At 51.8% G+C, this 137,269-nt stretch overlaps 7 protein-coding genes across 8 annotated transcripts in view; 2 read left to right on the plus strand and 5 right to left on the minus strand.

The window, feature by feature from the left end:
- Positions 1 to 4,333: 4,333 nt before the first annotated feature.
- LOC142915859 (uncharacterized) lies at positions 4,334 to 6,950 on the minus strand. Its single transcript, XM_076061488.1, has 2 exons — positions 6,933 to 6,950; positions 4,334 to 6,426 (listed from the first exon to the last, which is right to left on the minus strand). Exons 1-2 carry the CDS (start codon positions 6,948 to 6,950, stop codon positions 5,398 to 5,400), a joined length of 1,047 nt encoding a protein of 348 aa, XP_075917603.1. The 3' UTR covers positions 4,334 to 5,397.
- A 4,045-nt stretch (positions 6,951 to 10,995) lies between these two features.
- LOC142915885 (rho GTPase-activating protein 5-like) lies at positions 10,996 to 26,550 on the plus strand. Its single transcript, XM_076061523.1, has 5 exons — positions 10,996 to 11,085; positions 15,159 to 18,984; positions 19,501 to 19,611; positions 24,524 to 24,682; positions 26,128 to 26,550. The coding sequence occupies exons 2-5, from the start codon at positions 15,361 to 15,363 to the stop codon at positions 26,299 to 26,301; spliced, it is 4,068 nt and encodes a 1,355-aa protein (XP_075917638.1). The 5' UTR covers positions 10,996 to 11,085; positions 15,159 to 15,360; the 3' UTR covers positions 26,302 to 26,550.
- A 4,101-nt stretch (positions 26,551 to 30,651) lies between these two features.
- On the minus strand, positions 30,652 to 53,237 carry LOC142915860 (uncharacterized). Its single transcript, XM_076061489.1, has 7 exons — positions 53,217 to 53,237; positions 45,573 to 46,205; positions 42,284 to 42,384; positions 34,869 to 34,905; positions 33,122 to 33,305; positions 32,002 to 32,108; positions 30,652 to 31,482 (listed from the first exon to the last, which is right to left on the minus strand). Exons 1-7 carry the CDS (start codon positions 53,235 to 53,237, stop codon positions 31,249 to 31,251), a joined length of 1,317 nt encoding a protein of 438 aa, XP_075917604.1. The 3' UTR covers positions 30,652 to 31,248.
- On the plus strand, positions 51,455 to 78,415 carry LOC142915886 (uncharacterized). Its single transcript, XM_076061524.1, has 8 exons — positions 51,455 to 51,667; positions 57,161 to 58,956; positions 67,668 to 67,774; positions 68,683 to 68,867; positions 70,790 to 70,871; positions 75,264 to 75,448; positions 76,621 to 76,702; positions 77,964 to 78,415. The coding sequence occupies exons 2-8, from the start codon at positions 57,189 to 57,191 to the stop codon at positions 78,135 to 78,137; spliced, it is 2,583 nt and encodes an 860-aa protein (XP_075917639.1). The 5' UTR covers positions 51,455 to 51,667; positions 57,161 to 57,188; the 3' UTR covers positions 78,138 to 78,415.
- A 3,495-nt stretch (positions 78,416 to 81,910) lies between these two features.
- LOC142915861 (protocadherin Fat 1-like) lies at positions 81,911 to 89,643 on the minus strand. Its single transcript, XM_076061490.1, has 7 exons — positions 87,017 to 89,643; positions 85,762 to 86,148; positions 85,330 to 85,532; positions 84,481 to 84,634; positions 84,111 to 84,353; positions 82,890 to 83,279; positions 81,911 to 82,767 (listed from the first exon to the last, which is right to left on the minus strand). Exons 1-7 carry the CDS (start codon positions 89,472 to 89,474, stop codon positions 82,568 to 82,570), a joined length of 4,035 nt encoding a protein of 1,344 aa, XP_075917605.1. The 5' UTR covers positions 89,475 to 89,643; the 3' UTR covers positions 81,911 to 82,567.
- On the minus strand, positions 89,643 to 107,322 carry LOC142915862 (protocadherin Fat 1-like). The gene is made up of 10 exons (XM_076061491.1): positions 105,973 to 107,322; positions 105,710 to 105,834; positions 101,664 to 101,877; positions 101,300 to 101,361; positions 100,093 to 100,398; positions 99,760 to 99,976; positions 97,167 to 97,306; positions 96,223 to 96,519; positions 91,015 to 91,225; positions 89,643 to 90,744 (listed from the first exon to the last, which is right to left on the minus strand). The coding sequence occupies exons 1-10, from the start codon at positions 107,180 to 107,182 to the stop codon at positions 89,645 to 89,647; spliced, it is 3,882 nt and encodes a 1,293-aa protein (XP_075917606.1). The 5' UTR covers positions 107,183 to 107,322; the 3' UTR covers positions 89,643 to 89,644.
- A 27,616-nt stretch (positions 107,323 to 134,938) lies between these two features.
- LOC142915887 (uncharacterized) overlaps positions 134,939 to 137,269 on the minus strand; it is a 20,929-nt gene continuing 18,598 nt past the window's right edge. Inside the window, exon 10 of one of the 2 annotated variants that reach the window (XM_076061525.1) lies at positions 134,939 to 135,094. In XM_076061525.1, coding sequence (XP_075917640.1) covers positions 134,989 to 135,094 — 106 coding nt within the window. In that variant the 3' untranslated portion in view covers positions 134,939 to 134,988. The remainder of the gene's footprint in view (positions 135,095 to 137,269) is intronic. The other variant, XM_076061526.1, reaches the window with a different exon arrangement.

The following is a 137,269-nucleotide window of genomic DNA, read 5'->3' on the forward strand; positions in this document are numbered from 1 at the left end:
CTTGGGGATGCTCTTCGAGCGTGAGATGAGATACAAAACTCAGAGTTGCTGAGGCGATAAAAGCAAGCACCATGTAAAAGCAATTATGATAATATAGTGAATGCTTGGGAGCTTATTGGCTCTTGCTCCTGACTAGAGATCTACCCAACCCACGGGCCCACAAAGACTGGCCACCCTTACTCTGCAGGATGAACCTAAGAAATGAGTGTTCAACTTCACATTATTGTCATTAAAGGCCTGTGACAAAGGTGCATCTATTGTAGCGACATCGTCTCTGGCTTACACATCTACTGGGTCTCCACTTGACTTTGTATTGTCTAGGAGCAAGTCCACCCACACCTCCACTTCCACAAACTGCTGGGAGTTGCCTCACTCTGCCTCAGTCAGAATTCTCCTCCTGCTTTACGATGTGAAGGTCCCATTTTGGAGTTGAATCTTCATCTTCACATTTTACCTTCACTTCTTCGCTCTTCACCATCACCTCTTCACATTTCACCTTCACTTCTTCGCTCTTCACCATCACTCCTTCACATTTCACCATCACCTCTTCATATTTCACCTCGATACCTTTAAAAATGTCCAAGCTGGGATTTTCTTCCGGTTCTTGTTTCATGAGGGATGGGCTCATTGCGGCACTTTGACTTTCACGAGCTGATTTCAGACTCCACTCCTTGTGGATCTTCTGATGCTTCTGTGTTCTCTGGTGTACTTGAAGATTTGATGAATCTGCAAACGGCTTCCCGCACACAGTACACTTGAAGGGTTTCTCTCCTGTGTGTGTTCTCTGGTGTTTTACAAGAGAAGATGACTGTGAAAATGCCATCACGCACACACTGCACTTGAAAGGTTTCTCTAATGTGTGTGTTCTCTGGTGATTTTTAAGAGTAGAAAAATCTGAAAATGCATTCCCACACACACTGCATTTGAAGGGTTTCTCTCCCGTGTGTGTTCTCTGGTGTGTTACAAGATTACATGACTGTGTAAACGCCATCCCGCACATCGTGCACCTAAAGGGTTTCTCTCCCGTGTGTGTTCTCTGGTGGGTCTGAAGAACTGATGGCCATGCAAATGCCTTGTTACACACAGTACATTTGAAGGGTTTCTCTCCTGTGTGACTTCTCTGGTGCCGTGTCAAATTTCCAGTCCGGTCCGTGCTGTATGCACGCTGGTCGCATTGTTGACTTGTCATACCGAGCTGCGCTGAGTGCCTTTGCTCCATCAGACCAAATCTGCAGAGGAAGCGTCAGCTGCAGACAGAAAAAAAATAATATCCACACCATCTACACGTCAGGCACAGAGGAATGCACATGTGACTTACACGTCTATACTTATTAATATATTCATGATGTAGTGAAAAAGTTTCCCAAATTCATCAGATTTGATGAACGTGCAAATGCCTTCCTGCAAAGTGCACCTGAAGGGTTTCTCTCCACGGGCTGCTATGGCACACAATGAGAGGGGAAATGTCATTGATATGCCTGGAAGCCTTCATATCTTCAAGATGAATGTTAACCCAAAACTCTAAGCACACAATTTCGGCTGTCTGACTACAAAAGGAATATTTATGAAAGCTAAATTCAGCTGACATAGCAAAGGGTGTTGAAAACAATACTATTTCTGTTATGCAGAAATGCATTAATTAACGTTCAATCGCAACTCAGGTGTGAATCCAGGCTATGTCCTTGAATGCTGGGGATGAACAGTTCCGACTTCAGCTGAATGTGTGTGCTGTGTTCACCTGTTTCCATTCGTATAAAGAGATCCAGAGGAAAACAAAAATAAACTATTGTTTTTATATATCCTCGTGTTCAACAGAGTTAATAGACTTTACTTCAAACACAAATTTGACACTGTCACACACTGCCATGAGTAAACAGGTGGTGGTGTGACCAGAACCATGCCTGGCCACCTTCATCTGCTCAGCATTAATTCTTCCTCACTCCACCAAGTAATGAATCGAGGATCAATCAACATAGCCGAGGCTATCCGTGTCTCTGTCTCTCTCTCCCCGTGGTGAAGGTGTTCCCCTCCACACATTCAGAGTCAACAGCGGCACGCGCTTAGCGTCTTTGACCGATAGATACATTGACACACGTATTGTTGGTTCTTTCAGTAAAGTCACGTAGATAGAAAATAAAGATAACAGATTAAATTTAATAAATAAAGACCACTTGTGTTGCGATCAAAATGTCGTGGGTTTTTTGCTTTATTTAAAAAAATATATTCTTCATTTAATTTTATTTTCTGTTATTTTAATTTAATTTTTTATCTACGTGACTTTACCGAAAGAACCAAGAATATTAATTCCTGCAGTCACCAAAGTTTTAAGTCAAAACATTCACACACGTTGACAAAGCCTCACCTTGTGTTGTTCTGGGCAGGTCGCTTCTGATAACAAGAGCGGTATAGCAGCTCAAGCGGGCTTGGCCTGCTAACAAAAGAACGAAAATAAAAACTGCGTGAATATTTACAATAAAACAAAGCTACAAAGTGGCGAGCCGGGTGAAGACAAATTAAACTTAAGCGAGATAATTAAAGTGAATGCAATCAGGCGAGGGCAGGAGGCAAGGCCCCGCGTGGCTAGGCCCCGCGTTGTAAAGTTCCAACCTGGACATCGATTCCAATGCTCGCTGCTACTCAACTGACATCCCTACGAGAGAGAGCGAGGCTCTACCTTGGTAAACAACAACAACCACCACCACAACAACCACCACAACCACCACAACAACCACCACCACCACAACCACGACCACCAACACGATAATAATTTCTCACCTCGGATTTCAGTGCAAGAGCGAAGCGATCGCTTCCTGTTACCTCGTGACGTCACGCGGCAGCAGCAAGTGACATGCCGTCACGTCCGGGGTACAAGACACTCCCCACCCACGAGCGGCTCCGTAACTGAATAAATTATGTTAATGAGCCCGGGCCATATGTCGAGGGATGGGGGCTTGGGTGCTGAACCCGTCGCAATCAACTCGCGACGGCTTTCACGAACTCATTATGTTAATGACCCGCCAGTCACTGGGCGTAGCTTTGCCCAAATAAGGATTGTACCGGAACAGATATCGGCAGTGACCAAGCAGAGGTGACGTCACGCTCAAGGGTGCGGTGGCCGAGGGTGGGAATACCTTGGTGACATGACGTCACTAGCGAGGCACACCTCCCCCTGGCGTTTCACACCGATGAGGTTATGCTGAGTAGTGACGTCACAGAGCGGGAATGGAGTTTAAGTTGATTTAGATTCATTTTACATTGCTCCATCTCTTGAACAGAGACCCCTTGCGTGCGTGAGCTCAGCAACTACAACATGGACATTTCTGTGTGTACACACTGTTTCTGTGTGTACACACTGTTTCTGTGTGTACACTGTGTATACACTGTGTGTGTACACTGTGTGTATACACACTGTGTATACACACTGTGTGTATACACTGTGTGTGTACACTGTGTGTGTGTACACTGTGTATACACTGTGTGTGTGTACACTATGTGTGTACACTGTGTGTACACTGTGTGCCTGTATCTCTGTGTGTGCCTGAGTCTCTGTGTGTGTGCCTGTGTGACACCTGATGATGATTGCTTGTGTTGCAGTCGAAATGTCGTGAGAATGTAATTGTTTTATATTTTTGTTATTTTATTGTTTCCCTTCTACGTGACTTTACCGAAAGAACAAGAATAAATATCAGCTCTATGTTTTCAAGTCAATACAGTTTGGGTAGTGAATAAATTATAGTCTAAATAAGCTACACATGACGAATTATAGGCAATTATAGTTATAATCAAAGACATTTTTAAACAATCACGTGGTCCCTGTAGTCGCCGTTTGAGACATGGGGTACTTGCGTGAATGCGTCCTTCGTGTGCAAATGTAGTGACTTTCCTGGCCTGAAGGCCGTCAATGTATTGGACCCTTATTGGTGCACAGCGTCTCAACAACAGCAGTGGGGTTTGCTTCAACCGATAGGTACGAACATCCAGACGTGAATCAGCAAGGAGCATTTCTAGTCCCAGTTAGACAAAATCTACGTCAACACGTAAGACAAAACTACAATTCGTGTTGTAGAGAATGTACCTCCTCCTATACGTGTAACTTTTAAGTGGTATGCCTTGTAACTGATGAATGATCCGAGCGTGCTCACTATTTCAAAGATGATGAGTTGCTCCAGAGGCAGACGCTTCGGGAAACACAAAAATACCCTTTGACCTGTATCACAAGAACAACGGGTCTCACCTGAGTTCTCTGTACAGGTTACTTTCAAACAAACACACACACACTTTGTCCTAACATCACTTAATCAATGTGTGACCCTCAGACAAAATATTACATGTATGCGCACAATAAGACAAGTATTCATTCTAACTTATTGACGGGCATATTAACATTGAATTACTGCAGCGAAATTGACTGCATCACGTTACATCGTATTAACAAGAAGTTATTTTACAAATACGCACCGTCTGCTTAACAGTGTATGTACAACGTACTATTGTTGCGTCATTCAAAACGAGTAGGCCGTTGCATGCTGGCGTCTGGGTCAAAATGTATCAAATTCTAAACATTACGCTACAAATAATAGATCACGGCACTTCGATGGCAACACAAGCAATCGTCATCAGGTGGGACAAGCACAGCAGCAAGAAGAAGAAACTGCTGGAGTAGACGCCTACTACTTCAGCAGTTTCTCTTGCTGTGGTTGTCCCACCTGATGACGATTGCTTGTGTTGTGATCTAAACGCCGTGACCTGTTATGTTTCTACCCACGTGGTGACTTTACCGAAAGAACTCAAGAGTGTGGAATCCTGCAGTCACGAAAGCTTCGAATCAAGATTGCCTACAAACTACACAACTGAGATGACGCATCAATCATCACCCCCTACTGACAGGCTCTTGTCCACATGCAGGCTGGTGCAGGGCCACCACCTTGTGCCACACAGGGGCAGCTGCTACTTGGGGATGCTCTTCGAGTGTTTCAGACGTGGTACGACACAAAACTCCGAGTTGCCGAGGCGATAAAGCAAGCACCATGTAAAAGCAATTATCATAACATAGTGAATGCTTGGGGGCTTGTCTCTCGCTCCTGGTTAGAGATCTACCCAACCCACAGGTCCACAAACACTGGCCACCCTTACTCTGCAGGTTGAACCTAGGAGCTGAGTGTTCAACATCACGTTCTTGTCATTAAAGGCCTATGACAAAGGTGCATCTATTGGAGCGACATCATCTCAAGCTTACACATCTACCGGGTCTCCAATTGACTTTGTATTGTCTCGGAGGAAGTCCACCCACACCTCCACTTCCACAAACTGCTGGGAGTTGCCTCGCTCTGCCTCACAGGCAGAATTCTCCTCCTGCTTTACGTTGCCTCCATCGATGTGAAGGTCCCATTTTGGAGTTTAATCTTCATCTTCACATTTCACCTTCACTTCTTCCCTCTTCACCATCGCTTCTTCGCTCTTCACCATCACTTCTTCCCTCTTCACCATCACTTCTTCACATTTCACCATCACCTCTTCACATTTCACCTCGATACCTTTAAAAGTGTCCAAGCTGGGATTTTCTTCCGGTTCGTGTTTCATGAGGGATGGGCTCATTGCGGCACTTTGACTTTCACAAGCTGATTTAAGACTCTGACTCCGCTCCTTGTGGATCTTCTGATGCTTTTGTGTTCTCTGGTGTACTTGAAGATTTGATGACTGTGAAAATGCCTTCCCACACGCACTGCACCTGAAGGGTTTCTCTCCCGTGTGTGTTCTCTGGTGTTTTTTAAGAGTTGATGAATCTGAAAATGTCTTCCCACACACACTGCACCTGAAGGGTTTCTCTCCCGTGTGTGTTCTCTGGTGTATTTTAAGAGTAAATGACTGTACAAATGCCTTCCCACATACAGTGCACTTGAAGGGTTTCTCTCCTGTGTGTGTTCTCTGGTGTGTTTTAAGAGCAGATGAATCTGAAAATGTCTTCCCACACACACTGCACTTGAAGGGTTTCTCTCCCGTGTGTGTTCTCTGGTGATTTTTAAGAGCAGATGACTGTGCAAATGCCTTCCCACACACAGTGCACTTGAAGGGTTTCTCTCCTGTGTGTGTTCTCTGGTGTTTTTTTAAGAGTAGATGAAACTGAAAATGCCTTTCCAAACACAGTACACTTGAAGGGTTTCTCTCCCGTGTGTGTTCTCTGGTGTCTTTGAAGATGAGATGAATCTGAAAATGCCTTTCCACACACACTGCACTTGAAGGGTTTGTCTCCTGTGTGTCTTCTCTGGTGTGTTTTAAGAGTAGATGAATCTGAAAATGTCTTCCCACACACACTGCACCTGAAGGGTTTCTCTCCCGTGTGTGTTCTCTGGTGTGTTTTAAGAGTAGATGAATCTGAAAATGTCTTCCCACACACACTGCACCTGAAGGGTTTGTCTCCCGTGTGTTCTCTGGTGTGTTTTAAGAGTAGATGAATCTGAAAATGTCTTCCCACACACACTGCACCTGAAGGGTTTCTCTCCCGTGTGTGTTCTCTGGTGTGTTTTAAGAGTAGATGAATCTGAAAATGTCTTCCCACACACACTGCACCTGAAGGGTTTCTCTCCTGTGTGTGTTCTCTGGTGTGTTTTAAGAGTAGATGAATCTGAAAATGTCTTCCCACACACAGTGCATTTAAAGGGTTTCTCTCCCGTGTGTGTTCTCTGGTGTCTTTGAAGATGAGATGAATCTGAAAATGCCTTCCCACACACACTGCACTTGAAGGGTTTCTCTCCCGCGTGTGTTCTCTGGTGTGTTTTAAGAGCAAATGAACCTGAAAATGTCTTCCCACACACAGTGCACTTGAAGGGTTTCTCTCCTGTGCGAGTTCTCTGGTGCTGTGTCAAATTTCCAGGCTGATCCATGCTGTATGCACGCTGGTCGCATTGTTGACTTGTCGTACAGAGCTGCTGTGCTGACTGCCTTTGCTCCATTAGACCAGTCTCAGCTGCAGACAAAAAATAAGAATATCCACACCATCTACACGTCAGTATCGAGCCATGGAGGAATGAATATATACAGTCACACGTGACTTACACGTCTATATTCATTCATGTATTCACGACTAGCTGTACTACCCGGCTTCGCCCGGGACTTGGATCCACCACGTCCGGCCGCCTTTGTCTCCCCAGTGGCGATGTTCACACCACAGCAGTTACTCGTTTGAGGCTGAGTCGACCTAGGGGAGGCCCAGGACCGGTTCAAACAATTATCACCGGTGGTGGCCGTGAGCGGGAATCGAACTCGGGTCGCCGGGTTCGTAGCGCAGCGTAGCGCTAACCGCTACACTACAATGCGTTTCGCTTCCACACACACACAGACACAAAGACACACATAGACACACACAGACACACACACAGACACACACACAGATACACACACACAGATACACACACAGACACACACACAGACACACACAGACACACAAACACACACACAGACACACACAGACAACGCTAACCGCTACACTACAGTGAGTTACGCTTCCACATGCGAGGGTCACGTGACAGATTTGACGTCACAGCTCACTTGCCGTGCAAAAAACTCTATACATTATTGAGCTCCCCTCTACCCCCCAAAAATAAACTAAAAGTGTATTTGTATAATGTTTGTATGGTGTACAGTCTGGAAAGTACCCACATGGCAAATTTCCAGCTTGTTGCATGTCGGGAAGTACGCTAAACATTTTGAACAGACAACACACACAATCACAACTTTGCCTTTTATATATATTTGGAGATGCAGTGAAAAACTTTCCCAAATTCATCACGCGGTTTCAGTTTTTTGATTTTCAGTTTGATTTATTTTGGTTATAGTCCCGTGAGCCATTCGGCTCTTGAATCGGGTGCAACCACAACAAGCAACAAAACAAAAACACGACCAAGAAAAACATCTTACAGTGACTATGTGTGACTGTGCAAACAGCACTGTCATGGCACGCAATGAGAGGGCAAATGTCATAAATATTCCTGTAAGCCCTCGCATCTTCAACATTAATGTTGCCATAGAAACGTTGTGGGGTTTTTTGCTTCATTGTAAAAAAATATATCTGTTATTTTTATTTAATTTTCTATCTATGTGACTTTACCGAAAGAACCAAGAATATTAATTCCTACAGTCACCAAAGTTTTAAGTCAAAACATTCACACACGTTGACAAAGCCTCACCTTGTGTTGTTGTGGGCAGGTCGCTTCTGATAACAAGAGCGGTATAGCAGCCCAAGCGGGCTTGGCCTGCTAACAAAAGAAAATAAAAACTGCGTGAATATTTACAATAAAACAAAGTTACAAAGTGGCGAGCCGGGTGAAGACAAATTAAACTTAAGCGAGATAATTAAAGTGAATGCAATCAGGCGAGGGCAGGAGGCAAGGCCCCGCGTGGCTAGGCCCCGCGTTGTAAAGTTCCAACCTGGACATCGATTCCCATGCTCGCTGCTACTCAACTGACATCCCTACGAGAGAGAGCGAGGCTCTACCTTGGTAAACAACAACAACCACCACCACAACGATGAGAATTTCTCACCTCGGATTTCAGTGCAAGCGCGCACACGGCAGCTTCCTGTTACCTCGCGACAGCAGGAAGTAGTTTGACGTCACTTCCCTCCCACGAGCGGCTCTCTAACTGAATAAATTATGTTAATGAGACCGGCCCATATGTCGAGGGATGGGGGCGTGGGCGCTGAACCCGTCGCTATAAACTCGCGACGGCTTTAACGAAAACATTATGTTAATGAGCCACCAGTCACTGGGCGTAGCTTTGCCCAAATAAGGATTGGCACTGGAACGATATCGGCAGTGACCCAAGCGGAGGTGACGTCACGCTCAAAAGCATTGTGGACGGGGGAGGGGTGAATACTGTGGTGACATGACGTCACTAGCGAGGTACACCTCCCCCTGGCGTTTCACGCCGATGAGGTAATGCAGAGTGGTGACGTCACAGAGTTGGAGTTTAAGTTGATTTAGATTAATTTTCCATTGCTCTCTCCCTTGGGTGTGTGAGCTCAGCAACAACGTGGACATTATTGTGTATACACTGTGTGTGTGTACACTGTGTGTGTGTACACTGTGTGTGTGTATACACTGTGTTTGTACACTGTGTGTGTACACTGTGTGTGTGTACACTATGTGTATACACTGTGTGTGTACACTGTGTGTGTACATTGTGTGTGTACATTGTGTGTACACTGTGTGTGTGTACATTGTGTGTGTACACTGTGTCTACACTGTGTGTATACACTGTGTGTACACTGTTTGCGTACACTGTGTGTGCACACTGTGTGTGTACACTGTGTGTGTGTACACTGTGTGTGTACACTGTTTGTATACACTGTGTGTACACTGTGTGTATACACTGTCACTGTGTGTCGCTGTGTGTGTCACTGTGTGTGTCACTGTGTCACTGTGTGTGTCACTGTGTGTCACTGTGCCTGGCACAAGCGTCGTGGTGACTTCACCGCCACTTAGTGGCGAATGGCGGTTGTTGTTGTGTCACTGTGTCACTGTGTGTATCACTGTGTGTGTGTGTACACTGTGTATCTACACTGTGTGTGTACACTGTGTCACTGTGTGTACACTGTGTGTGTCACTGTGTGTGTGTAGACTGTGTCACTGTGTATACACTGTGTGTGTGTACACTGTGTATACTGTGTGTGTGTACACTGTGTGTGTGTGTACACTGTGTGTGTACTGTGTGTGTGTACACTATGTGTGTACCCTGTGTGTGTATACTGTGTGTGTGTACACTGTGTGTGTGTACTGTGTGTGTACACTGTGTGTATACTGTGTGTGTGTACACTGTGTGTGTATACTGTGTGTATACTGTGTGTGTGTACTGTGTGTGTGTACACTGTGTGTGTGTACTGTGTGTGTACACTGTGTGAGTGTACACTGTGTGTGTGTACACTGTGTGTATACTGTGTGTGTGTACACTGTGTGTGTGTGTACACTGTGTGTATACTGTGTGTGTACACTGTGTGTGTGTACTGTGTGTGTGTACACTGTGTGTCTACTGTGTGTGTACTGTGTGTATACTGTGTGTGTACACCTTGTGTGTATACTGTGTGTGTGTACACTGTGTGTGTACACTGTGTGTGTGTACACTGTGTGTACTGTGTGTGTGTGTACACTGTGTATACTGTGTGTATACTGTGTGTGTACTGTGTGTGTACACTGTGTGTGTGTACTGTGTGTGTGTGTACACTGTGTGTACTGTGTGTGTGCACACTGCGTGTGTATACTGTGTGTGTACTGTGTGTGTACACTGTGTGTGTGTACTGTGTGTGTGTGTACACTGTGTGTGTGTACACTGTGTGTACTGTGTGTGTGCACACTGCGTGTGTATACTGTGTGTGTACTGTGTGTGTACACTGTGTGTGTGTACACTGTGTGTGTGTGTGTGTACACTGTGTGTATACTGTGTGTGTACTGTGTGTGTACACTGTGTGTGTGTACACTGTGTGTGTACACTGTGTGTACTGTGTGTGTGTGTACACTGTGTGTATACTGTGTGTGTACTGTGTGTGTGTACACTGTGTGTGTGTACACTGTGTGTGTGTACACTGTGTGTACTGTGTGTGTACACTGTGTGTGTACACTGTATGTGTGTACACTGTGTGTCTCCTTATTAATAGAGGTGAAAAATGAATAATTGAACACGATAATTGGACGAAATTTACAAAACATACAACTAAATAATAGTTTTTCTGATTATTTGCACCGCCAGGGAGGACATTTAAACAAATAAACACAAAGTGTGATGTAAATATCTTGAAGGTGGAACCACAAAATTCATCAACGTCACTAACGGCAGAGTTCATGAACCTTAACCACGTGACTCGGGCCGCGTCACCACGGTGACGAGGGGGTCGGGAATTCTGACCAATCCGTGACTCGGGTTTACGTCACCACGGTGACGAGAGGGTCGGGAATTCTGACCAATCGCGGCGCCCGTCGTGGGCGGATCCAACGGGGCCAACCCGGAAGTGCAGCGCGAAGAAATCTCGGCCTAGCGGCGGTGACCGCGCGCCTCACAGACAGCAGCAGCAGCCTCGTGGTCAAACATTCACCTGAGGTGACCTCCTCCTGCTGCTCCTGCTCCTGCTGCTCCTGCTCCTCCTGCTGCTCCTCCTGCTGCTCCTCCTCCTCCTGCTCCAGCTGCTGCGTGTTGAGTCTACTGCTGCTACTGCGTGTTGTGTCTACTGCTATTGCGTGTTGTGTCTACTGCTGCGTGTTGTGTCTACTGCTGCTGCTACTGCTGCGTGTTGTGTCTACTGCTGCTGCGTGTTGTGTCTACTGCTGCTGCGTGTTGTGTCTACTGCTGCGTGTTGTGTCTACTGCTGCTACTGCTGCGTGTTGTCTACTGCTACTACTACTGCTGCTACTGCTGCGTGTTGTGTCTACTGCTGCTGCTGCGTGTTGTGTCTACTGCTGCTGCGTGTTGTGTCTACTGCTGCGTGTTGTGTCTACTGCTGCGTGTTGTGTCTACTGCTGCTACTGCTGCGTGTTGTGTCTACTGCTGCGTGTTGTGTCTACTGCTGCGTGTTGTGTCTACTGCTGCGTGTTGTGTCTACTGCTGCTACTGCTGCGTGTTGTGTCTACTGCTGCTGCTGCGTGTTGTGTCTACTGCTGATGCGTGTTGTGTCTACTGCTACGTGCTGTGTCTACTGCTGCGTGTTGTGTCTACTGCTGCGTGTTGTGTCTACTACTGCTGCGTGCTGTGTCTACTGCTGCGTGTTGTGTCTACTGCTGCGTGTTGTGTCTACTGCTGCGTGTTGTGTCTACTGCTACTGCTGCGTGTTGAGTCTACTGCTGCTACTGCTGCGTGTTGAGTCTACTGCTGCTGCTGCTACGTGTTGTGTCTACTGCTACGTGTTGTGTCTACTGCTGCTACGTGTTGTGTCTACTGCTGCGTGTTGTGTCTACTGCTGCTGCTGCGTGTTGTGTCTACTGCTGCGTGTTGTGTCTACTGCTGCGTGTTGAGTCTACTGCTGTGTGTTGTGTCTACTGCTACGTGTTGTGTCTACTGCTGCTTGTTGTGTCTACTGCTGCGTGTTGTGTCTACTGCTGCTTGTTGTGTCTACTGCTGCTTGTTGTGTCTACTGCTGCGTGTTGAGCCTACTGCTATGTGTTGTGTCTACTGCTGCGTGTTGTGTCTACTGCTGCGTGTTGAGTCTACTGCCACGTGTTGTGTCTACTGCTGCTACATGTTGTGTCTACTGCTACGTGTTGTGTCTACTGCTGCGTGTTGTGTCTACTGCTGCGTGTTGTGTCTACTGCTGCGTGTTGTGTCTACTGCTACTGCGTGTTGTGTCTACTGCTGCGTTTTGTGTCTACTGCTACTGCGTGTTGAGTCTACTGCTGCGTGTTGTGTCTACTGCTATGTGTTGTGTCTACTGCTACGTGTTGTGTCTACTGCTGCGTGTTGTGTCTACTGCTACTGCGTGTTGTGTCTACTGCTGCGTGTTGTGTCTACTGCTGCGTGTTGTGTCTACTGCTACTGCGTGTTGTGTCTACTGCTACGTGTTGTGTCTACTGCTACTGCGTGTTGTGTCTACTGCTGCGTGTTGTGTCTACTGCTGCTGCTGCGTGTTGTGTCTACTGCTACGTGTTGTGTCTACTGCTGCGTGTTGTGTCTACTGCTACTGCGTGTTGTGTCTCCTGCTACGTGTTGTGTCTACTGCTGCGTGTTGTGTCTACTGCTGCGTGTTGAGTCTACTGCTGCGTGTTGTGTCTACTGCTGCTACATGTTGTGTCTACTGCTACGTGTTGTGTCTACTGCTGCGTGTTGTGTCTACTGCTGCGTGTTGTGTCTACTGCTGCGTGTTGTGTCTACTGCTACTGCGTGTTGTGTCTACTGCTACGTGTTGTGTCTACTGCTACTGCGTGTTGTGTCTACTGCTACTGCGTGTTGTGTCTACTGCTGCGTGTTGTGTCTACTGCTGCGTGTTGAGTCTACTGCTGCGTGTTGTGTCTACTGCTACGTGTTGTGTCTACTGCTGCGTGTTGTGTCTACTGCTATGTGTTGTGTCTACTGCTGCGTGTTGTGTCTACTGCTACTGCGTGTTGTGTCTACTGCTGCGTGTTGTGTCTACTGCTGCGTGTTGAGTCTACTGCTGCGTGTTGTGTCTACTGCTACGTGTTGTGTCTACTGCTACGTGTTGTGTCTACTGCTGCGTGTTGTGTCTACTGCTACTGCGTGTTGTGTCTACTGCTGCGTGTTGTGTCTACTGCTGCGTGTTGAGTCTACTGCTGCGTGTTGTGTCTACTGCTACTGCGTGTTGTGTCTACTGCTACGTGTTGTGTCTACTGCTACTGCGTGTTGTGTCTACTGCTACGTGTTGTGTCTACTGCTACTGCGTGTTGTGTCTACTGCTGCGTGTTGTGTCTACTGCTACGTGTTGTGTCTACTGCTGCGTGTTGTGTCTACTGCTGCTACATGTTGTGTCTACTGCTACGTGTTGTGTCTACTGCTGCGTGTTGTGTCTACTGCTACTGCGTGTTGTGTCTACTGCTGCGTGTTGTGTCTACTGCTGCGTGTTGTGTCTACTACTGCTGCGTGTTGTGTCTACTGCTACGTGTTGTGTCTACTGCTGCGTGTTGTGCCTACTGCTGCGTGTTGTGTCTACTGCTGCTGCGTGTTGTGTCTACTGCTACTGCTGCGTGTTGTGTCTACTGCTGCGTGTTGTGTCTACTGCTACTACTACTGCTGCTACTACTGCGTGTTGTGTCTACTGCTGCTGCTACTGCTACGTGTTGTGTCTGCTGCTGCGTGTTGTGTCTACTGCTACTACTACTGCTGCTGCGTGTTGTGTCTACTGCTGCGTGTTGTGTCTACTGCAGCTTGTTTTAAAGTGATACATTTTGACTCGTGTTTTTTTCTCAATGAGGACGTTGATCGTGCGACCATTGTTCTACCGTGCTTTAGGTTTGACCAAAAGGCGATTTCCCGGCTCATAATCCACCAAATGTTTTGCATTGGACACGTATTTAATTTGTTTAACTTGACCGTGCGTGAGCAAGGGGTCCTTGTCTGTCAACAACGCAGAGAGCGACACGCAAGTCAGCCCACAGACAGCGATAGGGGCCTTGCCACATAACGCCAGCATTTGTGCCGATGTGTAGAACGCAAGCTTCTTAGACGTATCCACAGCGGTTTCTTCTTCTTCAGGGAAACTCTGATAGGCAGGGTGGGGTGGGGTGGTTTGTTCTAAACATGTTTGGCCTTTTGTTTTATTTTATTTCGTTATATTTTTTGTTTGGTGAGCGTTCGTTTGTGCCGTACCACCCCAAATAACATCACCGCTAATTTCCCAGGCAGCCCTGCCCACCGAAGGTCACGTGGCTTAGCACGAAGGTCACGTGGCTTAGCACGAAGGTCACGTGGCTTAGCACGAAGGTCACGTGGCTCAGCACGAAGGTCACGTGGCTTAGCACGAAGGCCACGTGGCTTAGCACACGCGCGCGCATTTTAAAATAAAGTTCTGTTAAAATCCTGATGTACGATTTACCTCACGTGCAAGTTCCCCCTTTCCACGTTACAAAACCATTGTGATCCTTATTCTTAGCTCTTTCGGTAAAGTCACGTTGAAGGGAAACAATAAAATAATAAAATATATACAAAACAATAAAAATTATCACGATGTTTCGACCATAACACAAACGGTCGTCATCAGGTGTGAAAATTTTTATTGTTTTATATATTTTGTTATTTTATTGTTCCCCTTCAATGTGACTTTACCGAAATAGCTAAGAATATGAATTGCTGCAGTCACGAAAGCTTTAAATCACAATATTGTAATCCTGCTAAAGGTTTGTTTGACGTCTGTAGTGACGTCTACCGTCAGAACGTCAACTGTGATGTCCCAACTGGAAATTTATCGGTGCCGGTATGAGGCGATCAGACACCTCCCTGCCTGTACTCACAGCTTTACATTGTGCTTGTTTGAGAACAACGTTTTATTTTTCCTGGGCTCACCTCGGCACATCATCGGTGTATTTTAAACATTGCCGTCACATAATCATTGTGACAATCGTGTTTATTTTCCATTGATTTCACCGCGTTAAATAACTAAGCTCTCAATGCAAGTGGAACGTTATTTTTTTGTAATTTTTTAAATGTCCTCTGTGTTTTTTTGTGTATTTCAGAAACAATTGCTCATCTGGAAAAAAAAATAAACATTTAAAGGACCTCGTTGTCAGTGAACATTTTTTTTGTTCAAGTAATTTCTATTACCGCCAGTCACGTGGGGAAATATTGTTTTGCAAGTGCAACGAAAGAGCCAAAGTAATCATCACGACGTGTCGCACGGAACCGTAACTGCCCTTGTTCTCGTGCAATAGCGGTGCGATGTCACACGCGGCGCGGCGATGTCAAGGCAGCAAGGAAACGCGGACCTACAATATCAGTGTCGTCGGTCTTTCCGGGACCGAGAAGGAGAAGGGAAGCTGTGGAGTAGGCAAGTCGTGCCTCAGCAACAGGTTCTCAAGGCCAAGAGCAGACGACTATCACACGGAACACACTTCGATACTGAGCCAAGTTGATTTCGGCGGTCGGGTCGTGAATAACGACCACTACCTTTACTGGGGCAGGGCAACGCGCACCGCTGACGGGGGACGAGAGTACGCCTTCAACGTCGTCGAACAAACCGAATTTGTTGACGACGCCACTTTCCAGCCACACAGGAGCTCCGACTCCCGGCATTACGTCAAACGCGCGGCCGCCACCAGGCTTGCCTCGGCCGAAAAGCTCATGTACATTTGCACTGACCAACTGGGAGTCGAGCAAGATTTTGAGCAGTATCCAATGCCCGACGGTAAGCTGCACATTGATGGCTTCTTGGCGTGCTTCGATGTCAGCGTTTCCGCGCAGAGAACGCTGCGAGATCAGTTGAGGTTTCTGGAGGAGTTGGTGTCGCAACTTGTGAAATTAAAGAAGCCCATTTTGTTGGTTGCCACGAAGTGTGACGTGTTGGATGAGCAGCACCTGAAGGAACTTCGAGCGTTTGCCTCTGGGAAAAAAGTTCGCCTGCCGATAGTCGAGACGTCAGCAAGTGACAATGTGAATGTGTCGGCAGCATTTCTGACCCTTGCGCAGATGATTGACAAGCCGAAAGGAAAGCCAAAGTTGGTGCCATTTGAGAAGGCCGCCAAGCAAGTCAAGGAACACCACCAAAGTGCCATTAAGGATTATAATTCTCGGTTGACAAAAATTGTCACAGACTACTGCGTGACCTGGCAGGTGACCGGCAAGCAACTGGATGACTGCCCGGAGTATGTCCAGCTTGTGGACTTGCTGGGTGCTAACAGGGCTGAAAGTTACTTTCGAGAACACATCACGCGTTTGAAGGCTGCACATATCGAAGGAAAGGTGGCACAATGCATCAGCTCTCTGCCCGACGCTTTTGACTCATTGGTCCCTGACATCACGGACATTGAATCCCTCAGCTGGGACGAGGCTTTGCTGCTCTTGCGGAAGAAACCAGAGTTTGGATTGTGGTTTGTCGAGCTGTCCGATGGGGTTTGGACCGACAGCGGTCGCGTCAACACCGTCGCCGACGGGCGTGTCCCCGTTGCGTTTTTGCGAGAGTTCGGCCCTTCGCATTTCCAAGCCCACATGCGGAAATTGCAGGTGCTGAGGAAGAAGGAGGAAATGAAGGGAGCCCTTCGCGACACGTTGGAGAATTCTGGCGAGGTGTTGCCAGGGAGGCCGTGGGATGACGCACGGTCGTTCCTCATTGACGAGGAGGGCTCGCGGACGCCGTGCGGGCGAGGGCGCGTTTCAATCTACCGAGAGTGCCGAGGCAAGATGACGGATGAAGCGAAAGACGAATACCAGGAGCTGCTCCTCGAGCGCTCGGAAACGTTCGCCGGCGTGGACAGAAACGAAGCGTTTGACCGCGACGAGATAGCGGAGATTCACCAGGACCTGGAACGTGACGGTCGCCATGAGGCGCTCAAGTGGGCGCCTGCCTTGAGAGATGCGCTGATCCTGAAACACGTGTTCTCTGTTCGTCACCCAACCTGGGAGTCTTGCTTCAGCAAAGATAAGTGCACTGACCTGCAAATTCCGCTGCTTCTCTCAAGTGCTATTCCCAAATTGGTAAGCAAACGTTCGGAATCTTTAATCAATTTTGACAGTGCGGATGCATTTGATGTCATAATATTCGGTAGAGATGGCCTCGCAAGCAAACTTTGCAGCGAAATCAAACAACAATCGGCCGGAAATGAGTTCACGGTGAATGGGAAGGTTTATGAGTTGGAACTGAAAGCAATGGATGGAGATGTGACGGGCTTTGCAAACATCATGCAGAGTAACGTTTCTCAGCCCAGCGGATGTCTGTGTGCTTTCAACTCATTGAAATCGTTAAATTACATCGTGGACAGCCTAGGAAGAGTGAATTCTTGTGCGTCCTTCATAAAGAAGGATGGCCTCTCGAGCTGCATTCCTGTTGCTTTGATGCTGGCAAATCAGAAGGACGTTACAGACAGAAAGCTGCCTTTGCTACGGCAGCAAGCCCAGGAAGCGGCCGACAAGCTACAAGTCTCTTTTATCGATTGCCCTTCTGAGATGTCATCTCCAAAACAATTCCATGAAACACAGATCAAACGTGCCCTGAGTCAGATTGTGAATGCTTGCCAGAACACGACCCTTCTGCCCGACCCATTCAGCAGCCCAGAGTCTGGCGCGCCCGACGTGAACATCACCATGTGTCTGATGTGTGGAGACCCTTTCGACATTGGCACAGTCCTAACGCCCTTTCTGGAATTCTGCAGCAGTGGGCATCCTGCTGGCAACGACTGCATGAATCTAGAAATGTTTGTGGGAATGCAGAGCAGAAGGATCAAGGTTACCGTCATCTCTTACCACGCAGCAATGCTGAAGCGGGAAGAGCTCACCCATGGCTACGTTTTGGTGTATTCTGCCAAAAGAAAAGCTTCCTTTGCAATGCTTCGAGCATTCCTCTCCGACGTAACAGAGGCCATTCCGGTTCTGCTCGTGGCCATCACTGACAGCTCCGCAGAGTTTCTGGAAAATGCGCTGGCAAGAGAACTTTTCCCCGAGGGCAGCCGTATTGCGAATGAGATCGGAGCCGAGTCCATTGCCGCACCCGCACAGCCGCATTTTCACCGGCAGAAGGAATATCTGAAGACGTTTTTCACCAAAGTTTTGGAGACGAAGGCTGTGGTTGAAGACGACTACAAGAGTGGCCGCACTTTGGAATCGCGCAACGAAACGCCGCGGCAGGCGTCATTGCCGTCATTGACGTCGCCACCTGAGAGCGACGATGACGAGGGCCAGCCTCGGTACGGCACAACGAGCGATGAAGCTCAGCTTATTCCAAGCACCACGCCCCGTGTAAAATCCAAGGGGAATATGAATCCACTCTCGTGTGCCAACATAACGAGCCAAGACATCGAGAGGACACGCAAGAAGTCGCTCCCTCCTCCGAAACCCAAACCCGTTATGGAGAGGCCGCAGGTAAACAAATCGGAGCCCAAACTTCTCGAGAAGATAAACGGCAGCGTCCGCAAGGCACCCGTGAGACCTCAGGGCCCTCCGAAAGCTCCCGTGACGTCACCGGCGGACTCGGAGTCAACCGAGCTTCTGCCAGTGCAGGGTGGCGAGATGCGGTCGATGGCGAAGCCGTTCGGTCGTGCCAAACCGGCGGGGCCGAACGGAGACGGCGGCCCGCTTGAGCGGAGGCCGAGAGTCCGGCGGCAGGCGAGGAGAAACCGCCCGTGCGGGTTCAAGTCCAGGAGAAAGCAGGCGGACCCCGCAGACGCAATCCGGCGGCACGCCGTGCGCCCCTCCGATGCCGGTGACTCCGAGCCGCTTCTGTTGCCCTCGGAGCGCGACCGTCCGGGCCTTGACAACCCCGCCGCGCAGTTCCATGACGAAGTATCCGGCGGCGGCGGCGGCGGGACGAGAAGAGAGAAAGGTGCACAGGACGAGAGGGGAGGCGAGGCCAAAGTGAGTGGTGCGATATTTTTGTTGTTGCGTCCCTCGTGAGATTTTCTTTCTCCCGCCACACGCTGTACGTTTCAGGGCTCATGCCCATGACGTTGTATTTACTTGTGAAAAAAATGTTGCCTTGTCTAGTCACGGCAAACGCGAGGCAGTGTTGTGGTGGGCAGTTTCACAAATTGGACAACTTAAAAATGATTAAATTCATGCGGGGTGTCATTTTGAAGGCGATCAATATACATTTTTGTAAACGTGGTTTAATAATTAATTGATTGAATGATTTGCCGATTCAGTGAAAATGAACGCGCACCACGTGCTCGCCGCGCGACAGCCGCGAGGTCTAGCACGAGGAAGTAACATTATAAGGTGCCGTACCTCTTAACCTTCAACTATTTGGTCATCAGACCTCCCTTTAGAGAATGAATGGATGTGAGGCTACGAGGCAGGGGGAGACGTATTTTGCACTATTTTGCCAGTCGCAGGCGTTCGTCTCGCGGTAATGTTGCACGGTTCCATTCCCAGCACCGCTTCCCAGACTGCGTGCGCGAGGACTCGACCGGCGACACGTGCGCGTGCGTGCGCACCCTCTCCCATTCCGCCAACCTGCAGTACTGCGAGTTCGCCGACACGGAGGTGATGAAACGCACCACCACCCCCCACCCACCCCCATCCCAACGGAGGCAGGCATTGGCACATATGCAAGACTGAGATCCCCCTTATAGCCACAATAGACGTTTGGGGCAAGCGGTGCTCGCGACCGCCTAATGAAGGCCGGCATGGCACGTGGGTGGGTGGGCCAGCGACACGCCCGGGCCTCCTTCAATGTCACCCCAAGTGGTGATGTTAACACATTGTAGCGGGCACTTCTTTGAGGCTGAGTCGACTTCAAGACCTCGTCGGATATCCGCCAAGGTTTTTTGCTCCCGAGTGGGAATTGAACTCGGGTCGCCGGGTTCGTGGCAGAGTGCAATAACCCGCTGCGCCAGCAGCTACCCCACATAGGCGCGTACACACTGCGCAAGAGGCGTAACAAGGCAACCTCACGCTTTGTCTAAGGGCAGTGTGATCTGTCTGGTGTTGGCAAATGGAGAAAGCCACAGATCCTGGCGCAGTGATCTTTTGGGTATCGCTGCGGTTTTTCGCTCTTGACTCGCAATGAGAAGGTTGTACATTTATTTAGAACATCGTCCCTTCCAGGCCTGATGACATTAAAACTACGTTATTAAATTATTCCACCTCCATTGTTTACCGAGACAGAGAGCTGCTCAGTGCTGGTTCGAATGGGGGAATTTACGACAACTATTTTTAACAGTGCAATTAACATAACATGTTTTTAAGAGTAATTTTTTTTTATTGTAGATCGCCAACTGAATACATTAAAATATTGTATTAAAGAAATTCTGCTCCGAGTTTCTAGTGCACCACATGGAAAGCGATGTGCCATTTGGAGGCGGTACAGCAAGTAGGTTAACAAGTTTAGCGATTAAGGATTCTCCCCTTGTGTGTCGGGGCTTTCTCCGGGCATTGCGGTTTCCTTTCAAGTGAAAAAAAAAATCATCTCAATTGGCCCAATGTTGAATTTTGATTTAAAGCTTTCGTGACTGCAGTAATTCATATTCTTAGCTCTTTTGGTAAAGTCACGTTGAAGGGAAACAATAAACATCTTGATCTGCACTGGTTCCATCAATAATAACAATAAAATATTGTTTTATATATATTTTATTATTTTATTGTTTCCCTTCGACGTGACTTTACCGAAAGAGCTAACAATATGGCCCAATGTTGTAAGCGGAACCTACTTTAATAAACAACAACGCGATGCTTGCGTCTGAGGCAGTTGACGTGGAAGTTGAATGGTGTGTGTGTGGTATTTGACGATGGCGTGGAACGCCACATGGGCACGGCTGGGATATTGCCACCGACTTCCCAAGCACAGAGACGTACATGAAGAAGAAAGAGGCTTTCGTGGGCGAATGATTTTGAGCTCGCCGCTTAATGCAACGCAGCAATCCCCAAGCACAGCGGCACGGCAGATTCCCCCCACTCCTATTCTCCTGACGACGATTTGCTTGCTCGCGTTGCGATCGAAATGTCGCGATATATTTTTTTACACCGTTGGAAACCTCATTTGCCAGTTACAAAATATGATAATTGTTTTATTTACCCATTTATCTGGCAACAAAACTGACACCTTTTTTTACAAGGAGTCGTGTTTACATTGACCACAATACCTGCGGTCGGAACGCAAACACAAAACAACAACTCTGATAATATATATGGCACTGTCCTTGAAATTGATTGGTCCACACCCGAGACAGCTTTCTTTAGAGCCTCGTCTCACATGGTGTTGGACCAGAAGATGCCAAAAGGCGCACAACTCAAAGGCAATGCACCATCAGAGTATGAGAGCTCGGGGTAAGCATTTACACAACATTGGAAACCTCATTTTCCAGTAACAAAATATGATAATTGTTTTTTTTACCCTTTGTTGTATATATAGGCGTTATGAAAATTGATGAAAATAATGAAAATAAATGAAATTTGAGATTTGCATAATTTATCCAAAATTATGTTAATCAGTGTAATTATGCGCATAAATTATGCTGATTCGAGAGATAATCGTATTAATTTATGCGAGTGGGCGTGGTTATGATAATGCAGGTCGTTATGGATTATCAGGTCGAGCCTCGGTGACGAGGATTGTGTTATGAATTGGAATAACACAATTAATCGTATGCAGTGACGCAGGCATTGTGAGCGTGAATGAGAGAGAGTCGATTCGACTCTGCTCTTTAATTCCGTATTATCGATAAGGATACGATTACTCTCGATTGAACATTATGAATTATGTGTGTTATGGATTATGTGTGGTGATAGTGTGCTTATGATAGGTCCCCAGGATTCAGATCTCATACACAGAACAATATTATGCAGAATTTCAGGAAGAATCACACACAAACCTTCTGCTTTGATCAATTTTATTTTCTAGCTAACTTAAATTTTTGGATAATATGAAAACTCAATCTCGGGATGTTGGAATTTCAACACAGCGTTAACATGATACCATCACGATTGCGTTGTTTCACCTCGATAGCGGCACCTGTGGTTAATTCCCGACGCGTAACGCAATCGATCGGTTGTTGAGAGAGAGATTAAAAACAAGCGAACTATTCTATCAAAACCTTAACCTTATAATATGCAAACTCGTATTCTTGAATGATTACACAACACGGCACTCGGTCTTTGATTCGTATCCAATCCTTAACACATTCTGATATGCGAAATTATTATGCTTGAAATCGTCAGCACAGTACCACGGCGATGTTCGTTCATTGAGTGAGGAGGGAGTGTGGGGGAGGGGCATACGAACAACTGCCAGTTTCTGTCCACCGCTGGCTGGAAGAGTCAGCACGACGCTCGCCGTCGTCACGCCGATGGGTGTTGAGTGCGGGGCCGCTTCCCTCTCAGCCCTGGTGACGCGAAGTTGCGCGCTGTAGCACGCTGGTGGCACGGTGTTGGCACGCGCTGGTGCTGGTGCTGGTGGCACGCTGGTGGCGCGCTGTTGGCACGCGCTGGTGCTGGTGCTGATGGCACGCTGGTGGCGCGCGCTCCCTCTCCTTGAAGATGCGCGAACGCGCCCGTGCTGGTTCGCTGATAGCAGTTTCTCTCCACTGCTGGCTGAGCTGCTGCACGCTCTTGCTTGGCGTTGCTGGCCGCGCTCTTTCTCCTTGAAGATGCGCGAACGCGCCCGTGCTGATTCGCTGATAGCAGTTTCCTCTACTGCTGGATGAGCTGCGCCGGTGCGCGCTCTTTCCGCTGCTGTAGTATCTGACACTGCGCTCGCGGGCGACAGGTCAAGTTTTTCTTCTGCTGAGTGAGTTGAGTCGCACGTGCTCTCTCTGTTGAAGTGCGCGAACGTGCCCGTGCTGGTTCGCTGACAGCAGGTTTCCTCCACTGCTGTATGACTAACTTTTGTTGATACATCGCGACTCATGCGATCCTCGCTACTCAGCGAGGCTTGGAGCCAGCCGCTCCATGCGACTGCTCGTCCTGTGGACGTCTTGACTCGCTGATCTCTCTTGACTCTTGACTTAACTTCACTGACTTTTGAAAATGCGGCTGACCGTTATATTCAAAAGACAATTCTCTCTGCGCAGTGGAAAAGGGGGGGGGGGGTCGGGGTCTGTGTGTGTGAGTTCGTGTGTGTGTACAGATGGCTCCTGCGATAACGATCTGTCTGTCCTGGCGTGAAATTCCTCTCTCGCGCTCTTCGGGAAAGACAAAGGTGGTCGGGAGTACCTATCTCTTTATACTTTGGACTTTATATTTCTCAAATACAATTTGGTCCCATGTTCGCCAAGACTCGTGTTTGTAACTACGTCCTCCCGACACCCCTCTCGGGTTACCGAGGTTCGCATTGATATGATGGAGTTATTAGAAAGAAAAATAATTTTCATCCTGAGTTTAAGAGGTCCGTTTCCAGATTGTTGGAATCCATATCCCTTGGTTCTGTAAGGTTCTATAATGGAATATCGTTTAAGGCTAACACATTATTAATGTTATATTGCAATTTTCTTTAAAACTTTGTTTGCCTGGTTGCCGTGTGTGGGGTGGGGTGTGTCTCCTCATCAAACCCGGCTGGCTTTTCCAGATGGCCCCTTGTGATAAGGTGTAATTCCTGCTTCTCCGTGCTGTGAGAGAGACAAAGGTGGTCGGGGTTGCTTGGGATATTGTTTAAACTCTTTCGTAAGTTTGCCCGTTCGCCTCATTCCTTCTCGATAACCTTTGATGTGACTCGGTATTTTGTCTCCAAGCTTTGTTTTAACAGTAAAAGTATTCAAGGGGAAAATCATTTGATAGCGAATTAATTATTGGATAATAATTCACTGATGTATCTGGTGGCCTGGTCTTGATTGGAGTGAGCGCGAGGACCGCTAACTTTAGCATATTCTTGTTATTGCATTTTAAATTTGAACCGTTGTTTTAATGACAAAGGAAAAAAATATATATGGTTTAACCCGTGGGCGTCCTCGTTTCTGGCTTGCAGAGGGCTTCCCTCTGCGTGACCTCCCTTAGGGCACATCAAACTCTTGTTCATCTGGAGATCTTCGCAGATAGCTGCTAACATACTCGCCTCGAGAGTTTTATTATTCCTTTATTTTTTAATGGTCTGTTTATGATCGACATCTGGTTTTTCGTGTGCCTGGCTTACAGGTTTTATTGATTATTTTTGTTTGTTTGTTAAAAAAATATATATATCGCAAATATTATTGTTAATATCAATTTTGGAAAAGGCTCATATACAACACCTTTTATCTTGCGTTCCGACCGTAGGTATTGTGGTCAATGTAAACATGATTCCTCGTAAAAAAAGGTGTCAGTTTTGTTGCCAGATAAAAGGGTAAAAAACCAATTATCATATTTTTTTTGTTCATTTAATTTATGTTATCATTTTATCGTTCTACCAGCGTCAACTTTACCGAAAGACCCGAAGAATATTTGTCTGCACCTCCTCGCTGCCCGCCCCCCCCCCCCCTCCCCACAGGAGTTTGTCCGAGCCTACGACACGACCGGCGACCCGGATCGGCTGACCGACGTCGCCGGGGGCGTCGACCCCCCCGGCGCTCGTGAACCAGCGGCTCGTCGCGCTCCGGCCGGCGTGCCGCGGCCCCGATGGCCGCACGCCCGGGGAGCTCGACCCGGGGTGAGAGTTTCGATTTGAAGCTTTCGTGACTGCGAGGATTCATCTTCTTTGGTTCTTTCGGTAAAGTCACCACCACGTAGAATGAGAATAAAATTATAAATTGATAAAATAAAATAACACAATAAAAATTCTCACGACGTTTCGGCCACAACACAAGCGGCCTTCATCAGGTGAAGGGACGAGACTGTCTGGAGGACAGCGCTGGAGCGAACACAGCCACGCTCAGATCGCGACCTTTAAGCTCTTAGAGTCGCGGCATCTCTTCAGAAAGGTGAGAGACTCGATTAGTTGAGCCTCCTTATCCCGGAATCTGTTGAATGATCTTAAGGTTGTGTGGAATCCCTCCCCGTAGAGGCGGTTAAATTTCGATTTAAAGCTTTCGTGACTGCATGGATTCATCTTCTTTGGTTCTTTCGGTAAAATAATACATTGATAAAATAAAATAACACAATAAAAATTCTCACGACGTTTCGGCCATAACACAAGCGGCCTTCATCACCGGGGTGAGAGGTCGCGGCGACGAGCGGAGGTGACCCCCTCCCACCGAGCTTTGAGCCGTTCTCGGTTGGGTTGACGGAACCAGCGCGGGTCAAGATGAAGCTGTTGGGATAAATAAAGTGGCATCTTGTTGACTTCAAAGCAAGAGGGGCTCTTGGCCAGGATGACGTAGGATGATAGCATTCGCACAAGACTTGATTGATGGAATGGCACCCAAAGGAGAAAACGCTCCCCTTTAGCAGTGACCGTGGAGCCAGATGGAGATGATCTCATGCGCAGGAGCGCAGTTCTGGCATTGCAGGATTATGAAGGATCGGTTAGCCGTGGGAGGGGAGACCATTTAGAACACGGCCGATCGCGACGTATTCGCGTTTTTTCAAATGCAGCTGGTCTTAAATTAATTCAGAGATCGTCACCCCGGCAGAAAGTCAAAAATCTATCTTAAAACAAGGCCACCAAAAGTATCGCGAGCCTCGCGGCTCTCACAGCGTCTTCTTTGGTTCTTTTGGTAAAGTCACCTCGTAGAATGAGAATAAAATAATAAATTAATAAAATAAAATAACACAATAAAATTCTCACGACGTTTCGGCCACAACACAAGTGGCCTTCTTCATGTGAAAGGAACGGACCTGTCGGGACGACAGAGCCTCAACTTCAGCACCATGGATAGCTACGAGCCCCGTTCAGACGGACGAGTTCATAGCTCGTTGCTATCCGTGGTGCTAAAGTTGAGGCTTTGTCAGGTCTGTTCCCTTCACCTGAAGAAGGCCACTTGTGTTGTGGCTGAAACGTCGCGAGAATGTTATTGTTTTATTTTATTATTTTATTATCATTCTACATGGTGACTTTACCGAAAGAACCAAAGAAGATGAATCCTTGCAGTCACGAAAGCTTTAAATCGAAATTCTCACAGCGATTGGTGGGTTTTATCGTTCTCCTCGTTGCAGCTTCGAGTTCGGCCCGGCGGCCGTTTCTCCAGGGAAACCTTTCGCCCGGAGGGCGCCGCCGCCGACGCCGCCGCCGCCGCCTCCACGCCTCCTCTGACACGGGCGGTCCACTCGGCGTTGCCCTCGGTGATACCCCCCCGGTCCACGCCGAACTGGGGGAATGCACAGGTGTGAATGCCGATTGTTTTGTTGTTGTCGTTGTTGTAGTTGGTGTGTGCCGCGTCTGTGCCAGTTGTTTTGTTAATTTTCGACTTAAAGCTTTCGTGACTGCAAGGATTCATCTTCTTTGGTTATTTCGGTAAAGTCACCACGTAGAATGAGAATAAAATAATAAATTGATAAAATAAAATAACAATAAAATTCTCACGACGTTTTGGCCACGACACAAGCGGCCTTCATCAGGTGAAGGGACGAGACTGTCTGGAGGACAGCGCTGGAGCGAACACAGCCAAGCTCAGACCGCGACCTTTAAGCTGTGTGAGAAGAAACAGAGCGCCTTGACAAAGGAATTAGCATTGAATTTAGGATTGAAATAGCTGAGTGATTAGCTTGTGACTGGTCACAGAAATGGCTATGTTAAAGTCAAAGCATACACATCCAATGCTAATTCCTTTGTCAAGGCGCTCTGTTTCTTCTCACACAGCTTAAAGGTCGCGGTCTGAGCTTGGCTGTGTTCGCTCCAGCGCTGTCCTCCAGACAGTCTCGTCCCTTCACCTGATGAAGGCCGCTCGTGTTGTGGCCGAAACGTCGTGAGAATTTTATTTTATTTTATCAATTTATTATTTTAATCTCATTCTACGTGGTGACTTTACCGAAAGAACCAAATAAGTTGTTTTGTTAATGTCATTCACGTGTTCACTTTTAACTGCGCCCCCACGTGCCGAGTGCCGCGCACGGTTTCCCACGTCTCACTCGCCTCAGCCAAGTCGCCGGCCGTAAGTCAATTTGGAAGCTTTGTGATGTATCGTTGTGGTTCAACCAAATTGGTCCACAGCTGCAGCAGATTGCATTGCGGCTGGCACGTCTACACAGCTCATCGGGCTCGCGCTGAGCAATGTCTCGTCACGCTCCAAGTGCCATTGGACGCTCTCTGTTACAACATTCTCCTGCGGAGGGAGGGAGCTAGTAGGAACGTGTTGGGTTGCTCGGTCAATGGCCAGGGTCAACAACGGCGGCACCACCACGTGGTGTGTTCAGCACCACGTGGTGTATTCAGCACCACGTGGTGTATTCAGCACAATATGCACGACTGTGAGGGCAGGCACAAGCCAGGGTGAGTAGGTGAAACGTTGAGTTTATAAGGGCACCACGGGGTGACCAGCCCCTCCCCACCCAGCCCCTCCCCACCCTCCCCTCCCCACCCTCCCCTCCCCACCCATCCCCTACCCACCCAGCCCCTCCCCACCCAGCCCCTCCCCACCCAGCCCCTCCCCACCCTCCCCTCCCCACCCAGCCCCACCCCTCCCATTTGTGGATGCACGACGGACTGACACAACAATAATCCCCTGTGGGCTGGTGGTGTAATAACCAGGTTCCTACACAGTATTATTTATGCAGCACTAGAAGACACTTATGTCAAACAAGAAGCATTAGTCCTGATATAACGTGTTAATTTACCGATGATTTCTCTAACCTGTGGATGTTAAAAAATCCTCTTGTGTTGCACACAGTGGCTACATTTTTGAGTCCCGATTCATTCTTCGCAGTGAATCGATCCGTTTTCGAAATGTAGAGGACCGCGATTTGATTCGAAAATAAAGTTTTCGTCTTCTTTCATTTACCTTACTCGTTTGTGTCGTTGCTTTTTCTGCCTCCAATTTACAGTTTTTGTTCACTCGATCAGCCTCAGTGTGACGTGAGCGTGTCGTTGGCGTGCATGAAATAGTTGGTTCTGATACTCGTGTCGCCTTGCATCGGTGAGCGTCTGCAGCTTGCTGCTCTCCTATCTCGGCCCTCTGCTCTCGTGCCCGTGTCCATCACCTGCCACTCATCCACCCTGCACACGTTTTGCCCCCGCGAACTGCAACACCCTCTGGCATCCAGAGTTGGCACTGCATTGGCAACATCCTCTGTGACTTGGCAGCCTGGAGGTAGAACCAATAAGACCATTGGAGCCTCCTTTGCCAGGAGCAAAAATATGATAATTGGTTTTTTTACCCTTTTATCTGGCAACAAAACTGACACCTTTTTGACAAGGAGTCGTGTTTACATTGACCACAATACCTGCGGTCGGAACGCAAACACAAAACAACAACTCTGATAATGTATGTGGCACTGTCCTTGAAATTGATTGGTCCACACCCGAGACAGCTTTCCTTAGAGCCCAGTCTCACATTGGTGTTGGACCTGATGACGTCAAAAGGCACACAACTCAAGGACAATGCACCACCATCAGAGTATGAGAGCTCGGGGTGAAGCATTTACACAACATTGGAAACCTCATTTGCCAGGAGCAAAATATGATCATTGTTTTTTTACCCTTTTATCTGGCAACAAAACTGACACCTTTTTGACAAGGAGTCGTGTTTGTATTGTTATCGAGAACCAATGGACTTGAGCTCCCCCCACTCGCACTCCATGTGGACAGATTGATATGACCCCCAGCTGACTTAAATTTTACAGGGGAAAAGTACGTATTATTATAGTCTATGACAATAAAAGATACATTTGACTCGTAAATAATATCCGCAGTACATAAAATATAAAATGTACTAAGGGGTTTATTCTGAGCTCTTTCGGTAAAGTCACGTTGAAGGGAAACAATAAAATATATATAAAACAATAAAAATTCTTCATGATAAAGGTTTTTGGGTTAGGTCGACCTAACCCAAAAACCTTTGTTATGAATAATATTGGTCGCGAAAGCCTACGTGTTAAATAAAAATTATCACGACGTTTCGACCATAACACAAACGGTCATCATCAGGTGTGAGAATTTTTATTGTTTTATATATATTTTATTATTTTATTGTTTCCCTTCAACGTAACTTTACCGAAAGAGCTCAGAATATACCCCTTAGTACATTTTATATTTTATGTACTGCGGATATTATAAAGCAATAAAAATTCTCATGACGTTTCGACCGTAACACCATAACACACCTGATGATGACCGTTTGTGTTATGGTCGAAACGTGAGAATTTTTATTGTTTTATATATATTTTATTGTTTCCCTTCAACGTGACTTTACCGAAAGAGCTAAGAATATGAATCACTGCAGTCACGAAAGCTTTAAATCAAAGTACTAAGGGGTAACGCGAGTTAACCCCTGGCCTACAGCACCTCCACGTAATCGACGCAGACTCTGGACCACCATCTGCAGCGTGGAAATCCCCACCTACCGACCCACATTGCAAATGGCGGCGTTGCTTATGCTCGCGATAATTTGCACGATTCTATATTCAAAACTTCACACTTTACGCTTCTACAAAAGCCCGCTTGGATTACCCCCGTCGAGACGCGAGCGGCTTGCTGAGGAACGGAGAGAGGTAAGTGAAGCGCGTGGCGTGTGAACGGGCACCTCCCAGGAACTTGTGAAGGCGCCCGAGGGGGCACTGAATTGTGTATTCAAGCACGGAGGACGGGAACACCAATCTCTCAAGCTCCAAACGAAACCTCGACTTCTCCTCGCTCCGAACAACTTGACCCCCGTCACGCATCTCAGCTGTTCGGACGGGGGCGATGAGACGGAGCGTGGCGGCAATTCCACGTTCGTCTAGCGGTGCCTCATCTCCACACGGCGAGCACGGCAAAGCGGTTCCGGTTTTCTCACGTCGGAGAGACGTTCGCATTGTAAGCCGCCAACGAAGATTTTAATTCGAAAACCCCCGTTTGTGAATGGAGCGTGGCGTGTACGAACGGCAAACAAGCGACGTGTCCCTCGCGAGTTCGCGCGAAGATTGACGAGTTGCGACAATCTGCGAGATGTGCCAGCGCTTGATAAGTCCTTGGCCTAACGAAACCTTCAACTGTTAACGTTTTGCCGATCGTTGCACGCCTGTGAATTCACAGACTCGTCAATCCGTAGCGACGTTGGTATGGCTCGTCGAGTAAGTCATGCCACCTCTAATCACCCAGGAATGTCTGTCCTTAATGCCCGTGACGTCACTCCACATGGACCAGCCCCCCTCTCAATAATGAAAAGGTTACAGCCTCCACGTGGACCCGCCCCTCCATTAATAATCATGAGCAGGTGATGTCACTCCACATGGACCAGCCCCCCGCCATTAATAATTAGTGGGTGACGTCACCCGACATGGGGGGGAGGGGCGAGGCGCCTCCTCCCCCCCCTCCCTCCCCCCTCTCCCCCTTATCTTCTCTCCCTCCCCTCCCTCTCCTCTCCCCCCTCCCTCTCCCTCCCCCCTCTCCCCCCTCCCTCTCCTCCCTCTCCTCTCCCACCTCCCTCCCCCCTCTCCCCCCTCTATGTTTTTTTCTCCCCCCTCTCCCACGCTAAACCTTCATTTCAAACATCAAAAACCACAACGCAACATTCAATACAAAGAGACACTTGACCATCGTTTTACCAACCAATTCGTTGACTTTTATTGAACGCAAACAAGAACAGACGGAGACTCATAAACTCACCACACAGAGACTCATAGACTCACCACACAGAGACCCACAGACTCACCACACACAGAGACCCATAGACTCACCACACAGAGACCCACAGACTCACCACACAGAGACCCATAGACTCACCACACACAGAGACCCATAGACTCACCACACACAGAGACCCATAGACTCACCACACAAAGAGACCCATAGACTCACCACACAGAGACCAATAGACTCACCACACACAGAGACCCATAGACTCACCACACAGAGACCCATAGACTCACCACACACAGAGACCCACAGACTCACCACACAGATACCCATAGACTCACCACACACAGAGACCCACAGACTCACCACACACAGAGACCCACAGACTCACCACCACACAAAGACCCACAGACTCACCACACACAGAGACCCATAGACTCACCACACAGAGACCCATAGACTCACCACACACAGAGACCCACAGACTCATCACACACAGAGACCCATTGACTCATCACACAGAGACCCATAGACTCACCACACAGAGACCCACAGACTCACGGTGGTCACGACCCCACCACCCAGAAGGTGGCCGAGGGCGGCCTCTGTGATTGGCCCCTCGCGGGCCTCTTGAGGAAGTGAGCCACCAGCCAGCGGCTCGTCGTCCGCCCGCCGTTCTTGGCGCGCCCGCTCCGGTCGAAGGCGGCGTAGCGCTCTGGCAGCAGGGCGCACCGCAGCGCCGTGTAATGGTTCTCAAGGTAGAGCTCGCTGAAGACGCAGCCTCGGTAGCGCCCGGACAGCTGCCCGCGATGGGCGGGGCGGGGCGGAGGTTAGGACGTGAGTGGGTGGGTGGGTGGGTGAGTGGGTGGGTGGGTGAGTGGGTGGGTGGATGAGTGCGTGAGCGAGTGAACGAGTAGAGTGGGTGAGTGGGTGAGCGAGTGAGTGGGTGAGCAAGTGAGTGAGTGGGGGAGCGAGCGAGTGAGTAGATGAGTGAGTGAGTGAGTGGGTGAGCGAGTGAGTGAGCGGTTGAGTGAGTGGGTGAGCGAGTGAGTGGGTGAGTGGTTGAGAGAGTTAGTGGGTGAGTGGGTGAGTGGGTGAGTGGGTGAGCGAGTGAGTGGGTGGGTGAGTGATTGAGTGAGTGAGTGGTTGAGTGAGTGAGTGGGTGAGTGGTTGAGTGAGTGAGTGAGCGAGTGAGTGAGTGGGTGAGTGGTTGGGTCGGTGAGTGAGTGGGTGGGTGAGTGGTTGAGCGAGCGAGTGAGTGAGTGAGCGAGTGAGCGAGTGAGTGAGTGAGTGGTTGAGTGAGTGTCGCCTCCGCCTACCTTGCCCACCAGCTTGCCATTCCTGTCCATGCAGATGTGGTACTTGGTGCGAACCCCGCGGAGCCGAATGTTCCCGCCAAACGAATCCATCTCGGCCTGGAGCAGCGCTGCAGCAGGGATGGAGTCGTCACCGTGGCGTTCGCGCTCGGAGTCATCTACGGCGGGCCGCTACGACGACGAGGCAGGGCCGGAGTCAGGCCAGGGGCCTCCACCAGCTGGAGAGGGGCCTCGTCATTTCGTTGGTGGACGCTGACTATTATTTGGTGTCAGCCTCGCAAAAATACAATTTTATTTCGCTTCAACTTTTGTGCGGTGAGTCTGTGGGTCTCTGTGTGTGGTGAGTCTATGGGTCTCTATGTGTGGTGAGTCTATGGGTCTCTATGTGTGGTGAGTCTATGGGTCTCTGTGTGTGGTGAGTCTATGAGTCTCTGTGTGTGGTGAGTCTATGGGTCTCTGTGTGTGGTGAGTCTATGGGTCTCTGTGTGGTGAGTCTGTGGGTGTCTCTGTGTGGTGAGTCTGTGGGTCTCTGTGTGTGGTGAGTCTGTGGGTCTCTGTGTGTGGTGAATCTGTGGGTCTCTGTGTGGTGAGTCTGTGGGTGTCTCTGTGTGGTGAGTCTGTGGGTGTCTCTGTGTGGTGAGTCTATGGGTCTCTGTGTGGTGAGTCTGTGGGTCTCTGTGTGGTGAGTCTGTGGGTCTCTGTGTGGTGAGTCTATGGGTCTCTGTGTGTGGTGAGTCTATGGGTCTCTGTGTGGTGAATCTATGGGTCTCTGTGTGGTAAGTCTATGGGTCTCTGTGTGGTGAGTCTATGGGTCTCTGTGTGGTGAGTCTGTGGGTCTCTGTGTGGTGAGTCTATGGGTCTCTGTGTGTGGTGAGTCTATGGGTCTCTGTGTGTGATGAGTCTATGGGTCTCTGTGTAGTGAGTCTCTGTGTGTGGTGAGTCTATGGCTCTCTCTCTGTGTGTGGTGAGTCTATGAGTCTCTGTGTGTGCTGAGTCTATGAGTCTCTGTGTGTGCTGAGTCTACGAGTCTCTGTGTGCTGAGTCTATGAGTCTCTGTGTGTGCTGAGTCTATGAGTCTCTCTCTGTGTGTGCTGAGTCTATGGGCCCCGCCGCCCCGTCTCACCGTAGGGGTCCCCGTCGTCCCCGCGGGCCACGACGTGTGTGCCCAGCACCTGCACGTGGGCTCCGCTGGCGCGTGAGTACAGCTGGTAGGTGCGCACGCGGCGCCGCGACAGCTCGTCGCTGACACGCGAAGCCTCCAACACGTGGCGCTCAAACTTCGCCGAGGAGGACGTGGACTCGGTCAGCTGGGGGGGGGTTGTGGAGATACACAGAGACTCGTGGAGATACACGGAGACTCGTGGGGGTAGACGGAGACTCGTGGGGGTAGACGGAGACTCGTGGAGGTAGACGGAGACTCGTGGAGATACACGGAGACTCGTGGAGGTAGACGGAGACTCGTGGACGTAGACGGTGGTGAATCTGTGGGTCTCTGTGTGTGGTGAGTCTATGGGTCTCTGTGTGTGGTGAGTCTATGGGTCTCTGTGTGTGCTGCGTCTATGGGTCTCTGTGTGTGGTGAGTCTATTGGTCTCTGTGTTGTGGTGAGTCTAGGGGTCTCTGTGTGGTGAGTCTATGGGTCTCTGTGTGTGGTGAGTCTATGGGTCTCTGTGTGTGGTGAGTCTATGGGTCTCTGTGTGTGGTGAGTCTATGGGTCTCTGTGTGTGGTGAGTCTATGGGTCTCTGTATGTGGTGAGTCTATGGGTCTCTGTGTGTGGTGAGTCTATGGGTCTCTGTGTGTGGTGAGTCTATTGGTCTCTGTGTTGTGGTGAGTCTAGGGGTCTCTGTGTGGTGAGTCTATGGGTCTCTGTGTGTGGTGAGTCTATGGGTCTCTGTGTGGTGAGTCTATGGGTCTCTGTGTGTGGTGAGCCTATGGGTCTCTGTGTGGTGAGTCTATGGGTCTCTGTGTGGTGAGCCTATGGGTCTCTGTGTGGTGAGTCTATGGGTCTCTGTGTGGTGAGTCTATGAGTATTTGTGTAATGAGTCTATGAGTCTCTGTGTGGTGAGTCTATGGGTCTCTGTGTGGTGAGTCTATGGGTCTATGTGTGGTTAGTCTATGGGTCTCTGTGTGGTGAGTCTATGGGTCGCTGTGTGGTGAGTCTATGGGTCTCTGTGTGGTGAGTCTATGGGTCTTTGTGTGGTGAGTCTATGAGTCTCTGTGTGGTGAGTCTATGGGTCTCTGTGTGATGAGTCTATGGGTCTCTGTGTGCTGAGTCTATGGGTCTGTGTGTGGTGAGTCTGTGGGTCTCTGTGTGATGAGTCTGTGGGTCTCTGTGTGGTGAGTCTGTGGGTATCTGTGTGGTGAGCCTATGGGTCTCTATGTGGTGAGTCTATGGGTCTCTGTGTGGTGAGTCTATGAGTCTCTGTGTGGTGAGTCTATGAGTCTCTGTGTGTGGTGAGTCTATGGGTCTCTGTGTGGTGAGTCTGTGGGTCTCTCTGTGTGGTAAGCCTATGGGTCTCTGTGTGGTGAGTCTATGGGTCTCTGTGTGTGATGAGTCTATGGGTCTCTGTGTGGTGAGTTTATGGGTCTCTGTATGGTGAGTCTGTGGGTCTCTGTGTAGTGAGTCTGTGGGTCTCTGTGTGGTGAGTCTGTGGGTCTCTGTGTGGTGAGTCTGTGGGTCTCTGTGTGGTGAGTTTATGAGTCTCTGTGTGTGGTGAGTCTGTGGGTCTCTGTGGAGAATCACAGAGACTAAGCCGGGATCCCCTTGCGTGAAGATCTACGCCCTCGCCCGGGACGGCGTAAGGATTTGACGGCACGGACACGGACAGGTGTAGAGGGACACGTGCGTCAGTACCGGGCGCTCTCGCTCACCTGCACCTGCAGGTAGAGCGCGGGTGACAACGAACACCTAGGGACACAAAGACAAAGGTAAAGATCCCCCGTGTAGCCTTAACGGACTGTAGGGGCGAGCGCCGTTAGCAAGCAGCACCTATGAAGGCCGGAAAGGCACACGAGGGGGTGGGTGGCCAGCACAACGCCCGACCGCCTTTGTCTTCCCAGTGGCGACGTTTACCCACCGTACCAGGTACTCATTTGAGGCTGAGTCGACCTAGGGGAGTCCCAGGACCGGTTCAAATAATCGCCACCGGTGTTGGCCGTGAGCGGGAATCGAATCCGGGTCGCCGGGTTCGTAGCGCTAACCGCTGCACCACCGCTCACACACATACGTACACACAGACACACACAACACAACAACAACCGCCATTCGCCACTAAGTGGCGGTGACGTCACCATGACGCTTGTGCCAGGCTATGTGCACCCTGAGGCCACGTAAAGTGTCGAACGCCCGCTGGCAGGAGGTCACGGGACAGACCCAGTTGCCACGGGTCGACTGACTGAGATGACTGGCTGATGCACCACCTGTGCCCCCTACTGTGCCAACCCGCTGTGCTTCAGCCACCCGGCGCTCCGCTCTTTGTTGTGAGCGTCGCTCCTCTGCCTCCAACTGCCCAGTAGCGTACTTCACGAGCCTCCTCCACAGAGGCTGATCTTGACACCGCTGGTACCAGTCATCGGCAAGTCCACTCAGCCCCACGTCCTCCTGTACCACATCACTCCATCTCTTCTCTAGCCCGTGCCGCGCCCGTTTAGCCCCCTCGATCCGGCCGAACAAAAGCTGTTTCGGCATGCGGTGGCTGGGCATGCGGGCTACATGACCCAGCCATCGCAGACTTGCCCGCCGGAGGAGCTCACCGATGGGACCTTGCCCAGATCTTTCAAGGATTTGTGAGCTCCTCACACAAACCAGCCTGGTTAAGCCCAGGATGGGTCGTAGGCAGGCCAGCCTAAACCGGCGAAAATGTTTCATTAGGGGGGGTCCACGTTTCGCAAGCGTAGAGAAGGGAGGGAATGACCGTGGCCGAGAAGACCTGAAGCTTAGTGCGGAGCAACAGACCAGGTAGCTTCCACACAGCGTTACGCAACCGATGAAAAGATATTGCCACTCGACTGATTCGGAGTGAGACCCCTGCTGTTAAACCAGAGCCGGTCATAAGCACACTGCCCAGGTGTGGGAAACTCTCCACTCTCTCCACAACTGCCCCACACACGTACACACACACACGTACACACACGTACACAACAACAACCGCCATTCGCCACTAAGTGGCGGTGACGTCACCACGACGCTTGTGCCAGGCTATGTGCACCCTGAGGCCACGTGAAGTGTCGAACGCCCGCTGGCAGGAGGTCACGGGGCAGACCCAGGTGCCACGGGTCGACTGACTGAGATGACTGGCTGATGTACCACCTGTGCCCCCTACTGTGCCAACCTGCTGTGCTTTAGCCACCCGGCGCTCCGCTCGTTGTTCTGAGCGTCGCTCCTCCGCCCTCCGTTGTTGTTGGAGGGCGACTACCTCCAACTGCCCAGTAGCGTCCTTCACAAGCCTCCTCCACAGAGGCCGATCTTGACACCGCTGGTACCAGTCATCGGCAAGTCCACTCAGCTCCACGTCCTCCTGTACCACATCACTCCATCTCTTCTCTAGCCCGTACCGCGCCCGCTTAGCCACCTCAATCCGGCCGAACAAAAGATGTTTCGGCATGCGGTGGCTGGGCATGCGGGCTACATGACCCAGCCATCGCAGCCTTGCCCACCGGAGGAGCTCACCGATGGGACCTTGCCCAGATCTTTCAAGAATTTGTGAGCTCCTCACACAATCTAGTCTGGTTAAACCCAGGATGGATCGTAGGCAGGCCAGCCTAAATGTTTCTAGCCGGCGAAGATGTTCCATTAGGGGGGTCCACGTTTCGCAAGCGTAGAGAAGGGAGGGAATGACCGTGGCCGAGAAGACCTGACGCTTAGTGCGGAGCGACAGACCAGGTAGCTTCCACACAGCTTTACGCAACCGATGAAAAGATATTGCCGCTCGACTGATTCGGAGTGAGACCTCTGCTGTTAAACTGGAGCCAGTCATAAGCACACTGCCCAGGTATGGGAAACTCTCCACTCTCTCCACAACTGCCCCATCACCGATTGGGAGTTGTGGGGGTGGAGTGTCCGATAGTACAAAATACCCAGGCAGGTGCTTAGTTTTGGTGGGGCTGATGGTAAGGCCCCAGCTCTTAGTGGCACGCTCCAGTCTCAGGGGCAGCGTCTCCAACTCCTCCTCTGACTGAGCAGCTATTACCAAATCATCAGCATACATAACGTGGTTGAGCAATAGGGAGCCATCCCTTGACCGCACCCGGGCATCGATCAGCCTCCCATTATATCTGTACCATATGGAGAGTCCCCCGGTACAGCTATTGAAGGCTTCACGAACTACGTGGTCAAAATAGATGTTAAATCATGTGGGAGCCAGAGGACATCCCTGTCGCACCCCAAGGTGTACAGGGAATGGCTCTGACTCCCGGCCACGTAGTTTTACCCGGGCCCGCTCACCATCATGAAGGTCCTTAATGATCGTGAGCAGAGGGTCAGGTACTCCAAAAGCACGAAGAACGACCCAGAGCCCAGGCCTACTGATGGTATCATAGGCCTTGACCAGGTCAATAAAGCAGAGATGTAGGTCTTGTTGGAATTCCCTACACCTCTGCTGTAGCAGACGGACAGAAAATATGGCATCTGTGCAGGACCGCCCTTTCCTGAAACCGCATTGGGGCTCCGCAAGCCTCTCCTCAGCGTGCCTGGCAAGGCGATGCTGAATAATCCTTGCCAGGACCTTTCCCGGCACACTGAGGAGTGAGATGCCCCTGTAGTTGTTACAGTCTGTGCGGTCCCCCTTCTTAAAGAGGGGGACCACCAGGGCATCCTTCCAATCCTGCGGAACCCGTCCAGTGGTCCAGACCGTTGTTATGATGTCATATAGGGCAGTCTGTGCACAAACGCCACCCTCCCTCAGCATTTCGCTTGGGAGATCATCTCTGCCCGCTGCCTTTCCTGGTCTCAGACTCCGGATCGCCTTCAGTACTTCCTCAACAGATGGCACCTCAGCCAGCCACTCACAGGGGGTGACTTCTTCCAATATTTGAGGCACCGCAGCCTCAGCAGGGTCATCCTCACTTTGTGCCACGATGTTTTCCTGGCTGAGGGATTTTCCCTCCCCCAGAACCTCACAGAAATGCTCAGCAAATCTGCAAACCTGTTCCTGGGGGTCGGAGATTGGATCACCGTTTTTTCCCCTAATGATGGTAATAGGTGTGGCACTGCAGGTTACTTTTTGATGGAGTTAAATAGAGATTTGTGATCACGGGCCACTGAGGCAGACTCCATCTCCTCAGCAACCCGCGACCACCACCCATCTTTGAAGCGCCTCACGGCTCTCCGAACCTCCGAGCGAAGGTTGCGGTAAGCCTCCTCATTCTCTGACATGGGATTCTGTAGCCGATGACAGTGGGCCTGTCGCTTTTTTTCAACCATCTTGAACACCTCCTCTGTCAGCCAGGGTCTCTGGGGAGGTCTGGACCGCGTACCCAAAGCAGCCATTGCAGCTGCATGAGTCACAGTCCAAAACCTCGCCCATTTACCCTCGACATCAGGAGGAGTCGGGGACGATGCCAATCCCAGCCGCAAGCGATGATTAAATTATCGCTTGCAACTTTCATCAGATAACTGAGACCAGGCCACTTTAGGTCGGAATGGGGTCCTGGGTGTACACCCACCACCGGAGTGGAAGAATGGCAGGCGCATCTTACAGATGACTAGTCGATGGTCAGAGGGCAGATCAGCTCCACGGTAGGTCCTGGTGTCAAGGACATGGGCTCGCATCCGCTGGTCCGTCACTATGTAGTCCAGCAGATGTTCTTGCTTGGACCCGGCATGCATCCATGATGTTGTGTGGATGCGCCGATGCCGGAACAGCGTGTTGGTAATTACAAGCCCATGGGCTGCACAAAAATCTAGCAGCCACCTACCGTTGTTATTGAGCTGATCTGGCCCATGCCCTCCAATCACTCCAGACCAGGTGCCAGTATCATGACCAACTCGGGCATTGAAGTCACCCAACATGATGACTCTATCCCGAGGGGCCACTTTAGCCAGCACCTGTGACAGGAGGTCATAGAAGGCATCTGACTCATCGGCTTTGCCTGCATCCCTCCACGGATGTTCATCTTCGGTGGGGGCATAAGTAACCACGACCACCATTCCTCACCTCCGGTTGATGGGAAGGCGAGCCCAAAGTAGCCTGGGGCTTACAGCTTCCCACACCTCACCGCCACGCTCCCACGCCCTCTTCATTCTTTTGTTCAAAAGAAGAGCAACATCCTGTTGTTTGGCAGTCTGCTGCCCCGAGTAGAGGACTGTCCACCCCTCATGGTGGCAGGAGCCAGAGCCAGTCCACCGGACCTCCTGAATGCCGCATAGATCCAGGCGGTACCGTTCCAGCTCCCGACAGAGGAGTGGCAGCCTCTCCTCCGCAGTGAGCGTTAAAACATTCCACGTGGCCACCTGTAGTGGCTTTTCGTTGTTTCTGGAGGAGCCCCGAGGGTAGATATTCAATCTCCTGGCTCCGCCAATTGGGGTTTGGCCAGGAGACGTCATAGACGCCTGGCCCCCCGGGGCCTCCGGCACAAGCTTATTAGTTACATATTTCAGTTTAACTCGTGGTTTCGTGGTAATTAATTGAAGGTGGAGGGGTTACCAGCCCCTCGCACCCGTCCAGAGCCCCCGTTTAGCCCCTGTGGTGGACACATATGCCATGAGGGGAGGAGCCAATCAAAATTGGATCTCCCCCCACAGCACTGTCCACGACAGAGTTGCCCGTCCGGCACCGCGAGGAGGTAGGGGGTTGTTTTGCCGGACACACACATGTAAACACACACGTACACACACACACGTACACACGCGCACACTTACACACTTACACCCACGTACAGCCTACGTGGACTGTTGAGGCAAGTGCCGCTGGCGTTCACCTCCACCGCTCGGGCCCGGCCCCAGACGCCCCGCGCAGGCGGTGAACCATGCCGTGCCGCCAAACTGCTTGCTCGCTTGCTCGAGGACCAGCCTAGGTGCACGTCGAGGCCACGTGAAGTGTCGAATGCCCACAAATCCATAAAATAACAGCAACCGCCCCCTTCGCACAGAGGCACACGAAGACACGCTCGGTCACACACTCACCGACACAACAACAACCGCCATTCGCCACTAAGTGGCGGTGACGTCACCACGACGCTTGTGCCAGGCTATGTGCACCCTGAGGCCACGTGAAGTGTCGAACGCCCACGGGCAGGAGGTCACGGGGCAGACCCAGGTGCCACGGGTCGACTGACTGAAATGACTGGCTGATGCATCACCTGTGCCCCCTACTGTGCCAACCTGCTGTGCTTTAGCCACCCGGCACTCCGCTCATTGTTCTGAGCGTCGCTCCTCCGCCCTCCGTTGTTGTTGGAGGGCGACTACCTCCAACTGCCCAGTAGCGTCCTTCACGAGCCTCCTCCACAGAGGCCGATCTTGACAACACTGGTACTAGTCATCGGCAAGTCCACTCAGCTCCACGTCCTCTTGTACCACATCACTTCATCTCTTCTCTAGCCCGTGCCATGCCCGCTTAGCCCCCTCAATCCGGCCGAACAAAAGCTGTTTCGGCAGGCGGTGGCTGGGCATGCGAGCTACATGACCCAGCCATCGTAGCCTTCCCCGCCGGAGGAGCTCACCGATGGGACCTTGCCCAGATCTTTCAAGGATTTGTGAGCTCCTCACACAATCCAGTCTGGTTAAACCCAGGATGGATCGTAGGCAGGCCAGCCTAAATGTTTCTAACCGGCGAAGGTGTTCCATTAGGGGGGTCCATGTTTCGCAAGCGTAGAGAAGGGAGGGAATGACCGTGGCCGAGAAGACCTGAAGCTTAGTGCGGAGCGACAGACCAGGTAGCTTCCACACAGCGTTACGCAACTGATGAAAAGTTAATGCCGCTCGACTGATTCAGAGTGAGACCTCTGCTGTCAAACCGGAGCCGGTCATAAGCACACTGCCCAGGTATGGGTAAACTCTCCACTCTCTCCACAACTGCCCCATCACTCGATTGGGAGTTGTGGGGGTGGAGTGTCCGATGGTACAAAATACCCAGGCAGGTGCTTAGTTTTGGTGGGGCTGATGGTAAGGCCCCATCTCTTAGTGGCATGCTCCAGTCTCAACAGCAGCGCCTCCAACTCCTCCTCTGAATGAGCAGCTATTAACAAATCATCGGCATACATAACGTGGTTGAGCAATAGGGTGCCATCCCTTGACCACACCCGGGCATCGATCAGCCTCCCATTATATCTGTACCAGATGGAAATTCCTCTGGTACAGCCATCAATGGTTTCACGAACTATGTGGTCAAAATGGATGTTAAATAATGTGGGAGCCAAAGGACATCCCTGTCGCACCCCAAGGTGTACAGGGAATGGCTCTGACACCCGGCCACCTAGTTTTACCCGGGCACGCTCACCATCATGAAGGTCCTCACTGATCATGAGCAGCAGATCGGGGACTCCGAAAGCACGAAGAACAACCCAGAGCCAAGGCCTACTGATGGTATCATAGGCCTTGACCAGGTCAATAAAGCAGAGACGTAGGTCTTGTTGGAATTCCCTACACCTCTGCTTTAGCAAACGGTCAGATCATATGGCATTGGTCCAGGACCGCCCTTTCCTGAAACCACATTGGAGCTACGCAAGCCTCTCCTCAGCGTGCCTGGCAAGGCAATGTTGAATAATCCTTGCCAGGACCTTTCCCAATACACTGAGGAGTGAGATGCCCCTGTAGTTGTTACAGTCTGTGCGGTCCCCCTTCTTAAACAGAGGGACCACAAGGGCATCCTTCCAATCCTGCAGAACCCGTACAGTGGTCCAGACTGTTGTTATGATGTCATGTAGGGCAGTCTGTGCACAAACGCCACCCTCCCTCAGCATTTCGCTTGGGAGATCATCTCTGCCCGGTGACTTTCCTGGTCTCAGACTCTGGATCGCCTTCAGTACTTCCTCAACAGATGGCACCTCAGCCAGCCACTCACAGGGGGTGACTTCTTCCAATATTTCAGGCACCGCAGTCTCAGCAGGGTCATCCTCACCCCTCCCCTCCCCACTCAGCCCCTCCCCACCCTCCCCACCCAGCCCCTCCCTCCCCACCCAGCCCCTCCCCTCCCCTCCCCACCCTCCCCACCCAGCCCCACCCCTCCCATTTTTGGATGCATGACGGACGGATGGACACAACAATACCCCCCTGTGGGCTGGTGGTCTAATAACCAGGTTTCTACCAGTGACATTGATACCTATGGGAGATTAATGTAACATTGACTCACAGCAGCAGGAGGAGCGTCAACATGGTGCAGGATCCACGCCGACGAGTTGAACTCCGAACCCGGGCTGCCAGGCGGAGGGGGGCGGGGTCACGTGGAGGTGACTGTGGGGGGTCACAGTACCACCCTGGTCAACAGAAGGCTGGGTCACGTGGAGGTGACTGTGGAGGGTCACAGTACCACCCTGGTCAACAGGAGGCTGGGTCACGTGGAGGTGACTGTGGAGGGTCACAGTACCACCCTGGTCAACAGAAGGCTGGGTCACGTGGAGGTGACTTTGGGGGGGGGGGGTCACAGTACCACCCTGGTCAACAAAAGGCTGGGTCACGTGGAGGTGACTGTGGAGGGGTCACAGTACCACCCTGGTCAACAGAAGGCGATGAAAACCAACAAGATCATCACAAGTTCGACCTCCCTAATCGACCCAACTAAACGTCCCTCCCTAAAACCTTCTGCTGCAAGACCCCCTAGATTCTATGGTCTTCCCAAGATTCATAAAGAAGGCACCCCACTACGACCCATCGTATCAACGATCAACTCCCCTACCTACAGGCTAGCCCGTTTTCTGTCAGATACCTTGCTGCCTTTCACTGGCAAGACCACCTCAGCAGTACTTAACTCAGCCCAATTGGTCTCTATGGTCAAAGACGTTGTACTGTCCCCTGACGATATCCTTGTCAGCTTCGATGTGGTCTTTCTGTTCACCAAGGTCCCAGTTCCCGATACCATTGAAATAATTGAAAATTTGGTCCAACATGGACTAGACCCCGATACACCTGCGCTGGTTAGGCACTGCCTCACCAATACCTACTTTACTTGGAATGGCTCCTTCTACAAACAAAATGAGGGTACCCCCATGGGATCCCCCTTGTCACCAGTGACAGCTAACGTTTTCATGGAGAAATTTGAATCAGACGCCATCCAGACTTCCACCCTCAGACCTTCCCTGTGGAAGAGATATGTAGACGACACTTTTGTCATTTGGCCACATGGCCTCCCAGCTTTGAACCTTTTCCTACACCACATCAATTCCAGACACCCCGCCATCAAATTCACCATGGAAGTGGAGAAAGATGGCAAGCTGCCATTCTTGGATGTTCTGTTTGAGAGGAGACCTGATGGCTCATTGGGGCATTCTGTCTACAGGAAACCCACCCACACAGATTCCTACTTGAAACCTGATTCCCACCACCACCCAGCTCAAAATAATTCTCTCATCAAAACGTTATACCACAGGGCTCATTGCATTTCGGACCAACACCACCTGACCAGTGAATTAAAACATGTACATCTGGCCCTCAAGAGGAACGGATACTCTGACCGTACCATTCGCCAAGCTGTTTCTCCCTCCATACAGAAACAACCACTTGATACTCTTTGTTTTTTTCGGTAAAGTCACGTAGAAATAAGAAATAATAATATAAAATAACATAATAGCATACGACGTTTCGATTGCAATGCAAGCAATCATCATCAGGTATAGAAGAGCTAAATTTAAGAGAGAGAGGAAACACAGAGAGATGAAGAAGCACATGATATTGGACAAGATTTAGTAAAATTTTGGAAACAATATAATGCAGCACAGAGGGTCGGTCAAAACACAATTAACGCATGTTCTGGCTGATTAAGTTATTTCAAACATTGCTAAATTATAGGTTAAGAGTGATAGAGTACAGATCACAGACACATATTACAGACATCCAAGCAGAGAGAGCCAGCACAGAGACACACAGAGAGAGACACACACATGGGACAGAGCTAAATTTAAGAGAGAGAGGAAACACAGAGAGATGGAGAAGTGCATCAAATTGGACAAGATTTAGTAAAAATTTGGAAACAATATAATGCAGCACAGAGGGTCGGTCAAAACACAATTAACGCATGTTCTGGCTTTACCGAAGAAAACCAAAGAGTAATTACTGCAGTCACGAAAGCACCCAATGAAGTTGAACCACTTGATACTCTGATAAAAACCATCACACTACCATATATAGCAGGTGTTACTAAAAAGATCTCCAAAATTCTAAACAAACACAAGATCCTGGTCCGGTTCAATACAGTACACAAAATCCGTGATCTGATCCCATCCGTGAAGGATGTCATTCCTGACTTACAGTACCCCGGGGTTTACAAATTGAGTTGTACCTGCGGTGATTGCTATATCGGGGAGACGAAACGACATGTCTTTGACCGAATTCGCGAGCACAAATCAGATTTGAAACACGGCGGAACGAATTCTTCTGCCGTAGCTGATCACTGTTACAACGCTGTGGGTGATCACGATATAGTTTTCTTCAATACCAAGGTTCTCTGCAAAACCACGGGTTTTTTTTTTATCAGAGATTTGTTCACGAGGCAATTCAGATTTACAAACACGGACACAATTTCAACCGAGAGGATGGTTTCAAATTAGGCAATCATTGGAAAGATGTTTATAAATCAAACCAAACATTAAACTAATTTTCAATGGTACAGTATCTTTTTTCAAGTAGTGGTATCCCAAACTTTCACAGCTGCTTATTTTCCCTTCAAACCAACATTACTTAAACTCCCCCACCCCCGCGCCAGTCCATCATGTACCTCCTACGTACATCGTGCTCATTGTTATGCTAATTCCTTTGTCAAGGCGCTTTTGTTTCCTCCCACACAGCTTAAAGGACGCGACCTGGGCTTGGCTGTTTTCATTCCAACGCTGTCATCTGGACAGTCCGGTCCCTTCACCTGATGAAGGCAACTTGTGTTGTGGCCGAAACGTCGTGATTTTTTGTTGTTTTATTTTTTACCTACGTGACTTTACCAAATAGAACCAAAGAGTATGGATCCTTGCAGTCACGAAAGCTTCAAATCTAGAAGAATCTATGAGTATTTGTGTGATGAGTCTATGGGTCTCTGTGTGGTGAGTCTATGGGTCTCTGTGTGGTGAGTCTATGAGTCTCTGTGTGGTGAGTCTATGGGTCTCTGTGTGGTGAGTCTATGGGTCTCTGTGTGGTGAGTCTGTGGGTCTCTGTGTGTGATGAGTCTATGGGTCTCTGTGTGGTGAGTCTATGGGTCTCTGTGTGATGAGTCTATGGGTCTGTGTGGTGAGTCTATGGGTCTCTGTGTGGTGAGTCTGTGGGTCTCTGTGTGGTGAGTCTATGGGTCTCTGTGTGGTGAGTCTGTGGGTCTCTGTGTGATGAGTCTATGGGTCTCTGTGTGATGAGTCTATGGGTCTCTGTGTGATGAGTCTATGGGTCTCTATGTGGTGAGTCTATGAGTCTCTGTGTGGTGAGTCTGTGGGTCTCCCCAGACTCACCGGTGCAACGCTCCGCAGATGTCCAGGGGATGGGGGGGTCTTGAGGGTCTTGTTGCTCTGTCGTGGCAAGGTGACGCCGGCAATAACGACTCCCTGGGGGGTGGTGGAGGTGGTGGTGGTTATGGTGGAGGTGGTGGTGATGGTGGTGGTGATGGTGGTGGTGGTGATGGTAGAGGTGGTGGTGGTGGTGAAGGTGGTGGTGAAGGTGGTGGAGGTGGTGGTGGTGGTGAAGGTGGTGGTGAAGGTGGTGGAGGTGGTGGTGGTGAAGGTGGTGGTGGTCAAGGTGGTGGTGGTGGTAGTGAAGGTGGTGGAGGTGGTGGTCAAGGTGGTGGAGGTGGTGGAGGAGGTGGTGGTGGAGGTGGTGGTGGTGAAGGTGGTGGGGGTGGTGGTGGTGGTGAAGGTGGTGGTAGTGAAGGAGGAGGTGGTGGTGGTAGTGAAGGTGGTGGTGGTAGTGAAGGTGATCAAGGTGGTAGTGAAGGTGGTGGTAGTGAAGGTGGTGGTGAAGGTGGTGGTAGTGAAGGTGGTGGTGGAGGTAGTGATGGTGGTGGTGGTAGTGAAGGTGGAGGTGGTGATGGTGGTGGTGAAGGCCGTTAAATGAAAAAAAATTTCGCGCGCTTTTGGCCACTTGGGGCGCTTTTAGAAAAACGTAGCGCGGATAGGCGATCACGTGTTTGGCGAGGCTCAGATTTCGTACAGCTGATAAGCACCGCCTATAGACTTGTAGTGTTCGACTTCACTCAGACAACTTCTGTCTTTCTTCGAACGCCGCTTTATTTACAACTCTCAGCACGTCCTCCACATTCCACAGTATCCAGGTCGCCACGGCTCGCTCGCCACCTTTGTCTCTCCACTCCCCACTATTACTTCGCTTACTCCGCACTCAGCGACTCCGCACACAGCGACTTCACACTCAGCGTCTTCACACACAGCGTCTTCACACTCAGCGTCTACACACACAGCGTCTTCACACTCAGCGTCTTCACACTCAGCGTCACCACACACAGCGTCTACACACACAGAGTCTTCACACTCAGCATCTTCACACACAGTGTCTTCACACACAGCGTCTTCACACTCAGCGTCTTCACACTCAGCGTCACCACACACAGCGTCTTCACACACAGCGTCTTCACACTCAGCGTCTTCACACACAGTGTCTTCACACACAGCGTCTTCACACTCAGCGTCTTCACACACAGCGTCTTCACTTTAACATAGCCATTTCTGTGACCAGTCACAAGCTAATCACTCAGCTATTTCAATGCTAAATTCTATGCTAATTCCTTTGTCAAGGGGTGCCTCTGTGGATGTGTAGGCTTTGACTTTAACATAGCCATTTCTGTGACCAGTCACAAGCTAATCACTCAGCTATTTCAATGCTACATTATATGCTAATTCCTTTGTCAATGCGCTCTGTTTCTTCTCACACAGCTTAAAGGTCGCGGTCTGAGCTTGGCTGTGTTCGCTCCAGCGCTGTCCTCCAGACAGTCTCGTCCCTTCACCTGATGAAGGCCGCTTGTGTTGTGGCCGAAAACGTCGTGAGAATTTTATTGTGTTATTTTATTTTATCAATTTATTATTTTATTCTCATTCTACGTGGTGGTGACTTTACCGAAAGAACCAAAGAAGATGAACCTGAGCGTGGTGACGTCACCACGCAGCATTCTCTGGTCTGTAAACGGATGAGACTAGGCCATCAAGAAGGACTTCTCTGGTGTAGGCTGATCAGTTTCAAAGACATTGTATATATAATTATCAGAGCATGTTTGTTTGCATGTTAACAAGTACGTGGTAAAAGCAGAACTTGATTCCTTGAAGAAGGTTTCTAGTTGGTGTTTGAACATCTTAACAATGGAATGGAACTTTCTACAAACAAACTGAGGGCACCCCAATGGGCTCCCCCCTATCTCCGGTTATAGCTAACATTTTCATGGAGAAATTTGAGACTGACGCCATCCAGACTGCCATTCTGCACCCAACCTTATGGAAAAGGTACGTGGATGACACCTTTGTCATCTGGCCACATGGCCGGCCTGCTCTAGACCAATTCTTCGACCACATCAATTCCATACACCCAGCCATCAGATTTACCATGGAAGTCGAAATAGATGGCAAGATGCCTTTTTTGGATGTCCTAATTAAAAAGAGACCTGATGGTTCAATGAGCCACTCTGTCTACAGGAAAGCTACCCATACGGATGCTTATCTGAAACCGGATTCCCACCACCATCCATCACAGAAGAATTCTCTCATCAAGAGTATCATAGAGCCCAATGCATATCCGACCAGGAACACATAGGCAGTGAACTCAAGCACGTACACCAAGCTCTTAAGGCTAATGGTTACTCCGACTATACAATCCGCAAAGCTATCACTCAAACCATGAAGAAGGACCCTCTTGAGGAGCCTTTCAAAACCATCACTTTACCCTACATTGCGGGGATCACAAAAAAGATCTCCAAAATCTTGAATAAACACAAGATCCAGGTCCGTTTCAACACATTACATAAAATCGGTGATCTGGTTCCGTCTGTAAAAGATGTGATTCTGGACATACAGTACCCTGGTGTCTACAAACTAAGTTGCCTCTGTGGTAGTAGTTACATTGGAGAAACCAAACGCCACATCTCGGACCGCATTCGTGAACACAAAGCAGACCTTAAACACGGTAGGACCAACACCTCGGCCGTGGCAGATCATTGTTATAATTCAGTAGGCTCACATGACATTGACTTTTCCAAGACAGGTTCTTTGTAAGCCATCTGGCTACCATGAGAGATTCGTTCATGAGGCTATCCACATATACAAGCACAGAGACAATTTCAACCGAGAAGATGGATTCTGGCTTAGCAATCATTGGAAAGATTTGATAAACCATTTCAGGTCTTAATTGATTGTTCACGCTTACAGTGGCTTTCAGACAGCATACATTAATTTTTCGTCTCCCCCCTCCTCTTTTCAGAAAATAGATGGACTAGTCCTTCTAAATAAACTGCCAAATCGCTGCGCGTGGCGCTGGCGTTTTTTAAATATAAATAAATAAATACACCGGTTTAAATAAATAAATAAATGCGAAACCGGCACACCTGATGACGACCGTTTGTGTTATGGTCGAAACGTGATAATTTTCATTGTTTTATATATATTTTATTATGTTATTGTTTCCCTTCAATAATAAAATATATATAATATATACTTTATTATTTTTTTGTTTCCCTTCAACGTGACTTTACTGAAAGAGCTAAGAATATGAGTTTATCAATCTACATGACGACGACGATGATGATGATGAGGTTGTCAATCTCCATGACGATGATGATGATGACGAGTTTGTCAATCTCCATGACAACGATGATGATGACGAGTTTGTAAATCTCCATGACGATGATGATGATGAGTTTGTCAAACTCCATAACGACGATGATGATGACGAGTTTGTAAATCTCCATGACGACGATGATGTTGAGTTTGTAAATCTCCATGACGACGATGATGATGACGAGTTTGTAAATCTCCATGACGACGATGATGATGACGAGTTTGTCAATCTCCATGATGATGATGATGAGTTTGTAAATCTCCATGACGACGATGATGACGATGAGTTTGTCAATCTCCATGACGACGATGATGAGTTTGTAAATCTCCATGACGATGATGAGTTTGTAAATCTCCATGATGATGATGATGACGATGAGTTTGTCAATCTCCATGACGACGATGATGAGTTTGTAAATCTCCATGACGATGATGATGATGAGTTTGTAAATCTCCATGATGATGATGATGACGATGAGTTTGTCAATCTCCATGACGACGATGATGATGACGAGTTTGTAAATCTCCATGAAGATGATGATGATGATGAGTCTGTCAATCTCCATGACGATGACGATGAGTTTGTTAATCTCCATGATGACGATGATGATGATGACGAGTTTGTAAATCTCCATGACGACGATGATGATGACGAGTGTTAATCTCCATGACGACGACCTCCAAGCCTCGTGGAGCCTCCAGCAGCCCCCGTTGCCATGGCCACGGGCAAAACCACTTGAAGACTTCAACCCGGGGGTGGTGGTCGACATCGGGCGGTGGCAGCGTTCAGTGGCGATCATCTGCGTTGTGTCTGGCATTTGCGTGAGAGAGAGAGTTTCAAGTTTTCAAGTTTCATTTATTAGGTATAGCCCTGTGAGCCATGCGGCTCTTAAGTCAGGTGCAACCGCAACAAACTAAATTTGAACACAGAACATCTTAAAGCGACAATGCGTAACAGAAACATTCTGGAATAAACCAGCAAATATTCCACGCAAAAAAACATGTTAAAACGCTGTGTGTTAAAATCAATGTGGTGCAAGCCAACAACAACAACCATAAGACAATTTAGATTAACCATATGTTTTCGAATCACCAAAATAAAGCTGTAAAAACAATGTAACAACAGTAATCATAGGAACTGTGAATTTAAATTTAACAATAAACGATATACATAACACGTACGACAAAAAAACTGCAGCCATAGCTGGCAGCACGACACTCCCAGTGTATGATGTGTGAGTGAGTCAGCAGCAGAGTGAGTGAGTGTATGATGTGCGAGTCAGCGTATGAAGAGTGAGTTAGTGAATGATGTGTGAGCGAGTGTATGATGTGTGAGCGAGTCAGTGGCAGTGTGAGTGTATGATGTGTGAGTCAGCGCACGATGTGTTAGCGCATGATGAGTGAGTCAGTGTATGATGTGCAAGTGAGCCAGCAAACAATGAGTGAACCTGTGTATGATGAGTGAATGGGTCAGTGGTTGTGCGAGTGTATGATGTGTGAGTGAGTAAGCGCATGATGAGCGAGTCAGTGCATGATGTGTGAGTGAGTCAGTGCATGGTGTGAGTGAGTCAGTGTATGATGTGTGAGTGAGTCAGTGTATGATGTGTGAGTGAGTCAGTGCATAATGTGTGAGTGAGTCAGTGCATGGTGTGAGTGAGTCAGTGTATGTGTGAGAAAGTCAGTGTATGATGTGTGAGTGATTCAGTGCATGGTGTGAGTGAGTCAGTGTATGATGTGAGCGTGAGTCAGTGTATGATGTGTGAGTGAGTCAGTGCATTGTGTGAGTGAGTCAGTGTATGATGTGTGAGTGAGTCAGTGTATGATGTGCGAGTGAGTCAGTGTATGATGTGTGAGTGAGTCAGTGCATGGTGTGAGTGAGTCAGTGTATGATGTGAGAGTGAGTCAGTGTATGATGTGTGAGTGAGTCAGTGCATTGTGTGAGTGAGTCAGTGTATGATGTGTGAGTGAGTCAGTGTATGATGTGTGAGTGAGTCAGTGTATGATGTGTGAGTGAGTCAGTGCATGGTGTGAGTGAGTCAGTGTATGATGTGTGAGTGAGTCAGTGCATGGTGTGAGTGAGTCAGTGTATGATGTGTGAGTGAGTCTGTGTATGATGTGAGAGTGAGTCAGTGTATGATGTGTGAGTGAGTCAGTGTATGATGTGTGAGTCAGTGCATGGTGTGAGTGAGTCAGTGCATGATGTGTGAGAAAGTCAGTGTCGGCTCCCTCTGCTTGCGCCATCGCCCCGCCCCCCCCCTTGACTCCGTCGGCCCCCCCCAGCTCCGTCGCCCCCCCCCCCGACTCCGTCGACCCCACCTGGCTCCGTTGCCCCCCCGGCCCCCCCAGCTCCGTTGGCCCCCTCGGCTCCGTCGGCCCCCTCCGTCGGCTCAGACACGGTCAGATATCTTCCATGGTAGGTTGGCAGTCACCTTTAAGTGCAATAAAAAATAGTTATAATAATTGTAACAACAATGAAAATAGCAATGACAATCATAATATTACTGACAAGGATGATTGTAAACGGGGTTACACCCCTACCCCCCCACCACCTCCATTCAACATGGGTTGACCCACGGGTGACCGCCCGATGTTTTGTAAACAAGTTTTACGTTGAGGGGGTTGTTGGTTATTGATCCCCTCGGACGTGGTGAAGGAGTTTAAAGTTCTCTGCTCGACTCGGCAGAATCGGCGTCTTGGGAAAGGCGACGTTGAGCTGAGAGCCTTGGGAGGAGCGAGAGAGTCTCTTAGCACGTGGGGGAATATCGTCACCCAAAAAAGTAAGAATCGTTTAAATGTGTCTTTGTGTATGTGCGGCGGTGAAGAGCTTCATAGATAATCGGATTTCTTCCGGTAATAAATGTTCTCATGAAACATCCTTAACCTATAAGTTAAACGTAATTGAGGATTCAGGCTTCGCCTAGTAACAGGTTAGTAGGCCTCAAGCCTTAGGCCTAAAGGTTTAATCTTTAATTTGTTCACCCACCTAAGGTGTTTAATAATTTAATTATACAGAGATCGTTAGATGGCAAATCTTCAGTCACCCCTTAATCTGTAAGTGCATTTTTAACTAATTAGAGGATTCTCACGCCGAAGGCTTCGCCTAGTAACAGGTTAGTAGGCCTCAAGCCTTAGGCCTAAAGGTTTAATCTTTAATTTACTTACCCACCTAAGATGTTTAATAATTAAATTTTACAGAGATCGTGAGATGGCAAATCTTCAGTCACCCCTTAAACTGTAAGTGCATTTTTAACTAATTAGAGGATTCTCACGCCGAAAGCTTCGCCTAGTAACATGTTAGTAGGCCTCAAGCCTTAGGCCTAAAGGTTTAATCTTTAATTTGTTCACCCACCTAAGGTGTTTAATAATTTAATTATACAGAGATCGTTAGATGGCAAATCTTCAGTCACCCCTTAAACTGTAAGTGCATTTTTTTTTACTAATTTGAGGATTATTGTATGAAAATGTTGATGTAAATAATAAAATTTAATTTAATTTTATGCGTAATTATCCAAAGTTATGTTAATGTTTCAATTATGTGCATAAATTATGCTAAGTGGAGATATGACGTATTAATTTATGCGAACGCATGCTATTATGCTAATGTATACAGTTATGATAATTAGGCTTAGCTTCGTTGCCCAGGGTCGTATCATCAATCGGCATACAATTAATTGTATGAAGTTATGCAGGTGTGATGTAAGTATGCTAGATTGAGCTCGGCTTTGTTGTCTAGGTTCGTATTATCGATCGCTATGATACAATTATTCTCGCTTTAACATTTACTGATTATGTATTAGTGTGTTATCTCAGGTCTCCAAATTCAAATCTCACCGCAGGATACAGTTCTTGTAATTAAGAATTAACTTAGGAAATAAACACTCAAACACTGCTGTGTTAAGCAATTTTAATTTCTAAACAAAACTTTAACACTCTAATATGCGAATTCTTATGCTTGAAATTGTCAACACAGTATTCCAGGAGATGTTCCCCTCATTGATCCATACATTTAACCCTCAATAATCACGTTTGTTAACTGGGTACCAGAACAATTGATTACTTCCTCAGAGTAACACGATCATATACGGCGATAGGGAACAAAACTCCTTAAAAATTCGTGCAACGATATTCATACGAAGGCAATAAAGAAACATGTCCTGAAGGCAAAGTACACGGTAATTAATTCATGAGCAAGATTACGTAATTGCGAAATGTCTTGGAACAAGGGTGTGTGGCAGTACGCCTGCTTCAGCAAATACTCATCAATTGGCTAAGGCTTCATGGATTCATACATTTAACCCTCAATGATCACGTTTGTTTACTGGGTACCGGAACAAACGATTGCTTCATCAGAGTAACACGAGCATATACGGCAAATAGGAATAAAAGTCCTTCTTAGCTCTTTCGGTAAAGTCACGTTGAAGGGCAACAATAAAACATATAAAACAATAAAAATTCTCACGACGTTTCCACCATAACACAAACGTCGTGAGAATTTTTATTGTTTTATATATATTTTATTATTTTATTGTTTCCCTTCAACCTGACTTTACCGAAAGAACTAAGAATATGAATTACTGCAGTCACGAAAGCTTTAAATCAAAAGGAATAAAAGTCCTTAAAAAATTCATGCAACGACATTCACACGAAGGCAATAAAGAAACTTATCCCGAAGGCAAAACGTATACGGCAATGAATCCATGGGCAAGATTACGTAAGTTAACGAAATGTTGAAACCATGGTGTGCAGCAGTAGGCCTGCTTCAGCAAATACTCATTAATTGGCTGAGGTTTCAATACATTCACGGGCCAGATTCTGTGATCAAAGGAAGATTTCAACGCAGTGTTCTCCCTGTGAGTGTGTGAATTCGTAACTTATGTTTTTAAACGTTTAGTTTTCATCAATGAATTCGTTGATAATATTTATGCAAATCAAAAAGAAACATAACTACTAAAAATACTTCTACACGACCGTTTCCCCGTAACCCAATGGCAACCGTGTTCTTCGTTATCAGTTGATACTTGACGCACTTATCATGAGTCTTCTTAGTAATGATTCGTGTATATGTGTTGAGTGGGCATGGTATGGGTTGAGTGGGGATGTGTTGTTGATCAATTATTTGTGTCAAGCAGATGCCAGGTGATGCATTGCAATGCGTGGCGGCGTGCATGTCATACGGATAGCTGGGTTCTCCTCTCACACGGGCGGCCGGAGTTCGGTCCGCAGCCAGTCCGAAGAGTCGGCACGACGCGATGACCCCGTCGTCAGGTAGCACCCACAGCTCTTCCGCTGGCAGCTGACACCCTTGCTTGGTGCGCGCCGGCTCCGGCTCTCTGGCGACGAACGATGCTTTCGTTCGTCGATGGATGACGCTGGAATTCTGGTCAGCTTAGCTCGAACTGCAGTGGCTCTTGTGAGTCGACGCCCAGAGCAGAATGATTTTCGAGCGATACTTCTTCGGACGGCGCTGAATTCGCACGGCGTAGCATGTCGCTACTCGGCGAGCCTCACCATCCTGGATGAGTTGCGGAGTCTTCTTCTGCGTCGGCGGTGATCTCCTGCGTCGGTGGCTGGCTGTTATCTTCGGTAGCTGGTCATCTTCGGTAGCTGATGACCGCCGTCTTCTGCCGCTGGTAGCTGTGTTGCAATGTATTGCCCGTGTCTCTCTTTTTATGCCAAAATTTCTTTCTCTACTCGCCTTCTCACAAAGGACCGGAACTTTCTATGATCTCGCTCTGTGTTGTGGGGGGGGAGTTGTATGTGTGTCCGTGTGTGTGTCATTTATTAAGCCATCTGTGTCTCTCCCCAAGCCATCATTTCATCTGTGGAACACAGATGCCCCCCTGCAATACAAGAGTAATTTCCCTCGCTCTGGGCGTTACATTCTTTGCTATGCCGTGCTGCGGGAAGACAAAGACGGTTGGGAGGGTCTTTTCCTATGGGATACAGTTTATCTTGGTTGTGTGTGACTTATTTCGCCTCATCTTTTCTGGATAACCCTCGGTTTAATACTGCATAATTATTATTTGGTTAATGTTTCCCAAGATTTGTGATTTAACATTGTAATCACCACGTATTTCTTAGGGTTTTTTTTATTTCGTCCCCCTGTCAGTATCCGCGGACCCGTGCTGTTATACTAGAGTAATTTATTGGTGTCCTCAGTTTTAGAGGTATTACTTAGTTTCGGTTAAGCTTCTTGACTGCTGGAATTAATTTCTATGGTTTTTGTAAAGTCACGTAAATGGCAAGATGTAGTGTAATTTAAGGTGAATAACGTTAGTATCAGTATTATGTACGAGAAGTAATACCCACTATGTAGATTGTAGTCTGTTTTTTTATCGTAGCGAGTGTGTAGATTCCTATAATGTCAACTTATTCTTTAAGGCTTTCGTGACTGCAAGGATTCATCTTCTTTGGTTCTTTCGGTAAAGTCACGTAGAATGAGAATAAAATAATAAATTAATAAAATAAAATAACACAATAAAATTCTCACGACGTTTCGGCCACAACACAAGTGGCCTTCATCAGGTGAAGGGACGAGACTGTCTGGAGGACAGCGCTGGAGCGAACACAGCCAAGCTCAGACCGCGACCTTTAAGCTGTGTGAGAAGAAACAGAGCGCCTTGACAAAGGAATTAGCATTTGGTATTACCTTAGAGTCGCAGCTTTAAATCGAAATTTAACCGCCTCTACGGGGAGGGATTCCACATAACCTTAAGATCATTCAACAGACTCCGGGATAAGATGGCTCAACTAATCGAGTCTCTCACCTTTCTGAAGAGATGCCGCGACTCTAAGGTAATACCAAATGCTAATTCCTTTGTCAAGGCGCTCTGTTTCTTCTCACACAGCTTAAAGGTCGCGGTCTGAGCTTGGCTGTGTTCGCTCCAGCGCTGTCCTCGAGACAGTCTCGTCCCTTCACCTGATGAAAGCCACTTGTGTTGTGGCCGAAACGTCGTGAGAATTTTATTGTGTTATTTTATTTTATTAATTTATTGTTTTATTCTCATTCTACGTGACTTTACCGAAAGAACCAAAGAAGACTTATTCTTGTTGCTGAGTTTTGTCCTATTTCGTCTGATGTATGTGTGTTTGTTCTATTTTATTGTGGTGATGAGATGTCTCATCAAGGCCTGGCTCCTTCCTTCGCGGTCGGGTGTTGCCTTTGTCTATCTCGGTGGGAGTCGTGTTCTCTCCCTTTGTCGTTTTATTTCTACCGCATGTGGCTGGGAAAAAAGGCGGCCGATAGGCTTCCTCTATGGAATCCTTTTCTCTCGGTCCCGTGATCAACCCATCACGCTCCATCTCCTCTGGGTGACCCTTGGCTTAACTCTAATAATCATTATTTGGTTTATGTTTTCCAAGATTCATCTTTAATCTTTAATTTGTTTACCCACCTAAAGTGTTGTTAACAACTTCACTGATTTTGAAATAACAAAAATATTTTTTTAACACAAAACATTTTTTTGTTATTTTCTTTGAACCTATCTAAGTGACTTTACCGAAAGACCCAAGAATATTAAATGACCTCGTTTAATAATGATAATTATCATGACAGATTAAGAACAATAATGGTAACAATGATAACATTAACAATAATGAACAATAAGGATAACAAGGATAATTTTAACAATTTATGATAATCGTAATGATGATAGCAATGATACGGATACTGATAATACAGATGATCGTTATAAATATATTATAACAAAACAGATAATGACAATGATACGGATACTGATAATACGGATAATCGTGATAAAGATATTATAACGTTACAGATAATGACAATGATACGGATACTGATAATACGGACAATCGTGATAAAGATATAACGATATAGATAATGACAATGATACGGATACTGATAATACAGACAATCGTGATAAAAATATTATAACGATACAGATAATGACTGATACGGATACTGATAATACGGATAATTGTGATAAAGATATTATAATGATACAGATAATGACAATGATACAGATACTGATAATACGGATAATCGTGATAAAGATATTATAACGATACAGATAATGACAAGGCACCTTAATTACTCTCACGCAGCTTAAAGGTCACGGTCTGAGCGTGGCTGTGTTTCACTCCAGCGCTGTCCTCGAGAAAGTCTGGTCCCTTCACCTGATGAAGGCTGCTTGTGTTGTGGCCGAAACGTCGTGATTTTTGTTGTTTTATTTTTTACCTACATGACTTTACCAAGAGTATGATAATAACTCTTATATTTTATTTTAAACAAACCCCCCGCCCCCCAGGAAAGAGAATGCCGTGAATGTTGAAGCAATGGATCTTCCAGACGACGTGGAGACTCACCACGTCGGCGGCGGCGCTCACACCCAGCTCCACTTAGCCCAGCGGAGCGTTACCTTGGAAGGGCTTTGTGTGGTGGTGGAGGAGAAAGAGGAGGAGGTGGAGGAGGAAGAGGCGGAGGAAAAGGAGGAGGGACAGCAGGTGGAACGTGACCCGTGGGATGAGTTAGACAAGCTGGAGTGTGCCTCGTGGGATGAGTTCGACAAGCTGGACGATGAGGTGCAGCGTGTCCTGTGTGATGAGTTAGACGAGGTGGGGGAGCGTGTCCTGTGGGATGCGTTTGACAAGGTGGGGGAGCGTGTCCCATGTGATGAGTTAGACGAGGTGGGGGAGCGTGTCCCGTGGGATGAGTTAGACGAGGTGGAAGATGAAGTGCAGCGTATCCTGTGGGATGAGTTTGACAAGGTGGGGGAGCGTGTCCCGTGGGATGAGTTTGACAAGGTGGAGGAGCGTGTCCCGCGTGATGAGTTAGACAAGGTGGGGGAGCGTGTCCCGTGTGATGAGTTAGACGAGGTGGGGGAGCGTGTCCCATGTGATGAATTAGACGAGGTGGGGGAGCGTGTCCCGTGGGATGAGTTAGACGAGGTGGAAGATGAAGTGCAGCGTATCCTGTGGGATGAGTTTGACAAGGTGGGGGAGCGTGTCTTGTGGGATGAGTTTGACAAGGTGGGGGAGTGTGTCCCGTGTGATGAGTTAGACGAGGTGGGGGAGCGTGTCCCGTGTGATGAGTTAGACGAGGTGGGGGAGCGTGTCCCGTGTGATGAGTTAGACGAGGTGGAGGACGTAGGCTACAAGTGCTCTCCCATGGAGTCGATTGGAGACGAGGCTTTGCCGTGTTCCGACGGAGGGGACCCCTGGGAACGGATCTTTGACGTCGCCTCCGCCGTGACCTCCACCGCCTCCACTTCGACGTCGTCGACTCTCGGAGGTCTCCCCTCGGAGGCCATCGACGACGTGACCCGAGGGGGCTCCTCCTGGACAGAGTCGGATCTCGTTATTTTCAAGCTGATAGAAAACGCCTGGCGTGGCGGCGGCGGCGGGGACGACGACGATAGCCCCGGGGAGGTCGCGGCCGCGTCTCCCTGCGGCCCCGGCGCTCCGGGCGAGCCGTTTGAGGACGCTCGGCGGGGCACCTCTTTCCGCGGGGGGGACGCCCACGCCGAGGAGGAGGCCGGGGTCGGGGCCGGGGTCGGCGGCGCTTGTCGTCTCGCGGCCGCCGCCTTGGGCGCGGGGACGCGAGCGGTGGGCCGACCTCCCCCTCGGCGGAACCTTGGGGGGCCGCGACGGGACGCCGGCCGGGCCTCCGCTGCGGAGCTCGCGAGCCGAGGCGGAGCTCCGCCGGTCCACCCTGGCGCGAGCTCGGAGCCGGCGCGGCCTCTCGTCGGCGGCGTCCGTCAAATCGTGCGGAACCCGTGGGGCGCGTTTCTTCCCGTCGGCCCGGCGGGGTGCGGTCTCTCACGATTCGACGACGCGGAGGCCGCCGCCGCCTCCTCCTCGTGGCGCTCGCCCGACGCCGGCCGGCAGCGCCGGCGGCTTTGGGAGGAGTCGTGCCGGGCGGCACGGGGCCAGCCGCCGCCGGTGCCGGCCGGTCTCCCCCCCGCGCCCCCGAGCCATCCGGGGACGCACGCCGGGGGGCGGCCTGCGGATGACAGTCCCCGCCGAGGCTCTGGGGAGGTTGCAGCCGAGGCCGCGGAGCCGCCCAAGGAGAGGAAACAGCGAGCCAGGAGCGTCTTCACTCGGCGTATGTGTACACGGTGACGGTAGCGGTCGCAGCGACGGCGTCGGTTGTTTTGGCGGTTTCCGTTTGACTCGGGGTGCAAGATGGAGGAGAAGTGAAGCCAATCACCAAGGCAGGGAACTCCTCTACTTACAAACATCACTTCAGATAATCCCCTACTTATGAACATTACTGCGAGGACTTCCCTACTTACAATCATTACTGCAGATACTCCCTTATGAACATCGCCAGAGGGATTCTTCTATTTACTATCACTGCTGCAGGGATTCCCTTACATTACCGCAAGACGCCCCTGTTTACAAGCATTACTATAGAGACGCCCCTACTTACGAACATTACTTCAGAGATTCCCATACTTAAGAGCGCTACGACGTGGATTCCCCTACCTACGGACATCACAGCATGTACTCTATGTACGAACATTACTACAGGGACTTCCTTACTTATGAACATTCGACTTACGAACTTTCAGAGATGCGAACAAACCTGGTCCGTATGTCCACTTGCAGCTGCTCGTACCGAGAGTCGTAAGTTCAACCGGCGTGCAACAGATGGTGGTGGTGGCATCTACAGCGAGGGAAAAAAAGTATTTGATCCCCTGCTGATTTTGTACGTTTGCCCACTGACAAAGAAATGATCAGTCTATAATTTTAATGCTAGGTTTATTTGAACAGTGAGAGACAGAATAACAACAACAAAATGCAGAAAAACGCATGTCAAAAATGTTATAAATTGATTTGCATTTTAATGAGGGAAATAAGTATTTGACCCCCTCTCAAGCAGAAAGATTTCTGGCTCCAGGTGTCTTTTATACAGGTAACGAGCTGAGATTAGGAGCACACCTGTCCACAGAAGCAATCAATCAATCAGATTCCAAACTCTCCACCATGGCCAAGACCAAAGAGCTCTCCAAGGATGTCAGGGACACGATTGCAGACCTACACAAGGCTGGAATGGGCTACAAGACCATTGCCAAGCAGCTTGGTGAGAAGGTGACAACAGTTGGTGTGATTATTCGCAAATGGAAGAAACACAAAAGATCTGTCAATCTCCCTCGGCCTGGGGCTCCATGCAAGATCTCACCTCGTGGAGTTGCAATGATCATGAGAACGGTGAGGAATCATCCCAGAACTACACAGGAGGATATTGTCAATGATCTCAAGGCAGCTGGGACCATAGTCACTAAGAAAACAATTGGTAACACACTATGTCGTGAAGGACTGAAATCCTGCAGCACCCGCAAGGTCCCCCTGCTCAAGAAAGTTTGCCAATGAACATCTGAATCATTCAGAGGACAACTGGGTGAAAGTGTTGTGGTCAGATGAGACCAAAATGGAGCTCTTTGGCATCAACTCAACTCGCCGTGTTTGGAGGAGGAGGAATGCTGCCTATGACCCCAAGAACACCATCCCCACCGTCAAACATGGAGGTGGAAACATGCTTTGGGGGTGTTTTTCTGCTAAGGGGACAGGACAACTTCACCACATCAAAGGAACGATGGACGGGGCCATGTACCGTCAAATCTTGGGTGAGAACCTCGTTCCCTCAGCCAGAGCATTGAAAATGGGTCGTGGATTGGTATTCCAGCATGACAATGACCCAAAACACACGGCCAAGGCAACAAAGGAGTGGCTCAAGAAGAAGCACATTAAGGTCCTGGAGTGGCCTAGCCAGTCTCCAGACCTTAATCCCATAGGAAATCTGTGGAGGGAGCTGAAGGTTCGAGTTTCCAAACGTCAGCCTCGAAACCTTAATGACTTGGAGAAGATCTGCAAAGAGGAGTGGGACAAAATCCCTCCTGAGATGTGTGCAAACGTGGTGGCCAACTACAAGAAACGTCTGACCTCTGTGATTGCCAACAAGGGTTTTGCCACCAAGTACTAAATCATGTTTTGCAGAGGGGTCAAATACTTATTTCCCTCATTAAAATACAAATCAATTTATAACATTTTTGACGTGCGTTTTTCGGAGTTTTTTGTTATTCTGTCTCTCACTGTTCAAATAAACCTACCATTAAAATTATAGACTGATCATTTCTTTGTTAGTGGGCAAAGGTACAAAATCAGCAGGGGATCAAATACTTTTTTCCCTCACTGTACATCTGTTGAACGTGAATAACCAGTGACATCTACATCTGTAGAACATGTAAAACCAGTGGCATCTACATATATAGAAAATGAAGAACCAGTGGCATCTACATTTGCAGAACATGAAGAACCATTGGTATCTACATCTGCAGAACGTGAAGAACCATTGGAATCTACATCTGCTGAACGTTAAGAACCAGTGGCATCCACATCAGTAGAACGTGAATAACCAGTGGCATCTACAGCTGCAGAACAGGAAAAACCATTGGCATCTACATCTGCAGAACGTGAAGAACCAGTGGCATCTACATATGAGGAACGTGAACCAGTGGCATCTACATCTGCAGAACGTGATGAACCAGTGGCATCTACATCTGCAGAACGTGAAGAACCAGTGGCATCTACAGCTGCAGAACATGTAGGATCAGTGGCATCTACATCTGCAGAACGTGAAGAACCAGTGGCATCTACATCTGTAGACTATGAAGAAGCAGTGGCATCTACATCTGCAGAACGTGAAGAACCAGTGGCATCTACATCTGCAGAACGTGAAGAACCAGTGGCATCTACATCTGCAGAACGTGAAGAACCAGTGGCATCTACATCTGCAGAACATGAAGAACCAGTGGCATCTACATCTGCAGAACATGTAGAACCAGTGGCATCTACATCTGCAGAACGTGAAGAACCAGTGGCATCTACATCTGCAGAATGTGAAGAACCAGTGGCATCTACATCTGTAGAATATAAAGAACCAGTGGCATCTACATCTGCAAAACGTGAAGAACCAGTGTCATCTACATCTGCAGAACATGAAGAATCAGTGGCATCTACATCTGCAGAACGTGAAGAACCAGTGTCATCTACATCTGCAGAACATGAAGAACCAGTGGCATCTACATCTGCAGAACGTGAAGAACCAGTGGCATCTACATCTATAGAATATGAAGAACCAGTGGCATCTACATCTGCAGAACGTGAAGAACCATTGGCATCTACATCTGCCGAACATAAAGAACCAGTGGCATCCACATCAGTAGAACGTGAATAAGCAGTGGCATCTACAGCTGCAGAATATGAAAAACTAGTGGCATCTACATCTGCAGAACATGTAGAACCAGTGGCATCTACATCTGCAGAACGTGAAGAACCAGTGACATCTACATCTGCAGAATGTGAAGAATCAGTGGCATCTACATCTGTAGAATATAAAGAACCAGTGGCATCTACATCTGCAAAACGTGAAGAACCAGTGTCATCTACATCTGCAGAACATTAAGAACCAGTGGCATCTACATCTGCAGAACGTGAAGAACCAGTGTCATCTACATCTGCAGAACATGAAGAACCAGTGGCATCTACATCTGCAGAACGTGAAGAACCAGTGGCATCTACATCTATAGAATATGAAGAACCAGTGGCATCTACATCTGCAGAACGTGAAGAACCATTGGCATCTACATCTGCCGAACGTAAAGAACCAGTGGCATCCACATCAGTAGAACGTGAATAAGCAGTGGCATCTACAGCTGCAGAACATGAAAAACCAGTGGCATCTACATCTGCAGAACGTGATGAACCAGTGGCATCTACATCTGTAGAACACGAAGACCAGTGGCATCTACATCTACAAAACGTGAAGATCCAGTGGCATCTACATCTGTAGAACGTGAAGAATCAGTGGCATCTACATCTACAGAACATGTAGAACCAGTGGGATCTACATCTACAGAAAATGTAGAACGAGTGGCATCTAATCTGTAGAACGTGAAGAACCAGTGGCATCTACATCTACAGAACATGAAGAACCAGTGGCATGTACATCTGCAGAACGTGAAGAACCAGTGGCATCTACATCTGCAGAACGTGAAGAACCATTGGCATCTACATCTGCAGAACGTGAAGAACCAGTGGCATCTACATCTGCAGAACGTGAAGAAACAGTGGCATCTACATCTCTAGAACGTGAAGAACCAGTAGCATCTACATCTGCAGAACGTGAAGAACCAATGGCATCTACATCTGCAGAACATGAAGAACCAGTGGCATCTACATCTGTAGAACATGAAGAACCAGTGGCATCTACATCTGCAGAACGTGAAGAATCAGTGGCATCTACATCTGCAGAACGTGAAGAACCAGTGGCATCTACATCTGCAGAACGTGAAGAACCAGTGGCATCTACATCTTTAGAATATGAGAAACCATTGGCATCTACATCTGCAGAACACGAAGAACCAGTGGCATCTACATCTGCAGAACGTTAAGAACCAGTGGTATCTACATCTGCAGAACGTGAAGAACCAGTGGCATCTACATCTGCAGAACGTGAAGAAACAGTGGCATCTACATCTCTAGAACGTGAAGAACCAGTAGCATCTACATCTGCAGAACGTGAAGAACCAATGGCATCTACATCTGCAGAACATGAAGATCCAGTGGCATCTACATCTGTAGAACATGAAGAACCAGTGGCATCTACATCTGCAGAACGTGAAGAACCAGTAGCATCTACATCTGCAGAACGTGAAGAACCAATGGCATCTACATCTGCAGAACATGAAGAACCAGTGGCATCTACATCTGTAGAACATGAAGAACCAGTGGCATCTACATCTGCAGAACGTGAAGAATCAGTGGCATCTACATCTGCAGAACGTGAAGAACCAGTGGCATCTACATCTGCAGAACGTGAAGAACCAGTGGCATCTACATCTTTAGAATATGAAGAACCATTGGCATCTACATCTGCAGAACACGAAGAACCAGTGGCATCTACATCTGCAGAACGTTAAGAACCAGTGGTATCTACATCTGCAGAACGTGAAGAACCAGTGGCATCTACATCTGCAGAACGTGAAGAAACAGTGGCATCTACATCTCTAGAACGTGAAGAACCAGTAGCATCTACATCTGCAGAACGTGAAGAACCAATGGCATCTACATCTGCAGAACATGAAGATCCAGTGGCATCTACATCTGTAGAACATGAAGAACCAGTGGCATCTACATCTGCAGAACGTGAAGAATCAGTGGCATCTACATCTGCAGAACGTGAAGAACCAGTGGCATCTACATCTGCAGAACGTGAAGAACCAGTGGCATCTACATCTTTAGAATATGAAGAACCATTGGCATCTACATCTGTAGAATATGAAGAACCATTCGCATCTACATCTGCAGAACACGAAGAACCAGTGGCATCTACATCTGCAGAACGTTAAGAACCAGTGGTATCTACATCTGCAGAACGTGAAGAAACAGTGGCATCTACATCTCTAGAACGTGAAGAACCAGTAGCATCTACATCTGCAGAACGTGAAGAACCAATGGCATCTACATCTGCAGAACATGAAGATCCAGTGGCATCTACATCTGTAGAACATGAAGAACCAGTGGCATCTACATCTGCAGAACGTGAAGAACCAGTAGCATCTACATCTGCAGAACGTGAAGAACCAATGGCATCTACATCTGCAGAACATGAAGAACCAGTGGCATCTACATCTGTAGAACATGAAGAACCAGTGGCATCTACATCTGCAGAACGTGAAGAATCAGTGGCATCTACATCTGCAGAACGTGAAGAACCAGTGGCATCTACATCTGCAGAACGTGAAGAACCAGTGGCATCTACATCTTTAGAATATGAAGAACCATTGGCATCTACATCTGTAGAATATGAAGAACCATTCGCATCTACATCTGCAGAACACGAAGAACCAGTGGCATCTACATCTGCAGAACGTTAAGAACCAGTGGTATCTACATCTGCAGAACGTGAAGAAACAGTGGCATCTACATCTCTAGAACGTGAAGAACCAGTAGCATCTACATCTGCAGAACGTGAAGAACCAATGGCATCTACATCTGCAGAACATGAAGATCCAGTGGCATCTACATCTGTAGAACATGAAGAACCAGTGGCATCTACATCTGCAGAACGTGAAGAACCAGTAGCATCTACATCTGCAGAACGTGAAGAACCAATGGCATCTACATCTGCAGAACATGAAGAACCAGTGGCATCTACATCTGTAGAACATGAAGAACCAGTGGCATCTACATCTGCAGAACGTGAAGAATCAGTGGCATCTACATCTGCAGAACGTGAAGAACCAGTGGCATCTACATCTGCAGAACGTGAAGAACCAGTGGCATCTACATCTTTAGAATATGAAGAACCATTGGCATCTACATCTGCAGAACACGAAGAACCAGTGGCATCTACATCTGCAGAACGTTAAGAACCAGTGGTATCTACATCTGCAGAACGTGAAGAACCAGTGGCATCTACATCTGCAGAACGTGAAGAAACAGTGGCATCTACATCTCTAGAACGTGAAGAACCAGTAGCATCTACATCTGCAGAACGTGAAGAACCAATGGCATCTACATCTGCAGAACATGAAGATCCAGTGGCATCTACATCTGTAGAACATGAAGAACCAGTGGCATCTACATCTGCAGAACGTGAAGAATCAGTGGCATCTACATCTGCAGAACGTGAAGAACCAGTGGCATCTACATCTGCAGAACGTGAAGAACCAGTGGCATCTACATCTTTAGAATATGAAGAACCATTGGCATCTACATATGTAGAATATGAAGAACCATTCGCATCTACATCTGCAGAACACGAAGAACCAGTGGCATCTACATCTGCAGAACGTTAAGAACCAGTGGTATCTACATCTGCAGAACGCGAAGAACCAATGGCATCTACATCTGCAGAACGTGAAGAACCAGTGACATCTACATCTTTAGAATATGAAGAACCATTGGCATCTACATATGTAGAATATGAAGAACCATTCGCATCTACATCTGCAGAACACGAAGAACCAGTGGCATCTACATCTGCAGAACGTTAATAACCAGTGGTATCTACATCTGCAGAACGCGAAGAACCAATGACATCTTCATCTGCAGAATGTGAACAACCAGTGGCATGAGACCTCCTTTGCCAGTAGCAAGATATAGGAATAGGTTTTACCCTTTTAACTGGCACAAAAACTGACACCTTTATTCAAGGCATCATGTTTCCTACAACCAGTGGCATCTACATCTGCAGAACGTGAAGAACCAGTGACATCTACAGCTGCATAACGTGAACAACCAGTGGCATCTACATCTACGAACACAGACCCTCTGGAACCTAACTCGTTCGTAAGTAGAGGTAAGTCCCTGTATAGTGTAGTGTGTATAGTCGTGTAGTGTGAATAGTAGTGTTTATAATATTGTAATATGTATAGTAATGTGTATATAGTAGTGTAGTGTAAATAGTAATGTATATAGTAGCGTCGTGTGTATAGTAGTATAGTGTCTATGGTAGTGTAGTGTGTATAGTAGTGTATATAGTATTGTAATATGTATAGTAGTGTTGTATATAGTAGTGTAGTGTGTATCGTAGTGTAGTGTATATAGTAATGTAGTATATAGTAGCGTAGTGTGTATAGTAGTGTCATGTATAGTAGTACTGTGATGAAATTAAATATGTTCTTCACGTTCTGCAGATGTAGATGCCACTGGTTCTTCACGTTCCGCAGATGTAGATGTACATGCCGTACAAATCTAGAGGAGTAAAGTTGGATAAATCGACTTACGAACACAGATCTCTGGAACCTGACTCATTCGTAAGTAGAGGTAGTCCCCGGTATATATATAAATGCAAAAAAAATATTTAATTTCATCACTTAAAAAGCTGGACATCCGTGACGCGCGAAGCACTTTGCGGCCCTTTGGATTCCTCCCGCCGCGGCTTAAAGATTCCGATTCCCCGACCCCGTCGTTGGCGCGACGTTGCTACCGCTGAGCGACGTGGCCACCCGTGCCACACACGCTGCACTCCCGTCCTGTTTGCGTGTCGCTGCCTCGTCGCCGTAGTTGTTGTGGCGTGGTAACGGTTCGGCGCTTCGCTGCACTAGCGACCCGGCGAGCCGGGGTTTTGATTCCTGCTCACGGCCACCAACGCCACCGGGTGACGATTGTCTGAACCGGTCAACGGGCATCCCCTAGGTCGATTCAGCCTCAAATGAGTACCTGGTGCGGCGGTATGTAGTGAACGTTGCTGCCGGGGAGACTAAGGCGTGGTGGTGTGAGCCATCCACCCTCTGCTGTGTCGTGCCGCCCTTCATGGGTGCTGCTACTCGCCACTACCAGCACTCGCCCCTAAGTCTGCCACAGGCGACACGGCGGGGGATATTTGTCTCTGTTGTAACGTTCTTACCCCATGGCCCCTACTACTGGACATCTGTGATGCACTAAGAGCTTCACAGCTCTTCGGCTTCCCCCTTCCGCTGCTGAAGTATGGATATTCTGATGCTGAATTGGCGAGGACAATTCACAATTGATTCAGTTGATTCCACCACCCACCCTCACCACCCTCCCCCACCATCCACCTCGCCTCACCCCTCTCCCTATCACCAACCTCCCCCACCACCCCTTCCCAACCTCCGCACCCCGCGTCCCCCCCCCATCTTGCTCGTCGTCGGCCACTGACAAACTCGACGGGCGACCGAGACTCTCGCCCCTGCGCTCTAAACCAAATCTCCCGCGTGATTTTTTTTTTTACGATGTCCCGGACGGGAAGAGATTTTAACGGTCTAAACCCCTGACGGAGCGCAGCTCAGCTTGCCCGGCTGGAGGAGGCATTCGTGGACGAGCCCTACCCGGACCTACATCGACAGCTCATGCTCGCTCTTGCCACCAACATCTCGGTGTGGAAGGTCAAGGTAAGTCCCCCCCCCCACCAACCACGTGGTGGTAACCTCAACGCTAGGGTGGGAGGAGCAGAAGTAGTCGTTGGCTTTAGTGACCGATCTTACTGGAGACGGTGGTCATGTCTGGTTGCTAGACCATCGCACACACAGACACACGTAGACACACACAGACACACGTAGACAAACACGTAGACACAGACACGTAGACACACAGACACACGAAGACACACGTAGACACACACAAAGATCCCCCATATAGCCTTAACAGACTGTAGGGGCAAGTGCTGTTAGCGAGCACCTATGAAGGCCGGAACAGTACACGAGGGGGTGGGTGGCCAGCACCACGCCTGACCGCCTTTGTCTCCCTAGTGGCGATGTTTACACACCGCTCCAGGTACTCATTTGAGGCTGAGTCGACCTAGGGGAGGCCCGGGACCGGTTCAGATAATCGTCACTGGTGTTGGGAATCGAACCCGGGTCGCCAGGTTCATAGCGCAGCGCGCTAACCGCTACACTACAGACACAGACACACGTAGACACACACACACAGACACATACAGACACACACAGACACACGTAGACACACAGACATATGTAGACACACAGACACACAGACACACGTAGACACACGTAGACACACAGACACAGACAGACACACGCAGACACACACAGACACGTAGACACACACAGACACACGTAGACACAGACACACGGAGACACGTAGACACACAAACACACAGACACACGTAGACAGACACACGTAGACACGGAGACACGTAGACACACACAGACACGTAGACACACGGAGACACACGTAGACACACAGACACAGACACACGCAGACACACACAGACACACGTAGACACACACAGACACCACGCACACCGCTGGATGATTTTGTTATTGCGGTTCTCGTCAAGAATTGGTTCCAAAACCGACGAGCCAAGTGGCGACGGCTGGAGCAGGAAGCGGCGTGGACGACGCACGTCACCGAAGCCAGGAACGCTGTCGCCACGGACGCCATCACCCCCGCCACGGCCACCAGCGTCACCGTCGCCACGGCCACCACCACCACCGTCACCACCGCCACGGCCGCAATGAACCGGTAATTGGCATCGGCTCGCTCTGCGGGTCTGCGGAGAGCGGTGAGCGTCGAGCGGTGAATGGTGAGCGTCCACAGAGCGTCCAAGCGAGGCGTCATCCATCCCACGTCAATGAACGGACAAGTTCAGCCTTGCAGCTCTTGACTCGCCTCACACTCATGGGACCCACGGTGGCTATGAGATGTTGACTACCTCGCCTGGTGTACAGGAGGTCGTGGGTTTGATACCAACCCTGATGATGCCTGCTGCTGTATATTTAGAGTCTGCGTCTGTCATCATCACGGTGGCTATGAGATGTTGACTACCTCGCCTGGTGTACAGGAGGTCGTGGGTTTGATACCAACCCTGATGATGCCTGCTGCTGTATATTTAGAGTCTGCGTCTGTCATCATCACGGTGGCTATGAGATGTTGACTACCTCGCCTGGTGTACAGGAGGTCGTGGGTTTAATACCAATCCTGACGATGTCTGCTGCTATATATTTGGAGTCGGCGTCTGTCATCATCATCACGGTGGCTATGAGATGTTGACTACCTCGCCTGGTGTACAGGAGGTCGTGGGTTTGATACCAATCCTGACGATGCCTGCTGCTGTATATTTAGAGTCTGCGTCTGTCATCATCATCACGGTGGCTATGAGATGTTGACTACCTCGCCTGGTGTACAGGAGGTCGTGGGTTTGATACCAATCCTGACGATGCCTGCTGCTGTATATTTAGAGTCTGCGTCTGTCATCATCATCATCATCACGGTGGCTATGATATGTTGACTACCTCGCTTGGTCTACAGGAGGTCGTGGGTTTGATACCAACCCTGACGATGCCTGCTGCTGTATATTTAGAGTCTGCGTCTGTCATCATCACGGTGGCTATGAGATGTTGACTACCTCGCCTGGTGTACAGGAGGTCGTGGGTTTGATACCAATCCTGACGATGTCTGCTGCTGTATATTTAGAGTCTGCGTCTGTCATCATCATCACGGTGGCTATGAGATGTTGACTACCTCGCCTGGTGTACAGGAGGTCGTGGGTTTGATACCAACCCTGACGATGTCTGCTGCTGCATATTTGGAGTCTGCGTGTCTCATCACGGTGGTTATGAGATATTGACTACCTCACTTGGTCTACAGGAGGTTGCATAGATAATCCCCATGGTCGCGTGGAGTCTGTATCTCCATGAGTCTCTATGTATCTCTATGAGTCTCTATGTATCTCTATGAGTCTCTATGTATCTCCATGAGTCTCTAGGTATCTCTATGAGTCTCTATAGTACATAGAGATGCATAGAGACTCATAGAGACACATAGACTCATGGAGATACATAGAGACGCATAGAGACACATAGACTCATAGATATACTTACAGACTCATGGAGATACATAGAGACGCATAGAGATACATACTCATAGCGATACATGGAGACTCGTAGAGATACATAGAGACTTAGAGATACAGAGAGACTCATAGAGATACATAGAGACTCGTAGAGATACATAGAGACTCAGAGATACAGAGAGACTCAGAGATACAGAGAGACTCATAGAGATACATAGAGACGCATAGAGACTCATAGAGATACATAGAGACTCGTAGAGATACATCGAGACGCATAGAGATAGATAGAGACTCATAGAGATACATCGAGATGCATAGAGATACATAGAGATGCAGAGAGACTCGTAAAGATACATAGAGACTCAGATACAGAGAGACTCATAGAGATACATAGAGACTCATAGAGATACAGAGAGACTCATAGAGATACATAGAGATATAGAGAGACTCATAGAGATACAAAGAGACTCATAGAGATACATAGAGACTCATAGAGATACATAGAGACGCATAGAGACTCACGGAGACTCATAGAGGTGCGTGTAGTGCCGTCGTTAGAGCAGCGGCCAAACCTCCGCCTCCACATTTACAGGCAGCGGCAGCAGCAGCAGCAGGTGAAACGCGAGATCCACACGCGCTCCTCCAACCCCCACGTGGGAGCCAGCACCGCCAAGGTGACCGGCGTACAGACACCAGAACCTCCATCCGCTCCACCTGCATCTACTCCACCTGCATCTACTCCACCTCTATCTACTCCACCTGCATCCACTCCACCTGCATCTACTGCACCTGCATCTACTCCACCTGCATCTACTCCACCTCCTGCACCTCCATCTACTCCACCTCCATCTACTCCACCTCCATCCGCTCCACCTGCATCTACTCCACCTGCATCTACTCCACCTCCATCCGCTCCACCTCCATCTACTCCACCTCCATCTACTCCACCTCCATCCGCTCCACCTCCATCCGCTCCACCTGCATCTACTCCACCTGCATCTACTCCACCTGCATCTACTCCATCTACTCCACCTCCATCTACTCCACCTCCATCCACTCCACCTCCATCTACTCCACCTCCATCTACACGTAGACACACAGACACACGGAGACACACGTAGACACACACAAACACAGACACACAGACACACGTAGACACACACAGACACACACAGACACACAGACACACGTAGACACACACAGACATGTAGACACACAGACACACACAGACACGTAGACACACGTAGACAACAACAACCGCCATTCTCCACTAAGTGCCGGTGACGTCACCACGATGCTTGTGCACCCTGAGGCCATGTGAAGTGTCGAACGCCCGCTGGCAGGAGGTCACGGGGCAGACCCAGGTGCCACGGGTCGACTGACTGAGATGACTGGCTGATGCACCACCTGTGCCCCATACTGTGCCAACCTGCTGTGCTTTAGCCACCCGGCACTCCGCTCGTTGTTGTGAGCGTCGCTCCTCCGCCCTCCGTTGTTGTTGGAGGGCGACTACCTCCAACTGCCCAGTAGCGTCCTTCACGCGCCTCCTCCACAGAGGCCGATCTTGACACCGCTGGTACCAGTCATCGGCAAGTCCACTCAGTTCCACGTCCTCCTGTACCACATCACTCCATCTCTTCTCTAGCCCGTGCCGCACCCGCTTAGCCCCCTCAATCCGGCCGAACAAAAGCTGTTTCGGCATGCGGTGGCTGGGCATGCGGGCTACATGACCCAGCCATTGCAGCCTTGCCCGCCGGAGGAGCTCACCGATGGGACCTTGCCCAGATCTTTCAAGGATTTGTGAGCTCCTCACACAATCCAGTCTGGTTAAACCCAGGATGGATCGTAGGCAGGCCAGCCTAAATGTTTTTAACCGGCGAAGATGTTCCATTAGGGGGGTCCATGTTTCGCAAGCGTAGAGAAGGGAGGGAATGACCGTGGCCGAGAAGACCTGAAGCTTAGTGCGGAGCGACAGACCAGGTAGCTTCCACACAGCGTTACGCAACCGATGAAAAGATATTGCCGCTCGACTGATTCGGAGTGAGACCTCTGCTGTTAACCTTGAGCCGGTCATAAGCACACTGCCCAGGTATGGGAAACTCTCCACTCTCTCCACAACTGCCCCATCACCGATTGGGAGTTGTGGGGGTGGAGTGTCCGATGGTACAAAATACCCAGGCAGGTGCTTAGTTTTGGTGGGGCTGATGGTAAGGCCCCACCTCTTAGTGGCACGCTCCAGTCTCAGCAGCAGCGTCTCCAACTCCTCATCTGAATGAGCAGCTATTACCAAATCATCAGCATACATAACGTGGTTGAGCAATAGGGAGCCATCCCTTGACCGCACCCGGGCATCGATCAGCCTCCCATTATATCTGTACCATATGGAGATTCCCCCGGTACAGCTATTGAAGGCTTCACGAACTACGTGGTCAAAATAGATGTTAAACAATGTGGGAGCCAGAGGACATCCCTGTCGCACCCCAAGGTGTACAGGGAATGGCTCTGACTCCCGGCCACATAGTTTTACCCGGGCCCGCTCACCATCATGAAGGTCCTTAATGATCGTGAGCAGAGGGTCAGGTACTCCAAAAGCACGAAGAACAACCCAGAGCCCAGGCCTACTGATGGTATCATAGGCCTTGACCAGGTCAATAAAGCAGAGATGTAGGTCTTGTTGGAATTCCCTACACCTCTGCTGTAGCAGACGGACAGAAAATATGGCATCTGTGCAGGACCACCCTTTCCTGAAACCGCATTGGGGCTCCGCAAGCCTCTCCTCAGCGTAACTGGCAAGGCGATGCTGAATAATCCTTGCCAGGACCTTTCCCGGCACACTGAGGAGTGAGATGCCCCTGTAGTTACAGTCTGTGCGGTCCCCCCTTCTTAAAAAGGGGGACCACCAGGGCATCCTTCCAATCCTGTGGAACCCATCCAGTGGTCCAGACCGTTGTTATGATGTCATATAGGGCAGTCTGTGCACAAACGCCACCCTCCCTCAGCATTTCGCTTGGGAGATCATCTCTGCCCACTGCCTTTCCTGGTCTCAGACTCCGGATTGCCTTCAGTACTTCCTCAACAGATGGCACCTCAGCCAGCCACTCACAGGGGGTGACTTCTTCCAATATTTGAGGCACCGCAGCCTCAGCAGGGTCATCCTCACTTTGTGCCACAATGTTTTCCTGGCTGAGGGATTTTCCGTCTCCCAGGACCTCACAGAAATGCTCAGCAAATCTGCAAACCTGTTCCTGGGGGTCGGAGATTGGATCACCGTTTTTTCCCCTAATGATGGTAATAGGTGTGGCGCTGCAGGTTACTTTTTTGATGGAGTTAAATAGAGATTTGTGATCACGGGCCACTGAGGCAGACTCCATCTCCTCAGCAACCCGCAACCACCACCCATCCTTGCAGCGCCTCACGGCTCTCCGAACCTCCGAGCGAAGGCTGCGGTAAGCCTCCTCATTCTCTGACGTGGGATTCTGTAGCCGATGACAGTGGGCCTGTCGCTTTTTCTCAACCATCCTGAACACCTCCTCTGTCAGCCAGGGTCTCTGGGGAGGTCTGGACCGCATACCCAAAGCAGCCATTGCAGCTGCATGAGTCACACTCCTAAACCTCGCCCATTTACCCTCGACATCAGGAGGAGTCGGGGACGATGTCAATCCCAGCCGCAAGCGATGATGAAATTCTCGCTTGCAACTTTCATCAGATAACTGAGACCAGGCCACATTAGGTTGGAATGTGGTCCTGGGTGTACACCCACCACCGGAGTGGAAGAATGGCAGGCGCATCTTACAGATGACTAGTCGATGGTCAGAGGGCAGATCAGCTCCACGGTAGGTCCTGGTGTCAAGGACATGGGCTCGCATCCGCTGGTCCGTCACTATGTAGTCCAGCAGATGTTCTTGCTTGGACCCGGCATGCATCCATGATGTTGTGTGGATGCGCCGATGCCGGAACAGCGTGTTGGTAATTACAAGTCCATGGGCTGCACAAAAATCTAGCAGCCTCCTACCGTTGTTATTGAGCTGATCTGGCCCATGCCTTCCAATCACTCCAGACCAGGTGCCAGTATCATGACCAACTCGGGCATTGAAGTCACCCAGCATGATGACTCTATCCCGAGGGGCCACTTTAGCCAGCACCTGTGACAGGTCATTTAAGGCATCTGACTCATCGGCTTTGTCTGCATCCCTCCACGGATGTTCATCTTCGGTGGGGGCATAAGTAACCACGACCACCATTCCTCACCTCCGGTTGATGGGAAGGCGAGCCCAAAGTAGCCTGGGGCTTACAGCTTCCCACACCTCACCGCCACGCTCCCACGCCCCCTTCATTCTTTTGTTCAAAAGAAGAGCCACTCCCTGTTGGTTGGCAGTCTCCTGCCCCGAGTAGAGGACTGTCCACCCCTCATGGTGGCAGGAGCCAGAGCCAGTCCACCGGACCTCCTGAATGCCACATAGATCCAGGCGGTACCGGTCCAGCTCCCGACAGAGGAGTGGCAGCCTCTCCTCCGCAGTGAGCATTCGAACATTCCACGTGGCCACCCGTAGTGGCTTTTCGTTGTTTCTGGAGGAGCCCCGAGGGTAGATATTCAATCTCCTGGCTCCGCCAATTGGGGTTTGGTCAGGAGACGTCATAGACGCCTGGCCCCCCGGGGCGTCCGGCACAAGCTTATTAGTTACATATTTCAGTTTAACTCGTGGTTTAGTGGTAATTAATTGAAGGTGGAGGGGTTACCAGCCCCTCGCACCCATCCAGAGCCCCCGTTTAGCCCCTGTGGTGGACACATATGCCATGAGGGGAGGAGCCAATCAAAATTGGACCTCCCCCCACAGCACTGTCCACGACAGAGTTGCCCGTCCGGCACCGCGAGGAGGTAAGGGGTTGTTTTGCCGGACACACGTAGACACACAGACACAGACAGACACACGCAGACACACACAGACACACGTAGACACACACAGACACACGTAGACACACACACACACACGTAGACAGACACACGTAGACATACACAGACACCACGCACACCGCTGGATGATTTTGTTATTGCGGTCCTCGTCAAGGGTTGGTTCCAAAATCGACGAGCCAAGTGGCGACGGCTGGAGCAGGAAGCGGCGTGGACGACGCACGTCACCGAAGCCAGGAACGCCGTCGCCACGGACGCCATCACCCCTGCCACGGCCACCGGCGTCACCGTCGCCACGGCCACCACCACCACCGTCACCACCGCCACGGCCGCAATGAACCGGTAATTGGCATCGACTCGCTCTGCGAGTCTGCGGAGAGCGGTGAGCGTCGAGCGGTGAATGGTGAGCGTCCACAGAGCGTCCAAGCGAGGCGTCATCCATCCCACGTCGATGAACGGACAAGTTCAGCCTTGCAGCTCTTGACTCGCCTCACACTCATGGGACCCACGGTGGCTATGAGATGTTGACTACCTCGCCTGGTGTACAGGAGGTCGTGGGTTTGATACCAATCCTGATGATGCCTGCTGCTGTATATTTAGAGTCTGCGTCTGTCATCATCATCACGGTGGCTATGAGATGTTGACTACCTCGCCTGGTGTACAGGAGGTCGTGGGTTTGATACCAATCCTGACGATGTCTGCTGCTGCATATTTGGAGTCTACGTGTCTCATCACGGTGGCTATGAGATGTTGACTACCTCACTTGGTCTACAGGAGGTTGCATAGATAATCCCCGTGGTCGTGTGGAGTCTCTGTATCTCCATGAGTCTCTATGTATCTCCATGAGTCTCTATGTATCTCCATGAGTCTCTAGGTATCTCTGAGTCTCTATGGTACATAGAGATGCATAGAGACTCATAGAGACACATAGACTCATGGAGATACATAGAGACACATAGACTCATAGATATACTTACAGACTCATGGAGATACATAGAGACGCATAGAGATACATACTCATAGAGATACATAGAGACTCATAGAGATACATAGAGACTCAGAGATAGAGAGACTAATAGAGTTACATAGAGACTCGTAGAGATACATAGAGACTCAGAGATACAGAGAGACTCAGAGATACAGAGAGACTCATACAGATACATAGAGATACATAGAGACGCATAGAGACTCGTAGAGATACATAGAGATTCGTAGAGATACATCGAGACGCATAGAGATACATAGAGACTCATAGAGATACATAAGAGACACATAGAGATGCATAGAGATACAGAGAGACTCATAGAGATACGTACTCGTAAAGATACATAGAGACTCAGAGATACATCGAGACTCAGTAATACATAGAGACTCAGAGATACAGAGAGACTCATAGAGATACATAGAGACTCATAGAGATACATAGAGACGCATAGAGACTCATGGAGACTCATAGAGGTGCGTGTAGTGCCGTCGTTAGAGCAGCGGCCAAACCTCCGCCTCCACATTTACAGGCAGCGGCAGCAGCAGCAGCAGGAGACGCGCGAGATCCACACGCGCTCTGCCAACCCCCACGTGGGAGCCAGCACCGCCAAGGTGACCGGCGTACAGACACCAGAACCTCCATCCGCTCCACCTCCATCCGCTCCACCTCCATCTACTCCACTTGCATCTACTCCACCTCCATCTACTCCACCTGCATCAACTCCACCTGCACCTACTCCACCTCCATCTACTCCACCTGCATCTACTCCACCTGCATCTACTCCACCTCCTGCACCTCCATCTACTCCACCTCCATCCACTCCACCTGCATCTACTCCACCTGCATCTACTCCACCTCCATCTACTCCACCTCCATCCACTCCACCTCCATCTACTCCACCTGCATCTACTCCACCTCCATCTACTCCACCTCCATCCACTCCACCTCCATCTACTCCACCTCCATTAACTCCACCTCCATCTACTCCACCTCCATCCGCTCCACCTGCATCTACTCCACTTCCATCTACTCCACCTCCATCCACTCCACCTCCATCTACTCCACCTGCATCTACTCCACCTCCATCTACTCCACCTCCATCCACTCCACCTCCATCTACTCCACCTGCATCTACTCCACCTCCATCTACTCCACCTGCATCCACTCCACCTCCATCTACTCCACCTGCATCTACTCCACCTCCATCTACTCCACCTCCATCTACTCCACCTCCATCCACTCCACCTCCATCTACTCCACCTCCATCTACTCCACCTCCATCTACTCCACCTCCTGCACCTCCATCTACTCCACCTCGATCTACTCCACCTCCTGCACCTCCATCTACTCCACCTCCATCTACTCCACCTCCATCCACTCCACCTCCATCCACTCCACCTCCATCTACTCCACCTCCATCTACTGCACCTCCATCTACTCCACCTCCATCTACTCCACCTCCATCTACTCCACCTGAATCTACTCCACCTGCATCTACTCCATCTACTCCACCTCCATCTACTCCACCTGCATCTACTCCACCTCCTGCACCTCTATCGACTCCACCTCCATCCACTCCACCTCCATCTACTCCACCTCCATCCACTCCACCTCCATCCACTCCACCTCCTGCACCTCCATCCACTCTACCTCCATCTACTCCACCTCCATCCACCCCACCTCCTGCACCTCCATCTACTCCACCTCGTCCAACCCCCATCACCTGCACCACCACCCCCACCCTCCTCCTTCCCCATTCTCCTCCCCCCTCCTGCACCGTTCCTGCACCACGGCATCAATTCAAAGGTCGAAGTTCATCCGTCGCTGTAACAGTGACGGGGATTATCTGAACGGCACCCGGGCCTCCCCTAGGTCGACCCGGCCTCAAGCGAGCGGGGGGGGGAGCTCCTGGTGGTTACCCGCCGGTTGGCCCCGCCGCCCGGCCACCCCCCGCCAGCATCCCGCCGGTTGCGGAGCTCTCAAGCGCCGCCGCTCGCACCGTCGGTGCCCACGCATCCCTGGTGGCGGTGGCGGCGGCGACGGTGACGACGGTGTTGGTGATTGTGGCGACGGTGACGACGGTGTTGGTGATTGTGGCGACGGGGACGACCACGGCCGCCGCCGCCGCTGCTGCTGCTTCTACGAGCCGTCCTGAAATAGGCCCTCGTCTGTAACGACGTCGCCGCACTCGACCGCTCCTTAAACATCGCCGCACAAGTGAACCGCTCGGCACAGCTCGGTGGTGGTGGTTGTTATGGTGGTAGTGGTTATGGTGGTGGTGATGGTGGTGGTTATGGTGGTGGTGGTTATGGTGGTGGTTATGATGGTGGTGGTTATGGTGGTGGTTATGATGGTGGTGGTTATGGTGGTGGTGGTTATGATGGTGGTTATGGTGGTGGTGGTTATGATGGTGGTGGTGGTTATGGTGGTGGTGGCGGTTATGATGGTGGTGATGGTGGTGGTTATGGTGGTGGTTATGATGGTGGTGGTTATGGTGGTGGTTATGATGGTGGTGGTGGTTATGGTGGTGGTTATGGTGGTGGTGGTTATGATGGTGGTGGTGGTCATGATGGTGGTTATGATGGTGGTTATGGTGATGTTGGTGGTTATAGTGATGGTGGTTATGATGGTAGTTATGATGGTGGTGGTTATGGTGGTGGTTATGATGGTGGTGGTGGTTATGGTGGTGGTCATGATGGTGGTGGTGGTTATGATGGTGGTGTTGGTTATGGTGATGGTGGTGGTTATGGTGGTGGTGGTTATGATGGTGGTGGTTATGATGGTGGTGGTGGTTATGATGGTGGTGGTGGTTATGATGGTGGTCATGATGGTGGTGGTGGTTATGGTGGTGGTTATGGTGGTGGTGGTTATGATGGTGGTGGTTATGATGGTGGTGGTTATGGTGGTGGTGGTTATGATGGTGGTGGTGGTCATGATGGTGGTGGTGGTTATGATGGTGGTGGTGGTTATGATTGTGGTGGTGGTCATGATGGTGGTGGTGGTTATGATGGTGGTGGTGGTTATGGTGGTGGTTATGGTGGTGGTTATGATGGTGGTCATGATGGTGGTGGTGGTTATGATGGTGGTGTTGGTTATGGTGATGGTGGTGGTTATGGTGGTGGTGGTTATGATGGTGGTGGTTATGATGGTTGTGGTGGTTATGATGGTGGTGGTGGTTATGATGGTGGTGGTGGTCATGATGGTGGTGGTGGTCATGATGGTGGTGGTGGTTATGATGGTGGTGGTTATGATGGTGGTGGTTATGGTGGTGGTGGTTATGATGGTGGTGGTGGTCATGATGGTGGTGGTGGTTATGATGGTGGTGGTGGTTATGATTGTGGTGGTGGTCATGATGGTGGTGGTGGTTATGATGGTGATGGTGGTTATGATGGTGGTGGTGGTTATGGTGGTGGTTATGGTGGTGGTGGTTATGATGGTGGTGGTTATGATGGTGGTGGTTATGATGGTGGTGGTGGTTATCATGGTGGTGAGAGTTATGGTGGTGGTTATGATGGTGGTGGTGGTTATGATGGTGGTGGTTATGGTGGTGGTGGTTATGATGGTGGTGGTGGTTATGGTGGTGGTGGTCATGATGGTGGTGGTGGTTATGATGGTGGTGGTGGTTATGGTGGTGGTGATTATGATGGTGGTGGTGGTGGTTATGATGGTGGTGGTGGTTATGATGGTGGTGGTGGTCATGATGGTGGTGGTGGTTATGATGGTGGTGGTGGGTATGATGGTGGTGGTTATGATGGTGGTGGTTATGGTGGTTATGATGATGGTGGTGGTGGTTATGATGGTGGTGGTTATGATGGTGGTGGTGGTGGTTATGATGGTGGTGGTCATGATGGTGGTGGTGGTTATGATGGTGGTGGTTATCATGTGAGTTGTATTAGCACTCCACTGAGATTGACGTTCCACAGTGATTTATAATAAAGGCTGTTACGAGTTCTACCCGCCTCGTGATTTACAATTCCATTTACGTATGAAGAAGGTGCACAGATCCGGACAGTAATTACAACGTTTATTTTTTATTAAACTCATGATATTTAATTAAAAAATTAAGTGAGGTAAACTACCTTAGCCCTCAGGTCTAAATGCGTAAAAAGAGAAGCGTGTGTATTCCTGTAATATGAGCACCGTATTTTCCCGCATATAACCCGCAGACGCATACAGACCCCGTGTCAGCATGCGAGCTCGCATGCTGACAAGGGGTGTGGCCGACTCAAGCTACATAGAGCGACATTAACCTGGGGCTGCTGCTGCTACTGCTGATAGCGGGTGGTGGTGGCTGCTGATAGTGGGTGGTGGTGGCTGCTGCTACTGCTGATAGCGGGTGGTGGAGGTGGCTGCTGCTGCTAGCGGGTGGTGGTGGTGGTGGCTGCTGCTGATAATAGGTGGTGGTGGTGGTGAGGGCTGCTACTACTGATAGTGGGTGGTTGTGGTGGTGGCTGCTGCTAGCGGGTGGTGGTGGTGGTGGTGAGGGCTGCTGCTAGCGGGTGGTGGTGGTGAAGGCTGCTGATAGCAGGTGATGGTGGTGGTGAGGGCTGCTGCTAGTGGGTGGTGGTGGTGAAGGCTGCTGATAGCGGGTGATGGTGGTGGTGGTGAGGGCTGCTGATAGCGGGTGGTGGTGAGGGCTGCTGATAGCGGGTGATGGTGGTGGTGGTGAAGGCTGCTGATAGCGGGTGGTGGTGGTGGTGGTGAGGGCTGCTGATAGCGGGTGGTGGTGGTGGCTACTGCTGATAGTGGGTGGTGGTGGTGGTGAGGGCTGCTACTGCTGATAGTGGGTGGTGGTGGCTGCTGCTGCTAGTGGGTGGTGGTGGTGGTGAGGGCTGCTGCTAGTGGGTGGTGGTGGTGGTGGCTGCTGCTGATAGCGGGTGGTGGTGGTGGCTGCTGCTGATAGCGGGTGGTGGTGGTGGCTGCTGCTGATAGCGGGTGGTGGTGGTGGCTGCTACTGATAGCATTGGGTGGAGCGGAGGGGTCACGGGGTCAGGGGGTCACGGGGTCACAGGAGGAGTCGGGGAACAGCGCCGGGGCTGGAGGTGGCTGCGGGGCTCCTCGTGGCCGGCCGTGATTGGCTGATCCCACGCTGGCCACGAGGAGGCAGCACGGGGCAGCAGTCGGCTGTGGAGGGAGCCCCGCGGGAAGTTGCTTGGGACCCCGTGGGAACTTGCTTGGGGCCCCGTGGGAAGTTGCTTGGAACCCCTGGGAACTTGCTTGGGACCCCGTGGGAACTTGCTTGGGACCCCGTGGGAACTTGCTTGGGACCCCGTGGGAACTTTCTTGGAACCCCGTGGGAACTTTCTTGGAACCCCGTGGGAACTTTCTTGGAACCCCGTGGGAAGTTGCTTGGAACCCCGTGGGAAGTTGCTTGGAACCCCGTGGGAAGTTGCTTGGAACCCCGTGGGAAGTTGCTTGGGAACCCCTGGGAAGTTGCTTGGAACCCCGTGGGAACTTGCTTGGAACCCCGTGGAGTGTGTCGTGACCACCAGGCTAGCTACACTAGTTACCACGTGACTAGTATATCTAGCCAGGTGGTGACCACCAGGCTAGTTACACTAGTTACCACGTGACTGGTGTAGCTAGCCAGGTGGTGACCACCAGGCTCACTACACTAGTTACCACGTGACTGGTGTAGTTAGCCAGGTGGTGACCACCAGGCTGACTACACTAGGCACCACGTGACTGGTGTAGCTAGCCAGGTGGTGACCACACAGAGCGCGTGTGTGTGTGTGTGCGTGCGAGTATGTACGTTTGCCTGTGTGCGTGCGTGCGAGTCTGTGCGTGTGCGAGTATATAGGGCCACCGCACAACACAACGCCATTTCAAACCGCGTGGTTTCTTTTATTCGAACGCAACTTTGAAGGGGGCGAGGGTCTAAACCAAACAAACAGGAGAGAGGGGGGCACCATCAGTCGAACGTGGACTCGCCGCCCACACGCCGGCTGTGGCGAGGACGCAGCATCTCCTCCCTGCTGTCGTTGCCGCTCCACTCAACGGATGCCGAAACGGCGAAGGAGGCGGCTTCAACGGCGCAGCACAAACACAGTAGGGAGACGGCTTCTTCAACTGAACAACGAACACTACCAGCCACCATGGTCACCATGATGTCGCCGCATCCTGGCACCCCACGGTAGCCCCGCAGGCGGCTGGGCGTGACGGTGAGCGGCTCGGCAACGGGAAGAGTTCGCGAATTTAAATCCTGCTCGTGCAAAACAAAAGCAGCGGTGCATTTTGACGGTCAGCAGGTGAAGACCCCCCCCACCCCGCTGAGCTGCTGCTGCTGCTAGCTGCCAGCTGCCGATGACGACCACGAGGGACGATGACCGTTTGGCCAAATGATCCCGTTGAAATGTAAATTTGCCGGCGGTCTAGCGACAACGTAACCGCGTCGTTACGGGTCAATGCCACCACCGCCACGGCGGCCCGGCGACGACGGCGTCGCCAGGCAGGGCGTCCTCCCCGACGACGGCGCTTCACGAGCCCATTGGGGGAACCGCGGAAGCGTCGTCGTCGACGTCGGTGACGTCCACAGTCACCACGGCGACAGCGCTCGGCGAAGTCGCCGCCCCTCCGGCGGCGGCGTCGTCGGCGGCGGCGGCGGCCGCCCACACCGTCAGGTAGTGGTGGCGGCGCTTCTCGTAGTCCAGGGCCTTCGCCGCGACGCGTATCACGCCTGGGCACACGCGGCACACGCGGCGCACGTCCGTGAGACGGAGAGACGGAGACACACGGACGGGGGGACCCCCCCCACGGCCCGAGGGGACCGCCGCCTGCGCCCCGCGCCGCGTCTCTCACCGAGCCTCCGGTCGACGTCGAAGGCCCCGAGCTCGTTGCCGCCGGCGACGCCGTAGCTCACCGCACCCCCCCCGCCGAGGACGGCCGCCACGGCGATGACCGCGGTGCCCGGCGCCGCGTCTTCCGGCACGGCGGCGCGGTAGGCCAGCCGCCGGAACGCCGGGGCGGCGGCGACGCCGCGCTCATCGTCGTCGTGCAGGGACACGGAAATCACCGCGGTGGAGGACGCCGTCGCCGAGGCTCCGCCGCCGCTGTGGGCGAGCACCATGAGGCTGTAGACGTCGCGGCTCTCCAGCGGACGCTTGACGGTGATGACACCCGAGCGGCCGTCGATGGCGAAGCGGTCGCCGGCAGAGTTCAGCAGAGAGTGAGTCACCTTGCGGTGGGGGCCTACAATACACGGCGACAACAACAACAACAACAACAACGGCCGTTCGCCACCGAGTGGCGGCGACGTCACCACGGCGCTTGTGCCAGGCCAGGTGCACGTTGGGGACACGTGGAGTGTCGAACGCCCGCTGGCAGGAGGTCACGGGGCAGACCCAGCAGGTGCCACGGGTTCACTGACCAAGACGAGTGGCCGATGCACCACCTGTGCCCCCGACTTTGCTTTAGCCACCCGGCGCTCCGCTCGTTGTTGTGAGTGTCGCTCCTCCGCCCTCCATTGTTGTTGGAGGGCGACTGCCTCCAACTGCCCAGTAGCGTCCTTCACGAGCCTCCTCCACAGAGGCCGATCTTGACACCGCTGGTACCGGTCATCGGCAAGTCCACTCAGCTCCACATCCTCCTGTACCACATCACTTCATCTCTTCTCTAGCCCGTGCCGCGCCCGTTCAGCCCCCTATATCCGGCCAAACAGGAGCTGCTTGGGCTTGCGGTGGCTGGGCCATGCGGGCTACACGACCGAGCCAACGCAGTCTTGCCTGCCGGAACTCACCGATAAGAACATGTCTAGATTGCCAAAGATCCCATGTGTAGCCTCAGGCTGTAGGGGCAAGTGCTGTAAGAGAGCAGCACCTATGAAGGCCGGCACCGTGGCACACGAGGGGGTGGGTGGCCAGCACCACGCCCGGCCGCCTTTGTCTCTCGAGTGGCGATGTTCGCCAGGTTCGTAGCGCTGCGCGATAACCGCTACCTATAATGTACACACACACGCGCACATACACACTCAAAGTCACGCGCGGGCGCGTGTGTACGTCGTCACCGTCGCCACCGTCGTACCCAGGTCGGCGTCGACGGCGCGCGCGCTCGTCACCGCCGTCCCTACACTGGCGTGGCTCAGGCGCAGGGCGACGGCGCGGGGGGGCGACCCCGTGAGGAAGCGCGGGGCCGAGTCGTTCACGTCCTCCACCCTCACGAGGACCTCCGCCCGGCAGGAGCGGCCGCCGCCGTCGGTCGCGGCCACGGCGAGCGCGTGGGCCGGGGCGGCCTCGCGGTCCAGCGGCGCCAGCATGAAGAGCTCCCCTACGCGGGGCCACGCCGACGAGAAAGACGTTAACCACCTCGCCCGCTACACAGGAGGTGGACGTGAAATTTGATCACAACCCCGACGGCTGCGAGAGCGCGATGGAGAGAGCGCGATGAGCGTTACCGCTGACGGGGTCCAAGCGGAAGAGATTCGCTCCGGCACCGTGTAGCGAGTACCCGATGGTTCCGTTAGAGCCGGAATCGGAGTCACGGGCTGAAACCCTCAGCAGGAAGACTTGTGGGGCGACGTCCTCCCGCACGGTGACGTTGTACCACAGCTGGGGCACCGTGGGGCACAGCGGTAGTGCAGTGAGCCCAAAGGTGAGGGAGAGCCGGTAGTCGAGGCGACACTTATTTAACAGTAACTATAGCACAGGGCCTCTAACACAAAGGGGGTGACGGCCCCTTACGCCCGCCATCTGGGGAGGTGTGGCCTCCGGGCTATCGTGTCCTATCGACTGGGACCACGTACACTCTCAGCCCTGCGGCTAGGGGCCCTAGGGGGAGGCTACTTTGACCCAACCCGGCCAAGGTCCTTGGGTCCGACCACTTTCCCTCACAGCCCCGGCCCTTACAAGGACAGTGGGTCTGGGGGTTCCCAGGGTCCTACTCTAAGCCCGGTCTCCAGTCTTCAACTTGAGAACTGCGGAACCCATTCAGGGGTCCGGCTTTTATACTCCGCCCCTGGCCACGCCCTCTCCGCCCCTGGCCACGCCCTCTCCACCCCTGGCCACGCCCTCTCTGCCCCTGGCCACGCCTTCCTTCCAGAGTGTTCCAGGGGATATTAGAATATTCCCACAGCCCCCTTATTGGGGTCTTGGGAACCCCGGTGGCCCACATACCACCCCCTACTGGCGTCTGTCCGCCAGTGCAGGTAAGTATACCGTGTGTTCATGGCGTTACAGCAGTACGGTGGTGTGGTAGGGTATGACGAGTCTGTGAGCCTGTGTGGCGAGTCTACGGTTACGGATACCTTGTCACACACGGGGCCGTTGTCGTTGACGTCCAGCACGGTGACGGCCACGACGACCGTCCTCACCAAGGTGCCGTCGGTGGCCATCACCAGCACGTGGTGGCGTTCCTGCTCCTCCCGGTCGAGCGGCCGCTCCAGGCGCAGCGTCCACTCGCCCCCCCTCTTGATGGGGCCGAGGGAGAAGTGGCCCAGCGGGTCGCCGCCTGTGGCCAGCGTGGACGGGGGGTGGGACGCGGACGTCGCTCGCCGTCGAGACGGAGAGTGTGACGAAGAGAGTGTGATGAAGAGAGTATGATGGCGAGAGTATGATGACGAGAGTCGGTTTAATGCAGAGGCTTCCGCGACCAACTGTGAATGCGGTGGTGGGTTCACTCCAACACAACAGGTGTAGTGGTGTACTAGTAGACTACACTATACACTACTGCACACTACCTGTCAGGTGGTACGTAAGATCCCGGTTTTCCGGCGCGGCGTCCGCGTCGTCCGCCTGGACGACAGCCAACGCCAGGCCGGGCGCGGCGTCCTCCGGCACTCGGACGTCGATCACCGAGGCCGAGAACCGCGGGGGGTGGTTGTTGGCATCGCTCACGATGACGAGCACCTTGGCGACGGCCGGCGGGCGCTCGGGGCGTGCCGGGTCGAAAGCCTTGACGAGGAGGTGGTGCCTGTCACGGGCCTCGCAGTCCAGCCGGCTCAGCGTGCTCACCCAGCCGCTGCGGGCGTCCACCATGAAGAGCGGCTCCGCTTCTCCGGCGTCGCCGCTCTCGCGCGGCTCGACCAGGTTGTACACCGGCTGGGCACCGCCGTCTCGGTCCGTCGCTGAGGGACGGGTCGGGGGGAGGATGGGGGGAGGGGGGGGTGTTGTATATAGGCCTTTTTTCCAAATTGATATTAAGAATGATTTTGCCAATATTTTTTTTTTTATCAATCATGGTGTCGCTTGGAGGCCAGATGGGGTGAGGTGAACACCCCTCCCTCCCCTCACAGCAACAGTTTCTCACACACAACCGAGGGACGGAGATAAGCCATAAAAGAATCAAACCAGGGTGAGACTGAACAGACAGATGGCTTAATAAATCAGAACACACGGACACACGTACAACCAACCCCCCCCCCCCCCCCCCCACAGCACAGAGCGAAATCAAAGGAAGTTCCGATCCTTGGTGAGAAGGCGGCAGAGGAAGAAATTTGGCATAAGAAGAGAGACACGAGCCATACATCGTCATCACAGCTACCGGCGGCAGAAGACGGCGACCAACTAGCGAAGACGACGGCCAGCCACCGAGGTCGATCAGTCACCAAAGAGTTCTGCAATGTCAAGCCATCAACGTCGAGAAAGGGCGGAAAGCGCCAAGCATCGACCGAGCCAGCATCGCAGAGAACCAGCGGCACGCGCAATCGACACCGCCAGGGGAGAGCACGCCGCTGCGTCAACAGCGTCAGGCGGGGTCCCCCACCTGCCCTGCTGTTTCCAGGCCTCGTCCCTGCGGACACTTCCTCCCGCCGTGATATTTTCCCAGTAAATTGGTTAAATTGGTTACCGAAGAGTGGCAGCCCCTACCATTTGGAGCTATCTGTGTGACCCATAGACTACTCGCTCAGAAACCCATAGACACACCACACAGACACCCACACAAAGACGCGTTTGTTGACCGAGTGAGCCCAGCGCCGCACACGGTTGCGTTACCTCTCACTTGAACGAGCAGCACCCCGCCTGGCAGGTTCTCCAACACGGTGGCCTCGTAGACGCTCGACTCGAACACGGGCGCTTCGTCCTCCACGTCCTCCACACGCACCGTCACCGGGACCTGCGCCGTGACGTCGGCTCCGCCCCGCCGCCACGTGGCCCTCACCTCGAAGCGGTGGCTCCCCGCGGCCTCGCGGTCGAGCGCCCTCGCCACCACGATCCGCCCGTCGCCGGCGACCACCGCGAATGCGCCGCCCCCGGCGCCGTCATCCGCCACCCCGCCGCCGCCGCCAGGCACTGCGGCGTACGCGGCCGCCTCGTCGCCTGCGAGCGCGGCCGCCACCGCGCCAACCTCGCTCCCCGCCCGCGCGTCCTCTGCGACCGTCAGCTCGTAGGCCGCCTGGGCGAAGGCCGGCGCCGCCGTGCCGGCGGGCAGCACGGCGACGGATGCGGGGACGGCGGTGGCGCGCCCGCCGCCGTCCTCCGCCACGACGAAGAACGACAGCCGCGAGCCCTCCAGGCCGGCGAGGCCGCCCTTGGTGATGACGCGGCCCGTCAGGGGCTCCACCTCCAGGACGTCCTCGGAGGCGTCCGGCTCCCACCCCTTCCGGAGCGAGTAGACGACGGCCGCGTTGCTCCCCTCGTCGCGGTCCGTGGCGGCGACCCGCAGGACCGCGGTCCCCTTCGCGGCACTCGCCGGCACTCCGCCGGAGTACTCGGCGGCGACGAACCGGGGCGCGTTGTCGTTCTCGTCCGTGGCGACGACCCTGACCGTGGCGAAGGCCGCCCTGCCTCCGCCGTCCCGGGCCACGACGCGGACATCCACGGCCCTCTGCGAGGGGTCCTCCCTGTCGAGGGGCGCCCTCGCGAAGATCCGCCCGCTCCCGTCGATGGTGAAGCGCTCGCGGGCGAACCGGTTCGCGATGGAGTACGACGCTCGCCCGAACGCGCCCACGTCGGCGTCCGTGGCCCGCACCGAGGCCACCGGGGTCCCCGCCACGGAGTTTTCGGGAATCTCCGCCGCGTACTCGGCCCGCTCGAAGGCGGGGGCGTGCCGGTTGGTGGGCCGCACGTCGACCGCCAGTGTGGCGTCGCCGACGAACGCGCCGTCCGTGGCCGAGACTCGGAGGCGGTAGCAGGCGGCCGGCTTCTTCCGCTCAAGCGGGATGGCGACGGAGACGACGCCCGTCTCGGCATCGATGGCGAAGCTCGCTGGGTCGTCGTCGCCGGAGACGATGGCGTACCGCAGCCGGTAGGCGTCCGACGCGTCGGCGTCCAACGCCCTCGGCGCGGCCACGAAGTGCCCGGGCCAAGACAGCCGGCTCACGGACGCCTCGTACAGCGGCCGCTCGAACACCGGCGCGTTGTCGTTCGCGTCCTCGACGGCGACGGTCACTGTGACGTCGGAGGCGAGGGGAGGGGAGCCGCCGTCCGTCGCCCGCACCGAGAAACGATGGAGCCGGCTCCGCTCGTGGTCCAGGGGCGCCGTGGTCACGACCAGCCCGCCGTCCGGGTCCACGTAGAATCCCTCGCCGCCCTTCTCCCCGTCGTCCACGATCTCGTAGCGGAGCGCCCCGTTGGGGCCGGCGTCGGCATCGACGGCGCTCACCCGGACGACGGAGGTCCCCGGGGGCGCGGATTCGGACAGCGTGGCGGCGTAGGCGCCCCGCGCGAAGAGCGGCCGGTGGTCGTTGACGTCCCCGACGACGACGTCTAGGCTCACGTCGGCATGCAGGCCCGTCGCCGGGGAGGCGGCCCGCACCGCGAGGCGGTAGTTGGCCCGCGTCTCGCGGTCCAGCGAGCCGACAACGCTCACGACGCCCGTGCCAAAGTCGACGGAGAACTGGTCGAAGGGGTCGCCGTCGACGATGGAGAAAACGAGCGGCAGGCCCTCGGGACCCGCCGCGCGGACGTGAGCGATCGGCGCGGGCGGCCCGACGTCCTCGGGCACCCACGCGACGTGGGAGAGGCTCTCGAACGCCGGCGCGTCCTCGTCGAGCACCGTGACCGTGATGCCGACCGCAGACGACAGCGGAGGAGTCCCGCAGTCCGTCGCCACCACGGTCACGACGAAGTCCTTGCCCGACGCGCCCGGGGCGAAGCTTGTCCTCAGCAAGATCTCGCCGCCGGAAGGGCGGACGCGAAAGCGGCCGTCGCGGTCGTCCCTCAACGAGTACCTCACCCTGGCGTTCTCGCCGACGTCCCGGTCGAGGGCTGCCACGGTGAGCACGGCGCTCCCCGGCGCCGCCGCCGCCCCGACAACGGCGCGGTACGGCAGGCCGACGAACGCCGGGGTGTTGTCGTTGACGTCTTCGACGGCCACCTCGACCACGGTGCGAGCGACGCTCGGGCGCGCCCGCGAGCCGCCCCTCACCTCCACCAGCAGCTCGTAGCGATCGCGCTCCTCCCTGTCGAACGCGACGCCGGTTGTCTCCAGGACGCCCGCCGTCGGCCTCATCCGGAACGCGCCGCTCGGGTCGAGCAGGTCGAAGACGAGCGGCTCGTTGAGGTCCCCCCCCGTCGCGACGACCGCGGCCACGACGGCGCCCGCCGTGCCGTTCTCGGGGATGCGCGCCGAGATCTTTGGCGGAACCCGCAGCCTGCCGCCGACCGCCCGCACGGAGACCTTCACCCGCGCGGCGCTCCGAAATTTCCCGTCGGACACCTCGACCCCGAGGTCGTAGCCGGCGGCGAGGAGGGAGGCGTTTCGCACCTCGACGTCCCCGGTGCGCGCGTCCACGGCGAACGCGCCGCCGACGTTTCCCGAGGCGACGCGTAGGTCAGCGTGGCACCGACGTCCGGGTCGGAGGCTGCCAGGGTCAGCAGGCGGACGCCGGCGCGGGTCGGCACGGTCAGCGTCGTCTCGTACGCGGCCGTCGAGAACGCCGGCGGGCAGTCGTTGGCGTCCAGCACGGCGACCGTCACCTCGGCCGGAGCTTCGGCGGACATCCTCGGGCTGCCGCCGTCCGAGGCGGTCACCCGGAAGCGGAACTCGGCCGTCGTCTCGCGGTCGAGGGCCCTGGCGACCCTGATGGCCCCGGTGCGCGGGTCGATGGAGAAGTACTTCCTGGCTCCGAACTCGACGATCCCGTAGGCGACCGTCGCGCGCCCCTCGCCGTCGTCCGCGTCGGCGGCCCTGACGACGAGCGGGACGCCGTCCGGGTCCAGCACCGGGGTCCCCGCCGCCGCCTCCTCGCCGACGGCCCCGCGGTAGCGAGGGCGGTCGAAGACGGGCCCGTTGTCGTTCTCGTCGAGCACGAGGATCGTCACCGACGCGTCCGTCGAGAGGCCCGACGCGTCTGTGGCCCGCACCGTCAGCTGGAACGACGGCGTCCGCTCGCGGTCCAGCGGCCGTTTGGCGGCAACGACCCCGGACGTCGGGTGGATGTCGAAGGCGCCTTCGGGATCGCCCTCCCGTATTTCGTAGGCGACCGTCGACCGGCCAGAGGTGCTCACCGCGAGCACGAAGCTCCCGGGCGCGGCCCCTTCGGCGACCTCCGCCGAGTAGCCGCCGCCGCCGCCGCCTCCGGAGGCGAATTTGGGGGGGGCGTCGGCGTCGGCGGCGACAACGACAACGCGGACGGCGGCATTCGTGACGCGGCGCGGGCGCCCCCGGTCCACCGCCCTCACCGTCAGCTCGTAGGCCTCCACCGCGGAGCCGTTCAGCTTCCTCGCCACGAAGACGACGCCCAGCGCGCGGTGGACGGCGAAGGAATTCCTCACGTTTCCTGCCGGGAGAATTCGGAGGAGCGGGACGGGCGCGAGTTCACGTCACCGAATCCGGAGGGAGACGCCGAGGGCAAACGACGCGGGGGAAACCGCGGCGCCCGTCGGCTCCCGAGCGATCCGAGTTGGACCCGCGGCTCGCGACTCGCTCGGGGAGAGGGACGCGACGGAGAAACCACGACGCTGGAAACGTGCCCCTGTGCAGAAACTCCCCCCCCCCCCCCGGGGCGGTTGGGAGGGGCGGCGGGAGCGGCGGCGGAAGCGGCGGTCACCGTATCTGATGCTATATCTGACGTCGGCGTTGGGGCCGTCGTCGCGGTCCGTCGCCGTGACGCGCACCACGGTGGAGTCCACGGCCGCCGACTCGGCCACGCGGGCCTCGTAGGGGCCGCCGGTGAAGCGGGGCGCGTGGTCGTTGGCATCGTTGACGCTCACCGCCAGCGTGGCGTACGCTCGCCTCACGGGGACCCCGCCGTCCTGCACCTGCTCGCGCGGGTGAGAGAAAGAGAGTGAGAGAGTGAGAGAGTGAGAGAGTGAGTGAGAGAGTGAGAGAGAGAGAGTGAGAGAGAGAGAGAGTGAGAGAGAGTGAGTGAGAGTGAGAGAGAGAGAGTGAGTGAGAGAGAGAGAGTGAGAGAGAGTGAGAGAGAGAGTGAGAGAGAGAGTGAGAGTGTGAGAGAGAGAAAGTGAGTGAGAGAGAGAGTGAGAGAAAGTGAGAGAGTGAGAGAGAGAGTGAGAGAGAGTGAGAGAGAGTGAGTGAGTGAGAGAGTGAGAGAGAGTGAGAGAGTGAGCGAGAGAGTGAGAGAGTGAGAGAGAGTGAGAGAGATAGTGAGAGTGAGAGAGTGAGAGACTTTGACTTTTAAATAAACTTTATTGTCCAGCAGCAAATGCCCTGGACGGTTCCGGTGCTCCATTGCGAGAGTCGCCAATAAAAAAGCCAACAATGTCCGTGCGCGTCATTGCGCGCAAGACCATCGACACCAGCCACAGGCAACAACCTCGTCACCGTCAACACAAGCGCACATATCGAAAAACAACACCGTTCTGCAATGACACAGAAGCGGGAAAAAAACCGGGTCCAAAGTGCGAACCACGCGCCGCCCCCCCCACGGTACGGGTGAACCCAACCACCAAAACCAAATCAAAATCGGTCCGCACGTGTCACCGCGTGCACATCCAAATGACGCAGCTGATCGCCGCCAATGCAGGTAGGTATACAGACCGCCTCAGTGGACGTGCTGCACACGAGGCACGCACAGCACACCTCCTGGCGTGGCCACCGCCAGCTTAGGTGGCTCACGGTCCACCGCCAGCCTCTGGTGATCGCGTGCGCAGAGGAAACCATTTCGAGTCCGCGCGCGTCATCGCGCACCTTGCCCTTTTAAATCCCGAGGCCACAACGCTAGGTGTTGGTGTTGGCGGTGGCCGCAGGGGGGGGGCCCTTTAGCTGGGAGGAATACCTCCTCTCTGCCTTCCGTACTAGAGCCTCCACCTTGTCGGCCTCCTTCCGGCTGCAGACTTACCTTTGCGGATCCTTGCAAAGTGGTCGCGCGGCCTGCATGAAGGCCAGCGCGTCGGGGAATTGCTCTCTGAAGGTGCCCGCGCGCCCCTTGAAGGGGTGTCGTACATAGTCAATGATGGCCCCTGGGTTGTACTCTATCCCCCTCCGGACTCGCGGGCGGCTCGTTTCACTTGTGTTCTCAACAACGTTGGACCTTAACCACCCGTCGTCCCTGTAGGTGTTGTTGTTGTTGTCGTTATTTTCGTTGCTGTTGTTTTTACAGTCGCCTTGTATGTTCTCTTGGGGCTTGGCGGCCGCCTCTCGTGTCAGGCCACCCCGAGCCGGGTTTTTCTTGGGCTTGGGGTGGTGTACCTCCGCGGGTCCAGCAGCCATCGCCCCGTCAGACGGGGAGGCGGGCTGCTCGTCTTTCGCGTGCGCCGCGGCACCGTCAGGTGTCACGGCACCCTCGAGCGCCGCGGCACCGTCAGGCGCGGCGGCGCCGGTGAAGGTGATGGTGGTGGTGGTCGTGAAGCCTTCAATAGCTGTACCGGGGGAATCTCCATATGGTACAGATATAAAGGGAGGCTGATCGATGCCCGGGCGCGGTCAAGGGATGGCTCCCTATTGCTCAACCATGATGATTTGGTAATAGCTGCTCATTCAGAGGAGGAGTTGGAGATGCTGCTGCTGAGACTGGAGCGTGCCACTAAGAGGTGGGGCCTTACCATCAGCCCCACCAAAACTAAGCACTTGCCTGGGTATTTTGTACCATCGGACACTACACCCCCACAACTCCCAATCGGTGATGGGGCAGTTGTGGAGAGAGTGGAGAGTTTCTCATACCTGGGCAGTGTGCTTATGACTGGCTCCAGTTTAACAGCAGAGGTCTCACTCCACATCAGTCGAGCGGTAATATCTTTTCATCGGTTGCGTAACGCTGTGTGGAAGCTACCTGGTCTGTCGCTCCGCACTAAGCCTCAGGTCTTCTTGGCCACGGTCATTCCCACCCTTCTCTACGCTTGCGAAACGTGGACCCCCCTAATGGAACATCTTCGCCGGTTGGAAACATTTAGGCTGGCCTGCTTACGATCCATCCTGGGTTTAACCAGACTGGATTGTGTGAGGAGCTCACAAATCCTTGAAAGATCTAGGAAAGGTCCCATCGGTGAGCTCCTCCGGCGGGCAAGGCTGCGATGGCTGGGTCATGTAGCCCGCATGCCCAGCCACCGCATGCCGAAACAGATTTTGTTCGGCCGGATTGAGGGGGCTAAACGGGCGCGGCACGGGCTAGAGAAGAGATGGAGTGATGTGTTACAGGAGGACGTGGAGCTGAGTGGACTTGCCGATGACTGGTACCAGCGGTGTCAAGATCGGCCTCTGTGGAGGAGGCTCATGAAGGACGCTACTGGGCAGTTGGAGGCAGTCGCCCTCCAACAACAACGGAGGGCGGAGGAACGACGCTCACAACAACGAGCGGAGCGCCGGGTGGCTAAAGCACAGCAGGTTGGCACAGTAGGGGGCACAGGTGGTGCATCAGCCAGTCATCTCAGTCAGTCGACCCGTGGCACCTGGGTCTGCCCCGTGACCTCCTGCCAGCGGGCGTTCGACACTTCACGTGGCCTCAGTGTGCACATAGCCTGGCACAAGCGTCGTGGTGACATCACCGCCACTTAGTGGTGAATGGCGGTTGTTGTTGTTGTTGGTCTGCAATTCCGGAGCGGCCAAGGCTGGGTCCGGCTCCGACGGTCGCTCTGCTACCGCGACGTCGTCCGGCAGGTGGAGTCCGCCGTCGTTGCTCATCCCGTCCCGCGGCCCGGGTTCGCCGTCGCTCCCCGTCGCCGCTTCCGTGCGGTCCTCCGGCTCGCTGTTGTCGCCGGCGACCACCGTCCGCATCGCGGGGGCCCCGACGCGTCCCGCTGACGCGGGGTCGCTCCTTGCCCTCCGCTTCCTCCGCCAGGGAGGGGCGGACGGGCGGACGAAAACGTCTCCCTCGTCCTCGGTCGTCCGTGCCCCGCAGTCAGCTGCCAGGACGGCGAGATCACCCCGCTGCCCTCCCTGCTGCTGCTGCTGTTGTTGATTTTGGTGTTCTTCTTGTTGTAGTTGATGGCGGTGCTGTTGCTGCGGCCGCTGCTGCTGTGTCTGCTGCTGCTCCGCCCGCCCCGTTGCGGGCGGAGCAGCACGCGCGGCGGACTCGCTCGCCCTGTTCGGGCAGTTCCTCCGGGCGTGGCCGCTGCATCCGCACCCGGAACAACGCATCCCCGCCGTGGATGCGTGTACTGTGTACACGTGGCCCTGCACCGTGTACTTAAAGTTAATGTCTAAGTCCGTGTTGCCGTCCTTCAGGACCATAAAAACCTGGCGCTGAAGCGACAATACGTGCGCCGACCCGGGGTCCCTCGTTCGTAGAGGCAGCAGCGTGACTTTCGACACCGCCGTCCCGTAGCGTTGGAGGTCCCGCAGCAGGTCGGCGCCGCTCAGAAAGGGCGGCGTGCCCGAGAGCGCCACCCTGACGGCGGGCGTGGCGAGCGGGGCGCACCGCAGGTGAAGCTCACCCACGGTGAGCCCCGTCTCCACCAGGCGCGCCGCCATCGCCTCCTCCGCCACGTACACCGTGACCCCTCCGCTCTGCCGCTGGGCCGCGACGACGCCGGCATAGCCGACGTCGTCGCGGCCACCGCGGCGGCGACGACGGCGATCCCGGACGGCGGAAAGGTGGCGAAACCGTTCGTCCTCGTGAGAGTCTCCAGCGCGGTGCGCTGCACCATGGTGGTGGTCGGCAGCAGCCACACCTGCGCACGTGTTCGCTGTTGTTGTCGTCGTCGTTGTTGTTGTTGTCGTCGTTGTTGCCGTTCTCTGTTCAGCCCACGAGCCGCTCGGAATAAATTTTCCGGGACGACTCAGTGAGCAAAAATAAAGAAGAAATCAAAGGGAATAAACCATTACAAAACGAGGGGAAGAGCGATGTTTAAACTCCCCATTGTAACCTCTCTCAGGCTTGGCCTAATTTATGGAAAATCAGGCCCCCATTGATCCAGGTGAGCAGCGCGGAACTTCACCTGGACGCAGCCTCCTCCACGCATGCGCAGAGAGAGTGTGAGAGTGAGAGAGTGTGAGAGTGAGTGAGTGATAGTGAGAGTGAGTGAGAGAGTGAGAGAGCGAGAGAGTGAGAGAGAGTGAGAGAGCGAGAGAGCGAGAGAGTGAGAGAGTGAGAGAGAGAGTGAGAGAGTGAGAGAGAGAGTGAGAGAGTGAGAGAGAGAGTGAGAGAGTGAGAGTGAGAGAGAGAGTGAGAGAGTGAGAGAGAGAGAGAGTGAGAGAGAGAGTGAGAGAGTGAGAGAGTGAGAGTGAGAAAGAGAGTGAGAGAGTGAGAGTGAGAGAGAGTGAGAGAGTGAAGAGAGAGAGGGCTGAGCGGAGCGCTCGCTCCGAACGCCCCCGGACAGGAGGCTTTCGCGGCAGACGCCATTCTCGGTGGAGGGACGTGCTGGTCGCGTGCAACGTGTCGTCATCCGACTGTGCCACCGCCGCCTGACACGGCCGGTCGGCAAGGTTTTGTGTCACCCAAACAAAATGTGGCGATTTAGTTACACGGCTTGTTTACGTGACAAACTACACTATACGCATTACTATGAAGTACACCGCACACTGTGGTCACCACGCAAGACGGTGGTCACGGCGTCGTCGTCGTCATCATCGTCGCCTTCGATCAGCAGTCGGCTACGTACAGTTGCGGACGAAGTTCAACGGACACACACACACGTACACACACGTACACACACACACGTACACACACGTACACACACACACGTACACACACGTGCACATGTACACACACGCACACACACACACGTACACACACACGTACACACGTACACACACACGTACACACACACATGTGCGCACGTACACACACGTACACACACACACGTACACACACGTACACACACACGTACACACGCGCACACCCGGCGTGGAGCCACGTACTCACCATGACGGTGAGTACGTGGCTCCACTTGGCCTCTCGGTCCAGCCTCTCGGCGACGGTGACCTCGCCGGTGACGGGGTCTACGCGGAACAGACGCCGGCCCTCCACGGCGTCGCCGCCGCCCACGCCGACGAGGAAGAAGGAGAGCCGGGCGGCGGCGGCGCCGGCGTCGGCGTCGGTCGCCTCCAGCCGCAGGATCCGGGAGGCGCCGGGAGAGGCGTCCTCGGTGACGGTCGCCTCATAGAGGTCACGGGAGAAGCGGGGCCGGTGGTCGTTCACGTCCTGCACCGTCACCACCACCTAGCGGGGGGGGGGGGGGGGGTGAGTAAAGTGGTGATGCGGGTGGCGGTGGTGGTGGTGGTGAGGAGGAATTGGCAAGAGGTGCCGATGCACCCGGCACGTCTCACGCGGCCACCGCGGCAACCCCCGGCCTCGTGACGTCACCGCATCGCCCTGACGGCCTCGTCACGCCCACCTTGTGCGACAGACAGACAGACACGCACACAGACACACACACACAGACACACACAGACACACACAGACACACACACAGACATGCACACGGACACACACAGACACACACAGACACACACAGACACGCACAGACACACACACAGACACACACACAGACACAGAGACAGACACAGACACACACAGACACACACAGACACAGACACACACACACAGACACACACAGACACACACACAGACACACAGACACACACACAGACACACACAGACACACACACAGACACGCACACACAGACACACAGACACACACACACAGACACACACACAGACACACACACAGACACACATACACAGACACACACACACAGACACACACACAGACACGCACACAGACACACACAAAGACACACACAGACACACACAGACACACACAGACACGCACACAGACACACACACAGACACGCGTGCCCGCCCACCAGGGTGGTTGAAGCGTTGGTCCCGTCGGTGAGCGTCACGGTGAGCCGGTAGGAGGAGCACCGCTCGGCATCCAGCGGCTTGGCCACCTCCACAACGCCGCTGTGCTCCGTCACGTGGAAGCTGTGCTCCACGTCACCGCCTGTCAACACGCGGCGCCCCCCTAACGTCATCATCATCGTCACCGTTAACACACCATCATCATGTCACCGTTAACACACCATCATCGTCACCATTAACACACCATCATGATGTCACCGTTAACACACCATCATGTCACCGTTAACCCATCATCATCATGTCACCGTTAACACACCATCATGATGTCACCATTAACACACCATCATGATGTCACCATTAACCCATCATCATGTCACTGTTAACCCATCATCGTGAGGTCACCATTAACACATCATCATCGTCACCGTTAGCACATCATCATCGTCACCATTAACACACCATCATGATATCACCGTTAACCCATCATCGTGAGGTCACCGTTAACCCATCATCGTGAGGTCACCATTAACACACCATCATCGTGATGTCACCATTAACACACCATCATGATGTCACCGTTAACACCCATCATCGTCACCATTAACACACCATCATGATGTCACCGTTAACACACCATCATTGTCACCGTTAACACATCATCGTCACCGTTAACCCATCATCATCGTCACCATTAACACACCATCATCGTCACCGTTAACACATCATCATTGTCACCATTAACACACCATCATCGTCACCGTTAACACATCATCATCGTCACCATTAACACACCATCATCATGTCACCGTTAACCCATCATCATGTCACCGTTAACCCATCATCGTGAGGTCACCATTAACACATCATCATGAGGTCACCATTAACACACCATCATGATGTCACCGTTAACACACCATCGTGAGGTCACCGCTAACACATCATCGTCACCATTAACCCATCATCATCGTCACCATTAACACACCATCATGTCACCGTTAACACACCATCATCGTCACCATTAACACACCATCATGATGTCACCGTTAACACACCATCATTGTCACCGTTAACACACCATCATCATGTCACCGTTAACCCATCATCGTCACCATTAACACACCATCATGATGTCACCGTTAACACACCATCATGTCACCGTTAACCCATCATCATCATGTCACCGTTAACACACCATCATGATGTCACCATTAACCCATCATCATGTCACTGTTAACCCATCATCGTGAGGTCACCATTAACACATCATCATCGTCACCGTTAACACATCATCATCGTCACCATTAACACACCATCATGATATCACCGTTAACCCATCATCGTGAGGTCACCGTTAACCCATCATCGTGAGGTCACCATTAACACACCATCATCATGTGACTGTTAACACACCATCGTGAGGTCACCATTAAGCCATCATCGTGATGTCACCATTAACACACCATCATGATGTCACCGTTAACACCCATCATCGTCACCATTAACACACCATCATGATGTCACCGTTAACACACCATCATTGTCACCGTTAACACATCATCGTCACCGTTAACCCATCATCATCGTCACCATTAACACACCATCATCGTCACCGTTAATACATCATCATTGTCACCATTAACACACCATCATCGTCACCGTTAACACATCATCATCGTCACCATTAACACACCATCATCATGTCACCGTTAACCCATCATCGTGAGGTCACCATTAACACATCATCATCGTCACCGTTAACACACCATCATCATGTCACCGTTAACCCATCATCGTCACCATTAACACACCATCATGATGTCACCGTTAACACACCATCATGTCACCGTTAACCCATCATCATCATGTCACCGTTAACACACCATCATGATGTCACCATTAACCCATCATCATGTCACTGTTAACCCATCATCGTGAGGTCACCATTAACACATCATCATCGTCACCGTTAACACATCATCATCGTCACCATTAACACACCATCATGATATCACCGTTAACCCATCATCGTGAGGTCACCGTTAACCCATCATCGTGAGGTCACCATTAACACACCATCATCATGTGACTGTTAACACACCATCGTGATGTCACCGTTAACCCATCATTGTGAGGTCACCATTAACACATCATCATCGTCACCGTTAACACATCATCATGATGTCACCATTAACCCATCATCATGAGGTCACCATTAACACATCATCATTGTCACCATTAACACACCATCATGAGGTCACCATTAACACATCATCATGAGGTCACCATTAATTCATCATCATGAGGTCACCATTAACACACCATCATCGTCACCATTAACACACCATCATGAGGTCACCGTTAACACACCATCATGAGGTCACCGTTAACCCATCATCATGAGGTCACCATTAACCCATCATCATGAGGTCACCATTAACACATCATCATGATGTCACCGTTAACACTTCGTCATGATGTCACCATTAACGCACCATCATCATGATGTCACCGTTAACCCATCATCATGATGTCACCATTAACACACCATCATGATGTGGGGTGGGATTTGGAATGTGTGTGGTGGCACCACGTGACCTGTGATGCTGAACCAGAGGAGGCTCCCCGCCGTGCTCTGCGTGGGCAGCGCGATCACCACGGAGCCCACGGCGGCCGTCTCCGACACGGTGACCGCGTGCCGGCTCAGGCCGAAGGCCGCGGGCGTCTCCGGCGGCCGGGGAGCAGCGATCCACTCCACGTGGATGACGGCCGTCGACGGCAAGGTCGGCGGTTGCCCCGAGTCTCTGGCTTCGATCTGCGGGGCGGGCAACGGCGAGATCGGCGAGTTCTGCTTCACGGTGGGGGGTCAACATTGTCAAGCGTGTCCGTGAGGATGAGGGGGGAGGACCGCGAGGGGAGTGTGCCCAGTACCAGGATGGAGTGGGATGTCCCCGCACGGTGCAAGTCGCTCCGGCTGTAGACGACTCCGTGCTCATCGGAATAGTAATTGTGTTGCCACCCGTGGACGGTGTACAACAGCATGCCGTTGTTGCCCCAGTCGGCGTCGGCGGCGTAGACGCGGGCGATGGCCACCACCGTCGGCTCCTTCGCCGCCACCGCGTAAACGCGCGTGAGGTTCCTGCGGAAGCGCGGGGCGTTGTCGTTCTCGTCGGAGACGCTCAGCGTCACCGCCACCCTCGCTTCACGCGGGGGCACGCCGCCGTCCACGATGGACACCTGGCGCCGACGGGCGGGACGCACGCAGACACACGCGCAACAACAACAACGACCTCCACTAAGTGGCCGTGACGGCACCACGACGCTTGTGCCAGGCCATGTGCACGTCGAGGCCACGTGTCGAACGTCCGCTGGCAGGAGGTCACGGGGCACACCAAGGTGCCACGGGTCGACTGACTGAGATGAGTGGCCGATGCACCACCTGTGCCCCCTACTGTGCTTTAGCCACCCGGCGCTCCGATGGGTCTTTGTCCAGATGTTTTAATGATTTGTGAGCTCCTCACACAATCCACCCTGGTTAAACCCAGGATGGATCGTAGGCAGGTGAGCCTAAATGTTTCTAACCAGCCAAAGATGTTCAATTAGGGGGGGTCCACGTTTCGCAAGCGTAGAGAAGGGTGGGAATGATTTGCCGAGAAGACCCGAAGCTTAGTGCGGGGCGACAGACCAGGTAGCTTCCACACAGCGTTATGCAACCGATGAAAAGATAATGCCGCTCGACTGATTCGGAGTGAGACCTCCGCTGTCAAACTGAAGCCAGTCATGAGCACACTGCCAGGGTATGGGAAACTCTCCACTCTTTCCACAACTGCCCTGTGAGTTGTGGGGGTGGATTGTCCGATGGTACAAAATACCCAGGCAGGTGCTTAGCTTTGGTGGGGCTGATGGTAAGTCCCAACCTCTTAGTGGCAAGCTCCACGTTTAGCAGCAGCGCCTCCAACTCCTCCTCTGAGTGAGCAGCAATTACCAGATCATCGGCAAGGTTGAGCAATAGGGGGCCATCACTTGACCGCACCTGGGCATCGATGAGCCTCCCATTATATCTGTACCAGATGGAAATTCCTCCGGTACAGCTATTGAAGGCCACTACCACCACCACCACCATCACGGTGACTCTCACCTCCAGCTCGTGCTCCACCTGCCTCTCTCTGTCCAGCCGCCTGCTGGTGGTGTGGATGACGCCTGCAACGAGTCCGTTCACCGGAGGTCAACAACAACCATCCCACGCCGGCCGGCACACGCACGCAGTGGGGTGGGGTGGGGGCCAACGGGGATAGTAAATGTTGCTGGATTTGCTCACCAACACACCGGTTAGTGCTGTACTAGTAACGAATTGGCACATTCTGTAGTGTATAGTTGTGTCGTGCATAATGTAGTGTACACTATACACTACATTATAATTGTAAATGTTATAGATTTGCTTTCTACACTACACTATAATTGTAAATGTTCTGGATTTGCTCTCCACCACCACCAACCCCCACCTGTCGCGTTGTTTATGGTGAAGAATCCCTGTGGGTCTCCGCTGACGATGTTGAACGTGAGGCCCCTGCCCCGGGCATCGTTGGAGGACATGGCGGCGGCGTTGTCCAGGTCCCAGGCGTCCACCTGCACTGCCCTGACGCCCCCACGGGAGTTCTCCGCCACCGCGGCCTGGTACCACGGACGCGATGCCCGCGGGGGGTTGTCGTTAACGTCCTGGGGGGGGGGGGGGGGGGGAGAGACACACGGTACTCGCATTGTGTGTCGTTTTAAAATGCAGCGGTGCATACGCATGTGTGTGTATGTGTGTGTGTACTTGTGTGTGTGTACGTGTGTGTGTACGTGTGTGTGTGTATATACGTGTGTGTGTACGTGTGTTTGTGTGTGTGTATACGTGTGTGTGTACGTGTGTGTGTGTGTATACGTGTGTGTGTGTACGTGTGTGTGTATATACGTGTGTGTGTGTATATACGTGTGTGTATACGTGTGTGTGTATACGTGTGTGTATGTATACGTGTGTGTGTACGTGTGTGTGTGTGTGTATACGTGTGTGTGTCCTCCAGAAACAACGAAAAGCCACTACGGGTGGCCACGTGGAATGTTCGAATGCTCACAGCGGAGGAGAGGCTGCCACTCCTCTGTCGGGAGCTGGACCGGTACCACCTGGATCTATGTGGCATTCAGGAGGTCCGGTGGACCGGCTCTGGCTCCTGCCACCATGAGGGGTGGACAGTCCTCTACTCGTGGCAGCAGACTGCCAAACAACAGGGTGTGCCTCTTCTTTTGAACAAAAGAATGAAGGGGGTGTGGGAGCGTGGCGGTGAGGTGTGGGAAGCTGTAAGCCCCAGGCTACTTTGGGCTCGCCTTCCCATCAACCGGAGGCAAGGCATGGTGGTCGTGGTTACTTATGCCCCCACCGAAGATGAACATCCGTGGAGGGATGCAGGCAAAGCCGATGAGTCAGATGCCTTCTATGACCTCCTGTCACAGGTGCTGGCTAAAGTGGCCCCTCGGGATAGAGTCATCATGTTGGGTGACTTCAATGCCTGAGTTGGTCATGATACTGGCACCTGGTATGGAGTGACTGGAGGGCATGGGCCAGATCAGCTCAATAACAACGGTAGGAGGCTGCTAGATTTTTGTGCAGCCCATGGGCTTGTAATTACCAACATGCTGTTCCGGCATCGGCGCATCCACACAACATCATGGTTGCATGCCGGGTCCAAGCAAGAACATCTGCTGGACTACATAGTGACGGACCAGCGGATGTGAGCCCTCGTCCTTGACACCAGGACCTACCGTGGAGCTGATCTGCCCTCTGACCATCGACTTGTCATCTGTAAGATGCGCCTGCCATTCTTCCACTCCGGTGGTGGGTGTACACCCAGGACCCCTTTCCAACCTAAAGTGGCCTGGTCTCAGTTATCTGATGAAAGTTGCAAGCGAGAATTTCATCATCGCTTGCGGCTGGGATTGGCATCGTCCCCGACTCCTCCTGATGTCGAGGGTAAATGGGCGAGGTTTAGGACTGTGACTCATGCAGCTGCAATGGCTGCTTTGGGTACACGGTCCAGACCTCCCCAGAGACCCTGGCTGACAGAGGAGGTGTTCAGGATGATTGAGAAAAAGCGACAGGCCCACTGTCATCGGCTACAGAATCCCACGTCAGAGAATGAGGAGACTTACCGCAGCCTTCGCTCGGAGGTTCGGAGAGCCGTGAGGCGCTGCAAGGATGGGTGGTGGTCGCGGGTTGCTGAGGAGATGGAGTCTGCCTCAGTGGCCCGTGATCACAAATCTCTATTTAACTCCATCAAAAAAGTAACCTGCAGCGCCACACCTATTACCATCATTAGGTGAAAAAACGGTGATCCAATCTCCGACCCCCAGGAACAGGTTTTCAGATTTGCTGAGCATTTCTGTGAGGTCCTGGGGGAGGGAAAATCCCTCAGCCAGAAAAACATCGTGGCACAAAGTGAGGATGACCCTGCTGAGGCTGCGGTGCCTCAAATATTGGAAGAAGTCACCCCCTGTGAGTGGCTGGCTGAGGTGCCATCTGTTGAGGAAGTCCTGAAGGCAATCCGGAGTCTGAGACCAGGAAAGGCAGCGGGCAGAGATGATCTCCCAAGCGAAATGCTGAGGGAGGGTGGCGTTTGTGCACAGACTGCCCTATATGACATCATAACAACGGTCTGGACCACTGGACGGGTTCTGCAGGATTGGAAGGATGCCCTGGTGGTCCCCCTTTTTAAGAAGGGGGACCGCACAGACTGTAACAACTACAGGGGCATCTCACTCCTCAGTGTGCCGGGAAAGGTCCTGGCAAGGATTATTCAGCATCGCCTTGCCAGGCACGCTGAGGAGAGGCTTGCGGAGCCCCAATGCGGTTTCAGGAAAGGGCGGTCCTGCACAAATGCCATATTTTCTGTCCGTCTGCTACAGCAGAGGTGTAGGGAATTCCAACAAGACCTACATATCTGCTTTATTGACCTGGTCAAGGCCTATGATACCATCAGTAGGCCTGGGCTCTGGGTTGTTCTTCCTGCTTTTGGAGTACCTGACCCTCTGCTCACGATCATTAAGGACCTTCATGATGGTGAGTGGGCCCGGGTAAAATTACGTGGCCGGGAGTCAGAGCCATTCCCTGTACACCTTGTGGTGCGACAGGGATGTCCTCTGGCTCCCACATTATTTAACATCTATTTTGACCACATAGTTCGTGAAGCCTTCAATAGCTGTACCGAGGGAATTTCCATATGGTACAGATATAATGAGAGGCTGATCGATGCCCGGGTGCGGTCAAGGGATGGCTCCCTATTGCTCAACCACGTTATGTATGCTGATGATTTGGTAATAGCTGCTCATTCAGAGGAGGAGTTGGAGACGCTGCTGCTGAGACTGGAGCGTGCCACTAAGAGGTGGGGCCTTACAATCAGCCCCACCAAAACGAAGCACCTGCCTGGGTATTTTGTACCATCGGACACTCCACCCCCACAACTCCCAATCGGTGATGGGGCAGTTGTGGAGAGAGTGGAGAGTTTCCCATACCTGGGCAGTGTGCTTATGACTGGCTCCAGTTTAACAGCAGAGGACTCATCGGTTGCGTAACGCTGTGTGGAAGCTACCTGGTCTGTCGCTCCGCACTAAGCTTCAGGTCTTCTCGGCCACGGTCATTCCCTCCCTTCTCTACGCTTGCGAAACGTGGACCCCCCTAATGAAACATCTTCGCCGGTTAGAAACATTTAGGCTGGCCTGCCTACGATCCATCCTGGGTTTAACCAGACTGGATTGTGTGAGGAGCTCACAAATCCTGGAAAGATCTGGGCAAGGTCCAATCGGTGAGCTCCTCCGGTGGGGAAGGCTGCGATGGCTGGGTCATGTAGCCCACATGCCCAGCCACCGCATGCCAAAACAGCTTTTGTTCGGCCGGATTGAGGGGGCTAAGCGGGCGCGGCACGGGCTAGAGAAGAGATAGTGTGATGTGGTACAGGAGGACGTGGAGCTGAGTGGACTTGCCGATGACTGGTACCAGCGGTGTCTAGATCGGCCTCTGTGGAGGAGGCTCGTGAAGGACGCTACTGGGCAGTTGGAGGTAGTCGCCATCCAACAACAACGGAGGGCAGAGGAGCGACGCTCACAACAACGAGCGGAGCGCCGAGTGGCTCAAGCACAGCAGGTTGGCACAGTAGGGGGTACAGGTGGTGCATCAGCCAGTCATCTCAGTCAGTCGACCCGTGGCACCTGGGTCTGCCCCGTGACCTCCTGCCAGCGGGCGTTCGACACTTCACGTGGCCTCAGGGTGCACATAGCCTGGCACAAGCGTCGTGGTGACGTCACCGCCACTTAATGGCGAATGGCGGTTGTTGTTGTTGTGTGTATACGTGTGTGTGTGTGTGTACGTGTGTGTGTGTATACGTGTGTGTGTATATACGTGTGTATACGTGTGTGAATACGTGTGTGTGTGTATACGTGTGTGTGTATACATGTGTGTGTGTATACGTGTGTGTGTGTATATACGTGTGTGTGTGTACGTGTGTGTGAGTTTCCGTACCTGCACGTCCATGTAGACGTGCAGTGTGGAGAAGCGAGGGACGACTCCGCGATCCGTCGCGCGCACCGTGAGCCAGTAGCTGTCAGCAGTCTCCCGATCCAGCGGCTGCACCGTGATGATCATCCCTGCCGGCGCGGAGCGCCGTGCACGACACACGGCAGAGACGGGCGCCGGCGTGAGCCGTCAGTCGGCGTCGTGAGCCGTGAGGAGGAGGATGGGGGGGGGGAAGGGAGGAAGGAGGGGGGGGAGTAGGTGCGGTTTACCATTCTCTGGATGAATGCTGAAGACGCCCAGGCCGGATTCATTCACGAGGGAGTACCGCACCTCCCCGTCGATCCCCCGGTCTTCATCCGTGGCCGTGACGGTGACGACGACGGCGCCCACGGGGGCGTCCTCCCGCACGGCGGCGGCCGCCGCGAACTCCGCGAACCGCGGGGCGTGGTCGTTCTCGTCCACGTCCACCACCTCCACCGTCGCCCGGCAGGCGGCCGGCGGCGGCCCCCCGGGGTCGCCGTCGCGCGCGGCCACCGTCAGGTCGTGGCGGCGCCGCCTCTCGAAGTCGAGCGGCCGCGCCAGACGCAGGGCCCCGCTCGTCTCGTGCACCCCGAACGTGCCGCCGTCCTCGTCCTCGCCCGGCAGGGAGTAGCGCACCTCCCCGGCCGGCCCCGCGTCGGGGTCGCGAGCGTCCAGCCAGCCGAGGACGGCCCCCACCGGGAAGTCCTCGGGCACGCGGAGGCGGAGGGGCGCCGGCGCGCACGCGGGCGCGTGGTCGTCCACGTCCTCCACCGTCACGGTCACCGCGGCGACGGAGGAGAGGCGGCTCTCCTCCGGCGCCAGGTCCGACGCCTCCACCAGCAGCGCGTGCTCGGCGCGCCGCTCGCGGTCCAGCGGCGCCGCCACCTCCACGGCGCCCGTCTCAGCGTCCACGCGGAAGAGGTCGGTGTCGGACAGCAGACGGTAGCGCACGGCGCCCGCGGCGCCCGCGTCGCCGTCGGCGGCCTCCAGCCGGAGCACCTCGCGGCCCGGCCGCGTGCTCTCCGGCACCCGGGCCTCGTAGGCGCGCCGCGAGAACTCCAGCCGGTTGTCGTTGACATCCAAGATGACGACCCGGAGGGTGGCGCTCGCGGAGCGCCGCGGCGTGCCCAGGTCGCGGACGACGATGTTCACGAGGTAGGAGGCGGTGGCCTCGCGGTCCAGCGGCACCAGGACCCTCACGACGCCGGTCTCCGCGTCCACGGCGAGGCCGCTCGCCCCGCCGTCGTCCGTCAGGGCGTACAGCAGCTTCCCCTCGAAGCCGTCGTCCGGATCCGTGGCCTCCATTCGGGTGACCTCGGCCCCGACTGGCAAATCTTCGCGGACTTCCACGGCGACTGCCGGGGCGGCGAACGCCGGCGCGTGCCGATTGACGGCGCCGGCGGCGAGGGGGCGCGGGCGGTTTCGCCGTTGGTTTGCCCGGTGGAGCCACGCGACCATCCTCCGGGCGATCCCCGTCTCCACGCACCGCCATGACGGCACCCGTCCGGGAGCGGCGTCCACGACCGAGACGTTCAGGAACGCCGTCTCCGCCGAGAGCTCCCCGTCGGTGGCCGTGAGGCCGAGGCGGAAGGCCCCCGCCGGCCCGGCGGCGTTCGTCGGCGAGGGAGCGCGCGAGCGTCACGACGCCGAGGGCGCCGTCCAGCGCGAAGAAGCCGCCCTCGTTCCCGGACGCGATGCCGTAGAGCACCGGCCGGAGCTCGTCGGCGTCGATGGCCGACGCGGTGAAGATCGGCTCGCCCGGCCGGAGGTCCCGGGGGATCTCGCCCACGCAGTCTACGGACTCGAAGACGGGCGCGTTGTCGTTCATGTTGGTGACGTTCACCGTCACGGTCGCCTCGGCCTCCCGGCGGAACGGAGTCCCCCAGTCCGAGGCTCGCACGCGCAGCCGGTAGGCCCCCGCCATCTCCTCGTGGTCCAGCGGCCCCGTCGTGACGACGATGCCCATGCGGGGGTCGACGGCGAAGGGGCCAGGCTCGTCCTCCGCCAGGCCGTACGTCACGCGGCCGTCGTCCCCCTCGTCGTCGTCGGCGGCGTGCAGGATGAGCACGAACGTGCCCGCCGGGACGTCCTCGCTCAACGAGGCGGAGTAGTTGGGCCGCTCGAAGACCGGGGCGTGGGCGTTGTAGTCCGCGACGTCGATCGCGACCCCGGCGACGCCCGGGCCGGCGTCGGTGCCGACGTCGAACTCGAAGCGGCGTCTGTCGACCGCCGCCAGGGACCCGCGGACGGAGACGACCCCGGTGGCGGGGTTCACGGCGAAGAAGTCGCCATCGGCGCCGCCTCGGACGACGTACCGGCAGCCCCGCGCGCCGCAAGAGGCTCGAACCGCGAGCACGACGGCGCGGGGCGGAGACTGCCGCTCGACGGCGCCCGCGTAGATGCTCCGCTCGAACGCGCCGGCGGCGCCGCCCCCCCGGACCGTGACCGTGACGGGCCGCGAGTGCCTGGGCGGCCTCCCCCCGTCGCGAGCCTGCACGGTGAGGTTCACCCCGAAGGGGAAGTCCGCCCAGTCCAGCCGCCCCGAGAGCCTCACCGCGTAGGCCGAGGCGGTGCCGGCGCCGTCCATCGGGGCGACGGAGAACGCCCGGAGGGGGTCGCCGGCGACGATCTCCACGGCGACGATCTCCCCCTCGGGGCCGGCGTCGCGGTCCACCGCAGCGAGCTCCGCGTACGCGGCAGCGGGGTCGGCGAACGGCGCCCCTTGCCCGCGGGTCGCGACGACTGTGACGCGCGGGGCGTGGGCGTTCGCCCGGCTCACATTCACCGCGACACGCGCCGAGCTGCTCAGCCCGCCGCCGTCGACGGCCATCACCTTGAACTCGTGCAGCCCCGCGTCGCCGGGCTCCGTCAGCCTCCTGGCGAGCGTCACCGCGCCGCTCGTCGGGTGCACGGCGAACGCGTCCGAGCGCCACGCCAGGGCGTAACTGAAGCGCCCGTTGGGGCCCTCGTCGGCGTCCGTGGCGGCGACACGTAGGACCGTGGTGCCCGCCGGCGCGTCGTTGGCGACGCTCGCGGCGTACGACAAAGCCGAAAACAGCGGATTCAGGTCGTTGCGGTCCAGCACCTGGACGAAGACCGTGGCGGACGCCGAACCGCGGCTGTTCTCGGAGAACGCCTTCACCCCCAGCGTGTAGCCGTGGCGCTCCTCGCGGTCCAACGGCACGCCCCTCGTGCGGACGCGCAGGAACCAAAAGTCGCCCACGACGAGCCCCTCCGCCTCGAACGCGGCCCCCTCGTCCCCGGACACGACGGCGTACCGGGCCCCGGGGGCCGAGCGGCCGACGTGGATCCCCATCTTGTCGTGGCTCTCCACGTACGTCCCGGGCGCGGAGTTTTCGTAGACGGTGGCTTTGTAGGACAAGCTGGTGAAGCGCAAGGCGGGCTTCGGCCGGCCCCGTTGCCCGTCGAGGCATTTCCCGCATGGCGGCAGCAGCAGCAGGAGCAGCAGCGGGAGGAGCGCCGAGGCCATCGTGTTGGGCGTCAGGCTCTGCGCCCGAGAGCCGCCGACGACACGGAGCCGCGGTCGGAGAGGTGGGCGACGCCAAAGTCTGGCGCTCCCAATGGGGTGTCGGTCCTCCTCCTCCTCCTCTAACATGTCAGATCAAGACCAAACACAAACCAAACTATTTTTTTTTGCCAGGTAAGGCACCCCGCTGAGCTACCGGGTAGTGCTTTTTGAGAAGCGAATTGGCTGTCGTGAACGATAGCTCAACAAAGTGGCTCATCATCGTCGTCGTCACCTCGTGGACATTTATAATTACAGCAGCAGCCAAATACTTGAAAAGGCACGTTTCTACAGGCACAGAGATCCACAGAAACCCACCCACTGCGAGACCAGAGAGACCCACTCACCTTGGTAGGGTGTGGGCTGGGCCGCTCCCCCGGCCACGCTACAATAATACTATCTAAGCGCAGTAATAATAATATCTAGGGGCTCTATAGTAGTAACAGGATGCATTGGTGTGGAGTGGGGAGAAGAGGACATTCAACCTCAGCGTGTTGTGTGCGTTTTTGTTGCAGTTTTAACGCGAATGAAAATGTGTGCCGATCGTGTGTGCATTGCTAGGGGCAACCCCTGCCAGCGGTGCAAAGTGTAATTATATAAATGCTTACGATACCAATGTGTGCGACTTGCCTGTAGAGTGTGCAGGCGAATAAAAAAGGACGCACGCCTCCGTCGATGGTGCGTGAGAGCTTGCAGGGGCCAACCGTGCGAGCGTTGTGCACGTGCGCGCAGCTGATGACGTTGTCTCCGGGCCGAGGCGCGTGGGGAAATAAATAAATAAATAAATAGATAGCCGCAAACCTAACTAAATATTTAAATGGAAATCGCCAACACAACTCAACTTTAACTCTTTTGAATGCGAGCGACGGGAAGACGGCACAGCGCTTGCCCACGGCGTGCTTCCTGGCAGAAACATTTCTCACGTGAACCCCACGGTTTGGTAGCCAAATCCCTCGCAAGCACGCGTGCGCAGACGGACACAGACAGACGATAAAATTAATTGTATAGGTTAGAGAGACAAAGACCCCCCCGTGTAGCCTTAACAGACTGTAGGGGCAAGTGCTGTTTGCGAGCGCCTACGAAGGCCGGTAACGGTACACGAGGGGGTGGGTGGCCAGCAACCACACCCGACCGCCTTTGTCTCCCCAGTGGCGATGTTTACTACACACCGCACCAGGTACTCATTTGAGGCTGAGTCGACCTAGGGGAGGCCCAGGATCGGTTTAGATAATCGTCACTGATGGTGTTGGCCGTGAGCGGGAATCGAACCCGGGTCGCTGGGTTCATAGCGCAGCGCGACAACCGCTACACTACCGCTCCCCATATAGACCACACACACCACATTATTATATATACAGGTAGTCCCCGACTTACGATGGAGATGCGTTACCACGACCCCATCGTAAGTCGAAAATATCGTAATGCGAAAATGGCCTAAGCCTACCCAGGAGTCTTAAAGAATGGTGATAGTTTAGCAAAACAGAGCAATTTACAGTATCGTACTGTATAAACTATACACTGTATGTATTTATTAATTACAATACTGTATTGCACAGTAAAATTCAAAGTAAAAAACAAGGTAAATTCTTAGCCTACCTATGTGAACTGCAATTTCATAGAAAGTGTTTTCAGGAAACAATCCTATCTGCTATAAAAACTTTTAACATGCATTAAACGTATGTATCGTAGTAACCCTAAAATGAAATCGCTAAAGCTATGTTATCATACACGCATTGAACGTATCGTAACGTATCATATTGTACTGGACTCACCAAGATTCTGTCCGTCGTCTGCACACTTGAACGATGTTAGGTTGATGGCCACATTAACTTAGTTGTTGGAAGAGGAGGATGGCGATGATCAAGTTACAGTCTCGTACCTCGTAGCACGCTGCTGCGTTTGCCTGCCGCGCAAAATTAAAAATATTTTGCTATTTTGTCATATTGCTATCGCCATCGTAACTGTGGTGCCACCACAGCGGAGCAACTCCGCCGGCTCTACCCTCTACTCGCACCCCCCTCCCCATCCCACGAACGCACGCACGCCCCACTAAACACCCGCATGCACCCCCGTAGGGTCGCGAGGAGGGATCACCTGGTGCGATGGGTTTTCACCCGAGGACCCCACTAGCAGGGATGTTCCACGGTTTCCCCGGACCAGGAAATTGGCCGAGCCCCCCAGACCGGATTATATGGCGCCCCCCCCAAGAAGGGGGCATAGAGCTTTACAGGCCGGCCGTGATGAAGCATACACAGCATGGGGGGGTGGGACCTTCAGCCAGTACCCAGCGGCAGGGTAAACAGTGGGGTGGGAGGGAAAAGCCCCTAGGCAGATAAGAAGTTGACTTAAGTTGGAGGGAACGAGGGGATTATCGATGAGTCAACGGCGAGGAACGCAGGCACAGACACAATGGGAAGGGGGGGGGATGACGCGACCCCCCCCCCACCCAACGGCCAGAGCGCTCAAAGCGGCCGCAAAGAGGATTCGATTGGATGCGCAGGATGACGTCATGTGACCCGGGGGTTAAGGGGCTTTGGAGACATAAGGGGGCCGGAGGGGTGGATTGAATCAGAGTTCTTCTGGAGCGGCGGGAGAGACCAGCCGTCCTCAGCGTCCGTGCGACGCCTGCAGGGTGGAGCTGGAAACGGTCGGCCAGAAAAAGTCCCCGAGGCGAGCATCTTCCCCAGCCCCCATCGGGCAGCTGAAGAGGTGAGTGGGTACGGGAAAGGGGGGCCAATTCAGTCAGCTCGAGCTTGGGGGATAGACGCAATCTGCGACGGGTAAGTGATAGGAGGAAGGGTGCTGGCTGGAGGGGGCCATAAACGGGGGTTCACTATTCGCTCCGGGAAATAAATCTCAGCACAGACTGACGCTGTGACGCGTGGTGCCATGTGTGCATCTGTGAAGAGCGGTGGGACAGCAGTCGGCGCAACGACGGTGTGTGGGTGACTTTAATCGGCATAGGCAAGACGCGCACACGCACAAATAAATAATTAATTAGAGGGACGCTTGAACGCGCCCGCGAGCGTAGCGCGCAGAGAGTAATTAATTATTGATTCCGAGCACCTTGGCTTGTTGACACAATGGCTTAGCAGAAGTAATTAATTAACTCTAAACAGCCGGCCAGTCAAACCATTACGTCATCCACGCGGTTAGGCCACACGGAGTGGGGGAATCACGCGGCGCCTAATCAACCCCTAGGCGGGCTGGGCCAGCCGCTAGCTATGTCGGTCCGAGAGACACAAACGCGGAGGGGACGGGGGTGGGGGAGGCAAACACCCCCCCCCCGCGCGTGGAGGGGGAGGGGGGTACCAGCCCCCACCCATTAGACGTGGCGCCCCCCCCCCGCTCGTGGTGAGTGAGATCAGCCCCCACGTAATGGGGAGTGGGGAGGGGGGCACTAGCCCCCACATAACATCTAAATATCGTAAGTCGGACCGTCGTAAGTTGGGGACCACCTGTATAGAGACCACACACACCACACATTATGATAGAGACCACACATTATTATTTATATAGAGACCACACACACACACCACACATTATTATTATAGAGCAGGGGTCGGGAACCTATGGCTCGCGAGCCAGATGTGGCTCTTTTGATGATTGCATATGGCTCGCAGATAAAACAAAATATTCTCACTTGTTGTAATCCATCCATCTATTTTTCACTGCGCATGTCCTGTTCAGGGCTGCAGGAGCAATTGTCCATTATTTTAATTGGATGATACTGGCCTACGTTTGCCGTTGCTGGGTAAAACAGGTAAACGCCCCCTTTTGAATCAGTCTGAGACTGCGTCTGCTCGGTCATTAGCTCAAAGCTGACCCTTCGACGAAGATGGCGAAAAGAAAAAAAGACGACGAGTATCGTACATTTCAGGACGAACGGACCGAAGAATTCGCCTTTGTGGAGAGAGCGGGTTCTGCGGTGTGTCTAATTTGCAATGACAAAATTACATCGTTGAAACAGTCGAATGTAAAGCGGCACTTCGACACGCGCCACGCTACCTTTGCATCAAAATACCCTGCGGGAGACAGCAGAAAGAAAGCGTGCCAAGAGCTTCTGAGCAGGGTGCAAGCTAGCCAGCAGCAACTCCGCGTATGGACCCGGCAAGGTGACTATAATTCGGCTAGCTTTGCTGGTTCTTTAGCAATAGTGAGGAACGGAAAACCATTCACAGATGGCGAGTATGCTAAAACGTTCATGCTGGATGTAGCCAATGAACTTTTTGATGATCTTCCGAACAAAGACAAGATAATCAAACGGATACAAGACATGCCTCTGTCGGCAAGAACTGTTCATGATCATACCATCGTGATGGCAAACAAAGTGGAGGAAACGCAAGTGAAGGACATAAATGCAGCGCCGTTCTTTTCTCTGGCTTTGGATGAGTCAACAGACGTGAGCCATTTGTCGCAGTTCAGCGTGATTGCAAGATATGCTGTTGGTGACACACTGCGCGAAGAAAGTCTTGCTGTTCTGCCATTAAAAGGGTCCACAAGAGGTGAGGATTTATTCAAGTCTTTCATGGAGTTTGCTCAAGAAAAAAGTCTACCTATGGATAAACTTCTCTCAGTGTGTACTGATGGTGCTCCGTGTATGGTGGGGAAAAACAAAGGATTTGTGGCGCTTCTCCGTGAACATGAAAATAGACCCATCCTAAGTTTCCATTGCATTATATACCAGGAGGCACTTTGTGCTCAGATGTGTGACAGGCAGTTTGGCGAAGTGATGTCGCTGGTCATTCGTGTGATCAACTTTATTGTTGCCCGAGCCTTAAATGATCGCCAGTTTAAAACACTGCTGGATGAAGTTGTAAATAACTATCCTGGTCTGCTTTTGCACAGCAATGTGCGTTGGTTGTCAAGAGGGAAGGTGCTTAGCCGTTTTGCGGCTTGCCTGAACGAAATCCGGACTTTCCTTGAAATGAAAGGCGTCGGGCATCCTGAGCTAGCCGACACCGAGTGGCTCCTCAAGTTTTACTATCTCGTAGATCTGACTGAACATCTGAACCAGCTCAACGTGAAAATGCAAGGCATTGGAAATACAGTGTTATCCCTTCAACAAGCTGTATTTGCTTTTGAAAACAAGCTGGAGCTTTTCATCACGGATCTTGAAACAGGTCGTTTACTACATTTTGAAAAACTGAGCCAATTTAAAGATGCATGCACAGCAAGTGAGCCCATTCAAAACCTTGATCTCCACCAGCTAGCTGGCTGCACATCCAGTCTCCTACAGTCCTTCAAAGCACGCTTTGGAGAATTTCGTGAGCACACTCGTCTTTTTAAGTTCATCACCCATCCAAACGAGTGTTCACTGAACACAGCCGACCTGAATTACATCCCTGGTGTCTCCGTCAGAGATTTTGAAGCAGAAGTGGCTGACCTGAAGGCCTCAGACATGTGGGTGAATAAGTTCAAGTCACTGAATGAAGATTTGGAAAGAATCACACGACAGAAAGCGGAGTTGGCGAGCAAGCACATGTGGACAGAAATGAAAAAACTCCAACCCGAAGACCAGCTGATTCTCAAAACTTGGAACGCGCTTCCTGTCACATACCACACACTGCAGCGTGTGAGTATTGCTGTATTGACCATGTTTGGATCTACGTATACATGTGAGCAGTCATTCTCACATCTTAAAAACATCAAGTCCAACCTACGATCACGTTTAACGGATGAAAGCCTCAACGCTTGCATGAAGCTTAACCTCACCAAGTACCAACCCGACTACAAAGACATCAGCAAATCCATGCAGCACCAGAAGTCGCATTAATGGTGAGTGTTATAACAACATTATTTAAAAGAATAAATTCAGAGGCTTATTATACTGACATTTAGTTGAATTCACTTTTAAAATATATTATATGGCTCTCACTGAAATAAATTTCCAAATTTTTTGCTTTCATGGCTCTCTTAGTCAAAAAGGTTCCCGACCCCTGTTATAGAGAGACCCCCCACACACACACATATTCTACAAACAAAATGAAGGTACCCCCATGGGTTCTCCCTGATCAGTGGTACCAAATGTTTTCAATGAGAAATTTGAAACAGATGCCATCCAGCCATCCACCCTACGTCCTTCCTTGTGGAAGAGATACGTAGATGACACTTTCGTCATTTGGCCGCATGGCCTGCCAGCACTGAACCATTTTTTCAACCACATAATTTCCATACACCCATCCATCAGATTCACCATGGAAGTGGAGAATGACGATAAGCTACCATTCCTGGATGTTTTGATCGAGGAGAGGCCTGATGGCTCATTGGGACATTGCGTCTGCAGGAAAGCCACCCACACGGGTTCCTTTCTAAAGCCTGATTCCCAACACCATCCGGCCCAGAAGAATTCCCCCATCAAATCACTACACTGTAGGGCAACACTGCATCTCCGACCAACATCACCGAGCCAGTGAGCCGGAGCACGTACACAAGGCCCTCAAGATGAATGGATATTCAGGCCGCACAATCCACAAAGCTGTATCCCAAACCATGGGGAGACAACCATCTGAGCACCCAGTTAAAACCATCACCTTGCCATACATAGCAGGTGTTACCAAAAAGATTTCCAAAATCTTAAACATACACAAGATCCAGGTACGAATCAATACAATACACAAAATCCGTGATTGATCACATCTGTTAAGGATGTCATTCCTGACATGCAATACCCGGGTGTCTACAAACCAAGTTGTGTCTGCAGCAGCAGTGACATTGGGGAAACGAAACGACGTGTCTCGGACCGTGTTCGCGAACACAAGGCAGATTTGAAACACTGCAGAACCAATACCTCTGCCGTGGCTGATCATTGTTATAACGCTGTGGGCTTGCACGATATTGTGTTTTCCGAGACCAAGATACTCCGCAAACCTTTGGGCCACCATCGAGATTTGTCCATCAAGCCGTCCAGATATATAAACACAGAAACAATTTCAACCGAGGAGATGGGCATAAGCCGAGCAATCATTGGAAGGACGTTATGAACCGGGTAAAGTAATAACTCGCTGTGATGCTTCCAACCTTCCTGCCGTTTGGCCGTTACCTCCGACTGAGTTGCATTGCCCTGTGGGATGCACTTTGCATTAACGGGCTGGGGTTCTCACTAACATCGCCACCTCTGCTCCCTTTGCCTCGATGCATCAATGGTTCTTACCGTTCGATGGGCGCGTTTCTCACCTGGCACGGCCACTACTGCGGTGGTTGACGCGCTTGCCTCTCACAGCGCAGGCCTGGCCAGTTTGTGCTCCACAGACTTGACGTTCGCTTGGTAATCTCCCCCAATCGCTCTCCCTCTCTCCCATCGACAGTGCCAATCCCCCGTTAACGCTACCGCTGTGCAGGCGACGGTGTGCTCTCATGCGGCGATGGAAGCTCATTGACTTTGACACGCTCATCTCTCACTAATCTCTCTCCCCATAATCTCGCCCATTGACACAGCTGACATATACAACCCGTTGTGGTAGCAGCGTTCTCGCTGTGTTCTTCCTAGTTCAGCTGTTCTATACTGCTGGGTTCTGTTTCGCCTGATGACAATCGCTTGTGTTGCGATCGAAACGTCGTGAAATATATTTTATTTTGCGTCTACGCGACTTTAACGAAAGAACCAAGAATATGAACACACATTGTTACCATGATATAGAGACCACATACACATTACATATATAGAGACCGCACACCCCCTGTAGTAGACACATCGTCGAATGCAGTAGCAGTGGTAGTAGTGCTGGCAGTAGTGGTGGTACTAGTGATAGTCGTGGTGGTAGTAATAGTAGTGGTGGCTGTCGTGGTGATAGTAGCTAGTGGTGATAGTAGTTAGTGATAGTTAGTGGTGAAAGTTACATTGCCACTTGCCTGCAGAGTGGTGAGAGCGGACAGCACCAAATGGGGCCGTTAGCAGCAGCACGGGATGGAGACGGCGGCACGCTGAGGGGTTGGTGACAGCGCTGCCCCTAATAACGTGTTGTAGTGTGTGTATGGGTCTCTAAACGTGTTGTAGTGTGTGTGTGTGGGTCTCTAAACGTGTTGTAGTGTGTGTGTGGGTCTCTAAACGTGTTGTAGTGTGTGTGTGTGGGTCTCTAAACGTATTTTAGTGTGTGTGTGTGTGGGTCTCTAAACTTGTTGTAGTGTGTGTGTGGGTCTCTAAACTTGTTGTAGTGTGTGTGTGGGTCTCTAAACGTGTTGTAGTGTGTGTGTGGGTCTCTAAACGTGTTGCAGTGTGTGTGTGGGTCTCTAAACGTGTTGTAGTGTGTGTGTGGGTCTCTAAACGTGTTGTAGTGTGTGTGTGGGTCTCTAAACGTGTTGTAGTGTATGTGGGTCTCTAAACTTGTTGTAGTGTGTGTGTGGGTCTCTAAACGTGGTGTAGTGTGTGTGTGGGTCTCTAAACGTGGTGTAGTGTGTGTGTGGGTCTCTAAACGTGGTGTAGTGTGTGTGGGTCTCTAAACGTGTTGTAGTGTGTTGTGTGGGTCTCTAAACGTGTTGTAGTGTGTGGGTCTCTAAACTTGTTGTAGTGTGTGTGTGGGTCTCTAAACGTGGTGTAGTGTGTGTGTGGGTCTCTAAACTTGTTGTAGTGTGTGTGTGGGTCTCTAAACGTGGTGTAGTGTGTGTGTGGGTCTCTAAACTTGTTGTAGTGTGTGTGTGGGTCTCTAAACGTGTTGTAGTGTGTGTGGGTCGCTAAACTTGTTGGAGTGTGTGTGTGGGTCTCTAAACTTGTTGTAGTGTGTGTGTGTGGGTCTCTAAACGTGCTGTAGTGTGTGTGTGTGGGTCTCTAAACGTGTTGTAGTGTGTGTTGGTCTCTAAACGTGTTGTAGTGTGTGTGTGGGTCTCTAAACGTGTTGTAGTGTGTGTGTGTGGGTCTCTAAACGTATTGTAGTGTGTGTGTGTGGGTCTCTAAACTTGTTGTAGTGTGTGTGTGGGTCTCTAAACTTGTTGTAGTGTGTGTGTGGGTCTCTAAACGTGTTGTAGTGTGTGTGTGGGTCTCTAAACGTGTTGTAGTGTGTGTGTGGGTCTCTAAACGTGTTGTAGTGTGTGTGTGGGTCTCTAAACGTGTTGTAGTGTGTGTGTGGGTCTCTAAACGTGTTGTAGTGTATGTGGGTCTCTAAACTTGTTGTAGTGTGTGTGTGGGTCTCTAAACGTGGTGTAGTGTGTGTGTGGGTCTCTAAACGTGGTGTAGTGTGTGTGTGGGTCTCTAAACGTGGTGTAGTGTGTGTGGGTCTCTAAACGTGTTGTAGTGTGTTGTGTGGGTCTCTAAACGTGTTGTAGTGTGTGTGTGGGTCTCTAAACTTGTTGTAGTGTGTGTGTGGGTCTCTAAACGTGTTGTAGTGTGTGTGTGGGTCTCTAAACGTGTTGTAGTGTGTGTGTGGGTCTCTAAACGTGTAGTGTGTGTGTGGGTCTCTAAACGTGTTGTAGTGTATGTGGGTCTCTAAACTTGTTGTAGTGTGTGTGTGGGTCTCTAAACGTGGTGTAGTGTGTGTGTGGGTCTCTAAACGTGGTGTAGTGTGTGTGTCTCTAAACGTGGTGTAGTGTGTGTGGGTCTCTAAACGTGTTGTAGTGTGTTGTGTGGGTCTCTAAACGTGTTGTAGTGTGTGTGTGGGTCTCTAAACTTGTTGTAGTGTGTGTGTGGGTCTCTAAACTTGTTGTAGTGTATGTGTGGGTCTCTAAACGTGTTGTAGTGTGTGTGTGGGTCTGTAAACGTGTTGTAGTGTGTGTGTGGGTCTCTAAACGTGTTGTAGTGTGTGTGTGGGTCTCTAAACGTGTTGTAGTGTATGTGGGTCTCTAAACTTGTTGTAGTGTGTGTGTGGGTCTCTAAACGTGGTGTAGTGTGTGTGTGGGTCTCTAAACGTGGTGTAGTGTGTGTGTGGGTCTCTAAACGTGGTGTAGTGTGTGTGGGTCTCTAAACGTGTTGTAGTGTATTGTGTGGGTCTCTAAACGTGTTGTAGTGTGTGTGTGGGTCTCTAAACTTGTTGTAGTGTGTGTGTGGGTCTCTAAACGTGTTGTAGTGTGTGTGTGGGTCTCTAAACGTGGTGTAGTGTGTGTGTGGGTCTCTAAACTTGTTGTAGTGTGTGTGTGGGTCTCTAAACGTGTTGTAGTGTGGGTGGGTCGCTAAACTTGTTGTAGTGTGTGTGTGGGTCTCTAAACTTGTTGTAGTGTGTGTGTGTGGGTCTCTAAACGTGCTGTAGTGTGTGTGTGGGTCTCTAAACGTGTTGTAGTGTGTGTTGGTCTCTAAACGTGTTGTAGTGTGTGTGTGGGTCTCTAAACGTGTTGTAGTGTGTGTGGGTCTCTAAACGTGTTGTAGTGTGTGTGTGGGTTTCTAAACTTGTTGTAGTGTGTGTGTGGGTCTCTAAACTTGTTGTAGTGTGTGTGTGGGTCTCTAAACGTGTTGTAGTGTGTGTGTGGGTCTCTAAACTTGTTGTAGTGTGTGTGTGTGTGGGTCTCTAAACTTGTTGTAGTGTGTGTGTGGGTCTCTAAACTTGTTGTAGTGTGTGTGTGGGTCTCTAAACGTGTTGTAGTGTGTGTGTGGGTCTCTAAACGTGTTGTAGTGTGTGTGTGTGGGTCTCTAAACGTGCTGTAGTGTGTGTGTGGGTCTCTAAACGTGTTGTAGTGTGTGTGTGGGTCTCTAAACGTGTTGTAGTGTGTGTGTGGGTCTCTAAACGTGTTGTAGTGTGTGTGTGGGTATCTAAACTTGTTGTAGTGTGTGTGTGGGTCTCTAAACTTGTTGTAGTGTGTGTGTGGGTCTCTAAACGTGTTGTAGTGTGTGTGTGGGTCTCTAAACCTGTTGTAGTGTGTGTGTGTGGGTCTCTAAACGTGCTGTAGTGTGTGTGTGGGTCTCTAAACTTGTTGTAGTGTGTGTGTGGGTCTCTAAACGTGTTGTAGTGTGTGTGTGTGTGGGTCTCTAAACGTGTTGTAGTGTGTGTGTGGGTCTCTAAACTTGTTGTAGTGTGTGTGTGGGTCTCTAAACGTGTTGTAGTGTGTGTGTGGGTCTCTAAACCTGTTGTAGTGTGTGTGTGGGTCTCTAAACGTGTTGTATAGTGTGTGTCGGTCTCTAAACTTGTTGTAGTGTGTGTGTGGGTCTCTAAACTTGTTGTAGTGTGTGTGTGGGTCTCTAAACGTGTTGTAGTGTGTGTGTGGGTCTCTAAACGTGTTGTAGTGTGTGTGTGGGTCTCTAAACGTGTTGTAGTGTGTGTGTGGGTCTCTAAACGTGTTGTAGTGTGTGTGTGGGTCTCTAAACGTGTTGTAGTGTATGTGGGTCTCTAAACTTGTTGTAGTGTGTGTGTGGGTCTCTAAACGTGGTGTAGTGTGTGTGTGGGTCTCTAAACGTGGTGTAGTGTGTGTGTGGGTCTCTAAACGTGGTGTAGTGTGTGTGGGTCTCTAAACGTGTTGTAGTGTGTTGTGTGGGTCTCTAAACGTGTTGTAGTGTGTGTGTGGGTCTCTAAACTTGTTGTAGTGTGTGTGTGGGTCTCTAAACGTGTTGTAGTGTGTGTGTGGGTCTCTAAACGTGGTGTAGTGTGTGTGTGGGTCTCTAAACTTGTTGTAGTGTGTGTGTGGGTCTCTAAACGTGTTGTAGTGTGTGTGGGTCGCTAAACTTGTTGGAGTGTGTGTGTGGGTCTCTAAACTTGTTGTAGTGTGTGTGTGTGGGTCTCTAAACGTGCTGTAGTGTGTGTGTGTGGGTCTCTAAACGTGTTGTAGTGTGTGTTGGTCTCTAAACGTGTTGTAGTGTGTGTGTGGGTCTCTAAACGTGTTGTAGTGTGTGTGTGTGGGTCTCTAAACGTATTGTAGTGTGTGTGTGTGGGTCTCTATACTTGTTGTAGTGTGTGTGTGGGTCTCTAAACTTGTTGTAGTGTGTGTGTGGGTCTCTAAACGTGTTGTAGTGTGTGTGTGGGTCTCTAAACGTGTTGTAGTGTGTGTGTGGGTCTCTAAACGTGTTGTAGTGTGTGTGTGGGTCTCTAAACGTGTTGTAGTGTGTGTGTGGGTCTCTAAACGTGTTGTAGTGTATGTGGGTCTCTAAACTTGTTGTAGTGTGTGTGTGGGTCTCTAAACGTGGTGTAGTGTGTGTGTGGGTCTCTAAACGTGGTGTAGTGTGTGTGTGGGTCTCTAAACGTGGTGTAGTGTGTGTGGGTCTCTAAACGTGTTGTAGTGTGTTGTGTGGGTCTCTAAACGTGTTGTAGTGTGTGTGTGGGTCTCTAAACTTGTTGTAGTGTGTGTGTGGGTCTCTAAACGTGTTGTAGTGTGTGTGTGGGTCTCTAAACGTGTTGTAGTGTGTATGTGGGTCTCTAAACGTGTAGTGTGTGTGTGGGTCTCTAAACGTGTTGTAGTGTATGTGGGTCTCTAAACTTGTTGTAGTCTGTGTGTGGGTCTCTAAACGTGGTGTAGTGTGTGTGTGGGTCTCTAAACATGGTGTAGTGTGTGTGTCTCTAAACGTGGTGTAGTGTGTGTGGGTCTCTAAACGTGTTGTAGTGTGTTGTGTGGGTCTCTAAACGTGTTGTAGTGTGTGTGTGGGTCTCTAAACTTGTTGTAGTGTGTGTGTTGGTCTCTAAACGTGGTGTAGTGTGTGTGGGTCTCTAAACGTGTTGTAGTGTGTGTGGGTCTCTAAACGTATTGTAGTGTGTGTGTGTGGGTCTCTAAACTTGTTGTAGTGTGTGTGTGGGTCTCTAAACTTGTTGTAGTGTATGTGTGGGTCTCTAAACGTGTTGTAGTGTGTGTGTGGGTCTGTAAACGTGTTGTAGTGTGTGTGTGGGTCTCTAAACGTGTTGTAGTGTGTGTGTGGGTCTCTAAACGTGTTATAGTGTGTGTGTGGGTCTCTAAACGTGTTGTAGTGTATGTGGGTCTCTAAACTTGTTGTAGTGTGTGTGTGGGTCTCTAAACGTGGTGTAGTGTGTGTGTGGGTCTCTAAACGTGGTGTAGTGTGTGTGTGGGTCTCTAAACGTGGTGTAGTGTGTGTGGGTCTCTAAACGTGTTGTAGTGTATTGTGTGGGTCTCTAAACGTGTTGTAGTGTGTGTGTGGGTCTCTAAACTTGTTGTAGTGTGTGTGTGGGTCTCTAAACGTGTTGTAATGTGTGTGTGGGTCTCTAAACTTGGTGTAGTGTGTGTGTGGGTCTCTAAACTTGTTGTAGTGTGTGTGTGGGTCTCTAAACGTGTTGTAGTGTGGGTGGGTCGCTAAACTTGTTGTAGTGTGTGTGTGGGTCTCTAAACTTGTTGTAGTGTGTGTGTGTGGGTCTCTAAACGTGCTGTAGTGTGTGTGTGGGTCTCTAAACGTGTTGTAGTGTGTGTTGGTCTCTAAACGTGTTGTAGTGTGTGTGTGGGTCTCTAAACGTGTTGTAGTGTGTGTGGGTCTCTAAACGTGTTGTAGTGTGTGTGTGGGTCTCTAAACTTGTTGTAGTGTGTGTGTGGGTCTCTAAACTTGTTGTAGTGTGTGTGTGGGTCTCTAAACGTGTTGTAGTGTGTGTGTGGGTCTCTAAACTTGTTGTAGTGTGTGTGTGTGGGTCTCTAAACTTGTTGTAGTGTGTGTGTGGGTCTCTAAACTTGTTGTAGTGTGTGTGTGGGTCTCTAAACGTGTTGTAGTGTGTGTGTGGGTCTCTAAACGTGTTGTAGTGTGTGTGTGTGGGTCTCTAAACGTGCTGTAGTGTGTGTGTGGGTCTCTAAACGTGTTGTAGTGTGTGTGTGGGTCTCTAAACTTGTTTAGTGTGTGTGTGGGTCTCTAAACGTGTTGTAGTGTGTGTGTGGGTCTCTAAACGTGTTGTAGTGTGTGTGTGGGTCTCTAAACGTGTTGTATTGTGTGTGTGGGTATCTAAACTTGTTGTAGTGTGTGTGTGGGTCTCTAAACGTGTTGTAGTGTGTGTGTGGGTCTCTAAACCTGTTGTAGTGTGTGTGTGTGTGGGTCTCTAAACTTGTTGTAGTGTGTGTGTGGGTCTCTAAACGTGTTGTAGTGTGTGCATGGGTCTCTAAACGTGTTGTAGTGTGTGTGTGGGTCTCTAAACCTGTTGTAGTGTGTGTGTGTGTGGGTCTCTAAACGTGCTGTAGTGTGTGTGTGGGTCTCTAAACTTGTTGTAGTGTGTGTGTGGGTCTCTAAACGTGTTGTAGTGTGTGTGTGTGTGGGTCTCTAAACGTGTTGTAGTGTGTGTGTGGGTCTCTACACTTGTTGTAGTGTGTGTGTGGGTCTCTAAACGTGTTGTAGTGTGTGTGGGTCGCTAAACTTGTTGGAGTGTGTGTGTGGGTCTCTAAACGTGTTGTAGTGTGTGTGTGGGTCTCTAAACGTGTAGTGTGTGTGTGGGTCTCTAAACGTGTTGTAGTGTATGTGGGTCTCTAAACTTGTTGTAGTGTGTGTGTGGGTCTCTAAACGTGGTGTAGTGTGTGTGTGGGTCTCTAAACGTGGTGTAGTGTGTGTTGGTCTCTAAACGTGTTGTAGTGTGTGTGTGGGTCTCTAAACGTGTTGTAGTGTGTGTATGTGGGTCTCTAAACGTATTGTAGTGTGTGTATGTGGGTCTCTAAACTTGTTGTAGTGTGTGTGTGGGTCTCTAAACGTGTTGTAGTGTGTGCGTGGGTCTCTAAACGTGTTGTAGTGTGTGTGTGGGTCTCTAAACGTGTTGTAGTGTGTGTGTGGGTCTCTAAACGTGTTGTAGTGTATGTGGGTCTCTAAACTTGTTGTAGTGTGTGTGTGGGTCTCTAAACGTGTAGTGTGTGTGTGGGTCTCTAAACGTGGTGTAGTGTGTGTGTGGGTCTCTAAACGTGTTGTAGTGTGTGTGTGGGTCTCTAAACGTGGTGTAGTGTGTGTGGGTCTCTAAACTTGTTGTAGTGTGTGTGTGGGTCTCTAAACGTGTTGTAGTGTGTGTGGGTTGCTAAACTTGTTGTAGTGTGTGTGTGGGTCTCTAAACTTGTTGTAGTGTGCGTGTGTGGGTCTCTAAACGTGCTGTAGTGTGTGTGTGTGGGTCTTTAAACGTGTTGTAGTGTGTGTTGGTCTCTAAACGTGTTGTAGTGTGTGTGTGGGTCTCTAAACGTGTTGTAGTGTGTGTGGGTCTCTAAACGTGTTGTAGTGTGTGTGTGGGTCTCTAAACTTGTTGTAGTGTGTGTGTGGGTCTCTAAACTTGTTGTAGTGTGTGTGTGGGTCTCTAAACGTGTTGTAGTGTGTGTGTGGGTCTCTAAACTTGTTGTAGTGTGTGTGTGGGTCTCTAAACTTGTTGTAGTGTGTGTGTGGGTCTCTAAACTTGTTGTAGTGTGTGTGTGGGTCTCTAAACGTGTTGTAGTGTATGTGGGTCTCTAAACTTGTTGTAGTGTGTGTGTGGGTCTCTAAACGTGGTGTAGTGTGTGTGTGGGTCTCTAAACGTGGTGTAGTGTGTGTGTGGGTCTCTAAACGTGGTGTAGTGTGTGTGGGTCTCTAAACGTGTTGTAGTGTATTGTGTGGGTCTCTAAACGTGTTGTAGTGTGTGTGTGGGTCTCTAAACTTGTTGTAGTGTGTGTGTGGGTCTCTAAACGTGTTGTAGTGTGTGTATGTGGGTCTCTAAACGTATTGTAGTGTGTGTATGTGGGTCTCTAAACTTGTTGTAGTGTGTGTGTGGGTCTCTAAACGTGTTGTAGTGTGTGCGTGGGTCTCTAAACGTGTTGTAGTGTGTGTGTGGGTCTCTAAACGTGTTGTAGTGTGTGTGTGGGTCTCTAAACGTGTTGTAGTGTATGTGGGTCTCTAAACTTGTTGTAGTGTGTGTGTGGGTCTCTAAACGTGTAGTGTGTGTGTGGGTCTCTAAACGTGGTGTAGTGTGTGTGTGGGTCTCTAAACGTGTTGTAGTGTGTGTGTGGGTCTCTAAACGTGGTGTAGTGTGTGTGGGTCTCTAAACTTGTTGTAGTGTGTGTGTGGGTCTCTAAACGTGTTGTAGTGTGTGTGGGTTGCTAAACTTGTTGTAGTGTGTGTGTGGGTCTCTAAACTTGTTGTAGTGTGCGTGTGTGGGTCTCTAAACGTGCTGTAGTGTGTGTGTGTGGGTCTCTAAACGTGTTGTAGTGTGTGTTGGTCTCTAAACGTGTTGTAGTGTGTGTGTGGGTCTCTAAACGTGTTGTAGTGTGTGTGGGTCTCTAAACGTGTTGTAGTGTGTGTGTGGGTCTCTAAACTTGTTGTAGTGTGTGTGTGGGTCTCTAAACTTGTTGTAGTGTGTGTGTGGGTCTCTAAACGTGTTGTAGTGTGTGTGTGGGTCTCTAAACTTGTTGTAGTGTGTGTGTGGGTCTCTAAACTTGTTGTAGTGTGTGTGTGGGTCTCTAAACTTGTTGTAGTGTGTGTGTGGGTCTCTAAACGTGTTGTAGTGTATGTGGGTCTCTAAACTTGTTGTAGTGTGTGTGTGGGTCTCTAAACGTGGTGTAGTGTGTGTGTGGGTCTCTAAACGTGGTGTAGTGTGTGTGTGGGTCTCTAAACGTGGTGTAGTGTGTGTGGGTCTCTAAACGTGTTGTAGTGTATTGTGTGGGTCTCTAAACGTGTTGTAGTGTGTGTGTGGGTCTCTAAACTTGTTGTAGTGTGTGTGTGGGTCTCTAAACGTGTTGTAATGTGTGTGTGGGTCTCTAAACGTGGTGTAGTGTGTGTGTGGGTCTCTAAACTTGTTGTAGTGTGTGTGTGGGTCTCTAAACGTGTTGTAGTGTGGGTGGGTCGCTAAACTTGTTGTAGTGTGTGTGTGGGTCTCTAAACTTGTTGTAGTGTGTGTGTGTGGGTCTCTAAACGTGCTGTAGTGTGTGTGTGGGTCTCTAAACGTGTTGTAGTGTGTGTTGGTCTCTAAACGTGTTGTAGTGTGTGTGTGGGTCTCTAAACGTGTTGTAGTGTGTGTGGGTCTCTAAACGTGTTGTAGTGTGTGTGTGGGTCTCTAAACTTGTATTGTGTGTGTGGGTCTCTAAACTTGTTGTAGTGTGTGTGTGGGTCTCTAAACGTGTTGTAGTGTGTGTGTGGGTCTCTAAACTTGTTGTAGTGTGTGTGTGTGGGTCTCTAAACTTGTTGTAGTGTGTGTGTGGGTCTCTAAACTTGTTGTAGTGTGTGTGTGGGTCTCTAAACGTGTTGTAGTGTGTGTGTGGGTCTCTAAACGTGTTGTAGTGTGTGTGTGTGGGTCTCTAAACGTGGTGTAGTGTGTGTGTGGGTCTCTAAACGTGTTGTAGTGTGTGTGTGGGTCTCTAAACTTGTTTAGTGTGTGTGTGTCTCTAAACGTGTTGTAGTGTGTGTGTGGGTCTCTAAACGTGTTGTAGTGTGTGTGTGGGTCTCTAAACGTGTTGTAGTGTGTGTGTGGGTATCTAAACTTGTTGTAGTGTGTGTGTGGGTCTCTAAACGTGTTGTAGTGTGTGTGTGTGGGTCTCTAAACCTGTTGTAGTGTGTGTGTGTGGGTCTCTAAACTTGTTGTAGTGTGTGTGTGGGTCTCTAAACGTGTTGTAGTGTGTGCGTGGGTCTCTAAACGTGTTGTAGTGTGTGTGTGGGTCTCTAAACCTGTTGTAGTGTGTGTGTGGGTCTCTGAACGTGCTGTAGTGTGTGTGTGGGTCTCTAAACTTGTTGTAGTGTGTGTGTGGGTCTCTAAACGTGTTGTAGTGTGTGTGTGTGGGTCTCTAAACGTGTTGTAGTGTGTGTGTGGGTCTCTAAACTTGTTGTAGTGTGTGTGTGGGTCTCTAAACGTGTTGTAGTGTGTGTGGGTCGCTAAACTTGTTGGAGTGTGTGTGTGGGTCTCTAAACGTGTTGTAGTGTGTGTGTGGGTCTCTAAACGTGTAGTGTGTGTGTGGGTCTCTAAACGTGTTGTAGTGTATGTGGGTCTCTAAACTTGTTGTAGTGTGTGTGTGGGTCTCTAAACGTGGTGTAGTGTGTGTGTGGGTCTCTAAACGTGGTGTAGTGTGTGTTGGTCTCTAAACGTGTTGTAGTGTGTGTGTGGGTCTCTAAACGTGTTGTAGTGTGTGTGTGTGGGTCTCTAAACGTATTGTAGTGTGTGTATGTGGGTCTCTAAACTTGTTGTAGTGTGTGTGTGGGTCTCTAAACGTGTTGTAGTGTGTGCGTGGGTCTCTAAACGTGTTGTAGTGTGTGTGTGGGTCTCTAAACGTGTTGTAGTGTGTGTGTGGGTCTCTAAACGTGTTGTAGTGTGTGTGTGGGTCTCTAAACGTGTTGTAGTGTATGTGGGTCTCTAAACTTGTTGTAGTGTGTGTGTGGGTCTCTAAACGTGTAGTGTGTGTGTGGGTCTCTAAACGTGGTGTAGTGTGTGTGTGGGTCTCTAAACGTGTTGTAGTGTGTGTGTGGGTCTCTAAACGTGGTGTAGTGTGTGTGGGTCTCTAAACTTGTTGTAGTGTGTGTGTGGGTCTCTAAACGTGTTGTAGTGTGTGTGGGTTGCTAAACTTGTTGTAGTGTGTGTGTGGGTCTCTAAACTTGTTGTAGTGTGCGTGTGTGGGTCTCTAAACGTGCTGTAGTGTGTGTGTGTGGGTCTCTAAACGTGTTGTAGTGTGTGTTGGTCTCTAAACGTGTTGTAGTGTGTGTGTGGGTCTCTAAACGTGTTGTAGTGTGTGTGGGTCTCTAAACGTGTTGTAGTGTGTGTGTGGGTCTCTAAACTTGTTGTAGTGTGTGTGTGGGTCTCTAAACTTGTTGTAGTGTGTGTGTGGGTCTCTAAACGTGTTGTAGTGTGTGTGTGGGTCTCTAAACTTGTTGTAGTGTGTGTGTGGGTCTCTAAACTTGTTGTAGTGTGTGTGTGGGTCTCTAAACGTGTTGTAGTGTGTGTGTGGGTCTCTAAACGTGTTGTAGTGTGTGTGTGTGGGTCTCTAAACGTGCTGTAGTGTGTGTGTGGGTCTCTAAACGTGTTGTAGTGTGTGTGTGGGTCTCTAAACTTGTTTAGTGTGTGTGTGGGTCTCTAAACGTGTTGTAGTGTGTGTGTGGGTCTCTAAACGTGTTGTAGTGTGTGTGTGGGTCTCTAAACGTGTTGTAGTGTGTGTGTGGGTCTCTAAACTTGTTGTAGTGTGTGTGTGGGTCTCTAAACTTGTTGTAGCGTGTGTGCGGGTCTCTAAACGTGTTGTAGCGTGTGTGTGGGTCTCTAAACGTGTTGTAGTGTGTGTGGGTCTCTAAACGTGTTGTAGTGTGTGTGTGGGTCTCTACACTTGTTGTAGTGTGTGTGTGGGTCTCTAAACGTGTTGTAGTGTGTGTGTGGGTCTCTAAACTTGTTGTAGTGTGTGTGTGGGTCTCTAAACGTGTTGTAGTGTGTGTGTGGGTCCCTAAACGTGTTGTAGTGTGTGTGTGTGGGTCTCTAAACGTGTTGTAGTGTGTGTGTGGGTCTCTAAACGTGTTGTAGTGTGTGTGGGTCTCTAAACGTATTGTAGTGTGTGGGTCTCTAAACGTGTTGTAGTGTGTGTGTGGGTCTCTAAACGTGTTGTAGTGTGTGTGTGGGTCCCTAAACGTGTTGTAGTGTGTGTGGGTCTCTAAACGTGTTGTAGTGTGTATGTGGGTCTCTAAACGTGTTGTAGTGAGTGTGTGGGTCTCTAAACGTGTTGTAGTGTGTGTGGGTCTCTAAACGTGCTGTAGTGTGTGTGTGGGTCTCTAAACGTGTTGTAGTGTATGTGTGGGTCTCTAAACGTGTTGTAGTGTGTGTGTGGGTCTCTAAACGTGTTGTAGTGTGTGTGTGGGTCTCTAAACGTGTTGTAGTGTGTGTGTGGGTCTCTAAACGTGTTGTAGTGTGTGTGTGGGTCTCTAAACGTGTTGTAGTGTGTGTGTGGGTCTCTAAACGTGTTGTAGTGTGTGTGGGTCTCTAAACGTGTTGTAGTGTGTCTGTCTGGCCTGGGACCTCTCGCTGCGTGTCCTCGTTTCATCTCCCAGATGACTCGTAGCAGCGTCACACCTGTCGGGGAATATATACTGTGTACTGTTGGGGCACAGTATAATTACTTAAGTATAATTATGCTAATAAACCCCAATGATCCAATCGAAATGAGGGATTTCGATTGGATCATTGAGGGGGGGTGGACACGTGCCACCCCACCCCCCACTGGCTCGCCACCGGTTATACGACATCAATAATTATATTGTTGGGGAACAGGCACAATTAATTATCACTAATTATCACTCATTATCATTAATTGTGGCGCGTGCGTGCCTTTGATGTTCGGAATGACGAGCACGCAGCATCAGCTGTGCTCACAACACAAGGCCGGCTTTGTAAAACGTCAGAAAATCGTTACCGCAGGAAGATTCACATCATTAGACCTTTTTGCCAGTACCAAAATATAATAATAAAATATAATAATGTAATAATGATATAATAATAGGAGTTTCCCACTTTTTTTCCAGCAACAAAACTCAAACCTTTTTTTGTTACAAGGAATCATGTTGCTGCATTAACCACAATACTTGTGGTCAAAATACAAACAAAACACACACTATGATAATATGATGATGATGCATTGTCCTTGAAACTGATTGGTCCACACCAGGGACGGCTTTCTTTTGAGCCTCGTCCCAATTGGTGCTCAACCAGAGGGCGCCGTGGGGGGGGAGGAGACGTGGGGGGGGAGACGTGGGGGGAGGGAGACGTGGGGGGGTGGAGATGGGGGGGGGAGACGTGGGGGGGGGGAGACGTGGGGAGGGGGACATGGGGGAGAGGGGAGACGTGGGGGGGGGGGAGATGGGGGGGGTGACACTAACAACAACAGTAAACAAGACGCTCGATGCCTCTTGATAATCCCCCAACAACAAACGAGAGATCCAAACAGGGAGGCCACGTTAGCAGCGGCGCCTTTAAATGCGAGACCCGTCACAAAGAGCTTCACGGCTCGTCGGATTTGCTCGTGCGGCCTCGATAAATACTCACGACTCTGGGTGGCGGAGATTTCGATTCCAGTTGTCGATTCCTTCTCGAATCGGTTGCGCTCTTCCAAACAGCAGCTTACATATCGCTTTATGAATGGATCACCCCTGTCCTAATCGACGTCGGTATCACCAGATGCACACACGGTACAGATAACAATAGATTCGTCAATCTGATAAAATCGCTTCGAGTGGACGCATCTGATTCTCGTACGCAACAATATCAAGCACTTGCCGTTAGAAATTCAGCAGAGTGCTCGAAATCGCTGTGAACGGGAACAGATTGGAATGTTTTGATTTAAAGCTTTCGTGACTGCAAGGATTCATCTTCTTTGGTTCTTTCGGTAAAGTCACCACGTAGAATGAGAATAAAAGCGCTGTCTTCTGGACAGTCCTGTTTCTTCACCCGAGGACGGCTACTTGTGTTGTGGCCGAAACGTCGTGATAATTTTATTGTTTTATTTTATTATTTTATTCTCATTCTACGTGGTGGTGACTTTACCGAAAGAACCAAAGAAGAACAGAATGTGTCGGGTAATATTTATTATCGTAATTGTTCCTCCAGCTGCTCCGCCGGGAGCGGCCCCTAGGGATTATTCCCCGGGGTGCCCCGGGGCTGTCTGGGGAATCACCTCCCCGGCGTATTCCACGTCCGAAGACACCACGGCGTCTTCCTCCGCGTCAACATCGACATTCTACATTCAACTTTTGCCTCATTTTTATATACTGTTGGGGCATATATACTGTGTACTGTTGGGGAATATATACTGTATACTGTCGGGGAATATATACTGTGTACTGTCAGGGCATATATACTGTGTACTGTTGGGGAATATATACTGTGTACTGTTGGGGCATATATACTGTGTACTGTCGGGGAATATATACTGTGTACTGTTGGGGAATATATACTGTGTACTGTTGGGGCATATATACTGTGTACTGTTGGGGCATATATACTGTGTACTGTTGGGGAATATATACTGTGTACTGTTGGGGAATATATACTGTGTACTGTCGGGGAATATATACTGTGTACTGTTGGGGAATATATACTGTGTACTGTTGGGGCATATATACTGTGTACTGTTGGGGCATATATACTGTGTACTGTCGGGGAATATATACTGTGTACTGTTGGGGAATATATACGGTGTACTGTTGGGGCATATATACTGTGTACTGTCGGGGAATATATACTGTGTACTGTTGGGGAATATATACTGTGTACTGTCGGGGAATATATACTGTGTACTGTTGGGGCATATATATACTGTGTACTGTCGGGGAATATATACTGTGTACTGTTGGGGCATATATACTGTGTACTGTTGGGGAATATATACTGTGTACTGTTGGGGAATATATACTGTGTACTGTTGGGGCATATATACTGTGTACTGTTGGGGCATATATACTGTGTACTGTTGGGGAATATATACTGTGTACTGTTGGGGAATATATACTGTGTACTGTTGGGGAATATATACTGTGTACTGTTGTGGAATATATACTGTGTACTGTTGGGGCATATATACTGTGTACTGTCGGGGAATATATACTGTGTACTGTTGGGGCATATATACTGTGTACTGTCGGGGAATATATATACTGTTTACTGTTGGGGCATATATACTGTGTACTGTCGGGGAATATATACTGTGTACTGTCGGGGAATATATACTGTGTACTGTCGGGGAATATATACTGTGTACTTGTGGTACCAGAGGCAGTGAGTCACTTCTGAGGCACTAAGGAGTAGGAGGCAACACACGTTTATTCCACACCGCTGGACGACACCGTTTTGCTGGTCCTGCGCCTCGTAATCATGTCCTCGGCTCCAGAAAGCAACACAATATGAACGCGAAGTCCTCCATTATTCCGAGCTGCACTATTCGAGGTTGCGGACTGCTTTGAAACACTCCAAATTTTTATCACAGTAAACGCTTCAGACCACCGCAGGATACTCAAAACTAAGAGCATCCGGGAATTGACGAGATGACGGGGTTAAGAGGTGCATCTTCTTTGGTTCTTTCGGTAAAGTCACCACGTAGAATGAGAATAAAATAATAAATTAATAAAATAACACAATAAAATTATCACGACGTTTCGGCCACAACACAAGTGGCCTTCATCAGGTGAAGGGACGAGACTGTCTGGAGGACAGCGCTGGAGCGAACACAGCCAAGCTCAGACCGCGACCTTTAAGCTGTGTGAGAAGAAACAGAGCGCCTTGACAAAGGAATTAGCATTAAAATTTGCATTTAATTGGCGGACTTAGCACGATGAACGGTGTAGAGGGGGTGAACATGTGCAGACCAGGGGGAATTTACATATTGATGGTGTGAAAAGGGAATTTAAGCTGCTGCGAAAGTTTGGGATACCAATACTTGAAAAAATATACTGTACCATTGAAAATTAGTTCAATGTTTGGTTCGGATAATTTAGCATTGAAATAGCTGCGTGATTAGCTTGTGACTGGTCATAGAAATAGCTATGTTAAAGTCAAAGCCTACACATCCACAGAGGCACCTAGTACAAATCAAACAGGAGAATTTAGCATTGAAATAGCTGCATGATTAGCTTGTGACTGGTCATAGAAATAGCTATGTTAAAGTCAAAGCCTACACATCGACAGAGGCACCTAGTACAAATCAAACAGGAGAATTTAGCATTGAAATAACTGAGTGATTATCTTGTGACTGGTCATAGAAATAGCTATGTTAAAGTCAAAGCCTACACATCCACAGAGGCACCTAGTACAAATCAAACAGAATTTAGCATTGAAATAACTGAGTGATTAGCTTGTGACTGGTCATAGAAATGGCAATGTAAAAGTCAAAGCTTACACATCCACAGAGGCACCTAGTACAAATCAAACAGGAGAATTTAGCATTATTTTATTATCAATCTACGTGACTTTACCGAAAGAACCAAACAAGATGAATCCTTGCAGTCACGAAAGCTTTAAATCGAAACATCAACAATAACGACAACAACAACACCACTAATGCGCACGCTGCACACACACGGAGACCGAGAGGCCTCGCCAGCGGTGTGAGCCGACAGTGGCGCCCATGGAGGCCGCGGGGGGAGAGACATCACCAGGAGATGTCCCCATCAGACTCCTCCTACACCTCCTCCACCTCCTCCAGTTACACCTCCTCCACCTCCTCCAGTTACACCTCCTCCAGTTACACCTGCTACACCTCCTCCTCCACCTCCTCCAGTTACATCTCCTCCATGACCTCCTACACCACCTTCACCTCCTCCTCCACCTCCTCCAGTTACACCTCCTCCACCTCCTCCTCCACCTCCTCCAGTTAGACCTGCTACACCTCCTCCACCTCCTCCAGTTACACCTCCTCATCCTCCTCCACCTCCTCCTCCACCACCTCCTACACCACCTTCACCTCCTCCAACCACCTCCTCCAGTTACACCTCCTCCACCTCCTCCAGTTACACCTCCTCCACCTCCTCCAGTTACACCTCCTCCACCTCCTCCTCCACCTCCTCCAGTTACACCTGCTACACCTCCTCCTCCTCCACCTCCTCCAGTTACACCTCCTCCTCCACTTCCTCCTACACCACCTCCTACACCACCTTCACCTCCTCCTCCTCCACCTCCTCCTCCACCTCCTCCTCCACCACCTCCTACACCTCCTCCTCCACCTCCTCCACCACCTCCTACACCACCTTCACCTCCTCCTCCTCCACCTCCTCCTCCACCACCTCCCACACCACCTCCTACACCTCCTCCTCCACCTCCTCCTCCACAACCTCCTACACCACCTTCACCTCCTCCCCCACTTCCTCCAGTTACACCTCCAGTTACACCTCCTCCTCCACCACCTCCTACACCACCTTCACCTCCTCCTCCACCTCCTCCAGTTACACCTCCTCCACCTCCTCCTCCACCTCCTCCAGTTACACCTCCTCCAGTTACACCTGCTACACCTCCTCCTCCTCCACCTCCTCCAGTTACACCTCCTCCTCCACCTCCTCCTACACCACCTCCTACACCACCTTCACCTCCTCCTCCTCCACCTCCTCCTCCACCTCCTCCTCCACCACCTCCTACACCTCCTCCTCCACCTCCTCCACCACCTCCTACACCACCTTCACCTCCTCCTCCTCCTCCTCCTCCACCACCTCCCACACCACCTCCTACACCTCCTCCTCCACCTCCTCCTCCACAACCTCCTACACCACCTTCACCTCCTCCTCCACCTCCTCCAGTTACACCTCCTCCACCTCCTCCAGTTACACCTCCTCCAGTTACACCTGCTACACCTCCTCCTCCTCCACCTCCTCCAGTTACACCTCCTCCTCCACCTCCTCCTACACCACCTCCTACACCACCTTCACCTCCTCCTCCTCCACCTCCTCCTCCACCTCCTCCTCCACCACCTTCTACACCTCCTCCTCCACCTCCTCCACCACCTCCTACACCACCTTCACCTCCTCCTCCTCCACCTCCTCCTCATCCTCCACCTCCTCCTACACCACCTCCCACACCACCTCTTACACCTCCTCCTCCACCTCCTCCACAACCTCCTACACCACCTTCACCTCCTCCTCCACTTCCTCCAGTTACACCTCCTCCAGTTACACCTCCTCCTCCACCACCTCCTACACCACCTTCACCTCCTCCTCCACCTCCTCCAGTTATACCTCCTCCACCTCATTCTCCACCTCCTCCAGTTACACCTCCTCCAGTTACACCTGCTACACCTCCTCCTCCTCCTCCACCTCCTCCAGTTACACCTCCTCCTCCACCTCCTCCTACACCACCTCCTACACCACCTTCACCTCCTCCTCTACCTCCTCCTCCTCCACCACCTTCTACACCACCTCCTACACCTCCTCCTCCACCTCCTCCTCCACCACCTCCTACACCACCTTCACCTCCACCTCCTCCAGTTACACCTCCTCCACCTCCTCCAGTTACACCTCCTCCACCTCCTCCAGTTACACCTCCTCCACCTCCTCCTCGTGCTGCTCCATCATCCCCACGGTGCCATCGTCGCCATCGTCGTCGTGGCGACCCCCGGCCAGCACGCCACTCTCGAAGCCACTGGAGGGAGCAGAGAAAGTAGGCAAGGGTGACACGCCGTAGCTAGCTAGCATGAGGGTGGAGGTGGTGATGAAGGTGGTGATACGTACCTACCTCGGGTCACCTACAGAAACAACAAAAAACCACTGCGGATGGCCACGTGGAATGTTCGAACGCTCACTGCGGAGGAGAGGCTGCCACTCCTCTGTTAGGAGCTGGACCGGCACCGCCTGGATCTCTGTGGCATTCAGGAGGTCCGGTGGACCGGTTCTGGCTCCTGCTATCATGAGGGGTGGACAGTCCTCTACTCGGGGCAGGAGACTGCCAAAGAACAGGGTGTGGCTTTTCTTCTGAACGCAAGAATGAAGGGGGCGTGGGAGCGTGGCGGTGAGGTGTGGGAAGCTGTAAGCATCAGGCTACTTTGGGCTCGCCTTCCCATCAACCAGAGGCGAGGAGTGGTGGTCGTAGTTACTTATGCCCCCACCGAAGATGAACATCTGGAGGGATGCAGGCAAGGCCAATGAGTCAGATGCCTTCTATGACCTCCTGTCACAGGTGCTAGCTAAAGTGGCCCCTCGGGATAGAGTCATCTTGCTGGGTGACTTCAATGCCCGAGTTGGTCATGATGCTGGCACCTGGTCTGGAGTGATTGGAAGGCATGGACCAGATCAGCTCAATAACAACGGTAGGAGGTTGCTTGATTTTTGTGCAGCCAATGGGCTTGAAATTACCAACACGCTGTTCCGGCATCGGCGCATCCACACAACATCATGGATGCATGCCGGGTCCAAGCAAGAACATCTGCTGGACTACATAGTGACGGACCAGCGGATGCGAGCCCATGTCCTTGACACCAGGACCCACCGTGGAGCTGATCTGCCCACTGACCATCGACTAGTCATCTGTAAGATGCACCTGCCATTTTTCCACTCCGGTAGTGGGTGTACACCCAGGACCCCATTCCAACCTAAGGTGGCATGGTCTCAGCTAGCTGATGAAAGCTGCAAGTGAAAATGTCATCATCACTTGTGGCTGGGGTTGGCATCGTCCCCCACTCCTCCTGATGTCGAGGGGAAATAGGCGGCATTTAGGACTGTGGCTCATGCAGCTGCAATGGCTGATTTGGGAAAACGGTCCAGACCTCCCCAGAGACCCAGGCTGACAGAGGAGGTGTTCAGGCTGGCTGAGAAAAAGCGACAGGCCCAATCTCATTGGCTACAACATCCCATGTCGTAGATTGAGGAGGCTTACCACAGCCTTCGCTTGGAGGTACGGAGAGCCGTGAGGCGCTGCAATGATGGGAGGTGGTTGTGGGTTGCTGAGGAGATGGAGTCTGCCTCAATGGCCCGCGATCACAAATCGCTCTTTAACTCCATCAAAAAAGTTACCTGCAGCGCCATACCTATTACCATCATTAGGGGAAAGAACGGTGATCCAATCTCCGACCCCCAGGAACAGGTTTGCAGATTTGCTGAGCATTTCTGTGAGGCCCTGGGGGAGGGGGAATCTCTCAGCCTGGAAAATGTGGGACAAAGTGGGGATAACCCTGCTGAGGCTGTGATGCCTAAAATATTGTAAGAAGTCACCCTCTGTGAGTGCGCTGGCTGAGGTGCCATCTGTTGAGGAAGTACTGAAGGCGATCCAGAGCCTGAGACCAGGAAAGGCAGCGGGCAGAGATGATCTCCCAAGCGAAATGCTGAGGGAGGGTGGCCTTTGTGCGCAGACTGCCCTACATGACATCTTAACAACAGTCTGGACCACTGGACGGGTTCCGCAGGATTGGAAGGATGCCCTGGTGGTCCCCCTCTTTAAGAAGGGGGACCGCACAGACTGTAACAACTACAGGGGCATCTCAAGGATTATTCAACATCGCTTCGATAGGCATGCTGAGGAGAGGCTTGCGGAGCCCCAATGCTGTTTGAGGAAAGGGCGGTCCTGCAAAGATGCCATTTTTTGTCCGCCTGCTACAGCAGAGGTGTAGGGAATTCCAACAAGACCTACATCTCTGCTTTATTGGCCTTGTCAAGGCCTATGATACCATCAGTAGGCCTGGGCTCTGGATTGTTCTTCGTGCTTTCAGAGTCCCTGACCCTCTGCTCACGATTATTAAGGACCTTCATGATGGTGAGCGGGCCCGGGCAAAACTACGTGGCCAGGAGTCGGAGCCATTCCCTGTACACTTTTGGGTATGACAGG

Source organism: Petromyzon marinus, unplaced genomic scaffold, assembly GCF_048934315.1.
Source record: "Petromyzon marinus isolate PM22_M1 ecotype Great Lakes invasive population unplaced genomic scaffold, UKy_Petmar_22M1.pri1.0 PM_G_Scaffold_36, whole genome shotgun sequence".
Lineage (NCBI taxonomy): Eukaryota > Metazoa > Chordata > Hyperoartia > Petromyzontiformes > Petromyzontidae > Petromyzon > Petromyzon marinus.

Excerpts from the sequence above, each read along its gene's own strand:
- LOC142915860 (XM_076061489.1), bottom strand. The coding sequence starts at position 53,237 with ATGAAGCAATCGTTTGTTCCG. Across the intron at positions 46,206-53,216 it reads TGAAGCAATCGTTTGTTCCG|CGCCCCAAGTGGCCAAAAGC; the intron begins GTACCCAGTAAA and ends TTTTTCTAAAAG. Across the intron at positions 33,306-34,868 it reads CGCTCTACCTGCAGGTGCAG|CTGACCGAGTCCACGTCCTC; the intron begins GTGAGCGAGAGC and ends ACCCCCCCCCAG.
- LOC142915886 (XM_076061524.1), top strand. The coding sequence starts at position 57,189 with ATGGATCTTCCAGACGACGTGGAGACTCACCACGTCGGCGGCGGCGCT. Across the intron at positions 58,957-67,667 it reads CAGGAGCGTCTTCACTCGGC|CTCAGCTTGCCCGGCTGGAG; the intron begins GTATGTGTACAC and ends GACGGAGCGCAG. Across the intron at positions 70,872-75,263 it reads TGGGAGCCAGCACCGCCAAG|GGTTGGTTCCAAAATCGACG; the intron begins GTGACCGGCGTA and ends GTCCTCGTCAAG.
- LOC142915885 (XM_076061523.1), top strand. The coding sequence starts at position 15,361 with ATGTCACACGCGGCGCGGCGATGTCAAGGCAGCAAGGAAACGCGGACC. Across the intron at positions 18,985-19,500 it reads AGAGGGGAGGCGAGGCCAAA|CACCGCTTCCCAGACTGCGT; the intron begins GTGAGTGGTGCG and ends TTCCATTCCCAG. Across the intron at positions 19,612-24,523 it reads GCGAGTTCGCCGACACGGAG|GAGTTTGTCCGAGCCTACGA; the intron begins GTGATGAAACGC and ends CCCTCCCCACAG.
- LOC142915862 (XM_076061491.1), bottom strand. The coding sequence starts at position 107,182 with ATGGTCGCGTGGCTCCACCGGGCAAACCAACGGCGAAACCGCCCGCGC. Across the intron at positions 101,878-105,709 it reads ACGTCTACATGGACGTGCAG|GACGTTAACGACAACCCCCC; the intron begins GTACGGAAACTC and ends CCCCCCCCCCAG. Across the intron at positions 101,362-101,663 it reads CACCATAAACAACGCGACAG|GCGTCATCCACACCACCAGC; the intron begins GTGGGGGTTGGT and ends GACTCGTTGCAG.
- LOC142915861 (XM_076061490.1), bottom strand. The coding sequence starts at position 89,474 with ATGAGGCCGACGGCGGGCGTCCTGGAGACAACCGGCGTCGCGTTCGAC. Across the intron at positions 84,354-84,480 it reads CCGCTTGGACCCCGTCAGCG|GGGAGCTCTTCATGCTGGCG; the intron begins GTAACGCTCATC and ends GGCCCCGCGTAG. Across the intron at positions 82,768-82,889 it reads CGACGTCGACCGGAGGCTCG|GCGTGATACGCGTCGCGGCG; the intron begins GTGAGAGACGCG and ends GCGTGTGCCCAG.